This window comes from Macaca nemestrina, chromosome 13, assembly GCF_043159975.1.
Source record: "Macaca nemestrina isolate mMacNem1 chromosome 13, mMacNem.hap1, whole genome shotgun sequence".
Classification (NCBI taxonomy): domain Eukaryota; kingdom Metazoa; phylum Chordata; class Mammalia; order Primates; family Cercopithecidae; genus Macaca; species Macaca nemestrina.
This window is the reverse complement of record NC_092137.1, coordinates 17839049-17983227: the sequence shown is the minus strand read 5'-3', so window position 1 is coordinate 17983227 and position 144179 is coordinate 17839049. Positions and strand designations below refer to the sequence as shown.

Sequence of the window (144179 nt, the reverse complement as noted above, 5' to 3'; positions counted from 1 at the left end):
CAAGTGGCCATTGCATGTAGCATGCACATGTGGCAGACATAGAGCCATGCACCCTAGCCAGGAGGGGATAGGGGCAGGAAGCTGCTGCTCACCCGTCCATCCCCTGCGCAAGCCTGTGGCCATTGAAGTGGGAATAGGGGAGATGCTTCTAAGAACAGATGGAAATTACATTGTTCTAAATTGCACATCCGATGGCTGGGGCAAGGGCTCATTCTACCCAGTAACAGTTTGCATCAGCCTTCCTAACATTGTAAAAGAGGAGATAGGTGCCATGACCATCCCAAAAGAAAGAATAAAAATGCCATAGAAAAGACTAGACTGGAACAAAGTCGACATTCCCAACTCCTGAGAGCAATCGGTGTGGAGAGGACCCTCCTCTGTAGATGTGCCATCATTCATTCTTAATTGGCTAATCAGAGATTCAGTTTTTCCTCTACCTTCAGAAAAATCTGAGGATAAGAAGGCTGTGAAATGAAAGTAAAAGAGGTTTTGGGGCTCTGCATTTTACTCATCCTTCTTCAGGTGCCCATATGGGCCACCAAGATGATGCAGGATTTTTTTACTCCTTAGCTCAGCTAGATCAGGTTCTTGTCTCAAAATCAGGAAAAATTAAGCATGCAGACATTGAAGGGTGAGTGGAGTAGAATTTATTAAGCAAAAGGAAAGTTCTCAGCCAAGAGCTGGGTCCTGAAAGCAGGTTCCCAGTTGCCCCCTTCACAGCTAAATACCAGGGCTGTTATATAAAGGCTGATGGGGCTGGCTTCCCTATTTGTATAAGGTGCAAATTCCTGGTGGCTCCACCCCCTCCCCACAGTGTATATGTGTGCCCTTAGTCTGCTGTAGGAATGTTCAGGCAAACCGCCTGTGCAAGTTCTGCACAAAACATCTGGTGTAAGCACTTGTGGGGTGGGTTGGAGATTCTCTAGGGACCCTCTCTTATCTGCCTAGGAGAGTTCTCTGCCTCCTGCCTCTATCACTATGAGGCAAGCATTAACCTGATACCAAAACCATACAAAGACATTATAAGAAAACAGGACTTCAGAAAAATATCCCACATAAACATATACACAAAGATCCTCAACAAAGTTTAGCAAATTGAAACTAATATATACAAAAAGGATAATATGTCATAATCAAGTAGGATACATGTCAGGTATTCAACTGACTCAACTTTCAAAAACCAATCAATATAATTCGCCATAGGAATAGACTAAAGAGGGAAAAGCATATCATCATTTCAACAGATGCAGAAAAAGCCTTTGACTAAATTCAATATTCATTCATAATAAAAATTCTCAGGAAATTAGGAATAGAAAGGAACTTCAATCTGATAAAAGGCATTTTGTTAGTCCATTCTCACACTGTTATAAAGATACTACCTGAGACTGGGTAATTTATAAACAAAAGAGGTTTAATTGACTCACAGTTATGCATGGCTTGGGAGGCCTCAGAATACTGACAATCATGGCAGAAGGGGAAGCAGGCACCTTCTTCACAAGGCGGCAGGAGAGAGGGAATTGAGAGCAAAGGAAAACACTGCCACTTTTTAAAACCATCAGATCTCGTGAGAACTCACTGTCTATCACGAGAACAGCATGGGGGAGACCACCCCCATGATCCAATCACCTTCCTCCCTAGACATGTGGGGATTACAGGTCCCTACCTCAACCCATGAGAATTATAATTCAAGATGAGATTTGGATGGGGACACAGACAAATCATATCATTCTGCCCCCGGCCCCTCCCAAATCTCATGTCTTTTTTACATTTTAAAACCAATCATGCTTTTCCAACAGTCCCCCAAAGTCAAAAGTCTTTTAACTCAAAAGGCCAAGTCCAAAGTCTTATCTGAGTCAAGGCAAGTGCTTTCTGCCTATAAGCCTGTAAAATCAAAAGCTAGTTAGTTACTTCCAAGACACAATGGGGGTACAGGCATTGGATACATGCTGCCATTCCAAATGGAAGAAATTGGCCAAAACAAAGGAGCTACAGGCCCTATGCAAGTCCAAGATCCAGTGGGGGCAGTCATTAAATCTTAAAGTTCTGAAATGATCTCCTTTGACTCCATGTCTCACATCTGTGTCATGCTTATGCAAGAGGTAGGCTCCCATGGTCTTAGGCAGCTGCACCTCTGTGGTTTTGCAGGGTACAGTACCCCCAACACCCTCTCGCTGGCTGCTTTCATGGGCTGGCATTAAGTGTCTGCAGTTTTTCCAGGCACATGGTGCAAGCTGTTGGTGGATCTGCCATTCTGGGGTCTGGAGGATTGTGGCCTTTTGCTCACTGCTCCACTAGGCAGTGCCCCAGTGGGGACTCTGTGTGGGGGCTTCAACCCCACATTTCCCCTTTTCACTGCACTAGCAGAGTTTATCCATGAGGGTTTCGCCCCTGCAGTAGACATCTGCCTGGACAGCTAGGTGTTTCCATACATCCTCTGAAATACAGACAAAGGTTCCCAAACCTCGATTCTTGACTTCTGTGTACCCACAGGCCCAACACCACGTGGAAGCTGCCAAGGCTTGGGGCTTGCACTCTCTGAAGCAATGGCCCATGCTGTAACTTGGCCCCTTTTAGCCATGGCTGGAGCTGGAGCAGCTAGGACACAGGGCACCAGGTCCCAAGGCTGAACAGAGCAGGGGAGCCCTGAGCCTGGTCCATGAAACCATTTTTTCCTCCTAGGCCTCAGGGCCTATAATGGGAGTGGCTGCTATGAAGATCTCTGACATGCCCTGAAGACATTTCCCCCGTTATCTTTGCTATTAACATTTGGCTCCTTATTGCTTATGCAAATTTATGCAGCCAGCTTGAATTTCTCCCCAGAAAATGGGTTTTTTCTTTTTTACCACATGGTCAAGAGTTCCACATGGCTGGGGAGGCCTTAGGAAACATGCAATCATGGAGGAAGGGGAAGCAGGCACGAGAGAGCATGTGAAGGAAGAACTGTCAAACACTTATAAAACCATCAGATCTCGTGATAATTCAGTCACTATCATGAGAACAGCATGGGGGAACCACCCCCATGATCCAATCACCTCCTTCCCTTGACATGTAGCAATTACAGGCCCCTTCCTTGACAGGTGGGAATTACAATTCAGGATGAGATTTCGGTGGGGACTCAGAGCCAAACCGTATCAGGCAGGCATCCACATAAAACTTAAACTAACATCACACTTAATGTTGAAAACCTGAATTTTGCTGCTAAGATTGGGAACAAGACCAGGATATATGCTCTCATGAATCTTATTCATCACCATCTTCAAGGTTGTAGTAGTACCATAAGGCAATAGCAGAAAAAGAAAATGTTTGGACAAGAACAAATAAAACTGTTTTAATTACAGACAACAAAGAAACCCCTACAAAACCACACACATAAAAAAAAATGCTACTATAATTAGTAAGGCCATGAGATATAAAGTAATACATAAAATCAGTTGTATCCTTATACACTGCAATGAAAATTAGAAATTGTTTTGTTTTTGAAAGTTTCATTTACATTACCACCAAAAGCATAAAATGTTTAGTCACAAATCTAACAATATTGCAAGATATACAGGTTGAAAACTACAAAACATGAATGAAACCAAGTGAATCTAATGAAATAGAGTGATATGCCACGCACATAGATTGAAAGAGTCAATATTGTTAAGATGTCAACTCCCCAAAATCAATCTCTAGATTCAGTGGAATTTCAATCAAAAATCCCAGCAGGATTTAATGGACATGCTGATTCTAAAATTTGTATGGAAAGGTGAGGGAACTAAAATAGTCAAAACACTTTAAAAAACAATAAAGAACTAAGTTGGAGTTCTCACCATACCTGGTTTCCAGGGTTACTATAAAGCACAGTAATCAAAATAGTGAGGTACCTGCACAAAGATGGACATGTAGGTAAACAGAACAGAATAGTCAGGCCTGCATAAACCTGCACATGTATGATCAACTGATTTTTGACAAAGGCATAAAAGGTTGTTCAATGGAGAAAGGATTGTATTTTCACCGGATGCCACTGGAACAATTAGATACCCACTTGCAAATATATATATAGTTTCTGATGACTTTGACAGGTAGGAATAGAGGATATATGTGTGTGTGTGTGTGTATATATATATATTTATATTTACATAATATAATTTTTGTATAAGTTTTGTGAGGTAGGAATAAAGGACATATATATGCACATATATACATACACACACACACATATATATAAGAGGTAGGAATATAGGACATACATATATGTGTATATGTATCCAGTAGGGGCAGTCATTAAATCTTAAAGCTCCGAAATGGCCTCCTTTGACTCCATGTTTCACATCTGGGTGATGCTGATACAAGAGGTGGTCTCCCACAGTTTTGGGCAGCTATGCCTCTGCGGCTTTGCAGAGTACAGCCCCCAGCCTCCACCCCCTCCACCCCGCTGCTTTCATAAGCTGGCATTAAGTGTCTCATAAATGTGTGTGTGTGTGTGTGTGTGTGTGTGTGTGTGTATCCTCTCTTTCTACCTTACAAAACCTATACAAAAATTAACTCAATATGAATCATATACCTAAATGTAAAACCTAAAATTACAAAACTTCTAGGAGAAAATCTTTTTGACTTTGGATTAAGTAAAGAGTTCTTAGATACACCATCGAAAGCACAATCCATAAAAGAAAAATTGATAAATTAGACTTCATAAAAATTAAGAATTTATACTCTTCAAAAAACTGTTAAGAGAATGAAAAAGTAAACCACCGATTGTGAGAAAAAGTTTCAAGCTGTATATAAGATAAAATATCTCATATATTCAAAATACATTTTTCAAATTCTGCCAAACTTCTAAAACAAGAAAACCAGCAACCCAAATAGAAAACCAGTAGTGAGCAAAAGATGAGCAGAAACGTTACTGAGACGATATAGTATTACTATTGATAAAACTAAAATAAAATAAACTTACTGTACCAAATGCTACCGAGGATATGGAGCAAACAAAACATTCATACATTGATGGTGTGGATGCAAAGTGATATAACCATTTTGGAAAGCAATTTTTTTAGGATTTTTTAATTGATAAATTTTATTTTTTAGAATGGATTTAGGTTTACAGAGAAACTGAGCAGATAGTAGAGAGTTCTATCTATCCCTGCAGATAATTTCCCCTATTATTAATATGTTACATTAGCGAGGTACAGTTGCTACAATTAACCAGCCAACACTGATACGTTATTATCAACTAAAGTCTATAGCTTATTCAGATTTTCTTATTTTGTACCTACTGACCTTTTCTGTTCCAAGATCCCATATAGGATACCACGTAATGTAAAGCCAGCATGTCTCCTTCAGCTCCTCTTGGCTATGTCAGTTTTCTCAGGCTTCCCTTATTTCTGATGACCTTGACAGCTTTGACGAGTACAGATTACATATTTTGTAGGATATCTCTCTATTGCAGTTTGCCTCTTTGTTGGAGATGATTTGGTTATGGGTTTTTGCAGGGAAAACCAAAGAGGTAAAAGTGCCCTTTTCATCACATCATATCAAGAGTACATATAATCAACATGATTTTTGGCTGTTGATGTTAACTTTGATCACCTGGCTGTGGTAGTGTTTGTCAGATTTGTCACCTTTAAACTTACTCTTCTTTCCACTTCCCACCCATTTCCATACTGTACACTTTAGAAGGAAGTCACTACGTTCAACCGATACTGAAGGACTGGGGAATTATGCTCCCCCTTTTTTGTGGTGAAATACTTAAATAATTTATTTGGAATTCCTATGCATGGGAGATTTCTCGTCTCTTCTCCCCCATTCGTTAATTTATTCGATCATGTATTTGTATCAGTATGGACACATGGATAGCTCTTTTGTACTCTGGGTTACAATTCAATACTACTTTCTCTACTTTGTTTCTCAAATTGTTCCAGCTTTGGCCATTAGGAGGTCTTTCAGTGGCCCTTGTGACTCTTTGATATGTCCCCATCAATGGGCTTTTTTGTTTTTATTTCATTTTTGATACTGCAAGATGCTCCAAGTTCATTTTATATATTTCCTGTCCTAGTCCTTGAATCAGCCATTTCTCCAAAAATCTCTGGTTCCTTTTATTGGAGAATGAGGTATTAGAAACTAAGATTTGCGCACTAGGTAGAAAGGTTTGTATAAAGTTAAATTCACATTTACCATACAACATAGCAATCCACTCTTAGGCACTTACCTGAGTGAAATGAATCACATGTTCATATGAAAACGTGTATGTAAATGTTTACAGCAGCTTTTTTGTAATTGTCTAAATATGATCAGATTTATACAAAACCCAAATCAAATGTACCTCACCGAGGGAATAAATATAGTTCATTTATACAATGGGATACTACTTAGCAATAAGAATGAATAAACTGGTTATACAGAACAACATGTATGAATCGTAAATGCAATATGTTGAATGTAAGAAGGCAGAACCAAAAGTCTGCATACTGTTTGTATTCATCCATTCTCACACTGCTATAAAGAAATACCTGAGACTGGGTAAATATTAAATAAAAGAGGTTTAATTGGCTCACGGTTCTGCAGGCTGTACAGGAATCATGATGCTGGCATCTGCTCAGCTTCTAGGGAGACCTCAGGAAACTTACAATTATGACAGAAAGTGAAGGGAGAGCAGACAATTCACATGGCCAGAGCAGGAGCAAGAGAGAGACAGAGGGAGGTGCCACACACTCTTAAACAACCAGATCTCAGGAGAACTCACTCAGTATCATGAGGATAGCACCAAGGGGGATGGTGCTAAACCATTTATGAGAAATCCTCCCCCATGATCCAATCACCTCCTACCAGGTTCCACATGCAACATTGGGGATTAAAAGTCAACATGAGATTGGGTGGGGACACAGATCCAAACCACATCACTGTATAATTCCATTCACATGAAATTCTTGCAAAAACAAAACTTTAGAAATGGACAACAGATCAGCAGTTTCCAGAATCTGGGATTTAAGGGTGGTTGAATACAGAGGGCCACAGGGGAATTTGAGAGGAAGACGAAATTGTTCTATATCTTGACCGTGGCAGTGGTTACTTGACTGTACACATTCGTCAAACTCATATTCATGAATCTCACAAACTTTTGTATGCTGAAAAGGAGTGAATTTACTGTAGAAATTACTATATGTAAATTATATCTTAATTAAAAAGTGTAATAAAAACTGTAAAACAACTACATATTAACATATAATGCTTGTGATATAAAGGCAAGTGGGGGAAAACATATGGTATGTTCTCAACTACTGAAATGTATAGAGGTACAGATGAAGGGGAAAAATTTTAACACAATTTTAGCGATTATCTTTGTGTGTAGAAATATGGATACAATTATTTCTTGTTATTAGCATTTTTCATATAATTTCATAATGATAAAAGCTAACCTGTTTAAAGGAAAACTATAAAGTTGTATATAAGTGTTAGGGACTTTTCAAAGTGACCATCTCTTTTCTTGTGGCTCCTTTTTTCTAATTCCCCTGTGTGCCTCATGCCTTTTATATGCCACGCAACATAGAGCAGATGTGCAGAAAGCAGTAAAAAGCCCTTATAATATGGACAGTTTCACTCAGGAATGCCTGTCCGCTGAAAATCTCTTCATTGGGCTGAGAGTGATGCCCTTCCCTTTCATTCTGTCCCTGACCTTCAGTGATCTTCCCTCTGCTGACTGGGCATACACTCATCTTCATTTAACCACTGATGAAATCGGGCTGCCTCCCGGTTGTGACCACAAGCCTGGGGCAGCAGACGGAAGAGTGTGGTGTCCTCTTCTACAGCTTATTCATTAAATCATGGGAAACTTGCCCAAGCTTAATATTTCACCAGTAGGGATTACTTGAGCATGAATTTGCATTTCTTCCTCAGGGATCAGTGTTTAATTGTGTGTGTGTGTGTGTGTGTGTGTGTGTGTGTGTATATATATATATATATATATTTTTTTTTTTTTTTTTTTGAGATAAAGTCTTGCTCTGTCACCTAGGCTGGAGTGCAGTGGTGCCATCTTGGCTCACTGCAACCTCTGCCTTCCAGGCTTAAGAGATTTCCTGTCTCAGCCTACCAAGTAGCTGGGACTACAGGTGCCCACCACCATGCCTGGCTAATTATTGTATTTTTAGTAGAGATGGGGTTTCACCATGTTGGCCAGCATGAGATTGGGTGGGTACACAGATCCAAACCATGTTGGCCAGGCTGGTTTTGAACTCCTGACCTCAAGTGATCCCCTGACCTTGGCCCCCCAAAATGCTGGGATTACAGGCATGAGCCACTGTGCCCGATCTTCATAGTGTATTTTAATATCCAAACTTGAGGTGATCCATATGTATCTGTTAAGTGGAACTAAAAGAGAACTCATTTGTTCTTATCACCCCCAGGCAGGTCCTGGTGGGAGCTTCTGAATGGGAGATCTGTATATTTCCTGAGACATCACCAACCCTGGGCACCTTCTGCTCTACCCTACTTTTCCATTATTAATGGCCAGCAAATATGTAGTGGATATCTACTAGGAGAAGAAATAAGACCGGGTCCTAAGGAAGCTACAGAATGAATTAAGGAGTTTTTGGCCACAGAAGCTCATGGTCTGGTAGGGATACATACACACAGCTATACACATATACGCAAACACACCAAATCTGAGCCCTCAGAGTAGGTCTCCAACCCACCTGAGGGGATCTACAAAGTTTCCCTAGGGGCGGTATTGTCTGGGCTAAAGCTGAAAGATTAATTAGAGTTTGCACGATGAAGAGGTGAGAGTCATTGTGGGTAGAAACATGTGGGGAGGAGCAGAGACATAGAATAGCATGAGACAGCCTGGTCTCCACACAGACGTGGAGCACGGTGCATGTCGGGAGTGCGGAGAGGCAGGAGAATGGAGAAGAAAAGCAGCAGCCACATTGTGACAAGCTTTATGTACTAAGACGAGGGGTTGGAATTTATTCCATAGGTGATCAAAAGTCGTTGAAAACTTTTACATAGGGCCGTGACTTGGTCATTTTTGTATTCTGAAATGTCATTCCACTAGAAGGATTAAAAAAAAAAACAACAACAAAGGTAAATTAGGATTGGAGGTAGCAAGACCAGTCACGATGCCATTGAAATATTCCAGTTGGGACATAGTGGAGCCTTAACCTACCCTTATCCTTAACCTAATTAAGCATATGATATATTAGAGGGATGTGTGAAAGGCATAATCAGGAGGAACTGATAACTTATTAGATGTGTGGTGGAGAAGACATAGGAAATAACTTACAGGGTTTTATTTTTCTTGCCTCTTTTTTCCTATCATATGTAACCTAAATTATCTGGTTTACATTTAAAAGTGAAAACAAAGCCCTCTTTTAGTAGGTGACCCCATACAAGCATAGAAGCTAGTAAATCTATTGGGTACTATGCTCACCACCTGGGTGACTGATTCAATCATACTCCAAACCTCAACATCACTCAATATACCCACGTAACAAATCTGTACATGTACCCTCTGATTCTAAAAGTTGAAAGAAAAAAAAAGAATCTGGAACTGAGCTTTAGGAAGGTCAATTCTAAGCAGATGCAAGATGAACAGAAACACGACTGTGAACTTCTCACATCCTGGCAGGTATTGGCATAGCCCTGAGAAGGACATCATGGTGCACTACACTCACCGCACTGCAATATCTCCTGCTGTGCCCAGTTCATATTCATTTGCCTGCAGGGAATTCTTAGAGTCTGCCCACCAAGTACGTAACAGAGTATTTACCCAGTGAAGGTGCAGAATGTGATTCTGAAATTGTGCTTGGCCTCAATGGGGGTTAAAAATGAAAACACTCTGAGCCAGTAAAAGGAGACATCAGCACACCTCCATCCAAGCTTCCATTTTTTCCTTTCCTAGTAAAGCTGTAAGGCCCTTGCTGGTCTGCAAATAATTTATCTGCTTCAAGTCCTGCCAGACTTTGGACCAGCTCTCTCCAGACACTAGACTATAAATGGCTGAGGAAATAACAGGAAAGAAGCAGGGTTGAAAGGCCAGTGGGCAACTGGTTTTCTTTAGCTCTGTCTGAACTGAATAATCAGCCAACTGGGGTCAGCCCAGTCATGTGAATCCCACCTTTTGTTACTCAGCGAGACAACTCATGTGACCTAATCTCAGAGCAGTCACTGGAACTGGCAACGTTCTCAAGAGTCTAAAGCCCCACCGCATATATTCCTAAGAGCCACCAAGACTACTGTTTATTTCTTCTTAAGCCACAAAGAACATTCCACTGTACAAAGTCAGCTTATTACAAGTTTTTTTTTTTTTAAGAAAGGAAAAATAAAGGAGGAAAACCTGGATAATCTCTCATTGGCCTGATCCCATTCTGTTGCAGAAGGAGGAAGGAATGCAGTGTGTGGCAGCTCGAGTGACCCCTGAGAAGCTGGATCCTGGCTGCTCCAGAGGAGGAGCCATCTGTTTATAGGACTGGGTGGTGCCACGGGTAGGGTCAGGGGACAAAACAAACAGCTACAGTGGTTTCTTTCCAAAATCACTGCCTCGCCCACTTTTTGCTATCTGATACTACTGAGATGCCTATTTTCGGAATCAAAAGCACAGAGAGTCTTTCTGGAAGCACCTGTTTACCTACTCAAAATAGAATAGAAATAGCCTCAAAACCCCTCCTCTTGCTGTCCTGAAGGAACATGTGAGTCAGACAGAGTTGGGTTGGGACCAGTTCCCAGAGGGGACTGTGGGGAAGAGGCTCTATCGCAGTCATCTGGGCTTTTTCAAACTATACCTCCTATCCCAATTAAAGGGCTATGGCTACTTCCCTCACCACCTTTTGAGAATTCCTGCTGTTGTAAGCCACCAGTTGGTGTTGGCATAACCTTCATGTACGCATAGTGGGTGAAGGGGCTCTAAATAGCACTCATTGGCAGGGCAGCAGTTGGAGAAGGCTGTCTGTAGGCTGAAGTCTGATACCCATCTGCTGTGGTCTGAATACAGTTTGTTTGGTCCTACCAAGACTCATGGTGAAGTTTGATCCCCAGTGTTGGAGATAGAGCTTGGTGGGAAGTGTTTGGGTTATGAGGATGGATCCCTCGTGAATGGCTTGGTGCCATCCTCGCAGTAGTTAATGAGTTCTCACTCTATTAGTTCCAATAAGAACTGGTTGTTGAAAAGAGCAGGTAATGCCTTCTTCCCTTTGCCTTCCCCCATGAGTGGAAGCTCCCTGGGGCCCTCACCAGAAACAGATGCTTATGCCATGACAGCCTGCAGAGCCATGAGTCAAATAAACCTCTAAATAAACCTCTATTCTTTATGAATTACCCAGCCTCAGATACTCCTTAACAGTAAAACAAATGAACTAAGACCCCATCCCTGAAAGAGGTGAGGCAAAACTGTAAACCCTATGTGGAATACAAAGCAGAAAATTAAGTCAGGACTCAGCAGGGTATTGGCAAGTAAGAGCTCCAATCACCAAATTAAAACAGAGCAAGGACCAATTACAAAGCCCTATGTTGTTGTGTTAGTAAGTTTGGGCTGCTATAACAAAAATGGGTGGATTAAACCACAGAAATGTATTTCTCACAGTTCTAGAGGCTGGGAAGTCCAAGATCAGGTGCCAGCATGGTCAGTTCTGGTAAGGGCCCTCTTTCTGGTTTGCAGATGGCCATCTTTTTGCTGAGTCCTCACATGGCAGAGAGCAGAGAGAGAAGCAGCAACCTTTCTCCTGTCTCTTCTTATAAGAGCACTAATACTATTATAAGGACTCCACCCTTATAACCTAATCACATCACAAAGACTCCATCTCCTAATATCATCCCACTAGGGTTTAGGCCTTAAACATATGAATTTGAAAGGGACATAAATGTGCAGTCTAAACAGTTACGTAGTATACCAGAGACATTTATTGCTTAACAAAATCTATGTGCTTTCTTAAATTTCCAAAACCCCTTGCAGTTAGCAAAGACCATGTAAACTAGTTCTAGCCAATGGGCAGTGAGCAGAAATGACGTGTGTCATTTCCAAGTGAAAGCATTTAAGAGATGAAGCTCACCCTCCAGCTCACTCTCCCTCTGCTAGGTAACCTGAAAGCCCACATGGTGTGGCTACAGGATGCACGAAACTGAGCTCTTTAAGTTACTGCTTGAAAGAAAATTATCCTACAGTGGTGCCAGACTCATGAGTGAGAAATAAACTTTATATGTTAAGCCACTGATATTTGAGGGTTGGTTTGTTACTGCACTAAATCCTAGATTAGCCTGACTAACAGAGATAACAAGCAAGAAGTCAAGGCAGAGACTTAGGCCTGGGGTTGTCACAAAATAGCTTTTGTCACTGAATCAAGGTGAAGCAAGAACCCAGCAAGAAACAGAGTGATGTCAGAGCAGCACTGAAGCCAGCTTGCCTGAGAACAGAACTCCTGAGCCCCTCGCTTTACTTCCACCTTGGGACTGGGCTGCTCTGAGACCCTAGGACAGGTATAAGATGGGGATGGGGCTGAGTGGCCTCTAGGACTATAAAATTAAAAATTTGGATTTGATGAGCTCTAAAACACTTTAAAGCTTAGACTATCTCTTATAGGACTTATGTGAGAGCATAGGAAGAACCTGCAAGACCACTAAACAGAGAAAATCTGCACTAGAAATAATATACAGAAAAGTCTGAATACACAAGTCAGAGAGTTTCCAAAACTTTGGCTGTGCCTATTTATCTACTTATTCAAAGTGTAATAACACCACACGGTTCTTCAAAGGTATTATATACTCAAAATATTTCTCCCTTTTTATCTCTGGGTAAGATGTAGAAAATTCCTCTGATAAGCTGGCCAACTTTGAAAACAATCATTCTTAACACATGCTCAAAGGAAGACACCTTGAGGAAGCATGAGTTCTTCTCTTATTATATCAGGTAATTATCTTCAGATATCAGCTTATCTGCACTGAATGAGAATTATATCTCCAAGAGTTTCTATATCTATCAACTACTAAGCTCGTCTTCAGAGATGCTTAACTATAAAATGCATCACCTCTGTAAACTATTATGCACTATTGATTTTTTTTTTCCTGTCTACGTAAAAGTTTCCCATTTCCCTGTCACTTGCTGATCATCCTGGTCTTTTTTATATACCTAATATCTGAGTAGTTCAAAGACCTCACATTGAATTTGGTTTATGTTCCTCAAAAGGAACATTCTGCCTTTTATTAAAGGAGGATTGTCTGTGAAAATACAGCAAGGATGGCTCTTCTAAATGATCTGCTATCAAATTCAGTTCACATTCTACCGTGTACCTTATCACTCCTTAAAATCATTGTACAATGCAGGATAGTGAAAAGAACATGGGTTTTGTTTCAGACAAATCTAGTTACTAATTCTCAGCTCAGAAATTCATTGGCTACATGAACCGCAGCATGGTTTCTGCCTCCAGAAAAATGGCATGCCAATACCTTACAGAATTTTAATAAAAATGATGTGCCTACTATACATTAGGTACTCAAAATAGTATTTATTATTATAGAATGTTGGAGCTGAAAGCACCTTAGAGTTTATCTAGTCTGACTCCTTATCTTACAGAGGTAGAAATAGGGACTTGCTTAGATTACTTGAGGGTTTAAGAATCTCTTAGAATTTCACTACAGTGCTGCAGTTGCCCCTTCCACTCCTCTGCCCCAGATTTCATCAAAGACATCCTAATTTATAATTCCAGTGGAGGTATTTTCTTTGATATTTTGCTAGACCTCCCTGCTGCATTCATTAGCTGAGTATTTCTAAAAACTCTGCCTCTTTGTTCTCAGGGCTCTCAGGACCTCTCACTTTATTGGAATGCCAAGTCTATCTAGTGACATCTTTGTCCCCTTAATTCTGGTGTGCCAAAGGGTTTTATCTTGGGCCACTGTCTTTCATACTCCTGTATGGTTACACTCCTGTTTTCTATAACTCCTATGATAATAACTTGCAAATTTGGACCGCCATCCCAGAGCTCTTTCCCCAAGCTCGAGACAGTCAGCTCTGACTAGCTGCTCAACCATCTACCTGGAGCTCCCTCAGCCCCTTCATGTTCAACAGCACTGAAAGTTAATTCATTAGACTACTCCCAGGTCCATGTATTGGTCCTCTTATAGGCTCTTCTTCAGTAAAAGGCACCACCAATCATCCAAACACTCAATCAAGAAACTTAGGACTCATTTTTTAATTCTCTCTCTCTTTCCATGCCCTGCTCCTGTACTAAGTATTTCCAAAATCCATTCCCTTTTGTGCACTAACACTACCCTTGCTCTAGTTTAGGTCTTCATTGTCTTTCTTTGGAATTACTTCTGCATCTATCTTAGGTGGTCTCTCTGCTTCTGAATATATACCCCTCACACCCATCATCCACAGTAAGCAGAGTAAATTGTCTAAAAATGCTACTCAAAGTGTGGGCCTCAGACAAGTGGATAACTTTCCACACATAACCAAATAAGAAGCTTCTGCCAGAATGAAAAACTACATCACTTATCTTGCTGTTTAAGTTCAGTAGACTTTTTTTTTTTTATCTCAAGATTTACTCGAGGAAAGACACAGAGTGTTGATTTACATTCTGCACATGCTTCTTACATCATCACAGATCAGCATGTGGAATAGGACCCATCTCAAAAAGTCCAGGTCCCCAGCATGGCATGTAAGAGCCTCTGTGATCTGCCACCTGCCTCCCTCTCCACCCCCTTCTGTCCCCTTGATCAACCTTATCCCTTCTGTTCCAGCCACACCAAACTTCTTATTGCCCTCTCCTTCTCCCTACCCACAACCTCTTTCCTCCAGCCAATCCCACATTTGCAAGAAACTCAAAATGATGCATTTCCTCCAGGAAGCCTGTCACCATCAGCATCCCTTTCTTACCACCTGCTCTACTTCCACTGCATATTATACATTTCATTTGCTATATTGATCATATTGTTTTATAATCATTTATTTAAATGTTTCTCCCACCCAAAATAGTAACTCCTTAAAGATAGGATCTGTATCTTATTCATCTCTATTAGTCAGAGTACATAATATAGTTGCTGCAGTAACAAATAAATCCTGAAATCTCAGTAGCTTAACAAAATTAAAGTTCACTTCCTCATCACACAAAGTCCCATCCAGAAGTATCTCAGAAGATAGTTATCCCAGATGGCTCACTGTCATGTGATAATTCAGGAACCCAACTGTTTGATCTAACGACGGTGCTAACTCCTAAGGCCTGAAACTCCTTTTCTGGATCTACTGCTTTCAGCTGGCCATGATGAATGAGGAAGAAAAGTCAAGGTCATGCAAGCAGTCAGACCTGAAAATGGCCCTTATTACAACTGCTCAAATCCATTAGTCAGAACCTAGTCACATGGTCTCATCTGACTGCAGGTGAGCTAAGAAATATGGTTTAGCTATGTGCCCATGAGGAAAAGGAAACTTCCGTATGAGCAGCCAGTTGTGCCTAAGCCACATCATCCCTGAATTTCCAGAATTTACCACAGTACCAGACACAATGCTGCAGGTTCTCAATACACACTTCTTTAGTGAATAAATGGCTGTGTTCTCACTTTTAGGCAAGTCTTTATTCCTCAATAGACTAGGTCCAGAATGAAAGATGGGTATTGATTGAATGAAGGAAAGAAGGAGTTTGGGAGAATGGGAGCTATGAGAGTCAGTGACAGGCACAAAAGTGGAGAATGACAAGTGAAACATCTTGAGGAGGGACTTCAGGAAGCCATGTTTGGTCTCAAGAGGACTTCGCTCCACTTTCTTTGCCATTTCAGGCAACAACTCAACTGCTTGATAAAGAACTTTCAAAATCTCTCCCTCATTTATCTGTCTATTTACATTTTTCATTTCTAGCAGCTTAAACTTGAAGAGTAAAGAGTCTTGCATTCCATTTCTAATGACCCCACATTTTTTTCTGTGTGCTTCAGTTCTCTGGGAAAATCTTTAAAGGTTACTCTTAAACTAAAGTAACTTTCCCATTTTTTAACTTAAACCATTCCCTCAAAATCTCTTGATCTCAACTTTATATGGCACTCTTCAAACAAAACATAAATTCAGGGCTTGAACATCTTAACAAGTGTCCCTTTAAAGGAATAGCATTAAATAGTAAGAGCTATTAAATAATCAATCCAAAGTTCAGAATGGTATTAATAGAACATGATGTGAGATGGATCAAAAACACATCACACTCTTGGGGTATAAAACAACCCACTTTAAACACTTACATGGAAATACTCAAGTCCTGTTCTCAGAAGGTGGATCAAAGGGTTTCATTCAGCCTGACCCCTCTTTGAAGAGAATTATGACTTTAAGCTCTTGTAACCTAATGAATGTAACATAATGAAACATCCAACCAAATAATGCCCATTAGATAGCTTTGTAGAAGCAGAGAAATTTTAATTAGAAGACTCCCAGTTTTGTGGAAATCAGGCTATTAAAGCTATGGGGCATGGAATCTACTCTCTAGTTACAAAGTTCACCAGAGTTAAGCTAGTCCAGCCAGCCACCCTACACACAAATCCCTATTCTTTCCCTAACCACTTTCACACTTTGGCTTCAGGCTTAGAGGACAGATCCTCATCTTTAACACTACATCTTGTCTGACTTTTTATTTCAACAGAGGCTTAGGAAACAAAGACTTGGACCACAATGTTTGCCTTCAGCCCATATGGCTAAGCCCGCATGGCACACCGGGGTGAGATCTCTCATGACACCTGCAGTCTGCTCTGCTCTCTGAAAGGCAACATTAAATAGTCATTTCTGCACACACTTCACTAATACATTGGCTTCTTTGGGAATTATTTGAATACTGATTATGTGCAGGGGCACTGGCTAGCATCCCTGATTATTGCTAAAAAGCAGAAGGCACACTTTAATGAGCTTAGGATCTAATAAGGATAAAAGGCATAGACACCAATAATTGAATTTCAAAAATATTTGCTGGACACCCGTTCATACCAAATAATGTACTAAGCCTTTGGAATTAAAGTTACATGACAGTCAGGTTCACACAAATAATAATAACTGTGTGAATGAAATCTGTATAAATAAAAGCACTAGGGAGGTATATATGATGGTAATGGTAGTGGTAGTAATAAATGATAGCAAAAATAATAAAAATTAACACTTATTGAGTTATTGTGTGCTTAAAGGAAACTTTCTTGATTACTTTATTGTCATAGTAAATAATTATTTGCAATATTATTATCTCTGTTGTACACCTGAGGGAATTAAAGCACAGAGAGATTAAGTGACTTGCCCAAGTTTACAGCATTAAGTGGTGGAGACAGGATCCACACTTGGCATTCTGACTCCAGAACTGTGTTACGAATGTTTGAGATGTAATTGGAAATGGAATCAGTGACATCCCCATGGGGGAGATGACATTTCACTACCTCTCACAGATGAGTATAGAAAAATGAAAGAAGAAAGTCAAGTTTCTCAGGGAGGGAAACAGTGTGGGCAAAGACACAGAGGCATAAAAGAACATATCACATTCAGGCACTGGCCAGTTAGAGCTCCCTGGAGCACAGAGATAGGGTCCATGCAAGGGAAAAACATAGAAAGATGAAGTGGAAGAAGAGGTGGGTAGAATTCCACATGCTGCCATGTTTAGGAACAGGAACGTCACCTTGCAGGCAATGAGAAAGTTTGCGGATTATGGGCCCGGGAAGGGATCTATCAGAAGCCCCGGCCTCCCTGCCATGCTTGTGCAGCCCTTTCTCACTTCTGCCCAGCTGCTGATCATATTTGTTTCAGCATTTGACCAGTTCCCTCCTCTCCGTACCATGGGACTCAACTCTCATTCTTTAAGAGTTTGTGGGAAACAGTCACCGTCTCAAACATCTGCTCCTTTTAAGCAAGTTGGAAAAGTTTACTTTTAACTGAAATTCACCAGAATAATGAAAACAACTGCACTTGAAAAATTACTATATAAAGCACCTTTAAAATAAAATAAATTCAGGGCCTAGGCTGTTTGACTGAGCCTCTTGAAAGGATTGATATTTATCTTTTTAAAAAGGAAATAGTATTTAATGACTACAAGTACTTAGAAACACAATCCAAAATTCAGAATGTGAATACTACACATGCCAGGCAAAGTTAAAGTCCCAACTGTGGCTGACGAAAAGTTCATTGCTTGCATTTTTCTGTCATGGGTGTCCTGTTTTTCCGGACCCAGTACTCTATCTCCAGAGCCCAAGATAATGGAATCACTCTACTGTTCTTACCGTATGTGGATCTACAGTGCCTGGTCTCAAAGACTCTCATCAGTCTCTGTGACCTCTGTATTGCGATTTCTACAGATCTGGGAGGCTGCCACTCAAATGGTCATCAGGCATCTCCATGTCAGTCAAATCAAGCATGGAATACAATTGTTCTTCAATCTCTAGGAAAACAAGTGGGAGGGAGTGGCTGCTGTATCATCTCCTGGTAAACTAAGGGGATGCAGGGGAGCAGTTTGTCACAGGGGAGCAGTCTGCCCCTGGTGCTGGCAATATGGATGTCCTTTGTGGTACAGAATTTAAAAACAATAATGAAATCAAGTATTCTCCTGTGCTGCAAATTCTAAACAAAGACAGTGATGAAACCAGGCTCCCCATCAAGGTGGGCCACATGTACTGCAGGCTCCTTAGTGTGTCACAAATTCCTCCAGCGACTGGCTGGATTTCACGTGGGACATGGCTGCTGCTTTGGCCACTTTAGGTGGCATTCCATGTGGACTGAAGGCAGAGATTATCAAAGCACCCAGGAGAACATCCATGTTCTCCACCTTCTACTGAGAAATCTTTCCCTTAACTCCTCAAGTGAGAGTCAGTGTCCTTTACTGCATTTCGAAAGACCACTTTGGATGGAAAGTGGGGAGGTGTCATCTAATAATTAAGATGGGCAAATGTCCCAGATCCATTAGCCTGTGCATGTGTGTCAGACGTGGTCCCTATCATTCCACTGGGTTTTAAACAAGGAAGTAGCATGATCACATTTGTGTTTCACAGAAATTGTTCTGATGGTTGATAGTAAACGGGGCACTGAGCAAGAATCTATTGGGATGTGATGGAAAAGAAGATGAGATTATTTGGCTGGACAGACAAAAAATCACATAAAATATTCTGTGATGCTTTTCATCTGTAACCCTATTAAAGCTGTGAGCCACAAGGTTCAGTCCATGAAGAATGCTACATGGAGGTCAACCTCCAAAGGCATTTTTAAAATAATTCCACTCTGTGTTTATGTCCTAACTCCCAAACTGTATTCTCTTCTCCACAACTTTTTCATACTCTTCTCTCTCTAATGCTTCTCATTTGCAAATAGCCCCTAGAAAAATCTCCTCCTGCATCCCCTTTATACTCTGTTCCTATTCCTGCCTCCACTCTTCATTCTCTGCCACAGATGTTCAGCGTGAAGAAAAACCTTTAGGAAACAGACTGGTAGGCGGGTGGAACATTTGACTGCCAATTACAGATTCTCCTTAGCAGAGGAAAAGTCTGAACACTCCCAGGTTGATAATTTTTATTCTATCACACATCCTCAATTAAGTGCTGACTAGCAGAAAAAGTAAGTGCCATAGGAATTCTGAGAAGTATCAATGTAAACGAAAATACTTAGCGACTTGTACTTATTTCTACTTTAAGCAAATTCTTCTGAGCTAGAAACACTTTGTATTTATATTACACACACAATATATAGCCACTTTATTTCTACTGGTCTGAATGCTCAAATATTAAATAATTTTTTATTTTCTATGCTAGACTATAATCATAAAAATACCAAATTGTCTTAATAATAGACAGCAAAAACAAATATTTTCATTAATCTCTTACAGTATTAAGATTAAATAAAAATATATTTGTATAATTTTGTCATACATTATTTCATTTATTACTTGCAGAAAGTGACTGGAATCATTCTTACATACAGATAAAGAAACCGAGGTATTAAGAAACTGGGTTAAGGTCACTGGACTGGAAAAGCAATAGAGCTGGAATAGTAACATAGGTCTTCAAAGCCAAATTTTCAGCTCTATGGACTCAGAGAACTTTACAGATGTGGTTTCCTATATGCCATTCACCTGGTCTTGATTCACACACTAGGAAAACGTTCATTAAGTACTGACCACAAGACATCAGCAACAGCAGAGGGTTTCAATGGATGCTCTTTTCATTAAGGGGCCCAGATACCTAATCATGAGACTGGCCTCAGGTCATTGATCCACTGTCATCCTTTAAGCATCTTTTTGTCTTCTGTCTTGATGACACCAAAGGCCTTTGCAAATGTAAGTTTTTCTATGAAGAATAGAAAAAGAGGGCTATATAGCCTTCTTAAAGCTTTACAAGGGAATTCCTGAGTAAAACAGAAAAATGAGCCATACTTAAACTGGCTACTCCTCTGAGGATTTACCAGTAAACGATCCTACTGGCTCCAACATCCAAATGCAGCCCAGAACCACTAATGTGTATTCTTTAATTCAACACTTACAAAAGCTTGAGTAGTGTAAATAAAGAACAAAACATGCTGCATTTAAAACCTGACTTCAGGGGATACAGAATGGAGAACAGTCTGATTTAAATCCTTAGAACTGAGCTGGGACACAAAACCCACAAAAGAAGTTTGTCAGATGCATCCTCATTTGTCTGTGGCAAGAAGCAGCCAACTGAGAACAGGAAGTAATTTTCAATTAACCGGCCACACAAAACATGCCCGAGCCTTCTTAGCCATAATCATTCAAAAGTAAATACTATTTGCCTTAATGGGCAAGATGTCTTCAGAGCTTATTTGGAATCGAAGCTATTGTATAGCAATGCAACCACATCCCCATGGGTGAAAGTGCCCCTCATCCATGTGAGCACTCAGCTGCTGAGATCCAGGACACCTGCGGCCTTGGTTCAGAAGAGTAAGGGCTTCAGTAGCTCGCTGGCAGAGAAGATGCCAAGGTAAGTGAGGGAGAGAGTAAGGGCGGGCAGAGATGGAAAGAAAGCAAATACATTGATTCCAAGAAAGCCCCATTCCCCAGGCAACACTCAATAATGGATTAACAGGGGCAAAGGAGTTACAGAGAGTTAGAAAGTCAGCTCCAAATAGATCAAATATCCACACCACGTTGCCTCTGAGCTCCTCCTCTGCCTCAATCCCCAGAGCAAAGTAAACCGTCAAACCATCATCTGCCTCTGCTCACTGATTTCATAAGAGTATGTCTAAGCAGAATCACCTTTAAAAAGAAAAAGTATATATAAACTCCCTCCAGGGTTGCCATGCCAAAACGAACAGTTCCACGGTGAATGTGGCTTGTCACACCACTGCAGGGTGTCAAATTGAGCAAACTACTGTTTATGGACAAAATGAAGCAGCAGTTTCTTTCCTCTTCTCGCTTTCGAATCTCATCTCTGATTTCTGTTTCAGGCATAGAGCTTGGCACTCTAAAAGAGGTGCTACTGTTGGAGCCTAGTCAGAATTCAAATAATTAGGGGAAAAATGTTAATCTTTATACGGTAACGTTATGGAGTTGATGTCATTGCTTTCATTCCATGACCTTAACATAAAGTTCTGTGCTTTATCTGGTCAATTTAGAATTGTTAAAAGTGCATGTATTAGTAGGTTTTCATGCTGCTGATGAAGACATGCCCGAGACTGGGTGATTTATTTAAAAAAAAAAAAAAAAGACTCACAGTTCCACGTGGCTGGGGAGGTCTCACAATCATGGCATCATGGCTGAAGGCAAAAGGCACGTCTTACATGGCAGCAGATAAGAGAGAATGTGGCTGGACACAGTGGCTCACACCTGTAATCCCAGCACTTTGGGAGGCAGAGGTGGTCGGATCACTTGAGGTCAGGAGTTCGAGACAAGCCTGACCAACATGGTGAAACCTTGTCCCTACTAAAAGTACAAAAAATTAGCCAGGCATGGTGGCACACGCCTCTAATCACAGCTGCTCAGGAAGCTGAGACAGGAGAATTGCTTGAACTCGGGAGGCAGAAGTTGCAGTGAGCCGAGATCGCACCACCGCACCCCAGACTGGGTGACAGAGAGAGACTCCATCTCAAAAAAAAGAAAAAATTAAGAGAGAGAATGAGATGCAAATGAAAAGATGTGCGCGCGCACGCACACAAACACACACACACCCTCTGCAGTCACCTCTCCGGGATGTACACACACACACACACACACACATACACACCCTCTGCAGTCACCTCTCCGGGATGTACACACACACACCCTCTGCAGTCACCTCTCTGGGATGCACACACACATACATACCCTCTGTAGTCACCTCTCCGGGATGTACACACACACACATACACACGCTCTGCAGTCACCTCTCTGGGATGCACACACACATATATACCCTCTGCAGTCACCTCTCCGGGATGTACACACACACACATACACACCCTCTGCAGTCACCTCTCCAGGATGCACACACACACACACACACATACACACGCCCTCTGCAGTCACCTCTCCGGGATGCACACACACACACACATACACACACCCTCTGCAGTCACCTCTCTGGGATGCACACACACACACACACCCTCTGCAGTCACCTCTCTGGGATGCACACACACACACACACCCTCTGCAGTCACCTCTCCTGGATGTACACACACACACACACACACACACACACCCTCTGCAGTCACCTCTCCTGGATGTACACACACATACAAACACACACACATGCCCTTTGTAGTCATCTCTCCTGGATGCGCACACACACGCGCGTGCGCACACACACACGTTGTAAAAACATCATATCTTGTGAGACTTATTCACTACCACAAAAACAGTATGGGGGAAACTGCCCCATGATTCAATTATGTCCCACTGCTCCCCTCCCACTACACATGGGAATTATAGGAGCTACGATTCAAGATGAGATTTGGGTGGGGACACAGCCAAACCATATCAGTGCAATAGAGAAAAAGAAAACAGGGTAAGGAGACCAGAGCAGTCCCCTGCCCCATGTTACCCAGAGGCTGGCACTTTCCATTCCTAGCCACCTATATTTGAGATCAAACTTCTAAACAATATGCTTATCATGAATTCCTGATTATTTGTCATTTTTAGACATTATCTATTCAATTTTCATAGAGAATGAAAACTTGATCTTAAACCAGACCAATACTAGACAGTCACTCATGTGCTCACACGTGTGCACACACACACTTTCCCCAACTTTTTAATGTTCGATCACATTTTCAGTTAAATTAACTACTGCCATTATTAGGACTATGAGAATGTTCTTTACAGCAGAGACATAGAGACACCATGGTCACATTCCTTTCTCACAGAAATGTACATATTTTCTGGAAATAATAATGGGTTTAATTTTTTAAATGCACCTATCATACAACTTTCCCCCAAGCGCTCCAACCATGAGGTAATATTTCTCTCAACGTCATATGCATCAGGTAGTCTATCAGTTTCCTTCCACACAAGCATGCGCGCACACACACACACACACACACCCCCTCTGCAGTCATCTCTCCTGGATGTACACACACACACACACACAGACACCCTCTGCAGTCATCTCTCCTGGATGCACACACACACACACACACACACACCCTTCGCAGTCATCTCTCCTGGATGGTAACATACACACACACACACACACACACACACACACACACCCTTCGCAGTCATCTCTCCTGGATGGTAACATACACACACACACACACACACACACACCCTCTGCAGTCATCTCTCCTGGATGTACACACACACACACACACACAGACACCCTCTGCAGTCATCTCTCCTGGATGCACACACACACACACACACACAGACACCCTCTGCAGTCATCTCTCCTGGATGCACACACACACACACACACACACACACACACCCCCTTCGCAGTCATCTCTCCTGGATGGTAACATACACACACACACACACACACACACACACACACACCCTTCGCAGTCATCTCTCCTGGATGGTAACATACACACACACACACACCCCCTTCGCAGTCATCTCTCCTGGATGGTAACATACACACACACACACACACACACACACCCTTCGCAGTCATCTCTCCTGGATGGTAACATACACACACACACACACACACACACACACACACACACACACCCTTCGCAGTCATCTCTCCTGGATGGTAACATACACACACACACACACACCCTTCGCAGTCATCTCTCCTGGATAGTAACATACACACACACACACACACACACACACCCCCTCTGCAGTCATCTCTCCTGGATGTACACACACACCCTTCGCAGTCATCTCTCCTGGATGGTAACATAAACACACACACACACACACACACACCGTCTGCAGTCATCTCTCCTGCATGTACACACACACCCTTCGCAGTCATCTCTCCTGGATGGTAACATAAACACACACACACACACACACACACACACACACACATATACACCCTCTGCAGTCATCTCTGCTGGATGCCTATCTCCTGCTCCATTCTGGGCTGGCTGCTCTCTTGCCTGAATTGCAGCCTGGGATTTTACTACATCAGCCCTCTGGGAATTCCCTTCCCCTTTCTTCCGGTAGAATCCTGTTTCCTGGATCCTGTGTCTGTCTCCTTTGTGGTTTACTCCCTCCCCTTTATGAGGCATTATGTTGGTGCAATTATGGCAAAAACCGCAATTATCTTTGCACTAATGTATCTGTCAGTAGCTTCCTAATAAAAAGTGCACCAGAAAATTAAAGTTTAAGACATTTCATGTTTAAAATTATCTTTATTTTTACTTCATACTTAAGTGACATTTGGCTGAATATAGAATTATGGACTGGAAATTCTTTTTTCTCAAAATTTTGAAGTTATTACCACATCATCTTCTGGTTTCCCATTGCTATTGAAGAAGTAACAGTCTTGATTCTTGTTTTGTATGCAAATTTTTTTATTTTTTTGAAAACTTTTTAGATGTTTCCTTTATCCACAGTGCAGATAATAATTTGGCCTTATGTGAGTCTTTTTAAATTCATCAAGCTAGGTGTTACATGGTCTTTTCAATATGGAAACATGTCTTTCATTATTTAAATCTGTTTTCTTAAAATTTTTCTGTAGTAATGTCTTCCTTTCTATTTTATCCTCTATTCTTTCTTTTTGGAAAGCTTACACTTTCAGTGTCAGAGATCCTAGACTGGTCCCCTACTAGCTTTTCTCTTTTCTTTTCCAACCTGTTGTTCCATTTCCCAGTACATTTCCTCGAGTTAAGTTCCCAAACTTGCCAATGAATTGTTAAGAATTTGTCCACCATATTTTAAATTTCTTTTATCAGAAGACATTACATAAAATGCCTGAAAATTCTACCTAAGAGATACAACCAAAAGCGATTGCCAAATTTTTGCTCTCAACTGAGAAAATGAATTATGAAGTTGTGCACTAAAATGTAAGGAGTGTTTCCAGTAGTAATTGATTAATCTATCATCATCAGAGAATGTTTTAATGCAATAATTGATATTTCTACATAATAACTAACTTTAAAAACCAACATAAAAAAAATAGGACACATATGTTGACCTAGAATGTATTTACTCAAAAAACAGTCATTTCTAAATGAAAGGTATTACGCTAGGTTTCGTGAAGACGATAGACATGGCAATGAATTTACTTATATAAAGCACTTACATTAAGTGCCTTAGTAAATATGGAAATTAATACATGGTCTTTTCCTGACAGGAACTGAGAGTCCATATTGATATAAGGGAACCACATTGTTTTTATTCTTGCTTAAACATAAATCTGCTATGCCTGTCATTTCTCTAAATTTCCATTAGATGCAGGAACGCTCCTATTATTTTAGTACATCAAATCAGCCAGTCAGTCTGGTAAACAAACCTTTGTGTGCCAGGTTTGTGCCAGGCTGTAAAAATATAAAGTTGAGCAACAAGTGGAGGCTACTTCTGGGGATCTTGTGTCCTTTAGAGAGTAACAGGTTAGTGTAAAAAGAAAGACACACACAGTTGCACACAAAGCCCCTAGGTTTAACCATGGATAAGGGGAGATTTAAGACAGAGGAAGCTTCACTTTATCTAGCCTATGCTCAAACTCTATCTGTTCAAAGTTTCTGTCATTTTGTTTATTTGTGTAGCCAGAGGTGGAAGAAGAGGAAGATAGCACTGTTTTCGAAAAGGCACCGTAAGGGGCCAGGCACCGTGGCTCATGCCTGTAATCCAAGTACTTTGGGAGGCTGAGGCAGGCGGATCACTTGAGCCCACAAGTTCGAAACCAGCCTGGTCAACATGGTGAAACTCCGTCTCTACTAAAATTTCAAAAAAATTAGTAGGGCATGGTGGCATGTGACTGTAATCCCAGTTGCTCAGGAGGCTGAGACAGGAGAATCACTTGAACCCAGGAGGCAGAGGTTGCAGTGAGCCAAGATCGCACCACTGCGCTCCAGCCTAGGCAAAAAACCAAAACTCAGTCTAAAGAAAGGTGGGGGACACTGCAAGGGACCCCCCACTTCTTAGGCACAGAAAAAAAAAAAAAGCAAAAAGCTTCCTGTGGGTGAACTTAAAAGCAGAAGGATGGGAAGAAAAAATATTGCAAATTGTATCACCTTTAGGAAGACAGTTCTCAGCCTCGACCTAGAGTTACTTTGAACTGCCTGCAAATATCTGTGCATGTGCTTGGGGCAGGTGTGCGAGCGTCTGCATCCAGATATGGCTCTGCATCAATGAGTTGTCCTCAGGAGGCTGGCAGGCCACAGGAAGAGCACGCCCCAACTTCATCTGCACTAGTAAAGACCTCAAAGCGGAGTCTGTGAGCCAAGATCTTTTCCCCACTCACACAACCACATTTGGACAATGAACTGTTAAAAAACATTCTGTCCATTTCTGCCCTGTGTCAGAGGAGCTCGCAAGGTCAGATGCTGGGACAAAATCAGTTTCTATGAGCAAGGAAGGGTGGTTTCCTTCAAGGTGGTAGAGATTTATACTGTGAAGGATGGAAGAAAAGGCTTTCTCTAGGAGACAGAAAAAGTAAGGCAACATCTAGGGTGTACCCATGAGGGGGCCTCTGAAAATATTAACCTTTCTTTTTCCTGTGGATAGAAGTAGCAATATTTAACCTCCAGCTTCAATATTATGGTCTTGTTATCCCAAGTGTTTAGTAAAAGCTATTACATTTTAGCTTTATGTTGATGGTACTGTGGGAAATACAAGGACAGGACAATAAAGAGAATAGTGTCTTACCCATTAGGGTCATTAGGGCCAGCAAGGTATTCGGGAAGAAAAGTGATCCAAGAGGTCCTACAGGGGAAGCAAAAGGCTGACCACATGGAAGCATCTGGGAAATGCTCCCTGGAGTTGTGGACAACTGAGCTGTGTTTTGAAGGATGAATAGGAGTTAACCAGAAGAAGAATAAGGTAGGGCAGATCATTTCTGTCATCCCAGGCAACCAAGAGGTATTTATAAACTCATCATTTCTCCTTCATCATCAGTCACAGGTCCAGCTCAGTGACTCTAGAACAGATATGCACTGAAGTCCATCCAATGCATTTACCACCTGGCGCCATGTGGGAACTGAATTCTGTCAGTCATTCGCTGCGTAACTGTGCCAAAACATTACTGAAAACATTACTGGACCCTTGTTTGCACTCATTCATAACTCCACCTCACATGAGGGCCCTGAAATTTGGGGGCAAACGACTCAGAATATCCTTTCATTAATTTTTTTAGATCATCAGAAATTAAACAAAATCTAGTTTAATCTCATGTTATTGTTGCATAAGAGCTATAAGCATTAAAAATTTACAACAATGTTCATGTTTTATGTATTCAAGTAACTAAAATAAAAACAAAGTAAGTGTCCTAGAGATCCTCAAGAATGATTTTTTTCTTTAAAAGTGGCTTGTATACTGCTGAAATTGATAAACACCACGCAAGCTGCTTTGGATATTGAAAAGTGATCTCTGCATTGTTCAAGAACTAAAGACTTCCGCCTCCCTCTCACCGCCCAGCTCCTCCCTCTCACCGCCCAGCTCCTCCCACCCGAGAGCCTCTAGGTCAGGATCATCTTCTCTTCTGTCTCGGCTTACACTGCATGATTGTTAGCTCTGTGTGGTTCCACACAGAAGAAAAAGAATGGCAGAGGAGGAAATGCAGAGGGCCCTGCCACACCCCCTGAGATTTTGCTGTCTGTGATGATGGAGGCTGAACCCCTAGAATGTACCCAATTATCATCATTGTGCCAAATCCCCACAGTAAAAAACTTAGGCTTTGGTGATTTGCACAGTATTACATGATGGCCAAAAAAAAAAAAAAAGAAAAAAGCACCACTAATCCAAACTTGGATAATTATACTGTACCATAATAGGCAGATAAATCTAGAGGGAAGATGATTATTTTTAGGGTTGGGTACCATGAATTCAACTCCAGCCTCTGCCTTTTACCAGCTGTGTGTTTGGGACTTCTGAACCTCAGTTTCCTCATCTATAAGGTGGGATAATAACATTGGCCATATCTGTTTTCAAGGATTTTTACGAGAATTACATGAGACAAAAAGTGTAAAAAAAAAAAAAAAAAAAAAAAAAAAAAAAAAAAAAAAAGGCTTGGCAGGTTGTAAAGTGCTCCGTGCATTTGCATGTATAGAAAACAAAAGGCAGACCTAGGAGAGTGGCCAGGGCACTCAAGCTAGGTGCCTCCTCAGGCCTGACCCAGATCTTCTCACCATCCCCAGTACCCCTGGCTGGACAACACTGGGTTGATGCTGCTGACTCCTCAGTGTAACTCATCTGCACGTCTCAGTAGATCGGGATGACTCAGGAGCAGCTGAAGCATTTTCAAATGCACATCCCTCCTCAAATCCAATCTGAACCGGCCACCTAATTCTTTTGTTGTCTTTCAGCTTGGAGCACACTAGGAATGGCAATTATGAAATTTTAGAAGATTCTTTGGCACCATTAGAATGAAATTCATCTTCTGAACAAAGAAGACTTGCTAGCTTTTGCATACAAATAAAATCCACACAAAAGCCTGGGATAACTTCCATTTTTCTCCTTGGCAGAGTTTCTGTCCTCTAGAAATAAAAGTGATTCTAAAAGGCAGCATGCTTTGCAACTCTGTTCTTCTTCATTAGAAATAGACTGAGCCCTGTAGAGGGAATATATGGGGAAAATGCTATGTTGAGAATTAGCAGTGCTTGTCAAAATAATAACAGCCACTTATTCAATGCCTACTACATGCTAGATACTGTCTCTGTCATGTCATTAAATTCTCACAACGGTTCTAAGAAAGGTACAGCCATCCCCACTTTATTTATTTAAAAAAAAGAAGAAAAAAAAAACTTGAGGTATAAAGAAGTGAATCCCCTTATCCACAGAGACTGAGCAGTGAGACTGAATTCACACTCTGGTGTGATTCCAAGCCCGTGCTCTTTTCAAAACACAAATTGAACCTTCTCTCAAAAAAAAAAAAAAAAGGGAGGAAAATACTCGGCATTTCCCACCCTGGTGTAGCAGGGTCATGGAATTCTTAGTTGGAAAGGTGAGGAGGCTGGGTTTGCTGTGAGGATCCCTGCATAGACCAAGCTTGTAAGAGCTGGCAGATGAGGCTTTTATTTTATTTTATTTTATTTTATTTTATTTTATTGAGACTGAGTCTTGCTCTGTCTCCCAGGCCACAGTGCGGTGGCACGATCTCAGCTCACTGCAACCTCCGCCTCCCGGGTTGACGCCATTCTCCTGCCTCAGCCTCCTGAGTAGCTGGGACTACAGGCACCCGCCACCACACCCGGCTAATTTTTTTGTATTTTTTTTAGTAGAGAGGGGGTTTCACTGTGTTAACCAGGATGGTCTAGATCTCCTGACCACATGATCCGCCCACCTCGGCCTCCCAGAGTGCTAGGATTACAGGCATGAACCACCACACCCAGCTAGATGAGGTTTGTTTCACAATGACTTCTGTGCATAGGAAAGCATCGTAGAGCTTGAGAGGGAATGACGGAAAGCAGCTCCAGCTTTTAGAGATGAGGTACATGCACTGACAGAAAGGAGGGCACCTGCTATTGTCACCCCAAGCACAGGCAGAGCCAGGCCTCAGCAAAGTGGCAGAGTTGGCCGAAGTGGTCTCTCTTGGCTGGGTAGTGAGCTCAGTAAAAGGTACTCTGGACTTGGAGCAAGGCAGACTCAAACCCCAGCTCCACTGTTTATTAGCCTTGTGACTTGGGAAAGATACTGCAAGTCTCTGAGCCTTAACAGGGTTACTGGGGCAATTAAATGAATTATAAGCCTTAACATGGAATCTATCTCACGCAGGTGTTCAAGGCAGATGCACCACTAGACTATAAGGAGGAACACCTTGACTGAACCCACTCTGCCCCTGAGTTGACCCCAGAAAGCTGGCAGTAGAGTGCACAGGACACTGCATGGTTAACACATTCCCCAAACACCCATTAATTCATTCTATCTCCACTGGATCAAGGGTTTTATATTTTGGTGAGGTATCACTGAAGCCCATGCTCTGTTAAAATAATTTAGAATGGCAAATAAAAAGCAGCTAATCTGTGTTTTCCTATAAAGTGTAAATTAGAAACGATAAAACTATTAGGAGACACCTAAGTCATCTTGACTAAGGACACTCTGATGCATTTGTCAACTTTACAATCTTTTAAAAATGGGAATCTTGCAATTTTGAGCAAGTCATTTAGGAGACAGAACTGATTCCTCATCTTAAGCATTTCATAGCTTTTCTATTTGTAGAATTGAAAATACCACATAAAGAGAGAGGTCACATAGTTCAAAGTATTTGAATATACAATCCAAATAACCAGTGATTTGGGAAAAGACAGTAAATCTCTTACACACAAGAAATGACACTTTAAAGTAATGGAATGGTTTCCAAGGACATCCTTCACAGACCCAGTTTGAACAGTGGACACCAGCTGTCTGGACAAGTTTTCACATACAGGAATGTATTGCTCCGTGAAGTCTCATTAAGGATGTAGCTGTGACTGCCTGTATCCTTCCACTCCCTTTTCCCGTGGTTGAGACTTCTGACAATCCAGTGCTGGCCAGCCCTACACAATTCTCCAGAATATGCTGGACCAAAGAAGACAGACTTGGGCAGCTATGGCCATTCACTGTTAATCCAGCCTGGTCTTCATGCCCCTCATCAGGTGATGAGAAAATAGCTTTGTTAATTCTGTCATTGTTTTTGTTTTAACTCTTAGCTCAACATAATTTAAACTTACAGAAAAGTGATAAGATTCTACAAAATAGTACATTTTGCCCAGCTTGCCCTAATGTTAACATCTTACATAACCATATTAAAATTATAAACCCAGGAAATCAATGTTGCTACAATGCTAGTAACTGGACTGCAGACCAATATTTTGCAATTGCAAACAATGTTGCAGTGAAGAAACTGGTACACATGCATTTTCCTAATATTGAAATAGGTCTTCAGGGCAGATTCCTAGAAGTGAGATTGCTGGATCAAAAGGTAAGTGCATAGTCTGTGAAGTGTTTATAGCCAGATTATCCTCCAGATGAGTTAAACCAGTTTGTGCGTCCACTAGCAACTGTGTGATAGCACCTGTTTCCATACAGTCTTGCTAACAGGATATATTATTAGACTTTTAATCTTTGCTAACCTGATAGGTGAGAAATGGTATCTTGTGGTGTTTTAATTTCCATTTCTCTCATGATGAGTGATCTTGAACATTTTCCATTTGTTTGAGGGCCATCCGATTTGCTTTAATCGCTGTCCCATGGAAAGGCGCAAAAGACCACCTTGGTCAAAATGTCCATCCATTCAGCTAGGTGCAGGCAGAGAATGAAGGTCACAGAGACTCCAGTGCAAAGGCTACAGATATAGGCAGCCACTGTCCCTCCACTGGCTCTTTCTCCGTGCCCTGGCAACATCCCATTCTGCTTATAGACACCAGGGGCTGTCCTCTCCCCAGAAAACTGAACCTGTAGAAAGAATATGGGCTGAAAATCAGATCAACCTGGTACTACTTCCTACCTACATCGTTTTGGGCTAATTACTTCAACTCTGAGTCTCAGTTTCCTTATTTTTCAAATGGGCATAGATAAAATCTATTTCACAGACCCGTTATAATGATTAAATAAGTCAGTGGACACAAAGCTTCTCCTTAGTGACTGACAAGCAAGAGATCCTCAGTGAACATTAATTCTCCTGAGTTACCTTCTCCTCCCACACAGCCATGGAGTTGCCCTGCATTCTGGAGTGTCCCTCACCTACAAACACCCACATCTGGTGCAAGGGGTACCCATTGAAGAGGCCCAAACCCAGACATTTCTCCTTTGACCCATGAAGCTGGCAAACAGGGTGGCTCTTAGAGACTACAATTTAGACACCATGTTGTCTGGATCAGAAAAACAATTGGAGTGGATAGGGGATATGGTTGCCAGATTCAGCAAACAAAAATACAGAAAACCCAGTTAAATCTGAATTTTAGACTCTATGTATAAAAAGTTACTCAGGGCCGGGCGCGGTGGCTCAAGCCTGTAATCCCAGCACTTTGGGAGGCCGAGACGGGCGGATCACGAGGTCAGGAGATCGAGACCATCCTGGCTAACACGGTGAAACCCCGTCTCTACTAAAAAAATACAAAAAACTAGCCCGGCGAGGTGGCGGGCGCTTGTAGTCCCAGCTACTTGGGAGGCTGAGGCAGGAGAATGGCGTAAACCCGGGAGGCGGAGCTTGCAGTGAGCCGAGATCCCGCCACTGCACTCCAGCCGGGCTACAGAGGGAGACTCCGTCTCAAAAAAAAAAAAAAAAGAAAAAAAAAAAAGTTACTCAGGTAAGATGCTCTCCTAAATTTAGAAACCTCATAATACTACTATAAGTGCATTCTTAAAATATGGTTATTTGATAAGCCTAGATTAGATGAATAAATACAAGACACTTAAATTAGAATTTCAGATAAGCAATAATTTTTTTGGTATACATATGTCCCACATACTACATAGGACATAAAAATTTATACTAAAATTTTTTTAGTCGTCTGAAATTCAACTTTAACTGGGAATTCTGTATTTTGTCTGGTGACCACGTTAGGAGACTTCCTCATCTCTCTGAAAATCACCTGCTTCCTTCCCCCACATGAACAGGAGGTATCCATTGTCTACTCTCTGCAGACCATGGGACTAGCTGGTGTCAAAGGATACAGAAGTAAATTACACAGGTGATCAAACCAAATAAAGAGAAATTTTCATGGATAAAATGCCTAGAAGTTATATCTCTCAGGACACTTTCAATTGCAAATGACAGAAACCCACCTCATGCTAGTGTATACAAAAGATGGAATGTATTTCCCACATAGCTGAAAATGCAAGGGATACAGCTGACTTACGTGTGTCAAGATGCAAGAGTTCAATGATGGCATTAAGAAAATCCCTTTTCTCTACCTCTCAACTTCGCTTTTCTGTCTTGATTTATTCTTAGGCACACTTTCCCCACATGGTAGCAACCAGCAATTTCAGCTTATGTCATCCTTACAACTAATGGTCCTAGGAAGAAAAAGAACTCTGCCTCCCTCCTGTTTGTCTTTGCAAAAGGCTCAGAAAAGACTCTATCTTAGTCAATTTTCTGTTGCTGTAACAGCATACCACTGACTGGGTGATTTATTTAAAATATATATAAATATTTTTTTACAGCCCCGAAGACTAGGCAGGATATCCAAGGTCAACGGGTCACATCTGGTGAGGGTCTTCTACTGCATCTTCATATGGTGGAAGGCAACACACGGCAAGGGGGTAAGAGCATGTCAGCTCAAGTCTCTCTTCTTCTTCTTATAAAGCTGCCAATCCCCATCATGGGGGCCTACCCTGATGATTTTATCTAATCCTAATTACCTCCCCAAAATCCCACATCCATACATCATCAACATATGAATTTGGGGATTAAGTTCCAACACATGAAATTGGGGTACACATTCAAATCGTAGCAGACTCAAGGGCTTTGATCATTGCACTCTCCTGTGACTGACAAGTGGAAGTATTAGCCCCAGCAGAGAGCTTATGAATTGGTTTTCCAAGAGAAAGATGAAAGAGACATGGTCTTGGCCACCGAAAGAACTAGCAAAAAGAAAACATGCATGGGGATGCAAAATCTACAATGACTATATTGCTCAATAAAGTGTGTTAGTCAAATATTCAATAACAAAAGAGATTCCTACTGTTACTCATTCACAAATAGTAGAAGGAAGAAATCAAAGGAAGGATATGATGGATGACTAACACGTGGCCTATAATATCTAAATAAAATACTTAGTATGTGTACTGAAATACTTAGTAAAATACTTGTATGTGTATGTATAATGAAATAAAGTAACATTTACCACCCTTTATCAGTCTACCTGATATAAGGTTAAAATTGACGGGGAAAAATCTCTACAGATGATTGGGCATTAGTAGAAAACAAAGTAATCTCAAGATTCCACCAAGGCTACTAATGATAACTAAACACATATTACTGTCAAACAGAAGGAGGGGGCTGAAGTCTGATTTCTCACCAAGTGAGAAAGCATTTATATGCCTGTCTAAACTTTTCCATAAGATGGCCTGACTCCCACAAATGCATGGCTTTATAGATGTCAGCTTTTCTAAAGCTGCCTTCTCCTAATCTAATAGTTGTATCCTAGGGAGGTTTTTCTGAATGGAAGAATTCAATAATTATTAAATATTGCAAGCTTGAAATTACTTGCTTTAATGGAAACAACATTTCCGGTGACCAGTCAGCCCTGAAATCAAACAAATAGTTCAAAATGATGGCTAGACATGGAGGCCAGGAAGCCAGTGAAGTGAATCTTTTGTATCTCAAAGGACATACTAATTGGAATTCATGGTAGAATCCAGGTAAGTGATTGCTAAGGTTTGATCCACAGATACCTCTTTCAAAACAGCAGAGAAAATGCCTTGTGGCTTTTGTGAAGGGAGCATTGCACAGAGAGAACATATGGTGCAGAAGGCAGCAGTTAAGGGCACAGAAAAATGTGGGAACTGTATTCAAAATCCTTCTCCCAAGTCTTACAGGGTTTCTCCACCAATGAGAATAGTTTTTCTTTAGTAGCATTTGGTATATGTGATCTCAAATACCAGGTCAACAGTAAGGAAATGTTTCTCAAGCTAACTGCTTACAAAAATAGAGTACAGAAAATATTATACTTTGTAATTAGAAGAAATAGTCATGTGTTTATAACATGTAATACAGGAAAAAAACTGAGTGAAATCACATTTCAAGTTATCTCAGCAAAGTATTATTCAAGGAAACATATTTCCCCCTTATGAAGCTTGAATTCCTGTGTAAAGAACAAAATTGCCTTCCTCTTGTTTGTATTTCTCTGAAAATCTCATTTCACTTTTCCTGGGTCCTAGAGAAGGATGACATTTTAGATATAAAATCACAAGCTACCATCACTCTTTTGTTTTGGGTTTTTGGTTTTTTTGTTTGTTTTGAGATGGAGTCTTGCTCTGTCACCCAGGCTGGAGTACAGTGGCACAATCTCAGCTCACTGCAGCCTCTACCTCCAGGGTCCAAGTGATTCTCGAACCTCAGCCTCATGAATAGCTGGGAAGCACCACCCCACCCAACTAATTTTTGCCCTTTTTTTAAGCAGAGATGAGGTTTCACCGTGGTGGCCAGGCTGGTCTCGAACTTCTGACCTCAAGCAATCTGCCCGCCTCAGCCTCCCAAATTGCTGGGATTATAGGCATGAGCCACTGCACCCAGTCACAAACTACCTTCACTCTAAATCTAAGAGCAAAAACAAGAAACAACCAACAAAACTCAAACTAAGGAAATGTCGATCAAAGACAGGTAACCAAAGAATCAACATTTAACCTCAATAATCCCTGGAGAGCCTCACGTAGCCCAGCCTCTGCATGAAGTCACAGTCAAAGGAAACATAAAGTGGATAACAGTGGCATTAAGGAAAAATGTAGGTCTTTAAGAGGGGAGAAAAGCATCTTCTTTACACATCTCAGCACCCATGAAACTTCCCAAAAATAGCTTCAGATACTGTTTCCTCTTCCCCACCCCTCCTGCATGTGGGTCCTACACCCCAACAGTCCCTTCTTTCTTCATATGTATGTAGCAAGTCATTCTGACGCCCAGTCCATGCACATTCCTGGGCCTGCCTTTCCCAACAATTAGTCATGTTTCTCCGATCCAAGGGAGCTGAAGATACCTCCCTTAACTACCTTGACTCCCCCACTCAGAAGCCACTAGGGCCTCCTTTGCTGAGTAGTTCTTCTCTTGCTCTGACTGTTTTCCTTATGAGAGACCCTCAGGCAGCTTTTCCCTTCATTACACACTCATGCTCCTGCTCTATTCCCCCAGAAGTAAACAAGGGAGAAAGTCGAGAAGCAAAATTCTGGGAAAGAATTCAGACTCCCCGCGAAAAAAAAATGGTGGTGAGTTGAAGGAAATGGGATAAACAGTACAGGTGAAACTACATGGAATGTCCCTGTGGAACAAAAATTCCTCTGGTTCCTCTGGATGGAAATCTGCAGGGAAATCTACCATGGTGTTGCTCCTAGATGCAAGAAAGTTAGGGGTGAGCCCAGGAAATAGGATGTCATGCAAAAAAAATTACATCGTTGGCATGTACACTCTTGTGAATAGCAGCATTATTCGTAATGGCCAAAAATCAGAGGCAACCCAAGTCCATCAACAGATGATGGATAAACAAAATATGGAACATCCACACAATGGAATATTAGTGAGCCTTAAAAGAGAAGAAATTCGTGACACATGCCTTAACATATGCATCAGCCTTGAAGATATTATGCTAAGTGAAAGAAGTCAATCACTAAAAGATAAATACTGTAGTCATTAAGCCATTACTGAGAGTAATCAAAATTAGAGAATGGAATGGTGATTGTCAGGATCTGAAGGGAGAAGGAGTGGGGAGTTGTTTAATGGTCATAGTTTCAGTTTTGCAAGATAGAAATGGTTCTGGAGACTGGTTGCACAACAATGTGAATAGAGTAAGTCCTCACTTAACCTCATCAATAGGTTCTTGGGAACTGCAACTTTATGGGAAACTGTGTATAACAAAGTCATTTTTTCCTTATCCCTGTTAGAAGCACATTGAAGGAAACGACATTATTTGAGGACCTTCTGTATGTCTTTTGCTTAAAGTCTCAGTTTCTAAGAGCCTGTCTTTTACTAAAGTCAGTTTCCGAGAACCTACCAAGGACATTAAGTAAGGACTTACTATATACTCAACATCACTAAACTTAAAACACTTAATAATGATTAAGATGGTAAATGTTATGTTATCTCTATTTTACCACAATTAAAGTGGTTTTTTTTAATCTCACTTAAAACAAAAAAAAAATGATCAGGAAGATGTAAAGGATATGACTGTATAAACAATGTGCATTGACTGGGGAGAAGCCAGAGGCAGATAGACAAATTATGAAGCCATTGTAGAAGTTCAGTGGAGAGTCTATTTTTACACACTATATAAATATCAAAATTTCACATGTACCCCCCAAATATTTATATCTGTTAGGTATTAATAAAAAATAAAAAACAAAAATTAAAAAGTTCAGGGGAATCATAGCAGAGGCACAGCCCCCAAGATGAAAGAGGGAAGGACTCCGTGCTGCACTGCCTGCCTCCTCCGCTGCCCAGCAACTGCAGGGAGGATCCAACTGAGAAGCTTCTGTCCCTCTGAAGGGCTGACAGGTCAAGTGTAGACACACTGCACACTCGATCACACCTGTGTGATTGGCCCAACTGATCAGAGAGACCAGAAAATCAACATTGTTGATTTGTGTATAAATTGTGGTCCTGCTGAGCAAGCAAGGAGTGAGCAAAACTCAGGTCAGAGAACTAGCAAGTCCCTGAGCCACTTGGATGAGAGCCTGAGTACTAGTTCCTCAAGTCCTTTGGCATCAGTGGGGCTACAATTTAACCACTAAATTGACCCGAGTGGCCCTTTCACAAAACCAATTTCAGATATTTATTTCTCATAGTTCTGATCATTCCACCCACACCCATATTGCAGGCTGTGGGTGGATTCCTACTGATCATTCCACTCACAGCCTGCAATATCAATGAAGCTTAGTGTCAATCCCAAGATCCCACCAGAAACACAGAGCAGCGACGCCGTCCAGACAGTGGCAATTATTTGTAAACCGAAATGTCTGGGTTCCCTTGAGGCTGTCTCTGCCCCTCGATTCATGTAATAAAGACACAAACCTAATTGCAAGGACCTTGAAGAACAATGTAGGACTGTAGTAGGCTTTTGAAGAAACTTAAAGAGAAATTACTCCCATAGGAAACATGGCAAGATTTCTCGAAAGTCTTTTCTGAACATATCCCTTTTCCCCAAGAAATCCAAGATCAAGGTGCAGCAAGTTCTGCTCCTGATGAGAGCCTTCTTCCTGGTTACAGATGGCCACCTTCTCACTGAGTTCTCTCATGGCAGACAGAAAGAAAGAGAGTGCTCTCGGAAGTCTCTCTTCTTATGAAGGCACTAATGCCATCATGAGGATCCCACCTTCGTGACCTTATTTAACCCTAATTCCCTCCCAAAGGCCTCATCTCCAAATACCATTGTGTTGAGAGTTAGAGCTCCAACATATGAATTTTGCTGGGACACAAACATTTAGTCCATAAAGTACTTAATATATTTAATCCACAAAGTGGCAAAAACTATCTTTGTCATCAAAAAAGTTCTGTTTTGAACAGATAAGAATCATTGTAGCATTTTTGAATCTTTAAAATGCTTCCAGCTGAAGATTTTAAAAGAGGAGAGAAAACTATATTTTTAAAGAACTGCATGATTACTATGAGTCCAAAAACCCAGCCACTGAAGGCAATCAGTGGGTGTATCCTGAGGAAAAAACCTCACCGTCCAGCAGCCGCCTTGTCCTGTCCTCCCACAGCTTGGTGTTCTGCACTTCCTTGGATCTGTGACTCTCTCCTGTGTTTTCTAATAACTTCCCCCCTTTTTTAAGTTAGCTAGAATCAGATTTTGTTGTTTGCCACCAAAAGAGCCTTACCAGACGCAGGGTTTCCTATTCAACTCCGTTAAGGCTATTAAACCGAAGTTGTGTGATATTATGTGATATTCCATTGTGATCTCTACTTCTTTGTAAAGTGTAAATGATCTCCAAGATGCCTTCCAATTCTGGCAACCTATGATTTTTTGAGAGCTCAGAATGAGCCAATGTATATATCCGTGTAAAGTCACTCCACTGATCATTCCACCCACAGCCTTCAATATGGATGAAGCTTAGTGCCAATCCCAAAATCCCACCAGAAACACAGAGCAGTGAGGCAGTCCAGACGCTTCCAATTATTTGTAAACCGAAATGTCTGGGTTTCCTTAAGGCTGCCTCTGCCTCTTGATTCATGTAATAAAGACACAAATCTAACTCCAACAAATCTAACCTTGAAGGCCAATATAGAACTATAGTAGGTTTTTGAAGGAACTTAAAGAGAAGTTATTCCCACAGGACTCATGGCGAAATATCTTGAAAGTCTTTTTTTTTTTTTTTTTTTTTTTGGAGACAGAGTCTCGCACTGTCGCCCAGGCTGTAGTGCAGTAGCGCGATCTCAGCTCACGCATTCTCGCGAGTTCACGCCATTCTCCTGCCTCAGCCTCCGGAGTAGCTGGGACTACAGGCGCCCGCCAGCACGCCTGGCTCATTTTTTGCATTTTTAGTAGAGTTGGGGTTTCACCGTGTTAGTCACGATGGTCTCCATTTGAAAGTCTTTTTGAACATATCCCTTTTCCCCAAAATTTGATAAGATGAAGCCGCTATTCCACCTTTCACTCTCCATGCAGTGTCTTCATTGCCAAATGCGCTCCAATTTTCTTCCCTTCTCTGTGTGATGCACCACCCTTGCCCGTGCACCCAAGCCACTTCCTCCAAATCCTTACATGTGATTAGGATTTTCCCCAGCATGTCCTAAGTCCGTTGGTCATCTACTTGCTGCTCTGATTTTCTTGCAAGATGCAGCTTCCTAGAATTTTGGCAAATAGATTGCACAGTCATTCAACAAATATTTACTGAACTCTTACCATATCTCTATAACTGGGAGGAAGAAGGTGCCACTGAGAAAATGCAAGATGCATATCCCATTCCAATTCCAGCCCCACTCCATGTTTTATTTCTAAAGTTTAATGAGTAGAAATACATACACACATACATACACGCATATACTACTCCAGTTGGCAGTTAAAAATGCCCTCATTTAACCTAAGCTGCACATGACCCCAGTGGGATGCTGGTGTCACAGCCTCAGCACAAATGTGACAGCTGTGTCATGCTAGCCCAAAGAGGGAAAGGGCCACCACCATTTGCAAGGTGCTGGTGCTATCTGGAGTGCCTTCCTTGGCTGCCTGGAGGGAGATGCTGCTGTAACTTTTTCTAAATAGGGCTCTAGGGCACTGCTGACAGGTGATTTCAGCCTCCTGGCTCATGCAGTGCAACTGACCCATGTTTCATTGGAAGAATAACTACAGAAATGGCCTTATGGGGCAGCAAAGACATTTCTTCAGGAAGACTCAAGTTAAATTATTTAATGAAATCTCTTGCCCTTAGAAGGACCAGAGCTCACATAATTGAACCTCAAGTCTGAACACTTATATTACTCTCCTCCGAGGGGCAAATTAAGTTATTATAAGCCAAAATGATAGACTTTTTGTAAAGTGACCTCTAGTTTTCTATCCTTGGCAGACATCCTAATAAGCCACCACCATCTCATGCCTCTTAACTAGCACCTACACAGCCATGTGTTCTCTCCTCTTCTCCATTCTCCACATTTTAAAATCAATCATATCATCTTTATGCTTATAACCCTTGAACAACTGCCCTTATACATGTAGGATATAGACAAAACTTGTCACCTGATCCACTAGTCCCTGCATGGTCTGCCTAGTCATCTCCCAGCCTCACTCAGGCCCCACTGTTGCCTGTAGAGCTACTCCAGCCTTGTCTCTGTTCCTTCAATGCCCCAGCTTGCTTTTCCCAGGGCCTTTGCATGTGCTATTTCCTCTGCTGAGAACATATCATCCTCTATCCTTTAACTAGTTACTCATATTCTTCCTTCAATCTCAATTTAAATCTCAGTTCCTATGGGAAGAAATCTTATTGCATATTCTTATACCAATCTTGATCATAAATAAAATGTTCCATTTATTTTTGCAGTTCTTTGATCAAAGTCAGTCTTTCCCATTACAGTATAAATTTATAAGAGCAAAGGCTGGGACTTTGTTTTGTTATTTACTTTTATTTTCCCACTAACGGGCACAAGACAGAAAGGAAGGGAAGGGAAGAGAAGGGAAAGGAAGGGGAGAGGAGGGGAGGGGAAGGAAGGGAAGGGAAGGGAGAGAGGGAGGGAAGGAAGTAGAGGGAGAGAGGGAGGGAAGGAAGGAGAGGGATGAGGGAGGGAGGAAGCAAGGAGGGAAGGGAAGGGAGAGAGGGAGGGGAGGAAGTAGAGGGAGAGAGGGAGGGAAGGAAGGAGAGGGATGAGGGAGGGAGGGAGGAAGCAAGGAGGGAAGGGAAGGGAAGCGAAGGGAAGGGAAGGGAAGGGAAGGGAAGGGAAGGGAAGGGAAGGGAAGGGAAGGGAAAACCTGACTTGAGAAGTGGTTTCTGGGCATCTGACTGGAGTGACAGCATGGATGTGCTGCCATCCCCTGAAACAGACAAGACCATAGGATCACCATCTAGGGAAGATGATGAGCTCAGTTTAAGACTTGTTGTGGAACATCCCAGTGGTGGGGTTCCACAGGATTTTTTGTCTATCTGAAACTCAGGGAAACAAGCAAAAACTGAAATATAAATGCCTGTCTGCCACTGCTGCATGAGTGGATGCAATGGCACAACAAAAAAAGAGCAGAGAAAGAAAAGCGGTGGACCAGAGGGAAGCTTGCAAAGAGTCCGTACTTCAGCTATGGGTAAAGACTGAACAAGCTTTTAGGAAGACAGAGACAGAATGTTCAGGATTATAAAGATCCAGAGAACAAGGTCAAAGACACCAAGGAATCACTTCCAGAAGGAGGGAAGAGCCAACACTGTCCAAGGTGACTGAGAGGCCCAGGATGGTGTGGACGCAGAAGTGTTCAATGGAGTGACTTTGATAAGGGCAGTTTCAGACCATGGGGATTACAAGTGAATGTGCAGACAGGAAGGGAAAGCTATAATTATAGGCAATTCTTTGGAAGCTTGGCTTAGAAGAACAGAATGAAGGTGATAAAAAGAAAGCAGTGGAAGAGGATGAAAATGATTTGGGCATTTTTATAGGTTGAGTTAAACCAGCAAAAGAGGGAGTGGGTATAAGTGACAGGAAAGGGGATGGTACACACACAAAAGGTTGAAGACAGTAGAAGGACTGGCATGAAAGGACAAACCACAGTTAATTTCCAGAGCCTGGCACCACATCTGGCACCCAGGAGACGATCAATAAATATTGAGTGAATTAATGACAAACAAATAAACAATGGATAGAAATAAGTGATGAGGCTGACTTTGAGGAAGACTGACTTTCTCTCCCCAGGATAGAAAGAAGGCAAAATAGGTGATGGTATAAGTAAATTGCTATGGATTATGACTAGTGTTGCAGCAGAAGCTTCCACTTTATTTGTTTTTTAATGCCATGCTCACGAGTTTAATCAGCTATTTTGTTTTTGTTTTTCAGAACAAAGCTGATAGACTTACAAATGACTTTGTTAAGTGAATTGGTGGTGGTATGAGGTGATCACTAAGATCAAACAATCAGTTTACAAAAAGCTTCCATTTTGAATAAGGACTTACTCATTAGCAATTTGGAGGTGGAAAGTGTTGAGAGATTGAGGTGTTTGTCACATGATGACCCCAAATGAGATCCCCCTGATTTTTCCTGGCAACTGTCCCTTGGCCATCATGGATGCCACTGAATAAAATGGAGGTAGCAGTGTGGGGAAATCTGGTCTTCGAAGTCAGGAAGACTCAGGTTTAATCCTACTTAATTTGCCATTCATTCGACTTGGGGAAAATCACCTAAACTGTCTGTATCTAAATCCATTCTCTATAGAATGGTGCTAAAAATTATTCTTTACTCATGGGATTTTTTGAGAATGAGCAAAGTGTCTACCACAGGAATGCTCAAAACTTGAAGATGATATGGTTGCTGTTATTGCTTGTGACATTGATGTTGTTGTTGTTGTGATGTTACAGCTGAGAAGTAAACCCTCCTGCATTTAAATATTTTATTTATCAGAAAATTGAGACTACTTTATGACTGTCCCTGGGTGTGCTAGCACAGTGTCCTACCAACAAATTAAGAAGCCAGCTGGCAACTTCTTGAAACCATCAAACATGCATAAAGTAGTCTGATACACAGTCAGAGAAGACATGAAGGACAGAAAGCCCAGGCTCCACACTGACAGGTAGCCAACTGGGTGAAACAGATACTTATGCAAAACAAACAACCGAGCAAAGTAGTCAACTGCAGTGGGTATGGGGCCAACAGTTGGTGCAGTGTGTCCCATTAACCCAGACAGTACCTGTCCATATGGGGATTTGGGTTCCATGCACACAAGTTGTGGCAGTCAGGAAAAGTGCTAGAGCAGCCCTGAGCCAACATCCTGAGAAATGCTTTGCTGAGGTCACCATGGGAGGACAGTGTCCAATGCAGAAACCACAGGGCAGGAGCAGAACTAAAAAGAGGAGTCAAAGTCGAGAGTCAGGGCAGAGACAGAAGAGGACCTGATCAGAAGTAAAGTAGGCAAAGCTGGATGATTGCAGAAGACCGGGCTCAGGTGTTTCAAGTTTGCCCTCAGTTTTTGTGCATGTGAAACAAAGGGTCAGGACAGATCCCAGGATAGATCCTAGGGCCAGTCACTGTGCATGGAAACCACACATTTAGAATTTGGGGCTCTATCCAATTTTTCTTCTGTGAATTCCTTTTTGGTTTTTTTGTTTGTTTTTTTTGTTCATTTTACTATTAATTTCCTGGTATTTGTTTTTCAATTCCTAAGTTTAACAAAGTCCTTTGGGGAAGCAGTCAGCACATAAATGCATATATTCTAGTTATTTTCATTTTGTCATATTAGATGGACATATCTTTGAAACTACTTTAAAAACCCTCCTAAAACAAGTCAGAGCACAAATAATTAAATAATATATATTTTTAAATATATAGCTATGCATATTTTCCAACTTATTTCACATTTGCCACATTTTTTCTCATCTAAGTCTTTTTTTTTTTTTTTTTTTGAGATGTAGTCTCACTCTGTCACCAAGGCTGGAGTGCAGTGGTGCAATCTCCAGCTCACTACAACCTTCGCCTCCTGAGTTCAAGTGATTCTTCCACCCCAGCCTCCTGAGTAGCTGGGATTATAGGCACGTGCCGCCACACCCAGCTAATTTTTGTTTTTTTAGTAGAGATGGGGTTTCACCGTTTTAGTCAGGCTTGTCTCAAACCCCTGACCTCAAATGATCCACCCGTCTTGGCCTCCCAAAGTGCTGGGATTACAGGCGTGAGCCTCCCTTCCCAGCCCTAATCATTCTTATCTTCCTGTTTCTGTCACCTCTATTCCAGAGAGTCCTGATCAATTCTGTAACCACCCCAAATTTCTTTTGGAATGAGCTGGAACTGAGGCTCAGAGAACAAGCATAAATGCCAATACTCTGGTTACTGCTATTGCTGTAATGAAGTGCCTGTTGTTTATTACAACCCAGAAACCATGTGCCTTTCCCAGCTTCCATGAATCTATAGCAGACTAACTTACAACCATGCAAGCAGGGAAAACCTCAGATCTTTCACAGTTCTTGACAAGATCATGTTTAATGATAATTCCCCACTCTTCTCACCAGTAGCCAAGAAAGTCCTTTCCACATAGCAGGGTCTCAGTAATAACAGGAATGTCAAGAAATAATGAGTAATCACTTCTCAGCTTACAAATTTGAGGCCATACTACTGGTAAACGTCAAAAACTCAGCCTCTTGAGATAATCAAAATTTTTTCAATTAAATCTCTAAATGACCATTAGTCAATGACTTACATTAGTATTGAATGTTCAATTATTATTTGTCAATTAAAAATAAAATAAAACTAGCTTTTTAAAACATAGTTTTGAGCTTGTATACTGTAGTACAGGTTGAAGCATGACTTCTGAGCTCAAACTGCCTGGGTTCAATTCCTAGCTCCCCAGTTCCTAGCTGCATGACTTTGGGCATGTTTTATAACTCCCTTGGTTCTTCAGTCTCCTAAATGATAAAATGAGGACACTAACAGCACTTACTTCATGGTCTTGTTGTAAGAATTAAATAAGTTAATTTAGATAAAGCACTTAAAACAATGTCAGGCATATATATAATATTATTGTACAGTTTCTATTCCAATTGCAACAGCACATTCCAATGTATCCAAACTATTTTTAAAACTCCAGCTTTATTAGATCTGCTGATTGCAGGCAGTTTCTTGAGATGGATTGAAACATTTAACCATCAGAAATGATGGCTGTTTGTCCCAGGACAAACCTGTGCAATGGCATTGTAGACATTGGGTGCCCAGTGAGGAAGGGAAACCCCTGCCAAAACTTTCATGGAATATGGTGATACTTCAGTACTAAAATACTGGTTTGTGAGGCAGTTATGTGGGGCCTATGTTGTTTTTAGAATGCTTCATTGTTTGATAAGGCAATATTAATTCATAAATGTCAGCAAGTCTGGAACTGCTCGAGGAAGCTCCCAAGACTCAGGGGTCTCCTGACTCATGATACACAGATCATGAGGGGAAGAGGGAAAAGGTCTGTACAAGCAACCTGTCAAGGGTAGAGGATGCTCTTGACCTCAGAGCAGCACTGGAACTTAATATCATACTGATATGCCAATATGAGTTTATCAGCAAAGAATGAGAGGGGAGCAAGTCATTGTAAATCTCAATCACCAACTGTCTACTCTATTCAGATTCACTAAACTGATGTCAAGGTTTCAATTCCACTTATGTAATAAAACCTTAGCCAAGAATGCAATATTAGTCAACAAAAAAAAGGAGGAGAGTAACCTTTTTTGAGCACCTACAATGTGTCCTTAATGTGTGTTATCTCAGCCTTGTAAAATGGGCCTTAGTCCCCTTTGTACAGTTGAGAAAAATGGAGGCTTCAGAGAGGTTAAGTAACCTGACTGTGGTCACAGAGCAAGTAAGTGGTGAAGCCAGACTCTGAACGAAGGTCTGACCTCCAAGGCCTGTGTTCCTTTTCTGCTACCCTTAAGCACCCCAGCCCTGGATGTCCATCCCATCAGACTATGAGTATCTTATAAGCAGGAACTGTGGGGTTTTTTTCACCACTATATCAGAGCATAAATATATAATATAATGGAACATAACATAGAGTAGCCTTTAATATATTTTTATTGAACAAATGAAATTGGATATGAGACAAAACCATAAAAATAATCTGATCCTCAAGGACAATCAATCACTCACAGTAAAAGCTATAGGGTCCTTCCCAACTCCGCTGGGAAGCTGTCACAAATGACCATACAACTCTACAAAGTCCCTTCTGGACAATCTACCAAGAGCCACTGGGGCTGACTGATTAAAAGAGCAGCAATTATACTGGAGGTTCCAGGAATACACAAGTAAAGCACGGTTCATTTAAAATCCTATTAAATATCACGCAGTATCTTATGTTGAAATGACCCCAAGCTTCCAGTGGGAGTTGATAACTCTTACTAAGAAGCTTAGAATGGAGTCTGATCAGGCCTGTCAGTCACCTGAGGTCATGAACAGCCTGAAACATCCAGGTCTTTCTCTCTGCGGGGCTTTCAAGAAGTTGGACTAAACCCCAGCTGGCTGAGACTTCGGCTTGTCCTTAGAGGCTATCCTGGGGTAGGCTTACATGAAAATGCTCTAAAATGCAGAAACACATAGATGGAGGGTATGAGTGGTAACTGGAGTAATGAATAGAGAGATGATTTGCCAAGACACAAAGGCAGATGGTGGACAAAAACCAAAGCTGAGAGTCAAGAACCAGATTATACCCGATCCAACGGAAGCAGAAAAGGCCAATGAAGAGAGTCTGGGTATACTGCTGTGAACCCTGTAGAGGGTTACAGCTCACTTCTATGGGCTGCTAGGCTGTCTGACTGGCCCAGAGACAAAGGTTTTAAGGAAACATGAACCATTCCTGCACCCATCCCCAGCAAAGCCAACAGCAGGATCCTGGAAAGGATTCTAAAGTTTTGGCTTGTGCAGACCCCAGCAATGGGGCAAGATGGTGTCTGTAATGGTTCTGAAATCTTTTTCTTGCTAGGCAGTGAAGGGTGAAGCTGAGGATTCTGAATGTGCTGACTTTCCATGTTTCGTCTCCTCTATGACACCATACACCTTGCACCATGACTCTTCCTTTGCATCTGGAATCTGTTGGGGTTGGCTCAGAAAAGAATGGGCCAACTGTCTGACCCAGGGCCTTAAACATACTCAGTCCACGATTAAAATGGCACATGCTGGAGTCAACATCATCTATAGAGAGAATCCCTTGCAGCAGTAGATTTGCTGACAGAATTTATAAATCCATCATTAGCTCTTCAGAAACAATGAGACTATTTCTTGCCAGCACTCAGGGATGAATGCATGTGCTGTGCATGCTGACAAACAGTTTTTACAGTTTATAAATACCAGAGCACGTGCTCCCTACTCCAATGGGAATATAGCTGGCTTGTCTGCTGCAACAAGGCACAATTTCATCAGATAATTGCTACTGGAAAAAGAGCTCTGTGTGTGCTTCATACAGCTGGCCTTACAGCACCATGGAACTTTGCAGTAAAATGTATACTCATGCTGGTATCTGGCAGGATTCATTTGGAAAGAAAGCTATCTTCAAATAAAGCTACACAATGCTTCAGGAAACAAATGTTCTGCTCATTGATTTTTTTTTAATGATGTAATAAAGTCCATCGTGGACACACATGTAGTTGCTTCACCTCTTCATCTTTCTCATCAGGGAAGAGGGACCCCGATGGCTCCTTACTATGAAGTGTTTATGGGACATACTTGAATAATTTTTACATATTTACAGCCATGATCTTGTTCTTTCCTTTTCATACATTAAGACACTGAAGCTTAGAAAGCTAAGGTAAGTAGTTTCCCCATGCCCAGCTAGAGAGAAATAAACAGATCTGGAACACAAACAGGTATTCTCGGCTGGGTCCAGTGGCTCACACCTGTAATCTCAGCACTTTGGGAGGCTGAGGCAGGCAGATCACTTGAGGCCAGGAGTTCAAGACCAGCTTGGCCAACAAGGTGAAACCCCATCTCTACTAAAAATACAAAAATTAGCCAGTGTGGTGGTATGCACCTGTAATCTCGGCTACTTTGGGAGGCTGAGGCACAAGAATCACTTGAACCTGGGAGGCAGAGGTTGTAGTGAGCTGAGATGACGCCACTGCACTCCAGCCTGGGTGACAGAGCGAGACTCTGTCTCAAAAAAAAAAAAAAAAGAAGAAAGTATTCCAACTCCAGACCCAGTGCTCCTTCTCATCTTCAAATCCCTTGCCAATCAGTGACATTTTTTGTTTTGCAAAAACCTTTACAAATTTCACTTAAAAGTTGCTCCAATATGTTCTATGATTCTGCTATTTTAGATTTTTATTTCTTAATTCAAAATTCTCATCGTCTTTTCACACAATAATACTTCATAAATTACCCTTCTATTCACTACTGTAAATGTTTTGACATCGAATTGTTTTTGGTTTCATTAATATATTGCAAACAGAAAATACCTGGTTCTGCATGGGTACCACATAAGATAAGCCAAAGGGGGTCTTGCATTATAATAATATGGGAGCTCATTTATGGAATGTGTACTATATGCCAGGCACTGCACCAGATACTTTATATAGATTAGCCAATTTCATCCTTACACTAGCCCTATGAGAAGACTGATATCATCCCCATACACAGATGAGAAGACTGAGGCTCAGAGAGGTTAAAGTGCTTGCCCATGATCACAGACAAAACTAGGATTAGAACTTAAGTTTGATGCAAAAAGGCATGCTTCTGTCCACTGTCCCTTTTTCCCAACCAGTAAGTTGTAATACATTGGTACATTAACATTAAACCTTGTAGCTGTGTAACTTTGGTGCAGTAGGCTGAATAATGGCCCCTGAAGACATTCATGTTGTAATCCCTGGAAACTGTGAATGTTATATCAACAAATGACTTTGAGGATGTGATTAAATTGAGGATCTTAATGTGGGAAGAGTACCCTGGATTATCCAGTGGGGCCTAAATGTAATCACAAGTGTCCTTATAAGAGAGGCAGACGAAGATGTGACACAGAAGAGAAGGCAATGAGACTGTGGAGGCAGAGATTGGAATGATGTGGCTACAAGCCAAGGAGTGCCAGCAGCCATCATAAGCTAGAAGAGGCAAGGTCCAGATTCTACCCCCACAGCCTCCAGCCAGAACCAGCCCTACCAACTCCTTAGGTTTAGCTCCTAAGATTCAGTTCAAACTTCTGGCCTCCAGAACTGGAAGAAGGTAAATTTTTCATCTTTTCAGCAACTAAGTTTGTGATAATTTGTCACAGCAGCCATCTGAAACTAATACTCTTATGAAAGTCATTTAAGCTCTCTACTAAAACACCTACCACACTTGGATGTTGATTAAATTGGGTAGCACCGAATAAATATTTTCTCTTTCTTCTCCTACTTTCCTGGAAAAAAAAAACTGCGTAAAAGTTTAAAAACAGGGATTCTTTACAGCAGCAGAAGGGAGCTCTAAATGGAAACCGAATAACTTGAAGAACTCAAGACATTGATCATTCAGAGGGCAGTTAGTAATTGGTTCTACCTTCAGTAAGTGTGAAATAAGGACAAATGGACTTGAAACTGCCATTAGCAACATTTAAGTCAAATGTAAGGGGTAAGGTGTGTTCTCTCAGCCGCTGGAGGTCTTGAAAAACTGAGAATATGTTGAGAATCTAAGCAGACATCATTTCAATTACTTTTTGAGGCTCACTACATTCCTGTGACTCTTCAGCATAACATTTGTAGAAATTCCTACTCAAACCAGGTGTTCAGAAATGCCATGTAACTAGAAAGTGATGGTTAGACAATACTAAGTCTGGCTATTTCATCGCATTAAGGAGTCATCATTAATTTTTAGTTTTACTAATGGCATTGCAATCATGTTTAGAAAAAGACTGCTCTTTTAAAGATACTTTGTGAAGTATTTATGGATTAAATGATATGATTGAGACTTGCTTCAAAATAAACTGGGGAGAAGAGGAAATGAGTCACAGAGATGAAACAAGTTTCTCAGGAGTTGATAGCTGTTGAAGCTGGTGATGGTCACAGGAAAGTATATGGTACTATTCTTGCAACTGCTGTATATATTTACACTCTTTTATAATAAAAGCAAGGAGGAGAGGGAGGGAGAAAGGAAAGGAGGGCATCAAAGAGGAGGGGAGCCAAGGGGAGATGGGGAGGCAGGGGAGGGGAGGACAGGGAGAGGAGGAAGGGGAGGGGAGGCAAAAGGGAGGCGATAAGAAGGGGGCAGGGAGGGAGGGAGGGAGAGTGCTGTGTCTGTATTCTAGTCTGGATTTGGTCTCTGTTGCTGCATGGCATATTGTATTAGGCCATTCTTGCACTGCTGTAAAGAAATGTCTGAGACTGGGTAATTTATAAAGAAAGGATGTTTAATTGGCTCACAGTTCTGCAGGCTTTACAGGAAGCATAGTCCTGGCATCTGCTTGGCTTCTAGGGAGGCCTCAGGAAGCTTACAGTCAAGGCAGAAAGCAAAGCAGGAATGGACACATCACATGGCAAAGGCAGGAGCAAGCAAGGCAGTGCAGGGGGCGGTGCCACATGCTTTTAAATGACCAGATCTTGCAAGAACTATCATAAAGGCAGCACCAAGGCATGTGAGATCCAATCCCCTGATCCAAACACCTCCCTCCAGGCCCTGCCTCCAGCATTGAGGATTACAATTAAACATGAGATTTGAGCCGGGACACAGATCCAAACTATATCACATGCCTTACTTAGGTAAGTCATTCCTTTTCCTCATCTATAAAATGGGAGTGGGGCCAGACTGTCACATTCCATAGCTTTAAGCAGTGCTTAGACATCAAGGACCTGTGAGTTTTCTCTCTCTCAGCTCACCCCTCCTCTTTTTCCTGTGTTCTTAAATGCTTTGGCATTCTTCCTGAGAAGGACAAAGCAGCAGATGCTGAAAATGAACAAAGTTAAGCCACCAGGTAATTTAAAAGCAAACGAAAATCATGCACTTTTTGAAGTTCAAGAGGTTTTCACCCAATATCATTCCAGCATTTTAGGGGCCTTCACTCCTCGCCACCAGACACAGGGAAATAAATGATCTTTGCAAATGTTTTTAATAGCCTAAGTTTTAAGGTAGTCAATCCCTTGGGCCATCAACAACAGGAAGTAAAACCTCATTGGTTAGGATTCTACTGAGAAGATAAGAAAAATCAGAAAGTAGCTTAAATCGGTTTTTGCTATGCACATTTATAATGAAAGCCAAGTTAGAAGGGAACTAGCCATTTTGCAGTAACAAAGCAAATTATACAAGTGTCAGGGATATAAAGAATTCCAGCAATTGGGCTGGGCACGGTGGCTCACGCCTATAATCCCAGCACTTTGGGAGGCTGAGATGGGCGGATGGTGAGGTCAGGAGATTGAGACCACCCTAGCTAACACGGTGAAACCCTGTCTCTACTAAAAATACAAAAAATTGCCAGGCATGGTGGCGGGCGCCTGTAGTCCCAGCTACGCGGGAGGCTGAGGCAGGAGAATGGCGTGAACCCGGGAGGCGGAGCTTGCAGTGAACTGAGATCTGGCCACTGCACTCCAGCCTGGGTGACAAAGCGAGACCCCGTCTCAAAAAAAAAAAAAAAATTCCAGCAATTAATATATTCATCTCAAATCTAAGAAAACAAGCTCAGAGAGGTTCTCCCCCATCTCCTACTCACCCAGCCAGCACACCCTGGTGCTAGTCGTAAATCCCCAGGCATCCTGGTGCCCACTTCTTCCTTAAACCAGACATGGACATGTAGTAGATAGGACCTGTTACAAGCTTGTCTAAGAACTTGAGAAATACCTTTGTGCTAACATGAAGCAAACCTTTAACAATAAATTGAACCATATTGAAACTGCTGTTATTCTCAATCAAAAAGTGATAGATATTGGCAGTTCCATATGGTACAAATTACCCATTTCTGAACATTAGTTACAGATTCTCCAGCAACATTAATCAGCCTCTATAAAACAGAACAGCAGTCTCACAGCATAGAAGCCCCAAGACAAGGGCCCACCATAACTATCCAGACAGAAACAATAGCAAGTGCCCCTAAAACTCTGAGTTAAATACAAAATAAACACTTGAGGGAGATTTCAGGCATGTACACAAGCAATTGAGGACCAAAAACAAACAATAAAAAAAAACACAGGAAGAGCAAGTAAAGTCACAAAGTTACCTATATCTGCATATTTAAACCTCTACAGGGAAAAAAAAAAAAAAAAAAGAGAGAGAGAGAGATCAGTACATCTAAAGGTGAAAGATCTTTTAACGGAAGTAGGGTGGTCAGCAAAAGGGGAGAAAAGAGAAGCCCCAGAGGCAGAGATTAGTAGTGTATATGGCTGGAAAGTGGGATCTGGGAGGCAACAGACTCCGCCTGCTCAGTATCAGTGAAGGTTTTATCTCTAACATCAAACTGAACTCACCAGATCACCAGACTCAGAGACTAGCGCCCCAAACAGCTCAGGTGTCACCTCCTCCAGGAAGCCTCTTCTCTCTTTGCTCTCTCTCTCCAAACAGAGAGAGAAAGAGGTGAGTCAATTGACCCCTGTTTCCTGTTGGCCTGAAGGCCCCCAGAGGATAAGGATGGAGTCTCAGTCTGCTATTCCCGGAGGCTGCCCTGAACATACACCAGAGCAAGCGCTCAGGAAATGCTGAATGAAAACAAGCGGAAGTTGAAACAATCTCCAGGGCAGAGGGAATGGGAAAGAGAAAATTGACTCAGGTGGGACAGGTGCCTGGGGAGTCAATGGCCTTCCAAACCTCCATAAAGAACTGCTGTGGATGAAAACAGATCTGAGGAACTGGAAGGAGAAAAAGCAGTCGCAGGACAAGAAGAAAGAACTGGAAAGAATTGCAGGATAAAACTCCTCAAGTGGTCAGGTCTCCCACAAATGAACCCTGATACCCAGGACCAGTCAACACAGAAACAGGCAGTGCCTCAGTCCCCAGCCAGCATCCCTGCGAGTGCGTGTTCAGCCACTGACTCAAGCCTTGGAGAAAGAAGGAACCCAGCATGTCACCATGTGGGAATGAAGAAGAGGAGCCCTTTGTGGATAGTGGTGAAACTCAGAGAGGCTAAAATAAACACAACAAGGCACTGCAATTTGTGGCATGGAGGCCTAGGGATGTGGCAGGGATTCTAACTGAAGAGTATGGCAGGGATTGGGCTGAGAAGGAGTTGAGGGAAGGGTTTGCAGCTGGCCAAGCCCAGAGGGAAGCCACCATCGCCACTCATGCCACATAGCAAGCCGCTCTCCAGCAATTAATATGAGACACAGGCAGAAACCCAGTTCCTACACAGGTCCAACTATCAAAGCTCCCCTTAATCTACTTGCTCTCACCAGCGAAGGGACATTTCTAGGCTCTTACAGAGCCACAGTTTATGCTTTGTCTGCCATGCAGTGTCCTCAAGGACGGATCCTCAGAGCCTGTTCCAGCTTCAAGGGGCATTCTAGAAAACTGTCTCTGTAAACAAATGTGTCTGATTTCTGGATTAGGAAAGGAAAGATACATAAGCCAGCATTTCCCCCTTTCAGCTCACATCCTTAAAAAGTCAAAGTTTGACAGCATTTGTGGCTCTTTGTCCCTTCAGATGCACTCTGTTCTGATGTTTCCTTAAATCCACTCCCTAACACGGCAGAGCAGGGGGTAGTGAAAAGCACAGGCCCTGGAGTCAGCCTCCTGGGTCCAGAGCCCAAGCCCACTGCTGACTCTTGAACTTTCGCAAGCCACTTTCCCTGCAAACCTTAGTTTCCTCATGCCTTGAACTTATGCAAGTCACTTTCCCTGCAAACCTTGGTTTCTCATTTTAAAATGGGAACAGTAACAAACTTTTCTTCCGGGGTGTTGTAATAAATAAATGCAATTATACAGTTAGCTTATTATTACATTATTATTGCTGCTGTTGTTATTACTATTACTACTGTTACTATTATTACATAAGCAGTCTTCAGTTACCTCACCACTAATTAGAAAATCTTTGATAAAACAAGATCCCAAATTCTATTGCTGTGCCTCAAAACTATAGTTACTCCAATATCAAAAATGCATTTTGGAGAAAAGATTTTTTTAATGAGCAGGGGGTAACACACATGCATGTAATAAACCTCCAGATTTAAAAGTGGCCATAAACACTGTTTAGTTATATCCATCTCAGAAGCCATAGAAACATTAAGAGGAGTGATGAGTCAAAGAGTTACCTATATCTGAAAACGCCCTTCTTTCAATGAAATGCATCTACAAACATAACAAATCCACGTGGCTCTTCCATTGGGAAGATTTCAGGTAAAGAATCCCATAACCAGCCCCTGGTGGCATGCATGAGAGTCTCCACACGTCTCCAAAATTAACTCTTTAGCTAAATTCTCTCCACATGGGATAGAATTGCTCTGCCACTGTCTGAAAATGCATAGGTATGTCTTCTTTCCTTGTGAGAAGTTTCTACACGAGATGCAGAAATTACCATCTCTACGGCTATTGGAAAATGTTGGCTCATTTTATAGCTGCTGGCATAGCTTTTTCCAGAGATTTAAGTTTCACTCCTCTGGTCATAATGAATCACATCTGTGTGTTTGTACAACATTTCTCCCTTCTTCCATTCACTGAAAGTATTCCTGCCTGTGAATGTGTAGGTTTACTCTGCTCTGCAACATTTTTTAGGTAATGAGATTTTGTCTTAGCAGTATACATTATTATAAAATTCAAAATATATACTGAAGAAATATCTGTAAGGGCACACGCTTCATTCATATATGCCAATTTGGAGGGTGTCCCAAACACCTACATGTTTAATCAGTTTATGCTGGAGAGCACAATTTAGTCATGGACATGTTCTTCTATCTGCCAACTCCCATCAAGTCTACTGAAAAAAGAGTTAGCATATGCTTGGTACATACCCAAAATTCAAAACGTAAAGAAAGGAGGGCTCTTGGTACTCCAGAAAGAACATTTTTCTTCCAAACCAATCCTGAACATACTAAAATGTAGTTACTCAACATAAAAACACACAACCAAGACATTCTCCATACTGAATTAGGAAGTTTATTAGGCTCCTAGTTTCCATGTTTAGAACATGAGCATGGATTGACATGCATTGTCTCATTTTGTGGATCTCACATGCATGTCGTCTCAGTCAGCTGGACCTCTGATTCTACTCATGAGTAATTTAAAGTTAGCTCAATGTGAGTAAATGACAAACACAGAATGATGCATAAGCTGTAGCCACAAACCCCACCCAATGCCATTTGTCTTATATTCCAAAACCATATCACAACTCTCTCGTAAAAAATAAATTTCAGAACAAGGCATTTAATTGACCTCACAGAGAAAAATAAAGACAATTCTATCATTTCAGAATTCAGCAATGAATGTCCAACTATGGCTGAAAGGTACACCCTGAGAATTAAATGATTTTAACGAACCCATTGAGGTTTATAAAGCTGTGTTAACCTAATGTCGGGAAAGGATAAGAGAAACAGGCACAAACACCCCCGCTCATTTTGCTGTGCAATTCTCCAAGGAGGTGGTGTTACAAATGTCCTCATTGTCTTCAATGCTTGAAGCGTCTGTGGAGTCGGGATCGCTCACCACAATGCCTACAGAAGAGAGACTGGTAATGAAGGCATGCATCCGCTGTGCATAAATATCCCTAATGTTAAAGTAAGGTAGCTCATGACACTTCTCTGGTACATCCTCACTGCACTGGTCCACATCAATGTCCTTTTGCTTCTGGTAGTACTTGGAAAACTTGTTGAAGATGATGGTGATGGGAAGGGCCACCACCAAAATGCCACAGATGATGCACGTGCTGGCGATGAGCTTCCCCGCCAAGGTGACTGGGTGGGTGTCTCCATAGCCCACGGTTGTCATGCTGATGGTGGCCCACCACCAGCAGATGGGGATGCTGGTGAGGCTGGATGTGTGGTCATCTTTCTCCACAGAGTAGATAAGCACAGAAAAAATGGAAATGCCCACAGAGAGGAAGAGAAGCAGAAGTCCAACTTCATGGTAGCTGTGCCTCAGTGTGGCACCTAGAGACCGAAGTCCTACTGAGTGCCGGGCAAGTTTTAGAATTCGGAAAATCCTCATAAGCCGTAGGATCTGGACCACCTTGCCCATGTTCTCAATATCCTCACTCTCTTCCTCCTTGGTGTCTACAGCCAACGTGGCATAGAAGGGAATAATGGAGACAAAGTCAATGATGTTCAGAGGGTTTTTCCAGAATTTCTTTTGACAAGGAGCGGCAGCCAGCCGGACGGCAAGCTCCCCGGTGAACCAGGCAATGCACGCGATCTCCACTCCTTCCAGCACTGGATCATCCACTTCTCCATCCTCATTCTGGAACTCCGACATGCTGTGAACGCACATGGCCACGATGGAGGCCAGCACCACGCTCAAGGAGGAGATAGCGATAAGCTTAGCAGACAGGCAGTGTGCTGGGTTCTCCATTCTGATCCAGATTTTCTTACGGAGCTGGCCAAATCGCTGTGTGTCAAACTTCTCCAGCTCTTTCTCAAACAGAGACGACTCTTCAAACGAGGAGTCGGTACTCACGTCATGGCTTTTCTGATCCCAGTCCTTCTCGTGGTTTTCCTCTTTGCGTTCCTGGTAGCGATTGCTGCAGCAGGAATCAATGAAGAGCTCGTTGATGCCCCAGTACTCGATCTCCTGGCAGAATGAGAACACGCACAGCTCCTCCATGACGTGCAGCTTCCCCGTGTAATAAAAATTCAAAACATATCTGAACAAGGAGGGATTCCGATCAAAGTAGTATTCCTTATCAGCCACACTGTAATCATCACACAGCTCCAGAATGGCCTCTTCAGAATGGCAAGTAAGCAGCTTCCCCAGTCTGGTGTGAGGAAACCGCAGGAGGGTGCTTTGGTCAACAGACTGCTTAAAGCCCCCCACATTCAGGTTGACAAGTTCCTCGTCCTGTCCAGGGCGATGGAAAAACTCACCAAACACCATGGTGGATACAGGAGGCAGAGTGCTGGCTGGCAAGGGAGACGAGGAAGATCAGGCTGCACCTGGAAAGAGCACAAGATGATATTAGCACTCTGTCCTGCCGTGCCCGGCCAAGCTTATTTTTAATCTGCCCTTTCCAGGATGATGGGCTACATTAAAAGCAAAGCAGGAAATGCAATAAAAATGAATACATTATTATGCATTATGATCAGAAGAAAATCAACACAAAACAGATTTTCCCCCTAAAACCTCAGGATTTTGGGAACCCATTTTCTTTAGGAAAGAGAAAAGATGACAATATAATTTTTATGAACGCTAATTGCCATTTCTGTGTTCATTAAGCATTCAAACTGTACTTCCCAACCTTGCCCCCCAAAATACAATGCAATTTAGCTCACTTACATAATATAAGCATCTCCAGAGATTCAAGCACAGGCTCTTCATGTTTGGGAAAACTCAATTCAGATGTGATAGGCTAGTTGCTGCCAGGCTTGAAGCTCATCCCTTCCCATCCCTGGGGCTTGGTCATGCCCCCAATGCACACATCAAAGGGGGCTCAGCTCAGCTCTTACAAAGGATGTGAGTTTCCCTTTGCGTATCAATGTTTTACTCCTTTAAGAGAAAGCCCTACTCCCTATGTTTGGATGTGGACAATCAAGAGGATATAATTATCTCCCTGTGCTTAAGTACCTTATATCTTAAAGATATCATTACACTTCATGAGATGGTGTTTCAGGAACATCCACATGAAAAGCACCTGACTTGGGAAAACCTCTTTATGGTCATTGCACTATCAGTTTCCTGACACAAATGCGCTCCACCCCCATCTCCTCCTTCCCCTCACAGACAGTCCCCATGTGGCCCTAATCTATAATTATCTTTCCATAGATTGTCTATACTGGGTGAGCACGTGGCCTGTTTTTAGTTCTGACACTAATCAGGATGCACCAGGTCCATTTCTCAGAGAGAAAATAACAGCTTTTGATCCTCACCCAATGCAATGATGCTTCCTCAGAACAGATGATACAAATAAAAGGAGACTGTCATATACTGAGTCCCCACCTGATACTACTGGATGCCTTTACACATTATGTCATTCAGTCCTTCCAACACTATATGGTAGCTGGATAGAAAAATGGGTACTGCTCTCAGACTCTCTAGGTACATAATAGGTAAATGGTGGAGCCAAGATTTAAACCCAGGTTGAATTAATTCCAAAGTCCAGGTTCTCTCCACTACATAGACTTCCCCCACCTTCTTCCTTTTTATAATCTAATAATCCAACGTGAGGCATGCTATGTGAGAGGTCAGTCAAGCATCTTTGGGATTACTGAGAAAAAAGCAGTGACCTTAGCTGGAGAAGCTTCATAGCAGAGGTAATATGTAGCTCAAAGGTTCAAGTGGAGTCCACCTGATATGGTTTGGCTCTCTGTCCCCACCTAAATCTCATGTTGAATTGTGATCCTGTGTGTTGGAGGTGGAGCCTGGTGGCTGGATCATGGAGGTGGTTTCTAATGGCTTAGCATCATCCCCCAAGTGCTATCTCGTGATAGAGTTCTCATGAGACCTGGTTCTTTCAAAGTGTGTAGCATCTCCCCCTTCACTCTCTCTCTCTCTCCTACTCTGCCATGTAAGACATGCTGGCTTCCCTTTTGCCTGCTGCCAGGATTGTAAATTTCCTGAGGGCTCCCCAGTCATGCCTCCTGTACATCCTGCAGAACTGTAAGTCAATTAAATCTTTATAAATTACCCAGTCTCAGGTAGTTCTTTATAGCAGTGTGAGAACAGACTAACACACCACCAAACTGAAAGGAAAAGGACATTCCCACCAGAGGCATCAAAGGGTAGACAGAAGCCAGATTGTGAAGGACCCTGTACATCAGTCCAAAGAATCTGGATTTTATTCTGTCAGCAAGATCACTAAAGGGTCTTAATCAACAAGTGGACATAGCTATGTTTGTGACTGTGACTTAGAAAGCCACCAATGACAGCAGCATGAAAGCTGCATGGGGCAAAAGCTGGGCCCAAGAAGACAGGGCTGCAATAGAACAGGTTAGGGGTGGCAAGGACATGGACACACACAGTGGCATGCATAGAAAGAGGAAGTGATAAACTCAGAAGAAGTTTATAAGATAGAATCTACAGGATTTGGTAACTGACTGGAAAAAAAAAAAAAGGACAAGGAAGCAGAAAGGCCAAAAGAGGATGTGTTTTCTAGTCTGTAAAAGTGGGCAGACAGTAACACCATCAAAGGGAGCAGAAAGGCCAGAAAAAAATCTCTTTCCCCTTATGTTTATGGAAAGGCAAGGTTGTCTGCAAGAGAACAAATTCCTCCTCTGAAAAAAAAGAAAGGAAATAATAAAGATTAACATGCAAATAAATAAATGGAGAATAAAATTAAAAACAGAAAAAAAATCAACAAAGCCATTGGTCATTAAGGCAATCAACAAAATTGACAAATCTTTAACGAGGCTAATCAAGAAAAACTGAAATTACTTTGAGAGGGCAAGACAGATGGATCATTTGAGGCCAGGAGTTCAAGACCAGCCTGGTGAACATGGCAAAACCCCATCTCTACAAAAAATACAAAAATTAGCTGGGCATGGTGTCATGCATGTCTAGTCTCAGCTACACGAGAGGCTGAGGCATGAGAATCACTTGAACCCAGGACGGGGAGGCTGCAGTGAGCTGAGATCGCACTACTACACTCCATCCTCAGTGACAGAGTCAGACTCTGTCTCAAAACTTAAACAAAACAAAGGAAAATAAAAAAATGAGAGAAGATTCAAATTAGCAAAATCAGCAATGAAAGAACAACACCACTATTGACCTTACAAAATGAAAAGAACTATAAAGGAATACTATGAACAATCATATGTTCACAAATTAGATAACCTTGATGAAGTGTACGAATTGCTAGTGTCGACAAAAAGAGTCAAACTCTGTAAAATACTTAAAGAGATTTATTTTGAGCCAAATACGAGTGACCAATAGCCTGTGACATAGCCCTCAGGATATCCTGAGAACATGTACCCAAGGTTGTTGGCCTACAACTTGGCTATATACATTTTAGGGAGACACAAGAAATCAATCAATATATGTAAAATGTACATTGATTCTGTCCAGAAAGCCCAGAAAACTGGTAGCTGAGGTGGGGGAGCTTCCAGGCCATAGGTAGATTCAAAGATTGTCTGATTGGCAATTGGTTGAGAGTTAAGTTATTGTCTGATATGGTTGGGCTTTGTATCTCCACCCAAATCTCAACTCCAATTGTGATCCCCAAGTGTCAAGAAAGAGAACTGGTGGGAGGTGATTGGATCATGGGGTGGTTTCCCCATGCTCTTCTTGTAATAGTGAGTGAGTTCTCACAAGATCTGATGGTTTTATTAGGAGCTCTTCCCGCTTTGCTCATCTCTCATCTGCTGCCATGTAAGACATGCCTGTTCCCCTTCTATCAGGATTGTAAGTTTCCTGAGGCTTCCTCAGCTCTGCAGAACTGTGAGTCAATTAAACGCCTTTTCTTTATAAATTACCCAGTCTCGTGTATGTCTTTATAGCAGTAAGAAAATTGAATAATACTGTAAATTGGTACCACAGAGACTGGGGTACTCCTACAAAGATACCCCAAACTGTGGAAGCAACTTTGGAACTGGGTAACAGGCAGAGGCTGGAACAGTTTGGAGGATTCCAAAGAAGACAGGAAGATGTGGAAAAGTTTGGAACTTCCCAGAGACTTGTTGAGTGGTTTTGGCCAAAATGCTGGTAGTGATATGGACAATAAGCCCAGGCTGAAGTGGTCCCAGACGGAGATGAAAAACTTATTGGGACCTGGAACAAACACTCAGTCTTGCTATGCTTTAGCAAAGACAGTAGTGGCATTTTCCCCCTGCTGTAGAGATCTGTAGAACTTTGAACTTGAGAGAGATGATTTAGGGTATCTGGTGGAAGAAATTTCTAAGCAACAAAGTATCCAAGATGTGACCTGGGTGCTCTTAAAAACATTCCATTTTACTCATTCACAAAAGATCATTTGAAATTGGAACTTTTGTTTAAAAGGGAAGCAGAGCATAAAGGTTTGGGAAATTTGGAGCCTGATGATGCAATAGAAAAGAAAAACCCATTTTCTGAGGAGAAATTCAAGCTGGCTGCAGAAATTTGCATAAGTAACCAGGAGCTGAATGTTAACTGCCAAGACAATGGGGAAAATTTCTCCAGGGCATGTCAGAGGTCCTGGCGGCAGCCCCTTTCATCACAGGCTTAGAAGCCTAGGAGGAAAAATGGTTTCATGGGCTAGACCCAGGGCCCCACTGCTCTGTGCAGCCTTGGGACATGGCACCGGCATCCCAGTCATTTCAGCTCCAGTCATGGCTATAAGGGACCATGGTATAGCTCAGACCATGGTTTCAGATGGTGCAAGCCCCAAGCCTTGGTGACTTCCACGTAGTCTTGGGCCTGTGAGTGGATAGAAGTAAGAATTGAGGTTTGGGAACCTCTGCCTAGATTTCAGAGGATGTATGGAAACGCCTGGAAGTCCAGGCAGAAGTTTGCTGCAAGGGCAAAGCCCTCATGGAGAACCTCTGCTAGGGCAGTGCAGAAAGGAAATGTCGGGTTAGAGTATCACATGGAGTCCCCACTGGGGCACTGCCAAGTGGAGCTGTGAGAAGAGAACCACCTACTGTCCTCCTGACCCCAGAATGGTAGATCCACTGACAGCTTGCACTATGCACCTCGAAAAGCCACAGACACTCAACACCAGTCCATGAAAGCAGCTGGGAAGAGGGCTGTACCTTGCAAAGCCATAGGGGTGGAGCTGCCCAAGACCATGGGAGCCCACCTCTTGCATTACTGTGACCCAGATGGGAGACATGGAGTAAAAGGAGATCATTTAGGAGCTTTAAGATTTAATGGCTCCCCTGATGGGTTTCAGACTTACCCCTTTGGGGCCAATTTGTTTTGGGGCCAAAACAATCCTTTGTTTTGGCCAATTTCTCCCATTTGGAATGGGAGCATTTATCCAATGCCTGTACCTCCATTATATCTTGGTAGTAACTAACTTGCTTTTGATTTTAGAGGCTCCTAGTTGGAAGGACTTGCCTTGTCTCAGATGAAACTTTGGACTTGGACTTTTGAATTAATGTTGAAATGAGTTAAGACTTTGGGGGACTGTTGGGAAGGCATGATTGGTTTTAAACATGAGGATATGAGATTTGGAAGGGGCCAGAGGTAGAATGATATGGTCTGGCTTTTTGTCCCCACCCTTGAATTGTAATCCCCATGTGTCAAGGGAGAGACCTGGTAAGAGGTAACTGGATCATGGGGGCAGTTTCTCCCATGCTGTTCTCATGATAGTGAGTGAGTTCTTACAAGGTCTGATGGTTTGATAAGAGGCTCTTTTCTCTTCTCTCACCACTCTCTCTTGCCTGCCACCATGTAAGACATGCCTCTTCCCCTTCCACCATGATTATAATTTTCCTGAGACTCCCCCAACCCTGCGGAACTGTGAGTCAATTAAATCTCTTTTCTTTATAAATTACCCAGTATTGGGTATGTCTTTATAGCAATGTGAAAACAATACATTGTCTAAAGACTTACAATCAATAGGAATGTCTGGGTTAAGATAAGCAGCTGTGAAGACCAAGGTTTTATCATGCAGATGAAGCCTCCAGGTAGCAACTTCAGAGAGAATACATGGTAAATGTTTCTTATCGGAATTAAAGAGACTGCACTATCAGTCCTAAGGTTTGTGTTGATGTTAATGCTGGTAAGCTTTTCCTGAATTTCAAAAAAGAGGAGGGTATAATGAAGCATGTCTGACCTCTCCTTCTCATCATGGTCTGAACTCATTTTTCAGGTTAATTTTGGAATGCCCTTGGCCTAGAGGAGGGGTCCATTCAGATAGTCAGGAGGGTTTAGAATTTTATTTTTAGTTTACACTAGAAAGACATGATCTACACAAACTAACTCAAGAAGAAAAAGGAAATCTGAATAAACCTATTTATTAACAAGTAAAGATACAGAATTTGCAATTTAAAAAATGTTCTTATGGAAAGCTCACGTACAGATAGCTTTGCTGGTGAATTCTACCACAATTACCACCAATCTTTCACAAACCCTCCCAAAAATTAGAAGAGAAAGGCATACTTCCCAGCTCCTTCTATGAAGCTAGTATTATCCTAATACCAAAATTAGAAAAAGACATCACAAGAAAACTACAGGCCAGTATCCCTTATGAATACAGATGAATAAATCCTCAACAAAACATCAGCAAACCAAATCCAGCAACATATAAAAAGAATTATATACCATGAGTAGTGGGATTTATCTCAGGAATTTAAGGTTAACTTAACATGTAAATCAATCAAGGTAATATAAATACTAAAGAAATAATGAAAATGACATTATCATCTCAAAAGATGCAGAAAAAGCATTTGAAAAAATCTAGCACTCTTTTGTGATTTAAAAAAAAACTCAAAAACTAAGAATAGAACAGAACTCCTCCAATTTGATAAAGAGCATCTATGAAAAACCCACAGCTAAAAACATATTTAATGATAAAAGACTAAAAGCATTTCTCTTAAGATGAGGAACAAAACATGAATGTCCAATCCCACCACTTCTATTCAACATCATACTGGAAGTTCTAGTCAGGGAAATTAGGCAAGAAAAAGAAAGAAAATGCATCCAGACTGAAAAGGAAAAGTTAAACTACTTCTATTTGCAGATGATATGATCTTGTATATAGAAAATCCTATGGAATATATATACAAAAAAAATTATAACTAATAAATAAGTTCAGCAATTTTGCAGGATACTAGATTGATATACAAAAAACTCTATCTCTGTATACTAGCAATAAGACAATACAAATATGAAATTAAGAAAACAATCACATTTTCAATAGCATCCAGAAAAATAAAATATTTAGAAATAAATTTAAAAGTGGCATAAACCTGTAAAATGAATACTACAAAATGTTGTTGAAAAAATTAATGAAGAAATAAATGAATAGAAAGACACCCAATGTTCATGGATTAAAAGACTTGCTATTGTTAAATGGTAATACCCTTTAAATTAATTCATAGATTAAATACAATTCCTATAAAAATCCTAGCTGCCTTTATTCAGAAATTGACAAATTGATTCTAAAATTCTAAAATTTCAGAAATTGACAAATTGATTCTTAACACACTTGTCAAAAACCAATCAATAAACTGAAAAATAAGCCCATATGGGCTTTTTGATTGATTTTTGACAAGTGTGTCAAGACAATTCAACAGGGGTAAGAACAGTCTTTTCGATAACTAGTATTGGAACAACTGGATAGCCACATGCAAAAAAAAAACCTAAATTGTATATGTATCCCACACTATATATAAAAATTAACTTTAAATATATCAAAGGCCTGAATGTAGGTGCTAAAATTATAAAACTCTTAGAAGAAAATATTAACATAAATTTTCATGACCTTGAGGTAGGGAATGACTTCTTAGCTATAACACTAAAATTACAGTAAAATAAAGAAAAAATAGTTAAATTGACTTTATCAAAATGTAAAATGCACTTCAAAGGACACTATCAAGTCAAAAGACAAGTATCAAGAAAACAAAAAGACAACCCACAAAATAGAAGAAAATATTTGCAAATCATATATCTGATAAGGATATAGTATCCAGAATAAAGAACTCTTACAACTCAATAATAAAAAGACAAATAAACTCCTTTAAACTAGGCAAATAATTTTGATAGACATTTCTATGAAAACATATAAATGGCCAAAACGTACTTGAAAAGATGCTCAACATCATTAGACATTAGGAAAAGGCGAATCAAAATTACAATGAGATACCACTTCATACCAGTATGATGGCTATAGTCAAAAACTAATAATAATGCAAGTGTTGTATTATGATACATCAGGTGTTGGCAGGGATGTGGAGAAAGTGGAACCTTTGTGTGTCACTGGAAGTAATGTAAAATAGTACAGCCATTTTAGAAACAGTTTAGGCCCATTCCTCAAAAAGTTAAACAGAGTTACCACATGACCCAGCAATTCCATTCCTGGGTATAGTCCCAAGAGAACCGAAAACATATGTTCAAACAAAAAATGTATGTAATGTTCATAGCAGCATTATTCATAATAGCCAAAAAGGGGAGATAATCTAAATGTCCACCAAGGAATGAAGTTCTGACACAGACTACAACCTGGATCAACTTTGAAAACATTATGCTAATGAAAAAAGCCTACTAAAAAAAAAGACAATAAAAGATCATATATTGTATGATTCCATTTATAGCAAATATCCAGAATAGTCAAAACTATAGAAACAGAAAATAGGTTAGTGGTTGCTGGGGGCTGAGGGTAGGGGAGATGAGTACTATTAATGGATTTGGGTTTCGTTTGGGGGTGATAAATATGTCTTGGAATTGGAAAGTTGTACAGTCATGAATATACCAAGAACCACTGCATTAAACACATTTTTTAAAAGGTAGATTTTTGCTGTATTCAAAGCATATCTCAATAATATTGTCATTTAAAAAGGGATTCCATCCCAGCACTTTGGGTGGCCAAGGCAGGAGGATCACTTGAGCCCAGGAGTTTGAGACCAGCCTTGGCAACACACTGAGACTCTATTTCTATTTATTATTTTTAAAATTATGATAAAAATAAGTGAATAAATAAATAGGGATTCTAGATAATAATTAAAAAAAGAAATAATAGAATTAAAATCTTGCCATTTTGTAACTCATAATAAAATAATAGATCTAGGCAATGATCATCAATGGCTGATAAAATCCAGATAAAAAGCTGATGGGGAATCATAACAGAGATCAGAGTTACAATATCTGAACCCACTAATCAAGCCTAATGTAACAAAATAACTAGATTTTACTGAAACAAAATAAATATTTTAGAGGAATATGTTCAATAATACCAAAGGGGTGCAATCAGCAAAATCAAGACTGGGAAACCTTACAGGACAAATGACACAGATCAAATAAGAGGCATACAAAGCCAATATACAGACTTTGTATAGATCCTAATTCTAACAAGCCAAATGTTTAATATATATACATATGTATATTTATTTTTTTCATATATATATATACACACACACACATGAAAATCAGGGACTTTTGAAAACTGATATGGTCTGGCTCTGTGTCCCCACCCAAATCTCATGTCAAACTATAATCCCCAAGTGTCAGGGAGGGGCCTGGTGGGAGGTGACTGAATCATGGGGGCAGATTTCCCCTTGCTTTTTTCATGATTGTTAGTGAGTTCTCACAAGATCTGGTTGTTTGAAAATGTGTACCATCTCCCACTTCACTCTCTCTCGCTCTCCTGCTTCACCATGGTAAGATGTGCTTGCTTCCCCTTCGCCTTCCGCCATGATTTTAAGTTTCCTGAGGCTTTCCCAGCCATTCAGAACTCTTAATCAATTAAACCTCTTTCACTTATAAAATTACCCAGTCTCACTTAGTGCTTTATAGCAATGTGAGACTGAACTAGTACAAAAATCAACTAGATACTTGATATTATTAAAAAGTTATTGTTAATTTTTTAGTGTCCCAATAGTAATATAATTATGTTCTTAAAAGGAAACCCTTATCTTTTGGAAATACATACTAAAATATTTATTGATAAAATTACACAACATTGGGGATTGATTTCATAATAATACATGGAAAGGCAGGAGCACTGATCATACAAGATGGCTATGAGTTAATCACTGTTGCAGCAGGAGACGGGTAGGCACACAGGAGTTTAACATACTATTTTATTTTTGTACATGTTAAAATTCTCCACTAAAAATGTTTTAAGAAAAATGTACTAAGCATCTTTTTTCAGGCTATGCACTGTGGAAACTGCTTTCATATACACTATTATTCACTCTTTTATTCTCAACAACTGGTGCAGTACATAGACACTAGCAGGCAATGAGTACATGTAACTGAATGAATGAATCATTTTCTTTAATTCTCTAACAGCCCTAAGTCGTAGACCTTAGACTCCTGTGTTGCAAATGGGGACATCTGAGGCTCAGAATTTGCCCAACGTTGTCCAGCTTTTACTGGGCAGATTCTTTTCACGATGCCTCAAATATGAGTATTTGAAGATTTTTTTTAAGTGGGAGGAGGTAGAGACTGGCTGATGTTCTCATTTGCATATTATGTCAGCCATACTGTAAGGACATTGACGTTCACACACTGAAGTCACATGGGGTCTCAAATGAGATGCATCTGAGGGTACAGTGGCATTGGCCACAAAGTAGAAGACCCAACTGCTATTTTCATTCTCTTCTTAAAGCTAAACTTAGCTTCACTGTATTGATTTTCCTCCCTACTATCAACCCAAATCACTCATGGTGAGAACACTATATATACAGTATTTGACCACTTTGTCCCTCTTGGTGTTTATAAGGTTGAAAAGAAGAAAAACATGTCAAAAATCCAAGATACTCACTGGCAGCTTAAAATAAAAACTACCATTGATTCAGCTGCTTCCAACTGGCACCCTGTAAAGCTTTTTCAAAGCCATTAACCTCTTATTTGCCTCCTCTTGGTCCACTTCCTGCTCTTGTTGCTTCATGCTCTCAAACTCACCTAAGAAAATATTCTCAAAATTGTGTCTTTTCAAGGCTGACTCATACACATACACACAAGCTCATGACTGTCTCTGATAATGCACCTGCTTTGCTCAGAAAAGTAATGAAAGTATTATAATACAAGCCAATTTTTCTTACTGGACAGAACTGCTTTTTGGTATCAATTTCATAAAAGTAAATAAAAACCCAGATTTGTTTTTCCTTCTTGTTTTGTACATGTCCAAAAATCTATATTAATCCTCTTACATCAAAGAAAAAAATACACCATTTTCAGTATTTAACACTGCCTTCTTTTTGGAACATTATTCTAAGAGTTTTCTTTTGTTCTATTAAATTTAAAAAGAAAGCTCATTTCAATTTTTTTAAAGAGTAGGTCATGCTAAATTCAGTTTCTGGTCATGCCATGTGGTGATATACAAAATGGGAAAACCAAGCAAATGTAAACAGAATTAGAAACCTAAACTCAATCTATACCCATGTCTCCTCCTTACCACCCTCCTACCAGGCGCCTCCCAGGTAAAAGTCTTCTCTTACAGCATTGTCTGAGCATGGCGAGGCTCCTACATGGAGCCATTACCTCCAGTAGCTTTCCAAGTGGTGCAGCCCAGTCCACTGAGAAGGCTTTCTGTAAAGCGTAAGCCCCACTGGCCAAACAGGCAGGCAAGAAAACTCGCTGCCAGGTCTGTTCTGCACTTGACATGTTCTGACATCATGGGCCACAGTCAGACAGCACACCAATGACACAGGTCCAGAAAGTTTGCAGGGTCCCAGGGTGCTCTATTTCAGAGCATTCATAAACTGAATGCAACGTTAAAACGTTGAACTTAACAAAACAAAAACTGTGTCCTCTTATTCATGCTGAATTATCAGCAACAACTAGCAAAAAAGAGGGAAAGACTAGGATTCTGAAAACTTGTGTCTGAGCTCCCTCTTCTTATGTGCATGACCTTGGGCAGGTGAAGCCTTGATCTATAGAAGGAGATTATAAACCCACCTTGAGGATAAAATAACAAATGTAAAAGTCTTTTGAAACCATAAAGCATGAGACACATGTAAAACTGTATTCCAAAAATAAAAGATTGATATAATGGTATTTCTACCTTCCCCCACTTCCTTCCTCTATTCCCTTCCCTTCTCTTACTCCCACCAACTGGTACAATCACATTAAAGTTGTACTCACTCCCTCTGGATCTGTATTTAGTGTGACTGCTACTCTCTGGAAACTCCAGGGATCTCTGTAATTCACACAGCTCATCGCCAAGCAGAGAGCTGCTCAGAAGGCTGAGTGATTTAGTGAGCCAAGCAGCCAGAAAGCTGTCCTTTTTGTAAAAAGCAAAGAATCATAGATGATAGCTTTTCAAACAGAAACAGGAAAAACCTGGACTTTGCCACAAGAGGGGCCCCTAGCCCTGCTGCAAATACTCCATCACATCTCCAACTGAGCCAGGTTGCTTGGAATCATGCACATACAGAGGTCTGTCATGGGAAAGCTCTGTTGCCCAGAGGGGGGAGTTTTGGAGAATTTAGGCCCAGGCCAAATTAATGGTTCTCCCTTCTCTACCTCCCCACTGTATTCACCCTCTCCCATAGCTCATTTGTGTACACCTTGATTTTAGCACATACCACAAGGCGTTATGATGTTATCTACAATTCTCCTTATTCCCCACAAGTCTGACTGTTGCTCAGTCTAGACTCCAAGCTCCGCTGTGGAAGAAACCATGTATCATCCTCTTACAGCTATAGCCCCTTATGCTAAGTGCTGCCCATAATCTAGTAAAAGATACTTGCTTTTATCTGGAGGAATTAACAAAAGCTGTTACTACTTTTGTCAAAGAGCTAACAGAATGATCTAGAACAGGCATGGCAAAATTAAATACCTCCGGCGACCAAACAAGTCAAACAAATGAGATGGCTGGGGATGGTGGTGAACTGTCCCCACTTATCTAAGAGGCAGAGGCTACTCAGCACTGGAATCCTTTTTAGGAACAGAGGCCCAGTATAGACGTATCATTCAGTCTTCCCAGGAGAACCTGGAAACCCTGATCCTTATGTGCAATATCTCAAGTTTAGTTAGAATTGATCCAACATGTTTTAAGCATTATGTGGCTCAAACAAAGATGTGCCTCTGGGCCAGGTACATCTGATGAGCTACCCAGTCTGTGACGTAAGCCAAACTCTGACCAATTCCAGTCCACAACATACATTTTAAGCCAGACTGGCTAACATGAACACAAATGGAATCTAGTTACAATAGCAGTAGTGTCATTCTCTCAAGTCTGAACTATAAATGTCAAAAAGGGAGAGGGAGGAAATGTGAAACACGGCATTTTCTAAAGCTGTCCAGTGGTGTCCCTTAATGTAACTCCAATCTAATCCTTCAAGACCAACACTTTTCTTCCCATAGTCGTCTGTCCCAACTGCCCAATCGATTTGACCATCCATCAGAAGAGTCTAACTTTCATCTTTCTCACTACACTGGAAGGCTCATTCTCATCCTGCTTTGATAAATAATGGTGCTTGAGAAAATAAGATAGAATGGCAACTCTTACCCTTGAGGTGGAGATGCCACACGCTCTGCCTTCATCCTGCCCGGTGGGACGTCCATCATCATCCAAGACGCTCTGCCCTTCTCAGCACACTGGAATGTGTGGTGCACATAGGCATTTGGTGGCCAAAAAGAAGGAAAGAATCCTGTTCTCTGGTTGTACAGGCCAAAGCAATCACTGGAAAATCACTCTCACCTGCAGAAAAAACCATCAGCCAAGCTGTAACTGCAAGGAACAAATACACCCAAGACATTCTATCTCAGGATCAGCACTCTGGGCACTTTGCTGATGAGACTCAAATCTGAAAGCCCCACCTAATTCTCAGCATGTGGAGGGTGGTCTCTTTCCCCTGTGGAACCATCACTGCCAGTGGACACGTGCTAGGTTTAAGGATCCTCGGAACTCAACAGTAGTGAAAGTCTTAGAACTCGTCTACTGGCAGAGGCCACTAAAACATCTAAAGACAAAATCAGGCACTATAATTAGGGCTGCAGTTACCTACTCCCACAAGGTTTCTTATAGAAGTGTTATTCTCCCAGCTAATTCATCAAGGATATACTTGTAAGCTTCTAAATGAATGCATTCTAATCCATTTCAAAATCCAACTTCTGGGTATTACTGCTATAACAGAATTAACACTGCTGCTCTAATTTGAAATCAATAGATTTCAAAGGCTGGCCAAATTCAATGTTGCTTTATTTGCCCATTATTATATTTCACAGATCAGAAATGACACAGGTGTAATCACAGTTTCTGTGTGTGGTTATGTGTATGAAGTGTGTGTTGGGGGGTATGTTTTAAGTTTCTGTCACAACAAACAAAAGCCAAATTTCAGTTTGTCTCTGAATAAATTTTAAAAAGCAAAATAATTCCAGTTTCCACCCAGGTAAGCCTTGCCTCATGCTGATGCATTCCCATACATTGGCACTAGTTTCTAAGCATCCATCCATTGATTTTCATGTTTTTCAATCAACACCAGGTCCAAAAGAGGGAGAAAAAAAAAGAAGAAGAAGAAAATATTGATTCTGAGCAAAAAAAAAAAAAAAAAAACATGAAAAAAGTGCCTCTGGCTAGGTCAGTCATTAAACAAACATTCGCTGTGGTTTATGATCTGCTGGGCATTATCTTAGGCATTGGGATTATAAACCAGATGCAGTGCCTGCCCCAATCCCCCAAGAGCTCTCAGGCCCAAAACCAAATAAACAAGTGAATAGCATCCTAACAACATCAAGGGGCAATGGAGGGGGAATGAAGCAGGAACACAGTTTCCAAGTTGTCCCAACAACAGCAGAGCAATCCTTCAGCACATCTGGACTTTGCAGAGGGGTAAATTCCCACCGCCAACAGAGATGATACTGAAGAAAGATCCAGAAGCAAAATGCAACTCCACCCAAACTGAACTTATAAGATGCTACACTTAGCAGAGGAGGTAGAGAAATCTCAACAGGGTAAGTAAAATCAATTCAGGTGCTAAACTCCTCCTCCTTCCTCCTCCATGCTTTCCTCCTCCTCCCCTTCCTCCTCCTCCTCCTTTCTCCCTCCTCCTCCTTCATGCCCTCTCAGTAGCATGTCCTTGGGTCACCCTCAGTTCTCTGCATTCCAATGAAACACACAACTGCTGCTGAACCTTGGTAAAAGGATATAGCACACACATAGTCTTCCTTTCCCTATCAGATGCCTTTCCAACTGTAGCACATTTTAAGGGAAGGTAGGATTAATCTGGCTGAGAGGTAATTAATAAATCACTATATTAATTACTAAAGAAAAAATAACCAAATAATTAGGCTATGCAGCATTTCTAAGAATCCCCAAGCACTACCTAAAGTTCATTGCACTGGCTTACCACAGGAAGGTCAGGGCTGGTCCAGGGACAGACTGAGAAGTTAGCCAAGTGTATCCTTTTTATAGCACTAGTACCTAATGGGCCTTTAGTCTATGTCTAATGAATAAATGACATCCCAGGCTGTCCCTTTCTCTCCCCCTCCCTGCAAAACTCAGAATTCCTGTGCCTTGCCCCATTTTCCATCACCATGATTCCGATCCAAAAAAAACTGGACTTTTAGACAAGATGTAACACCAGACAATATCTCTTGTTATGAATTTATGTAAATTAGCACCCCTCTAAGAGCATTCACATTCTAAGTGTGACTTCTCAATATAAAATTATAACTAGCATCTTCTGAGACCCACAGGAAGCCAAGTATCTTTTTAGGAGTTTTATACACATCTCCTCTGCCCTCAGCCATGATAAGTGGTATTATTCCCATTTAATAGGTGGGACATTGAGGCTCAGAGAAGTGACCTGTCCAAAGTCCTACACCTGAGGTGCACCACAGCCAGGAGTGAAACTCAGGTGGCTCTGCCTGAGATCAGTTAGTGTGGAAAATCAAGATCTCTCTTAGTTGTCGGGGAAGGTCAAGCAGGGATTGCGGGGAGTGGGCAGAACATGACCCAAGCCAGCAGGCAATGGGGAAGAAAAATGTGTGCATCCAACATATCCTCCCATTCCTGCCTAACAATCCCATCCAGTGTTTCCATTTCTCTGTGTTCCTACCAGCCCAATCCTTGTTGGCTTGTTCAAAAGAAAAGAGCATTGTTTGTGACTTAGCACTTAATAGATTTCTGACTTTCCTGAGTGATTCAGCCTGATCCTGGAAAACACACTAAGCTCACTCAAGTATTGCCACCTTCTGCAGAATTCCCTCCTTTCTTCACAAAACTCTCTGCATCATCCTTGTACTTCCCTCCAGGGTGGCTATATTTCCTGGTGGGTTGACTACAGCATTCAAAAGTGAACAAGTGACTGCCTCTGTTATTGAGAGGGAAAACGTAATGACTAAGTGGCATATTGGACTCTTTCGTCTTCCAGACACCCGACACCCAATCGTGGAACAGAACCCAAGGAAAAGCAAATGGACAGCAGACAGTCCACATGAGTGAGAATGACTCCCTGCACCCTTCTCCCAGGTCTCAGAATCACAGGAATAAGGTTGCTCTCCAAAAACCACAAAATCAGTGCCTGATAGATCAAAGCAGACACTCCAAGTGACACTGCACCATAAGTCTGTGTCCTCTGTACTTGCACAGAATCCTGTGTGGCCCCATCACTGTTCTGGCCATAATCTTCTGAAATGTTGTCACACCAGTACCACCCACTACACTGGGAGAAAGCCTCCAGTTAGGGACAGTATCCTAATATCAATCTTCATATTAATTATCCCTGTCACAGAGTAGTGCATAATACATTTTTTGAACCAATTCCTCTTCCCTGAGCCAATAAGACTAAATTAATGAAAAGAATAAATATGGATAATGAAAGGCAGCTGGTAAGTAGTAGAAGCAGAGAAGGAAAATGGGAAAGACTGAGGTAGGTTCCCAAGACCCATCCCAGCAGTGGTGAAAACAGAAGAGTCTCATCCTGAAGACTCAGCACGTCCAACTCAAATGGTGGGACATCTCGAGTAGGGTCTTGAGTTTCAAGACCTCAGAGTTTCAGGTATCTTTATAATCCCCAAAGACTTCCCTTTGTTCTGACTCCAGGCTCCCTGAGGCATCTCCTGCTGATCTGGGCTCCCACACACCTTGCTATCAAGAGCAAATGAGCTATACGGACAACACAGGTGTCTACTCTGCTAGTTCTGTCTATGACTGTACTGGAACTTAGTAAGACAGCAAGAGGTGTATTTATGCAGTTTCCTGTGAGTTTCTATGCAAGTCAACCTCCTACAGTTTGATCAGCTCTGGGACACCTGAGAGTGAAATGCTGAAGTTGCAAGGTTAAGAGATAGCTGACTCCAACCTGTGATAATCTTACCTGGAAAATGGGACCTGTGAGTACCCTCCTGGCAGCCGGCTGGCTTATCTGGAGATATCCTGACCTTGAAAACTTCTATGGCAGGATGTCTCAGCCTCAGCACTATTGGTGGGGTCAGGTAATTCTCTTGTGGGGGCTGTCCCATGCACTGTAGAGTGTTTAGCAGCATCCCTAGCCCCCATCTACTAGAGGCCAGTTATACACCACCTACCCATCACAATGCTGTGACAACCAAAAATGTCTCCAGATACTGCCAATATCCCTTGGGGATCAAAGTCATCCCCACTTGAGAACCAGTGCTCTACAAGTAGAGTAAAAGAACCCCAGGCAGCTGTTTGGGAGCTGGAAGGTCAGAAGGTTTGGAATGACAAATTGTACTAATACTTCACCTGCTGACAGGGGCTGGGGATACCCTCCCAACACTTGTTCTTTCAGAATTCAGTCATGGCATTTCCAGTGTCATACAACCAAAACTTTAAAAATGAAGAAAGATAAAAGCAAGTTTAACCTTTTGTTGAAACTCAAACCTTGCTTCATGCAATTTGAGTCTAAAGGTTAGTGAGTCTGTCTTAAATTTTCCAACATTTTCAGTGCCAGAATGATATACTGTGCACATGCACTAATCTAGTTTCAGATCTCTCGCCTGCTGCAGCTCTCTGCAGGTAGTGCTGCTCCTGCTGAATACGCCCACTCCTAACCAAAGCTCCAACCTTGTGGAGACTAATTGGTGTCCCTGGAAAAAAATGCAAATTCATGTCAGTTTTGTAGTCTTGCTACCACTCATCAACCACAGACTCACTTTTAATAAAATCTGAAAGCAATAAAATTATATGAATAGTAACAAAAGGTGAAACTCAACCCTACTTCTCTCTATCTGGCTTAACTAATGAAAATTGTCACCCAGTGTTTTGCTTAAATAAAATTAAAATATCATAATCATACTGCCATAATTGGATTTAGCGTGCTAGAAAAAAAATTGTACTGATATTTAAATCCTATAATCCAAAGCAATCAGAATCAAACATCTTCCAGTTGATTCAGACAGGGCATTACTAAGAATATCCCTCCACTACTCACTCTGTCCAAATTTAACTCTGTCAAATTTCAAGAAGTACCTTAATATAGCAAATCCTTGAATTAACATGATTTTTTAAAATCTGTCCCTAAAAGAAAATGAAAACTTCTCAGGGTCTAATATATTCAGGGACAAACCAGTAAGTGCTTTCTAAAGCAAAGTCTCTAAATGACTTTTGAAAGGTTAGTATAAATTATATTTTTCTTGGTCATTCAGAGTGAGTAAATGCCATACCAACTGCAGAAATCCCAAGACTTGACGCATGGGTAACTAAACACCACCTTCCTTTCCTCTTGCCCTATGTTTCTAGACAACCTCCCCCTGGGGAATGGAGGGGAGGCAGCAGGGATGCAGCTGTGTCACCTCCACAAGAAAATCTAGAGAAAGGAAAGGAGAGACAGGCAGACCAGGAGCTTCCCTGGGGAAGGGTGTGCACCTCACAGAAGGAGGCACCACACAGCCACTGAGTGTTGACAAGGCTCTAGGGTCACTCTGAGTGGTCCATGCAACTGCTCCTGGCCCCAGAAAGGAACTGCACTGGCTCCATCCACCTTGTAGTCATCTCCCTACTGCATGGCTAGCTGGAGACAGAGGCTAGGGCTGTCCCGTTTGAATGCATCAAACGACTGCACTCACACAGGCAGATAAAGAGGAACTGAAAGCAAGCAGCTTTGGAGTGAGCAGGAAAGTATCGTACAATGATAGCAGTGAAAACTTCTTAAAGAAACCTTTCTGGAGGACATCATACCAATGTGTATCACAAAATCCCAGGGTTTCGCATTTTGGAATGTATCCTGAAGAAATAAATCAGACAAGCGTTGAAAGATGCGTGTACAAGGTTGTTCACTGCATCATTAATTATTTGTAAGAGTGAAATGTCAAAGACAACCTGCACATCCATCAACAGAGGAATGATTAAATAGACCGGGGGTAGCCATGCAATGAATACTCTGTAGCCATTAAAAATGCTGAAATAATAAAAGTTACAGAAGTTAAAGCTTCCTTATACTAAGTCTGGCCCTGTGCTTTTTACATGTCTAAATCCATTTAATCCTCGCAGCACTCAGACAAGTGGTGTTTTTATTGCATTCATTTTGCAGACGGAGAAACTGGTAGAGAAGTTAACTGATTTTAGGCAGTCAACAGCTATTAAGTGACAACTCTATAATTTGAACCCAAACAATAATGCTTCAAAGCCATTCTCTTAGCTACTATAGCTCTACTGCCTTTAAAACCATTACAAAGTCACAATATGCTAAGTATAAAAGAGAAATAATTATGGTGCAATATATAGCATGATTATATCTTTGTAAACTACGTCTTTTTAGAGTAAATAAGAATATATACCAAAATGTTAAATTCATTGTCTCTGGATGATGGAATTTGGAGTGATTTTCACTTTCTACTCTCTACCTTTCAACATTATGTATATTTCTCACTTTAAACAAATAGGTATTATAAAATATTTATGAAAATAGTTATTTCTACATAGAAAAATAAAAGGTCATAAGCAGCTCCAGTCAGCATTTGGGCAGGGGAAAAGGGGAATGAGAGAGATATCGAATGAACATACCGATTCACGTGAGAAAGGGTCCCCAGCCCCCAGCCAAAGCCCTCCACTATCCTGAGATGCTGCTGTTCATTCATGGCTGCTTTATGATGGGCAGTATCCTGGGAACTACCAAGGACAAAAGATAACATGGATCTTGCCCTCGAAGCTTATAGGAGCTGAGAAGAACAAGGAGGGTAAATGGGTAAATAAATAACTGTAATACAAGGTGCAGTAGTATGTCAGGCATGGGAAAAGGTACAGAGACGTTATTGAGGAAGTTCAGAAGAGGTAGAGTCCCTCGAGATAAGGAAGTGGGGATAGCTACATGAATAGGTAGCATTTGGAGCTAACCCTTGAAGAGCGAGTCAGGTATGAACAAGGTAAAGGAGCCAGGTAAGGGTAAGAAGGTTCTTCTCCAAGGAGAGGAAAGAACACATACAAAAGCATGATGGCAGGAAAGTTCATGGTATGGACAGAGAGCAGAAAATGGTAGACTTGGGCTATAGGAGGTAGCCTATGACTTAGAGCTATTTATACAGATTATTTCTTTTAAAATATGAAGAACTCTGCCTGTACTATCTACATTTTTGTGAACTAGGAATACCAAAGTAAGAGATGTCTCTGGGAGAGGAGAATGGATTGATTGTCTGTGGCCATACAGAGAATCTGTGGCTACAAAAGGACCATACCCCAGGCCTCCTGAAAGATTTAGCCACAAGGAACCGATCCGAGACTATAAAGTCCTCTTGGAGTTACTGCTCTTCCTAGAACCTCTAAAAAAAAAAAAAAAAAAGTTGACACTTCCACTGGGTGTGCCAATCTACCAGGAATCCCAGTGATCTGAAATGGCAAGCAGTGAATTCCAGTAGTGCCAACTGACATGCAGACAACAACAGAAACAGCAATATTCCATTACTTCATCCCACTCCTCTTTTGTATTCCATTTAATCTGTTCACTTAAGAGTCAGAGTAGGGGGTCTGTGTTGAAATGCAGGAGGTCCTTGAATTTAGACAGAAAAAAAAATATTTATTTTCACCAATCTCTAACTAAAATTTTAGCAATTCCTTCCATTAAGAATGCAGGTATCGGCCCGGGGTAGTGTATATTACCAGTGCCAATAACTTCACACCAACAGAAGTGTGAATAACTTAATATCCTATCAGAGTTGTTGCAGAGATCTCAAAATACCATTTATACTCATTATTACTTTAGAATCACAGTAGTTAATGGCCCTACTGCTAGATTTTAATTAATGAATTAATAAGCACATATATTGCTAACTCATAAATTGCTTTTACTATTTTGGTAATTGCATTTCAACATAACTGGATTCCTTTACATCCTGTAGGTTTCATCTTTTGTATTTAAATGCGCTATTCTGAAAAGGGGTCCATAGGCTTCTCAGACTCCCAAAGAAGTTCATGGCAAAAGGAAGGATTAAGAATCCTTGGCCGGGCGCGGTGGCTCAAGCTCGTAATCCCAGCACTTTGGGAGGCCGAGACAGGCGGATCACGAGGTCAGGAGATCGAGACCATCCTGGCTAACACGGTGAAACCCCATCTCTACTAAAAAATACAAAAAACTAGCCGGGCGAGGTGGCGGGCGCCTGTAGTCCCAGCTACTCGGGAGGCTGAGGCAGGAAAATGGCATAAACCCGGGAGGCGGAGCTTGCAGTGAGCTGAGATCCGGCCACTGCACCCCAGCCTGGGCGACAGAGCAAGACTCCATCTCAAAAAAAATAAAAATAAATAAATAAATAAATAAAAGAATCCTTTAGCTAGAGATCCTGTTAAAATGTGCATCACATCATGTCACTCCTATGTTCAACCCTCCAGTGGCTTCCATCCTACTCAGAGTCAAAGTGGCCACCATCCACCCTCCCCTAACTTCATTTGTCTAATCTTACTTCAGATTCCTCTTATCCTCTATCATTCCCATCTGGCATCCTGGTCTCCTTGCTAATGCTTATCCTGTCAAGTGAGGCACATCTTAACTCAGGGCCTCTGCAGTGGCTGATCCCTCTGCCGGGAATGCTCTTTCTCCAGGTGAGACTGCATGGCTTGCCTCCTCACTTCCCTCAAGTCTTCACTCAAATGATATCTTCTCAACAACACCTTCCTCGGTTAGCCTATCTAAAATGTCAATAACCCCCTAAAAGTTCAATCCCCTTCCTTGCTTTATTTTTAATCCATAGCATTTATCACTTTCAAAAATATACTTAGACATATACTTTTTAATTTCATTATCTTATTTACTGTTTGCTTCTCCAGTCCAATATGAGCTCCCTTAGTGCAGGGATTTGCATCTGTCTTACATATCACTGCATTCCCAGTCCCTAGAACTTCATCTGACACATGTTAAATTCTTAACAATGTATTTGCTGAAACTATCACAAGGACAGAAAACCAAACACCGCATGTTCTCACTCACAGGTGGGAACTGAACAATGAGAACACTTGGGCACAGGAAGGGGAACATCACACACTAGGGCCTGTCGTGGGGTGGGGATCTGGGGGAGGGATAGCATTAGGAGATATACCTAATGTAAGTGACGAGTTAATGAGTACAGCACAGCAACATGGCACATGTATACAAATGTAACAAACCTGCATGTTGTGCACATGTACCCTAGAACTTAAAATATAATAATTTTTTTAAAATTTTTTTTGCTGAATTAATGAGTTGGTTGACATTTGCCAATAGCTTAGCTACTGGCTGCTTCCATTCTGTATCAAATTTTAAAGTCTCTCTTGCCCACTGCATTAGCTGAGAGAAAAGAAATCACAACAAACGTGCTTTTAAAATGGTGGTCACCACAGAAGACAAGTAGCTTATTTATCAACCACTGCAGATGGCAGGTACATTTTTTTCCTTAATTAGGAGAGTTTTTATTAAAGACAAGATAGATAAGTTCTAACATACACACACATACAAGTTATTGGCTGGATCAAATTATATCATAAAACAAATACCAAAAAGTAAATGGAAAAATTGGGGATGTGGCATAAAATCAACAAAAGCATACTAACCCAGATTGTAACAGAAGTGATGCTGGCTGATAAGATCATCATACAGATTCTACCTGGCTAATATTAAAAGGAAATGGACAGTGTACATACTCATGAGTAACTGTAGGTGGCAAATCACATTAACACTGCTCGACTTAATCTACAGTTGTTAAAATGTAAAATTACCCATCTTAAGGCATGGCTGCTTATATATTCAACTAGTAAAAATGCATTTAACACTAGTAAAGATCTAAAGAGGCAAGGCTGTCTTTGCATAGACGTATAAAATACACTTTACCCCATCCTGTAACCTGGAGAGCTTTGTTTTCATAAAAACCACCAATTATAGAATAATCTATCAACCAAAGTTAAGACTAGACTTTTTGTAGTTCTTATCAAATGTAAGTCAAGGACAAATAAAGTACTATTTTATATTAAATACATCCTTATATAGACATACTCAAAGCACTCACATTAAAACAGACACACACACACACACACACACACACACACACACACACATTAAAGTCTCCCAATCTCAAATTCCTCTAACGCAGCTTCTTGAAATTATTTTCTACATTCATCCTTCCTTTTACTCTACAATTCTTGACCTAATACCCCATTTTTAAGCATTTTTGCAAAGGGCAATTCCAGGTGACCAAACCCAAAGGACACTTCCCAATCTGCATATCTGCATCTGTCCATAGCATTTGTCCTACTGACCTCCCCTGCTTCTGCAATTCACTAACACCATTTGCTGTATTCTCTCCCACTTGTCTGACTACTCATGTTTAGTTTTTATGAAACTCTGTGTCCTCTTCCCAAATTTTAAATCTGGGCTCACAAAATATTGATAAAATGCCTGCAGGAGCAAGGCAGGGGCCCAAAATGAGAGGAGGAGGACACCTGGCCACTGTAACTACCAGGGAGCACAGGTCCTGCTGAAGGAGGGCACTAGCCAACTGTTGTCCCTTATCAGGTGGCCAGATCACTCAATTTGTGAAGAATACCTATAAATTTTATTTTTATAAAAAACCAATTTTTTAAATGTTGGCAACTATGGTTCTTCAAGTTTTAATATCATCAACCAAGCTGAAGACACCTGCAGCCTGGATACAATCTGCAGCCTCCAGCTTTGTGTCATCTTCCACCCGGCCCCACCTACCACCATGGCCTCCTCCCTGTGCCTCTGCTCTTCTCATTGGCCAATGTCATCTGACAGTGGAGTCCAGATGTGCATCTCCAGCCCAGTCTCCATCCTGCATTCCAGACTCACAGAGCTGCCTACCAGATGTGTCCTTCTGAATGTCCCATTGGGGCCTTACAATAAGCACATCCACACTTTCCCTTCATCCTCTACTCCCTTCACACCCACTTACTCAGGCCAGACACCTGGAGGTCACCCTAGGCCCCTCCTTTTTCCTGCCACGCAGGCCTGCTGGCAGCCAGCCAGCACTGAGGGTGAGCAAATACACATCCCCATTGCCTCTCAAATCGATTTTTTTTTTCTATCCCTCCTCCTTTAATCCAGACACTCGGTATTTTTCCACTGGTTCACCACAACAGACACCTAACTGTCCCCCGTGCCTTAGGCCTATTTCCATTCCCTACCCTCAAATTCTTCCTTCACACTCAGCTGAAGTTACCCTTACCATGCACATTGGATTAAGTTATACGCTACTCACCATACTTAAAGTCCCCACATGGCTCTTTTGGCCTTCAGGGTAAACTCTGGATCCAGAATGCTTGAGTTGGTATCCTGGCTTCCGCGCTCACTAGCTGTGTGACCTTGGGTCAGTCATTTAGGTTCTTTGAGCTTTAGTTTCCTTATTTGTATGGCATGGATACTAAATATCAGATACCACAGAGAAGTTATGAGGATTAAAAATGAGATAATACAAATAAAACACTCTGTGCTTGGGATATAGAAATGTTCAATTAAATGGTAGCTATTATAAATTGTTATTATTATTATTATTCCTTATCCATTAGCCTTTCCTGTCACAACCGAACTGAAACTCTAGAACAATAAAGAATTAGTGAAAAACAGTCAGACATGGTGGCTCATGCCTGTAATCCCAGCACTTTGGGGGACCAAGACAGGAGGATCACCTGAGGTCAGGAGTTCGAAACCAGCCTGGCCAACATGGTGAAACCCTGTCTCTACTAAAAATACAAAAATTAGCCGGGCATGGTGGCACATGCCCGTAGTCACAGCTATTCAGGAGACTAAGGCAGGAAAATCGCTTGAACCTGGGAGGCAGAGGTTGCAGCGAGCCAAAATCGTGCCACTGCACTCCAGCCTGGGTGACAGAGCGAGATTCCATCCCCCAGCAAAAAACAAAAAAAACAATTAATGAAAATCCCTGAAAGTGCTCTGACTTCTCACAACTCCAGGTCTCTGCACTTGTTTGGTCTGCTAAGAATGTCCTTCAAGACTCAGCTCTATCATATTCTCCAGAACCAATCCCAGACCCCAGACCTCTCCCTGCCTCAAAATCAGGCTCCCTTCCACTGCACCCCACGCACCAGTACCTGCCTCCATCAGAGTACTTAACTTGCTGAAATTCAGTAGAACAATTTACTCATTGTCTCCACACTGCACTGTGAGCTCTGCAAAAGCAGGCCTATTTTTTCTTAATTTTTGTATCCTTAATGCCCAGCCAAAAGTAATGAATAAGCAAATGATCTTTTTTAATCCCAAGATCAACGCAGAGAACCAGGCATTAAGATGATTCCCCACTTATGAATGAGGAAATTGAGGTTTCAAATAGTTAAATGGAAAGCAGAGGTGGCAACCCCAGAGCCCACGCCCGCTCTCCAGTGAGCCCCATATTGGGGAGGCACATCGTACTCTTTGCTTCTGTAGGGGGTGGTGGTTGTCTGTCCTAACACACCAGGCTCATGTCCTTAAATTCAACTGTATTTTGGCTTTATCTCCCTAAATGAGTATATAAACAATACCAATGACTTATATCACCTCATGCCCTTTCTGTGGAGAGCTACAAAACATTTACAAAGCACAGGGATAAACAGAAGAGTCACACAGTTTGTTATGTGCTTATCTCTATAAAGTATGTATGTGCCGTCTTCTTTATAAGGTCCATTACAAAATAACTTTTCTGGAAAACATTTATATAGTGCTTACTTTGTGCTAGGCACAATTTGAAGCATTTTACTTTATGCTACCTAATACTAGATAAATAAATACTATTATTACTCCCATTCTGCAAATGAGGATACCGAGGCCACAGAGGTTAAATAACTTGTCCAGCCAAAAAGAAGTGGAGCTAAGATCTGAATCCAGGAGTAAGAGCACAGATTCTGTTACTACCACTTTCTGTTTGTATAATGTAGCTAAATTATTAAAATTATTCCTTGAGATTTCTTCATCTGTTGATAAATAGATGATAGATAGATAGATAACTGACAGCAAAAGGTAGATAGATGTAATATAATAATAGTACCTACATCAAAATTTGATTATAAGAAATAAATGGGTTAATATGTATATCACATTTATAACAGTGTCTGGCATATTATATAAGTGCTATATCAATATTTACTATTGTGATTTTTGTTTTGTTTTGTTTTGTTTTTTTGTTTTTTTGAGACAGAGGCTCTGTCACCAGGCTGGAGTGCAGTGGTGCGATCTCGGCTCACTGAAACCTCCGCCTCCCAGATTCAAGCGATTCTTCTACCTCAGCCTCCTGAGTAGCTGGTACTACAGGCATGTGCCATCACGCCCAGCTAATTTTTGTATTTTTAGTAGAGACAGGGTTTCACCGTGTTGGCCAGGATGGTTTCTATCTCTTGACCTCGTGATCCACCTGCCTCAGACTCCCAAAGTGCTGGGATTACAGGCCTGAGCCATGGCACCCAGCCTATTGTTATTTTTATCACTAAGTACTGACAGAGCCCTGAGTGCCATCTAAGAAAGAACTGGAATTGTAAGTACACAGGAAATGCTCCCACTTATTTGATGCTAATTTGACCCGCTCTAGAAAGACCTTGGAGCAAGACCAGCCTGCAGCAATACTGGGAGGCCAGCAGTTGGTCTGCAGGGATTTAGTTTCCTCCACCCCTTTGAGAATATCCCTTGCTCCCTCTCTGAAAATAACGTCATGTTCTCTCCTTGTACCCCTTTCAAACTAGTAGGAAAGGCTAGGAGATTAGTCTTTAAACTGTGGTATGAAGTATAAGACCTCTGGACGTTTCCTACATCTATTATGGTTCTTTCGACATAAGCAGCAGCAACCGGTTGCAGCTAACTCAAACAAATGCAACTTTTTCAGATGGCTATGTGAAGCTCCTAGAACCAAAGAGAAGCCTGAAAAGCCACACCTGGAAACAGGCAGGAGTCAGGGTCCTTCTGAGGAACCTGACAGTTGAAATTACAGGAATAATCAATATAGTTAAAATGGTAATACAACTCAAAGCAATCTACAGATAGATTCAACGATATTCCTATCAAACTATTAATGTCATTTTTAAAGAATTAGACAAAACTATTTTAAAATTCATATGGAACCAAAAAAAGAGCCTGAAAAGCCAAAGCAATCTTAAGCAAAAAAAAAAAAGAAAGAAAGAAAGAAAAAAATACCTAGAGGCATCACATTACTGACTTTAAGCTATACTACAAGGCTACAGTAACTAAAACAGCAAGGTACTAGTATAAAAACAGACACATGGACCAATGGAAGAGAACAGAGAACGCAGAATTGAAGCCACATACCCACAACCATCTGATCTTCAACAAAGTCAACAAAAATAAGCCATGGGGAAAGGACTCCCTAATCAATAAATGGTGCTGAGATAACTGGCTAACCATATGTGGAAGAACAAATTTGAACCCCTACTTATAACCATGTACAAAAATTAACTCAAGATGGATTAAAGTCTTAAATGTAAGACCTCAAACTATAAAAATCCTAGAAGAAAACATGGGTTTTCTTTCTAAAAAGCATTTATTAAAGTAAATACTTTTCTCAACATCAGCCTTGGCAAAGAAGTTGTGGCTAAGTCCTCAAAGCAATTTTAACAAAAATAATTGACTAGTGGGACCTAATTAAACTAAGGAGATTCTGCACAGTAAAAGAAACTATCAAAGAGTAAACAGACAGCCTACAGAATGGGAGAAAAAAATTGCAAATTATGCATCTGACAAAAGACTAACATCCAGAATCTATAAGGAATTTAAATCAACAACAAAGAACAAATAACCCCACTAACAGACACTTCTCAAAAGAAGACATATAAGTGGCCAACAAGCATATGAAGAAACACTCATCATTACTCATGATCAGAGCAATGCTGGCAAGGTTGATGAGTAAAGGGAACATTTACACACTGTTGCTGGGAATTTAAGTTAGTTCAGTCATTGTGGAAAGCAGATTGGAGATTTCTCAAACAACTTAAAACAGAACTACCATTCAACTCAGCAATATCATTACTGGTATATCCAAGAAAATAAACCATTCTACCAAAAAGAAACATGCATTTGTATGTTCTTCATGGTCTAATCACAATAGCAAAGACATAGAATCAACCTAGTTGCCCATCAACAGTGGACTGGCTAAAGGAAATGTGCTACATATACACCATGGAATATTACACAACCATAAAAAAGAACAAAATCATGTCCTTTGCAGCAACATGAATGCAGCTAAAGGCCATTATCCTAAGAGAATTAACACAGAAATTGAAAATCAAATACCACATGCTCTCACTTATGTGAGTGGGAGCTAAATGTTGGGTAAAGATGTACATAAAGATAGGAACAATAAACAATGTGAACTACTGGTGGGGGAGGTAGCAAAGGGGGCAAGGGTTGAAAAACTACCTATTTGGTTTTATGCTCACTACCTGGGTGACTGGTTCCATCATACCCCAAACCTCAGCATCAGGCAATATACCCATGTAAACAAAGCTGCACACATACTCCCTGAATCTGAAATAAAAGTTGAAAAAATGAAAAAAAGCAACTACAGGAATAATGTATAGAGAAAGAGATCTCTTTAGAGAGCCACCACAGGAAAGAACTCACTCTAGTGGTCTCTTCCATTCTCAGACAGTGTCAGGCTGGCTGAGCCTACACCATCTGTCCACCCAATGGCTACACTGGGGCAGGGAGAAGAAGCTGGCTGAAGGAACCTCTCGGGGGATCTTAACAGTTACTCACAAAGTCAATATTCAACAGTGCAGTATAATTACCCAAAGGGAATTAGGGAGACCCCAGGAAGATGAAACAGACATGTGGCCAAAAAGTCCACTCAACCTTCCCAGAATTCTCGATTCAAAAAAAAAAAAAAAGAGTCTAAGGAATTTCAGCCATCAAGGAACAAAACCAATTAACTATCTGGGTGACAGAAGTCCCTCTCCAATGCCCCCAAAGTCATACCAGTACATAAGCCAGTGACATCATCTTGCTACTACTTGCAATGCCCTTTCCCCCTCTGTGGATGGCGAGAGGGACTTTTCTAAACTGTTAAGTCACAGGCCATGCACAGTGGCTCACACCTGTAATCCCAGTACTTTAGTGGGGCTGAAGCAGAAGAATCATTGCTTGAGTCCAGGAGTTCAAGACTAGTCTGGACAACATAGCAAGATCCCATTTATACAAAAAAATAAAAATAAAAAATGAGTCAGATGTGGTGGTACGAGGCTATAGTCCCAGCTATTCAAGAGACTGAGGTGGGAGGATCGCCTGAGCCCAGGAGTTGAAGGCTGTAGTGAACTACGATTGTGCCACTGCACTCCACTGGGCAACAGAGTGAGCCCATCTCTAAAATTTAAAAATACATAGGCCAGTATATGCCAATACTCTATGTAAATCTTCAATAGCTTCTAGCACCTTCAGGATGGAGTCTAAACTCTATCCTGTCTGTTTGGCCTCAGCATCCAACAATACACCTCATACCTCTGCCTTACTCCACCAAATTATCTACCATCTCCAGCTGCACCACACACTCTCCCTTCCAAACCTCGTCGAAGCTGTTCCCTCTGATTGGGGTGTCCTTTTCCCTTCTTTTCCAGTTAACTCCAGTTCTGTCTTCAAGAAATCAGTTCAAATGTCACCTCTTCCAGGAAACTTTCTCTCAATGTACTCCCTTCCTTCCCATATACACGCACCTAATGCCACACAGGCGCCTCACCTTTGTGCCTGCAGAACGGCATTTCTTAGCAATATCACTGACATATGGTGGCATCAGTGCCTGCTACACAGTAAACAAGTGGGAGATGTCCAGGGAAAGTTTAACTAAACGAACATTCCACTTAAAGGAAAAAACAAGGTTTTTCCTGCTCAAAAGGTTGTGGAGATGGCTGCTTGGGAGGTACCTTCTCACCATATTGGCTTTCCTAGGGGCTCCAGGACATGGCGATGACAACGTCTGACTAAGCTGTTGTTTTTCTATACCCCATCTGAGCACCTGACATATTGTAGCATTTCCAAAGGATTTTAGAAAAGTGTTTATAGATGCTAGAAGAAAAGAAGGTGGTTTTTGCCAAGCTATATAAATCTTCAGCATATTTACAGCAAAACTCTCAGAGGTCCAAGTGTCTATTGCTGTAGTATGTTGCCAGAGTGACTATTTATTTCATGAGGTTAAAAAAAGTTTTACTTAACTTTTTAAAAGATATAATAAACATGATGGTTTATATAGCCTCTAGACCATTCTTTGGAAGGTAGTAAAAACGGGTTTATGCTTCACAAACATCCGTATCCAGTCCCTGGAAACCATCCTGGGAGGATTTTTTAAATGCTTTGCCCAGAACTATCAATTATAACTAATCCTACACTTCATCAATATAAAAAAATTATAAAATAATGAGATCCCCAGGCAATGCAAGTCAAAAAAAGTTTTAAATTTGACTTATTAAAATGAATTATCACACCTATCCTTTCTCCAGCCCATTTTCTAAATACACCCAGCTCTCTGAGTTTCCAAGTTCTCCATATAAGAACGAACAAGGTAGAATTGAGCTGAGGAAGAAAAGGAGGTCCTTGGAAGAACACCCACACCCTAAGGCAAGCCCAGCAGTGACATTAGCCGGCTCAGGGCCAAGCCTCAGGAGATGGTTGTAGGCGTCATCTCTGAACAGGTGCAGGCTTTCCTTCTGCCATGCAGAAAGTTCTCACTCCACAGCAAATCCAAATGCATGCTTGGAAAAAACAAACCCCAGGCAATCTGGAGTAAAACGTGGCTTTCTTTACCTGATGTTCACAATCAAAGTTTCTGTGAGTTTCCTACCGAAGTCAGTTTAACAAGGGAAATTTGAAATAGTTTCACACTCAATCTGTTTGGTGGTATCTGAAGAAGGTCACAGTAGAATGGCATGAACAGGGTTTATGGAGGGCTGTTATTGTCTGTTACATAAAAAAACATAATGTGCTCTTTTGTGGTCTGTCTACTTATATCAAATTAGCTAAGCAGTCCACATTAGTGAGCACTGCCTCCTAATGGAGACACTAGGGTGTGTGTTTGTATGGATGGGTATGTGGTGCAAGTGTGTGGCCCCCTTCCCAGGAGAGAAAACTCATCTCCTCCCTTCTACATCATACAGTGCTCGGGTCCTGGTACTCAAAACCATATCACTGTGCACTCATTAGGGCTTACATCTGCTTTGGTGGGGCAGTCTGAAACCTAATCCTAGTATCTAATGATGTCTGCATGGAAATTGTTTCTGAGTTGCTCACATAACTTATAAATGAAGGATTGTAAAACAGGGCTTGCTTATGTATTCTTAACTCCATTGATGTGAGTTATAGGGATGACTGGTAAAAAGCAACTAAAAGCAAATCTACTGGAATTCAGGGCCACATTAAACTGTCCGTCCTGTAATCTGTACTTCAAACCCCCATATAAAAAGAAAAGCCCCTGGGATCATGGCAGAGGGGAGGCAGGACTAGACTGCAGCTCCGTACAGAATGCAGAGGCTTGCATTGTGAATTTTATCTTCAGATTGGCTGCAAGAACAAACCAGCAATACCGAGAGGACCACAGACCCTCTGAAGGAAGCAGACTGCTCCTGCAGGACCCAGGAGACCCACAAATACTGTGAGTGCCCCAAATGCAGAAGTGGGAAAGGTAGACACTTCTCCCCCAGATACACACCCCCAGTGGAGAAGCTGAAGGTCTGTTTGCAGGAGAAGTTTCCAACTGTACCTGGAACTGAGTCAAGTTAGAGAGCCAAGCAAAATACAGAGGAAGCAGCAGAAAGGCCCTGGGAGCTCACTGGGTCCCCTAGCAGCCCATTCCTGTCTGGCACCACGGGGATCCATCGTGAGGGTGACCAGAGGTGCAGGGGGTAAAACTCAACAAGGAGAAGGAATTCTCTAGGCAAAGTTTGTAAGAATTTGAACAGGGTGAGAAGCCCCCTGGCCAGAACTCAGGAAAGGGTGTGGATCTGGCATGCAGACTTCACAGGCCGGGAAGAACTAAAGCCCCTTCTTTCTCAGCTGGGAGGCGGATAGCCTCGGGCAAGTTTCTAAGACCCTCTCACCCTCCACCTGGAAATAGACTCCGGGCTGTAGGATGGGACACGGTGGGAGTGGGACCAGCCCTTTGGTTTGCCTGGGACCTGGGTGAGGCCTGTGACTGCCAGCTTTCCCCCACTTAACTGAAAACCTGCATGACTCAGCAGAGGCAGCCATAACCCTCCTAGGTACACATCTCCAGTGACCTGGGTATCTCACCTCCATCCCCCACAGCAGCCACAGCAAGACCCACCCAAGGAGAGTCTGAGCTCAGACACGTGTGCCTAGCCCCATCCCCACCTGATGGTCCTTCCCTAGCCACCTTGGTAACTGAAGATAAAGGGCATATAACCTTGAGAGTTTTAGGGCCCCACCCACTGCTGGTTCCTCCTCATACTAGCACAGCTGAAAGTGCCACCTCCTGGCAGGGGGCCAACCAGCACAGAAATAGAGCATTAAACTACCAAAGCTAAGGATCCTCATGGAGTCCATTGCACCCTCTGCTACCTCCACCAGAACAGGCACTGGTATCCACGGCTGAGAGACCCATAGACAGTTCACATCACAGGACTCTGTGCAGGTAACCCCCAGGACCAGCCCAGAGCCAGGCAGACTTACTGGGTGGCTAGACCCAGAAAAGGGACAACAATCACTGCAGTTCGGCTCACAGGAAGCCACATTCATAGGAAAAGGGGGAGCGTACTACATCAAGGGAACACCCCATGGGACAAAAGAATCTGCACAACAGCCTTCAGCCCTAGACCTTCCCTCTGACAGAGCCTACCCAAATGAGAAGGAACCAGAAAACAATCCTGGTAATATCACAAAACAAGGCTCTTCAGCACCCCCAAGCAAATCACACTAGTTCACCAGCAATGGATCCAAACCAAGACGAAATCCCTGATTTACCTGAAAAAGAATTTGGGAGGTCAGTTATTAAGCTAAACAGGGAGGGACCAGATAAATGTGAAGCCCAATGCAAGGAGATCCCAAAAAAATGATACAATAAGTGAAGGAAGAAATATTCAAGGAAATAGACAGCTTAAAAAGAAAACAATAAAAATTTCAGGAAACTTCAGACCCACTTTTAGAAATGTGAAATGCTCTGGAAAGTCTCAGCAACAGAACTGAACAAGCAGAAGAAAGAAATTCAGAGCTTAAAGACAAGGTCTTCGAATTAACCCATCCAACAAAGACAAAGAAAAAAGAATAAGAAAATATGAACAAAACCTCAAAGAAGTATAGGATTATGTTACATGACCAAACCTAAGAATAATCAGTGTTCCTGAGGAAGAAAAGAATTCTAAAAGCTTAGAAAATATATTTGGGGGAATAATCGAGGAAAACTTCCCCGGCAGTGCTAGAGACCTAGACATCCAAATCCAAGAAGCACAAAGAACACCTGGGAAATTCATCACAAAAAGATCTTCACCTAGGCACATTGTCATCAGGTTACCCAAAGCTGAGACGAAGAAAATAATTTTAAGAGCTGTGAGACAGAAGCACCAGGTAACCCATAAAGGAAAACCTATCAGATTAAGAACAGATTTCTCAGCAGAAACCCTACAAGCTAGAAGGGACTAGGGCCTTATCTTCAGTCTCCTCAAACAAAACAATTATCAGCCAAGAATTCTGTATCCAGTAAAAGTAAGCATCATATATGAAGAAAAGATACAGTCTTTTTGAGACAAACATATGCTGAGAGAATACGCCATTACCAAGCCACCACCACAAGAACTGCTAAAAGGAGCTCTAAATCTTGAAACAAATCCTGGAAACACATCAAAACAGAACCTCTTTTTTTTTTTTTTTTTTTTTGAGACGGAGTCTCGCTGTGTCTCCCAGGCTGGAGTGCAGTGGCGTGATCTCGGCTCACTGCAAGCTCCGCCTCCCGGGTTCACGCCATTCTCCCGCCTCAGCCTCCCAAGTAGCTGAGACTACAGGCGCCCGCCACCACGCCCGGCTAGTTTTTTGTATTTTTAGTAGAGACGGGGTTTCACCATGTTAGCCAGGATAGTCTCGATCTCCTGACCTCGTGATCCACCCGCCTTGGCCTCCCAAAGTGCTGGGATTACAGGCATGAGCCACCGCGCCCGGCAAAACAGAACCTCTTTAAAGCAAAAATCACACAGGACCTATAAAGCAAAAATACAAGTTTAAAAGCAAAAACAAACAAAAACACAAACTACACAGGCAACAAAGAGCACGATGAATGCAAAGGTATCTCACATTTCAATACTAACATTGAATGTAAATGACCTAAATGCTCCACTTACAAGATACAGAACTACAGACAGGATAAGAATTCACCAACTACCTGCTGCTTTCAGGAGACTCACCTAACACATAAGGAGTCACATAAACTTAAAGTAAAGGGGTGGAAAAAGGCATTTCATGCAAATGGACACCAAAAGTGAGCAGGGGTAGCTATTCTTATATCAGACAAAACAAACTTTAAAGCAACAGCAGTTAAAAGAGACAAAGAGGGACATTATGTAATGGTAAAAGGCCTTGTCCCACAGGAAAATATCACAATCCTAAACATATGCACCTAACACTGGAGCATCCAAATTTATAAAACAATTACTAACAGACCTAAGAAATGAGATAGACAGCAACACAATAATATCAGGGGACTTCAATACTCCACTGACAACACTAGACAGGTCATCAAGACAGAAAGTCAACAGAGAAACAATGGATTTAAACTATACCTTGGAACAAATGGACTTAACAGATATATACAGAACATTTCATCCAACAACCAAAGAATACACACCCTATTCAACAAATGGAACTTTCTCCAAGATAGACAATATCATACGCCATAAAATGAGCCTCAATAAGTTTAAGAAAATTGAAATTATATGAAGCACTCTCTCAGACCACAGTGGAATTAAACTGGAAATCAATTCCAAAAGGAACCTTCAAAACCATGCAAATACATGGAAATTAAATAACTTGCTCTGAAATGAGCATTGGGTCAAAAATGAAATCAAGATGGAAATTTAAAAATTCTTTGAACTGAATGATAATGATGACACAAACTATCAGAACCTCTGGGATATAGCAAAGGCAGTGTTAAGAGGAAAGTTCATAGCCCTAAATGCCTACCTCAAAAAGTCTGAAAGAGCACAAACAGACAATCTAAAGTCACACCTCAAAGAACTAGAGAATCTAGAACAAACTAAACCCAACCCCAGCAGAAGAAAGGAAATAACCAAGATCAGAGCAGAACTAAATGAAATTGAAAGAAACAAAAAAAATTACAAAAGATAAATGAAACAAAAAGCTGGTTCTTTGAAAAGATAAATAGAATTGATAGACCATTAGCAAGATTAACCAAGAAAAGAAGAGAGAAAATCCAAATAACCTCACTAAGAAACGAAACAGGAGATACTACAACTGACAGCACTGAAATACAAAAGATCATTCAGGGCTACTATGAACACCTTTATGCATATAAACTAGAAAACATAGAAGAGATGGATAAATTCCTGGAAAAATACAACCTTCCTAGCTTCAATCAGAAAGAATTAGATACCTGAACAGACCAATAACAAGCAGTGAGAATGAAATGGGAATTTTTAAATTGCCAAAAAAAAAAAAAAAAAAAAAGGCCAGGACCAGCTGGATTCACAGCAAAATTCTACCAGACATTCAAAGAAGAATTGGTACCAATCTTTTTGACACTATTCCACAAGACAGAGAAAGGAGGAATCCTTCCTAATTCATTCTATGAAGCCAGGATCACCCAAAACCAGGAAAGGACATAACCAAAAAAGAAAACTACAGACCGATATCCTTCATGAACATAGAGGCTAAAATCCTTAACAAAATACTAGCTAACCAAATCCAACAACATATCAAAAAGATAATCTACCATGATCAACTGGATTTCATACCAGGGATGCCAGGATGGTTTAACATACACAAGTCAATAAATGAGATACATCACATAAACAGAATTAAAAAACAAAAATCACATGATCATCTCAATAGATGCAGAAAAAGCATTAGACAAAATCCAGCATCCTTTATGATTAAAACTGTCAGCAAAATCGGCATATAAGGGACATATCTTAATGTAATAAAAGCCATCTATGACAAAACCACAGCCAACATAATACTGAACGGGGAAAAGTTGAAAGCATTGCCTCTGAGAACGGAAACAAGACAAGGATGCCTACTGCCACCACTCCTCTTCAACATAGTACCTGAAGTCCTAGCCAGAGCAATCAGACAAGAGAAAGAAATAAAGGGCATCCAAATTGGTAAGAAGGAAGTCAAACTGTCACTGTTTACTGGTGATATGATCACTTACCTGGAAAACTCTAAGGACTCTTCCAGAAAGCTCCTAGAGCTGATAAAAGAATTCAACAAAGTTTCTGGATACAAGATTAACATACACAAATCAGTAGCTCTTCTATACACCAACAGCGACCAAGTAGAGAATCAAATCAAGAACTTAACCCCTTTTACAATAGCTGCAAAAAAAAATAAAATACTTAGGAATATACCTAACAAAGGAGTCAAAACACCTCTACAAGGAAAACTACAAAACACTGCTGAAAGGAATCATAGATGAGACAAACAAATGGAAACACATCTCATGTTCATGGATGGGTAGAATCAATATTGTGAAAATGACCATACTGCCAAAGGCAATCTACAAATTCAATGCAATCCCCATCAAAATACCACCATCATTCTTCACAGAATTAGAAAAAACAATTCTAAAATTCATATGGAATCAAAAAAGAGCCCACATAACCAAATCAAGACTAAGCAAAAAGAACAGATCTGGAGGCATCACACTACCTGATTTCAAACTATACTGTAAGGCCATAGTCACCAAAGCAGCATGGTACTGGTATAAAAATAGGCACATAGACCAATGGAACAGAATAGAAAACCCAGAAATAAACCCAAATACTTACAGCCAACTCATCTTTAACAAAGCAAACAAAAACATAAAGTGAGGAAAGAACACCCTTTTCAACAAATGGTGCTGGGATAATTGGCTAGCCACCTGTAGGAGAATGAAATTGGATGCTCATCTCTCACCTTATACAAAAATCAACAAGATGGATTAAGGACTTAAACCAAGACCTGAAACTATAAAAATTCTAGAAGATAGCATTGGAACAATAACAAAAATTCTAGAAGATAACATTGGAAAAACCCTTCTAGATATTGGCTTAAGCAAGGATTTCATGACCAAGAACCCAAAAGGAAATGCAATAAAAATGAAGATAAACAGCTGGGACCTAATTAAACTAAAGAGCTTTTGTATGGCAAAAGGAACAGTCAGCAGAGTAAACAGACAACCCACAGAGTGGGAGAAAATCTTCACAATCTATATATCTGACAAAGGACCAATATCTAGAATCTATGACAAAAACAAACTCAAACAAATCAGTACAAAAAAAAAATCCCGTCAAAAAGTGTGCTAAGGACATAAATAGACAATTCTCAAAAGAAGATATACAAATGGCCAACAAACATATGAAAAAATGCTCAACATCACTAATGATCAGGAATACTCCTGCAAGAATGGCCATAATCGAAAAACCAAAAAACAGTAGATGTTGGAGTGGATGTGGTGAACAGGGGACACTTCTATACTGCTAGTGGGAATGTAAACTAGTACAACCACTATGGAAAACAGTGTGGAGATTCCTTAAAGAACTAAAAGTAGAACTACCATTTGATTCAGCAATCTCACTACTGGGTATCTACCCAGAGGAAAAGAAGTCATTATTCGAAAAAGATAAATGGATACACGTTTATAGCAGCATAATTCACAATTGCAAAATCGTGGAACCAACCCAAACGCCCATCAATCAATGAGTGGATAAAGAAACTGTGATATATACAGATATAGATAGATACATACATAGAGAGAGAGAGATGAGATGATAGAATACAATGCAGCCATAAAAAGGAATGAATTAACAGTATCTACAGTGACCTGAATGAGATTGGAGACTATTTTCTAAGTGAAGTAACTCAGGAATGGAAAATCAAACATCGTATGTTCTCACTGATATGTGGGAGCTAAGCTATGAGGATGCAAAGATGTAAGAATGATACAATGGACTTTGGGGACTCAGGGGGAAGAGTGGGAGTGGGGTGAGGGATTAAAAGAGTACAAATAGGGGCGGAGCAAGATGGCCGAATAGGAACAGCTCCAGTCTCCAACTCCCAGCGCGAGCGACACAGAAGACTGGTGATTTCTGCATTTTCAACTGAGGTACTGGGTTCATCTCACTGGGGAGTGCCGGACGATCGGTGCTGGTCAGCTGCTGCAGCCCGACCAGCGAGAGCTGAAGCAGGGCAAGGCATTGCCTCACCTGGGAAGCGCAAGGGGGAAGGGAATCCCTTTTCCTAGCCAGGGGAACTGAGACACACAACACCTGGAAAATCGGGTAACTCCCACCCCAATATTGCGCTTTAAGCAAACAGGCACACCAGGAGATCATATCCCACACCTGGCCAGGAGGGTCCCACGCCCACGGAGCCTCCCTCATTGCTAGCACAGCAGTCTGTGATCTACCGGCAAGGCAGCAGCGAGGCTGGGGGAGGGGCGCCTGCCATTGCTGAGGCTTAAGTAGGTAAACAAAGCTGCTGGGAAGCTCGAACTGGGTGGAGCTCACAGCAGCTCAAGGAAACCTGCCTGTCTCTGTAGACTCCACCTCTGGGGACAGGGAACAGTAAACAATAACAAACACAGCAGAAGCTTCTGCAGACGCAAACGACTCTGTCTGACAGCTTTGAAGAGAGCAGTGGATCTCCCAACACGGAGGTTGAGATCTGAGAAGGGACAGACCCCCTGCTCAAGTGGGTCCCTGACCCCTGAGTAGCCTAACTGGGAGACATCCCCCACTAGGGGCAGTCTGACACCCCACACCTCACAGGGTGGAGTACACCCCTGAGAGGAAGCTTCCAAAGCAAGAATCAGACAGGTACACTCGCTGTTCAGAAATATTCTATCTTCTGCAGCCTCTGCTGCTGATACCCAGGCAAACAGGGTCTGGAGTGGACCTCAAGCAATCTCCAACACACCTACAGCTGAGGGTCCTGACTGTTAGAAGGAAAACTATCAAACAGGAAGGACACCTACACCAAAACCCCATCAGTACATCACCATCATCAAAGACCAGAGGCAGATAAAACCACAAAGATGGGGAAAAAGCAGGGCAGAAAAGCTGGAAATTCAAAAAATAAGAGTGCATCTCCCCCGGCAAAGGAGCGCAGCTCATCGCCAGCAACGGATCAAAGCTGGACAGAGAATGACTTTGACGAGATGAGAGAAGAAGGCTTCAGTCCATCAAATTTCTCAGAGCTAAAGGAGGAATTACGTACCCAGCGCAAAGAAACTAAAAATCTTGAAAAAAAAGTGGAAGAATTGATGGCTAGAGTAATTAATGCAGAGAAGGTCATAAACGAAATGAAAGAGATGAAAACCATGACACGAGAAATACGTGACAAATGCACAAGCTTCAGTAACCGACTCGATCAACTGGAAGAAAGAGTATCAGCAATTGAGGATCAAATGAATGAAATGAAGCGAGAAGAGAAACCAAAAGAAAAAAGAAGAAAAAGAAATGAACAAAGCCTGCAAGGAGTATGGGATTATGTAAAAAGACCAAATCTACGTCTGATTGGGGTGCCTGAAAGTGAGGGGGAAAATGGAACCAAGTTGGAAAACACTCTTCAGGATATCATCCAGGAGAACTTCCCCAACCTAGTAGGGCAGGCCAACATTCAAATCCAGGAAATACAGAGAACGCCACAAAGATACTCCTCGAAAAGAGCAACTCCAAGACACATAATTGCCAGATTCACCAAAGTTGAAATGAAGGAAAAAATCTTAAGGGCAGCCAGAGAGAAAGGTCAGGTTACCCACAAAGGGAAGCCCATCAGACTAACAGCAGATCTCTCGGCAGAAACTCTACAAGCCAGAAGAGAGTGGGGGCCAATATTCAACATTCTTAAAGAAAAGAATTTTAAACCCAGAATTTCATATCCAGCCAAACTAAGTTTCATAAGTGAAGGAGAAATAAAATCCTTTACAGATGAGCAAATGCTTAGAGATTTTGTCACCACTAGGCCTGCCTTACAAGAGACCCTCAAGGAAGCACTAAACATGGAAAGGAACAACCGGTACCAGCCATTGCAAAAACATGCCAAAATGTAAAGACCATCGAGGCTAGGAAGAAACTGCATCAACTAACGAGCAAAATAACCAGTTAATATCATAATGGCAGGATCAAGTTCACACATAACAATCTTAACCTTAAATGTAAATGGACTAAATGCTCCAATTAAAAGACACAGACTGGCAAACTGGATAAAGAGTCAAGACCCATCAGTCTGCTGTATTCAGGAGACCCATCTTACACGCAGAGACATACATAGGCTCAAAATAAAGGGATGGAGGAAGATTTACCAAGCAAATGGAGAACAAAAAAAAGCGGGGGTTGCAATACTAGTCTCTGATAAAACAGACTTTAAACCATCAAAGATCAAAAGAGACAAAGAAGGCCATTACATAATGGTCAAGGGATCAATTCAACAGGAAGAGCTAACTATCCTAAATATATATGCACCCAATACAGGAGCACCCAGATTCATCAAGCAAGTCCTTAGAGACTTACAAAGAGACTTAGACTCCCATACAATAATAATGGGAGACTTCAACACTCCACTGTCAACATTAGACAGATCAACGAGACAGAAAGTTAACAAGGATATCCAGGAATTGAACTCATCTCTGCAGCAAGCAGACCTAATAGACATCTATAGAACTCTCCACCCCAAATCAACAGAATATACATTCTTCTCAGCACCACATCGTACTTACTCCAAAATTGACCACGTAATTGGAAGTAAATCACTCCTCAGCAAATGTACAAGAACAGAAATTATAACAAACTGTCTCTCAGACCACAGTGCAATCAAACTGGAACTCAGGACTAAGAAACTCAATCAAAACCGCTCAACTACATGGAAACTGAACAACCTGCTCCTGAATGACTACTGGGTACATAACGAAATGAAGGCAGAAATAAAGGTGTTCTTTGAAACCAATGAGAACAAAGATACAACATACCAGAATCTCTGGGACACATTTAAAGCAGTGTGTAGAGGGAAATTTATAGCACTAAATGCCCACAAGAGAAAGCAGGAAAGATCTAAAATTGACACTCTAACATCGCAATTAAAAGAACTAGAGAAGCAAGAGCAAACACATTCGAAAGCTAGCAGAAGGCAAGAAATAACTAAGATCAGAGCACAACTGAAGGAGATAGAGACACAAAAAACCCTCCAAAAAATCAATGAATCCAGGAGTTGGTTTTTTGAAAAGATCAACAAAATTGACAGACCACTAGCAAGACTAATAAAGGAGAAAAGAGAGAAGAATCAAATCGACGCAATTAAAAATGATAAAGGGGATATCACCACCGACCCCACAGAAATACAAACTACCATCAGAGAATACTATAAACACCTCTACGCAAATAAACTGGAAAATCTAGAAGAAATGGATAATTTCCTGGACACTTACACTCTTCCAAGACTAAACCAGGAAGAAGTTGAATCCCTGAATAGACCAATAGCAGGCTCTGAAATTGAGGCAATAATTAATAGCCTACCAACCAAAAAAAGTCCAGGACCAGATGGATTCACAGCTGAATTCTACCAGAGGTACAAGGAGGAGTTGGTACCATTCCTTCTGAAACTATTCCAATCAATAGAAAAAGAGGGAATCCTCCCTAACTCATTTTATGAGGCCAACATCATCCTGATACCAAAGCCTGGCAGAGACACAACAAAAAAAGAGAATTTTAGACCAATATCCCTGATAAACATCGATGCAAAAATCCTCAATAAAATACTGGCAAACCGGATTCAGCAACACATCAAAAAGCTTATCCACCATGATCAAGTGGGCTTCATCCCTGGGATGCAAGGTTGGTTCAACATTCGCAAATCAATAAACATAATCCAGCATATAAACAGAACCAAAGACAAGAACCACATGATTATCTCAATAGATGCAGAAAAGGCTTTTGACAAAATTCAACAGCCCTTCATGCTAAAAACGCTCAATAAATTCGGTATTGATGGAATGTACCTCAAAATAATAACAGCTATTTATGACAAACCCACAGCCAATATCATACTGAATGGGCAAAAACTGGAAAAATTCCCTTTGAAAACTGGCACAAGGCAGGGATGCCCTCTCTCACCACTCCTATTCAACATAGTGTTGGAAGTTCTGGCTAGGGCAATTAGGCAAGAGAAAGAAATCAAGGGTATCCAGTTAGGAAAAGAAGAAGTCAAATTGTCCCTGTTTGCAGATGACATGATTGTATATTTAGAAAACCCCATTGTCTCAGCCCAAAATCTCCTTAAGCTGATAAGCAACTTCAGCAAAGTCTCAGGATACAAAATTAATGTGCAAAAATCACAAGCATTCTTATACACCAGTAACAGACAAACAGAGAGCCAAATCAGGAATGAACTTCCATTCACAATTGCTTCAAAGAGAATCAAATACCTAGGAATCCAACTTACAAGGGATGTAAAGGACCTCTTCAAGGAGAACTACAAACCACTGCTCAGTGAAATAAAAGAGGACACAAACAAATGGAAGAACATACCATGCTCATGGATAGGAAGAATCAATATCGTGAAAATGGCCATACTGCCCAAGGTAATTTATAGATTCAATGCCATCCCCATCAGGCTACCAATGAGTTTCTTCACAGAATTGGAAAAAACTGCTTTAAAGTTCATATGGAACCAAAAAAGAGCCCACATCTCCAAGACAATCCTAAGTCAAAAGAACAAAGCTGGAGGCATCACGCTACCTGACTTCAAACTATACTACAAGGCTACAGTAACCAAAACAGCATGGTACTGGTACCAAAACAGAGACATAGACCAATGGAACAGAACAGAGTCCTCAGAAATAATACCACACATCTACAGCCATCTGATCTTTGACAAACCTGAGAGAAACAAGAAATGGGGAAAGGATTCCCTATTTAATAAATGGTGCTGGGAAAATTGGCTAGCCATAAGTAGAAAGCTGAAACTGGATCCTTTCCTTACTCCTTATACGAAAATTAATTCAAGATGGATTAGAGACTTAAATGTTAGACCTAATACCATAAAAATCCTAGAGGAAAACCTAGGTAGTACCATTCAGGACATAGTCATGGGAAAAGACTTCATGTCTAAAACACCAAAAGCAACGGCAGCAAAAGCCAAAATTGACAAATGGGATCTCATTAAACTAAAGAGCTTCTGCACAGCAAAAGAAACTACCATCAGAGTGAACAGGCAACCTACAGAATGGGAGAAAATTTTTGCAATCTACTCATCTGACAAAGGGCTAATATCCAGAACCTACAAAGAACTCAAACAAATTTACAAGAAAAAAACAAACAACCCCATCAAAAAGTGGGCAAAGGATATGAACAGACATTTCTCAAAAGAAGACATTCATACAGCCAACAGACACATGAAAAAATGTTCATCATCACTGGCCATCAGAGAAATGCAAATCAAAACCACAATGAGATACCATCTCACACCAGTTAGAATGGCGATCATTAAAAAGTCAGGAAACAACAGGTGCTGGAGAGGATGTGGAGAAATAGGAACGCTTTTACACTGTTGGTGGGATTGTAAACTAGTTCAACCATTATGGAAAACAGTATGGCGATTCCTCAAGGATCTAGAACTAGATGTACCATATGACCCAGCCATCCCATTACTGGGTATATACCCAAAGGATTATAAATTATGCTGCTATAAAGACACATGCACACGTATGTTTATTGCAGCACTATTCACAATAGCAAAGACTTGGAATCAACCCAAATGTCCATCAGTGACAGATTGGATTAAGAAAATGTGGCACATATACACCATGGAATACTATGCAGCCATAAAAAAGGATGAGTTTGTGTCCTTTGTAGGGACATGGATGCAGCTGGAAACCATCATTCTTAGCAAACTATCACAAGAACAGAAAACCAAACACCGCATGTTCTCACTCATAGGTGGGAACTGAACAATGAGATCACTTGGACTCAGGAAGGGGAACATCACACACCGGGGCCTATCATGGGGAGGGGGGAGGGGGGAGGGATTGCATTGGGAGTTATACCTGATGTAAATGACGAGTTGATGGGTGCAGCACACCAACATGGCACAAGTATACATATGTAACAAACCTGCACGTTATGCACATGTACCCTACAACTTAAAGTATAATAATAATAAATAAATTAAAAAAATAAAAAATAAAGAAAAAAAGAGTACAAATAATGTGCAGTGTATACTGTTCGGGTGATATGTGCACCAAAATCTCACAAATCACCACTAAAGAACTTACTCATGTAACGAAACACCACCTGTACCCAAATAACTTATGGAAAAATAAAAACAATAATAATAATAAAAGAAGAGAAAAAATAAAACAAAAATTACATGAGAAGGCAACGTGTGCTGCTTTAAATCTAGAGAGACTGGGAGAAGAAAATTCAGTGCTCATCACCAAAAAGATGCACCACACTGACATTCAATTTCTAATTACATCAAGAAGTCTGGGGAACCTGCTTAAAAAACAAAGTTCTCAGGTTTTGCATAAACTTTGACAAGACTCCTAAGTTCACATCTCAAAAGAGCCTACTTTATAGGAATTGTGGTTTAAGGAGAAGATAAGAGGGCATGGGAACACTGATACCTTTTTACACTGTGGCAAAGGTGAGTGGGTGGGTGGGTGGATGGATGGATGGATGGATGGATGGACATTTAAATGGGTGGGTGGAAGAATGGGATGGATGGATGGACATTTAAATGGGTGGGTGGAAGAATGGGATGGATGGATGGACATTTAAATGGCTGGGTGGAAGAATGGGATGGATGGATGGACATTTAAATGGCTGGGTGGAAGAATGGGATGGATGGATGGATAGATGGATGGATGGATAGATGGATGGGACACACAGATGAACACTGCCATACATGGTACTTTCTTTTTATCCTTTTATCCCAGAGGAGACAAGCTCTGTCATGGAGGCTCAGGCCTGAGCCTCAGGGTTGAATCTCATCTTCGTAACATCTAAGCACCAAGGGAAAGAAGACTGGGGTCTTATGTCAGTGGCCGCATGAAGGTACCACACTTAGAAAACTCAGATCTTAAAAACCCACACAAAAAAAAACACTGCCAAGAAGTGTTTTGTCTTTGAACTCAAAGACAAGAATAATGAAATGCTTTTGCCACAACATCTCCACTCAATCCAAATCTACAAACAACAGTCTTTAACCATGAAGTTCTCCCATCTCTTTGGCCAATTACATTTTTATCTCAAGTAAATCATAGGAAATGCTTTTCAGTTCACCATGGCATGTCCATCAGGGCTTAGGAAAGCCAGTCCAGTCCATAGCGGAATAAAAGTAAAAAATATATAAGCATGTTGAAGCCCCAAATTTAGTCTGCTGGCATTCTTTTGTCTCAACACACTAATTATTTGCCAGGATTTAAGCCAGCATTCCTAAAGTTCAGAGGCAGCAAATGACTTGACTGATCTTTGGAGTAACTTTCTGTTCTATGGTCCTATTTATACTCTCATTCCCTACAACTAGAAATTCATCACTGGATACTCTATCCTTCTTCAATGCCCCATCAGGCTATCTGTGATGGCCATTTTTGATGTTTAGGCCAGTATATTCTGTTAAATGTGATGTGATGGTTAATTTTATGTGTTAACTTGGCTGGGTCACAGGGTGCCCAGATATTTGGTCAAACATTATTCTGAGTGTTTCTCTGAGGGTATTTTGGAAGACACTGGCATATAAATTCGTAGGCTTTGAGTAAAGCAGATTGCCTTCTATAATGCTGGTGGGCTTCATCAAATCAGCTGAAAGCCTGAACAGAACAAAAAGTCTGGCCTCCCTCAAACAGCAAAGAATTTTCCAGCAGCCTGCCTTCGGACTTCATTGTAACATCAGCTCTTCCAGGCTGTATAGCAACTGCCTCCAAACTTGAAATGGAGTGTTGGCTCTCCTAGGTTTCCAGCCTGCTGGCCCATCCTGCAAATTTTGGACTTGCCAGTCTCCATAATTGTGTGAACCAATTTCTTATGATAAGTCTCTTTCTAACGTATGCACATCCTATTTGTTCTGCTTGTCTAGAAAACCCTAACACAAATCGGTTCTCAGAAAACAGACCAGATTTACCTCTCTTATCTTTTTAACAGATATCCATGCGTCCAGAGGAAGTGTCTCATGCAATGAAGAAGACCAGGTAAGGAGGGGAGTCCCACTGAAACACAAAAAGTGGCTCATAACCATGCCCAGGGCTCTCCATCAGTCCTTATCCCATCTACATTGGAAGGGTTACTGTCTCCTCACAGTAAACTGTCTCCAGACTTTATTATTAGTGTCTCTTCATTTAAGCTAATTTGAAAGCAGCTTATCCATGATCAACAGTGAGCAAATGCTTAGAATCCCACCACAAATGTTCCTACATCCCCATTCATCATTCTGCTAATTCAATTTATAAAAAATAATCCAAATTAACACATATAAATAATGTTATTAAAGACCATTGCAGGAAGATTGCATTTTTAAAAGAAATTATAAAATCACCAGGCAGTAAGAAAAAAAAAAACAGGGAAGGACAAGTGATATGCTCAGTTACCCAGATTTGGGGACAGAACCAAAGCTAGGATTCAAATATCTAATCTTCTAGAAGTACTCAAAGTGATATGCTTAAAGTTACCTAGATTTTGAGATAGAGCCAGAGATAGGATTCAAATGTCTAATCTTCTAGAAGTGCTATGTAACTACATACAGAGGTATATATGTGTTAATTTGCCAAGGAGCTGGACTCACATCCCTAACCTCAGAAAAGGTTGCCTTCCACATAGACACAAACCTGCCCCCACACCCATCCTGTGTCTCTGCTCCCTTTCACAACCACGCTATATGTGTATGGTCTGCACTTCCTCACCTCCATTCACCTTTCAAGCCAGTCCAATCTCACTTTTAGGTCCCACTTCTGCAACACACCTCCAAAAGAGGCTTCTGCTTCCCATGCTTGCACCTCTCCAGTCTATTCTTCTATCTGTTCTTCACAGCCTTCCCAGGCAATCTTGTATAAATTTAAATTGGCTCGTGACACTCACCTTCTGCAAATCCATTTTTCACAGCCCTCAGAATAAACCATAAGACCTTGAACTTCACCTAAAGGGCACAGCTTGATCTGACCCCGGCCGGCCCTCTTCTACAACTTCCTCCCAGCTGTCCCCACCCTTGTTCTCCTGAAGTTCCTGAATAGAACAAAAAGAGGTTCAGTGCTCATTCCTGCCTTAGAATCCTCAGCCTGGAATTCTCTTTCTCCCACTCTTCACTTAATGGACTCCTTTCATCACTCAAAATGAAATGTCTCCTCTTTAGAAAGGTCTTTCCTGACCCTCTCATCTAAACTAGTGACTCCCTACCCTTGTTACTCTCTCCCATGAAGTCCTTTAGAGCACTTACCACCACTTAAATTTTGCATTGGTTTGTTTAATGCCTGTCTCCTCCCACTTCTCACCCCACCCCACCCCACCCCACCCCACCCCCGTTTCCTTTACCACAGTATACCCCGCACCTAGCATAGTACATAGCATCATGTAAGTACTCAAATACTTGTTGAATGAATGTATGTACAGATTTGAATATATAATGAGAATATATATATGTGACTATGTAAGTTAATCATTATGTCACCTTTGGTGAGCATCTGGTAAGTGCTCGGGTGACTGATTGGTAGGACAGTCAGCAAGATACTTCATTCATTTGGGACTTCACCAAACTCACTGAAGCTGGCTGCTGCCAACATTAACTGCTTAACTGTAACATTATTGGCTAAAAGGATCTGGAGTCTCCAGATCCTTATGCCTTTATCATTCAATACTTGTGCAACTGAAAACAATATTTATACAGTATCTCCTCAAAGCAAATCATAGTGCAAGGCTGTGCAGTATTCCAAAGAGAATGAGACCTCTTGCCCACAAGAAAAATACCACAACCTAGTCTAGTAACTATTTTTAGCTTATTAAGGAGTTTACTTTTATAATGTGCAGATTTTGATCCTCTTAACAACTGTGAAAAAAAAGTATAATGTGCAGGTATGCTAAAAAGTTTCAAAAGATGATCTAGAGAAATGATAAAGAAAAACAGGGATGAAAATTCTAAATCAGCTTCTACACTTTATTGTACATTTTAAGCCTTGTTATTATGTTCATGATAATTGAGTATTCACTCCAGGCTTCACCAAACAGCAGGCCCCTGAAAAAATAAAACAACACTCTCCTCTTTCTCCTCCTCCCCAGCTTGTACTTACTCCCCATCCCCTGCCTCCACTAAGCACCCAGGGTAGTCCAGACCGGCAAGCAAAGGCCAGGTCCAGGATGAAATTCAAACTCAGTCCCCCACTCCCCAAGGACTCTGGATAACTCGCTGTCCTCCTGTTCTGCTCCCTAGCTCCAGACAGAAGTAAGGCAGAAAGATGCTGGACTTCAAGTCAGATGACCCCTGACTGTGTCCAGGTTCAAGGCTCACTTTGCCTTAATTTCTTCATCAGCAATATGGGCTTCCTAACTTCCATCCTGCCTACAGCTTATAACTCTCAGTTGCTCTGAGGACTGGTTCCTACAAACCACAATATGTTGTACAAATGTGACCGAGTCATTGTGATTTTTATCAGGACTTAAGTATTTAGTATCTTGTATTGTTCTATCTTGTCTCATTGATCTGGAGTCTCCAGATCCACTACAAGTTCAAGCTCAAAGACCACATCATAGATTCTACCTACCTTCATTGCCTGTAGTACTGGGCACTTAGCACCCATACATTAAGTACTTGTGAATTGGTCACTGGTTGATTTACCTGACAAAAGTGAGTCATAGTGCAAAGTGTTCTGTGATTTTTCTGAATTTCTTATATTGATCAACATATTTTCTGAAAATCACCATAATGTTTCCCTGGCCCATGATCTTTATGGTTTATCTTCCTTTTTTCCTAACCAGCTGGGCAGAATTTCACTGAAAAGCAGACTATTTTGTCAAAGGCAAAAATAATATTTTGCTAATGCAGTCTTTAAGGTTCCTTTTAAGGCTGAGACATGGGACCCAAAAGTCACTTGATAACTGCAAGCCCCCTCTGTCACTGTGCAACAAACGCAGTCCGAGATCCCACTAAGCACAGGGTACAGTGTTGGAACTGTAGCAATAAATGAGGAAGACTGAATCTCACAGTGGCTCTGCAGTCAGACTGCCAGGGATAGAATCCTGGCTTCACCTTTTCCGGGCTGGGTGACCTTGTACAAGTTTCTCAGTTTTTCTCTCTCTCCTCCTCTAAAATAGGGTAATAATAGAACCTATCATCCTAAGATTGTCATCAGGATGAAACGAGTTAATACATGTAAAAGTTTTCAGCTTTTAGTGCCTAGTACAGGGTAACAATAAATATTAGAGATCTAGATCAATGTAGCTAAACAGACCAAGACCCAGATTAGCAAAATGACACATCAAGTCAAGGAGCCTTAAAGAAATACATATCAGAGCTGGAAACCAGGTCCCCACATCCTATTCTCTTCTCTATGATGTTTCTTTGTGGGTATTTCACACAGGTGGCACTCTGGAAGATCCACTTTCCTGACACCTGATAAACAGAGTCAGTAAACACACCCACCTTCTCCTCTGCTTCAACCTAACCTGCAGAGCCAATCTTCCTGCTAGTGAGACTTCAGGCCCGCCATTTCCCATTGGCCTCCTATCTGACTCAACATGCACCTGGGGGGTTCCATCTACTGCTGGCTCCCACAGCAATACTGCAGTGAAGAAAGCAAGCATCACATCCTCATGCAGTTCTTATGAGAATTAAATGAGATAATGCCTGGAAAAGTGCCTAGCAGAGTATCTGATATATAGTATGCAGCCAATAAATGTTATCTACTAAAAAACAGAAGAAGGAAAAGAAGGAGCAAAACCCTGTGGTGCCTACTGTCTCAAAGCTGACACACATTCCAACAGCAAATGCCAGACACAGGGCAGATTGAGATGGGTGGTAGAACAGAGGGATGCACGTCTGTGAAGAATTACAGTGAAGGGCAAAACCCACTGAAGACAGGAGGGAGCTGCAGTTCCCACTCTTCCCCTTCCTTCTTAAAAGAAGACGATGATACTGTTGGTGCTTTGCTGGCAAACTCAAGCTCCAGAGCTTTGGGGTTTTAATAATATTTCAGAAGAGAACAAAGACTGATTCTGACCTCCCAATTTGCCCTCATACGCTTGACCAGCAAAACCTTAGCGTAGCTGCATTCATCAATGGCTCTATTCAGGCAATAATGGCTCAGACAAAAGATTCAATTAAAACAGATCCCACAAGTCTCCTTAGTATATTCACAACATGCTTTGGCCTCTATGGCACTTCCATATAACCTTCTCCGTATCCCAATATTGACAATTCCTAGTTCGGAAATGACAAACATAATATTAGAACAAGAGAAGAAGGGAAGCTGGTGAGAAAGAAAGAACAGACTAGACTGGGTGCAGAAATCATATCATCCATTTGCTGTCTGTCCCCGAGTGCATCCTGGGGCCTGGCCCATGGCAGGCTGGTTGGAAATGCATACTGAACGAGTCAATCTCCTCAAGAAGGTCACAACCCAGGTAAGAAGTGGAGTCTACACATTACACCAAGTTCAGATAGAGAATCAAAGCCACCTCTTCGGATCCAGATATGCAGGGAGGACAAAGCATGAGAGCATATGCCTTCAGCAAGGAGACAGGTGCGTGCTTCCTGTTTACCTGGGCAGATATTTGCAAATAGTCTAAGAAGGGGGGCAACTAGGAGTGACTTACACAGTTCTAAGTGAATGGTTATGCAAATCGCTTGAGCAAATACAGGGAAAGAAACAGGAAAGGCTTCTGAACTGGTTTTCCTCCTCTGCCCCAGTATTTTCAGAGGGTACGGTGAAAGACAAAAAACCCGAAGGCTCCGGGCCAACCGCAAAGCTACTCTCCAGGAGGAACGTAAGGAACACCTACCGCCCCTCCCCCAACTTCGCGCCTTGGCACCAAACCAGGGCCCCTGGGTCATTTTGGCAGGTGGAGGTAGCTCTTTGCTGTCCTCGGCCCCTGCCGCGGGCCACCCGAGTGAAGCTTTCGGCTCGGTCTCCCCAGAAAAAAACGGGGGAAGACATCAAGGATGCAAAAGGTGCTCCTTTCTCCAAATGAACGAGAAGGGACAGAGCGGGGTGGGGGGTGCAGGACAAGCCCTGCAATGCGAAAGGCGCCCAGCCAGGCTCGCCGCGGCCCCTGCCGGCAAGACTGGCTCGCTTGCTAGCCAAGGTGCCTCAGGAGGTCGGGCAGCCACCCAGAAGGGCGCGGAAAAGAGGAGTTCCTGACCCCGGGGCACCCATCCCCACCACTGCCACTGATCCAAACGCGGAGTCCGCAAGTGACTCCACACCTGTGCTGCAAGCCCCACGCCATCCCCAACCCAGGGCGCAGGGCTGCACAAGAGCAAGGACCCTGGGTTCACTCTTCCCTGCAACTGTCGCGGGGCGCCTAGCACAGCTGCAGGGCAAAGGGGAGGGGAAGAACGACAAAGAAGGCGGAGCAGACGGCCCGGGAAGCATTTACAAGCGCCAGGAAAGCGCCTCCTCTCGAGGAAGGGCAGGAACGGCTTCCCGGCCAAGGAAACGCCCCGGGGATACCCCTGCGCGAGGTGCCGCCTTTCTCCGGCTCATTGATTCTCCCGCCTCCAGCTGGTCCTCCCCCATGGCCATAGCCCACCCCACTCCCCGAAAGCTGATCCTAAATACCTTCCCCGAGGCTTTCAAAGGAACCCAGACACCGGTTCAGCAGCCCGCAGCTCACGCAACAGGCGGAGCCTTGGGGTTCCAGCGACGGCGGGCTCTGGGCACCAGAGCATGCGGACGCCGCAAGCCAGGCGCCCAGCAGCACAGAAAGTGCCCTGCGGCCGTAGACCCTCGGGGTCGTGCACCGGCGACCTGGACCACAGGGGACTGTGGCAGCAAAAGGTGGGGGAAGGCGCGGTAAAGTTGCAGGGTCGCCCGGAGAAGTCCCCGGAGCGCGCAGTGAGGTGGGGACGCCAGCCAGGTACCTGCAGGAGTCCGGGCGCATCCGGCTCGCTCCGCTCTGCGACGCCGTCCGCCAGCGCTGCAGGGATCAGGCCTCGCGGCGCAGCCCCGCGCCTGCCGCCGCGGCGGCGAGGAGAGCCGGGCGGCCCGAGTCGGCCGGTCTGTCCGTCGGTCCCGCCCAGCTGGAGCGAGGCTCCCGGGAGCTGCGGGCGGGGCGGGGCGGGGCCCGCCGCTCGGCCGCCGCCCCATTGGTCGCAGTCCGCCAGCCCCTCGCTTCGGGCTGGCAGCCGGGCGCCCCGGGCCGAGGGCGCGGGCGGCTGAGGACTGCGGGGCTCCGACCGCTAGACAGGCGGACAGACTGATGGACCGAGACACTGCCCTGCAGGCAGCGCGCCCCCGCCCATGCCCAAGTGCAGAGTCACCCCGGAGTGGCCGGCGCTGTCCGGCTGGGAGCAGGAGCGCGCCCCGCACCTCCCACCTGCGCTCCCTCCTGGGCCCGAAGCGCTGGAAAAAGATGACCTCCCCCGCGGCCCCGGCGGTTGGGGCAACCGCCTCTCTAAAGTCGCGGCCCCAGCGACACTTTGCTAATTTGCCTGGATTTCCTCAGGAAGTCGCGAGGCCCAAACTTGTTTTAAAACAAAGTGCGAAGGAGAATACATACAGCTCCAGTTCCTGCCAATGTTTGCTACCGGTCCCGCTGCCTGAAGACTCACGCACAGTGCAGAACAAGATGCTCTCATTCCTCGATTCACCGAGTCAGAAGTGCCTGGACATTTGCACCAAGCAGATGCGCCTCATTTGTAGAAGAGGAACCAGTCGGGTCCCCTTTCCGAAGGACGAATGGAAGAGGGAGTCAGGGGACGTTGCCTTCAGCCGACGTTGAGAAACAAACCACGACCTCGGCGAGGACAGCGTGTGGTCCAGAAGGCATCGCTGGCCTCGCTGCACTGAGCAAGAGCGCTCAATCAACAGCCAGGAGAAATGGGACGCTTCGGGACCCACCCCCGCGCTCCCCCTCCCGCCCCCAAACTGCAGATTTTTAAGTTGTGCAGACGTGCAATAATTCCTTGGAGCCAGCTGCTCCAAGCTAAGGCGCCCAGTGTTCCCTGGGTTCCCACCCGCAGCATGCGCCCCGCCAGCTGCCTCCAAGCCAGCACCCGCTGACCACTCACCTCAGGCAAGCACCTAGGGAGACGACGCAGATTCAAGCTCCAGGCCTTGAGCCAAGCGCTGGGGAGGGAATGGGGGCAAAGAGGTGGTAGAAAATACTTTCCTGAACTTATTGAATACCCTGTGTTATCTGTGGGTTTTCTAATTGTTCTTTGCTTAATGAAAAACCCACGGTGGAAATCAGAAAAAGGGAATAATCCTCACAGTATCTTGTGGGCTTCAAAGAGGTTTTCCCCTTAAAGGGGGTGTTGGTCCAGAGAGGCTAACAGCAGGCAGGAAGGGCAGAGGAAAAGCTAAAGCCTAAGGTGGTCTTCCCCTTGAGACCTGGAGCCCACCAAGCTCCAACAGTTTCATTTGACTTCTGGAAAGCAAAGTACAGATGCATGTGTCTGCAGAGCACTGTTTTGAGCCATTTGTCCCTAATTCCATGGTTCTTTGCTTCCTGCAGTCTTGCCTCCTCGCCTGTGGAAAAGGATCCAAAGCATTGGTTTACACTGCTATTTACAAGCAACTGAAGAAGGTAATATTCTTACATGGTTCATCATATTTAGCATAAGATCTAAGATTGTTCCAAAAATATATTTACATTTTAGCAACACCTTAGAAGAATGCTCCCAGATCTCTCCCAGCAGTTAGCTATTTAATCATTTTTAAATCGCTAAGTTTATCCAAAAAGTCCAGCATGGTTTACTTGAGAAGGAAATATGTTCAGAATCTCTAAGCACTGCAGAAGGCATCTGCAGTGCAGAAGACTTGGCAGTGAGGTCTTTCTCCCAGGGTCTGGGTGGCACGTGTGAGCAGGCAGGAAGGCACACACAGTGGGGGCCAGGAAGGGCCCCTGTGCATCTGCGGGAGCTGAGGGCAGAAGGGGTGGGCCTCCACGGTGGGCATGCAGGAGTGGGCACAGAGAAGGGCCACAGATCTGAGAGTCAGAGAGACAGGACTTCTTCCCCTGCTGAGCCCTGCAGTGTGCCCCTTCGTCTTTCAGCCCTGGTTTTCTCATCTGTAAAGAAAGTTCTTCTCTCTCAGGTAATCATGTGAAGCCAATGAAATAATAAACAGGACCACTTCGGATGACCCATAAGGCAGGTCTGCTCCCCAAAAGTTTACTCTTGAATGTTGACGAAGGTTGAGCTAGGCAAAATGGTAAATTCACACACATGGTATGTAGCCCCTTCCCCAACCCCAGTCTCCATTACCAGGGGCAAGTTGTGACCTAACTGCCTCCTTTTACCCACACACGCATCTCCTGCCCAGTCTTTATGCCTGGTGATATGACATCCCATTCCCTCTTAATTAACTGTGCTTATAGGGAAGCATCTGGATAAGCTATGCATTTAATCTGTGAGGAGTCGATCATTTAATCATCGTTGACAGTAATGCTCATTCCTGTGTCGTTTCAGAGGACTTCTGGAGTGGATGGAGACACATGCCACCAATGGATGCATTTCAGTCTGTCTTCCGGGCCTCCTTTAGAGGTCTCCCTCTCTTACCCACCTATCACACGCCCATGTCTTCCACAGCCAAACCTGTCCCCAACTTTTTGTTCTCACTAAAGTCCAAATGACAGAAATCTAGCTGGATTAGTACTTACCTTAGCCTTGAAGGAAAGGGAAGTGCTCATTAGCTTCTTAAATTGGAACAGGCCTGCAGGTGAAAATGAAGCTGTGCTCATCTCTGGCAGGAAGGTTGGGCATGAGGTGTCTAGTCCTAATGAGCAGCGTTTATTTGGTGGGTGCCTCCCACTTGCCACTTTCTACACAGCCGCCTGAGTATCACTCCAGTTAGTCTGAGCATATGAAACACATGCAACTCCCTAGACCCACCATGCTTTTTCATGACTCTGAACACACAGCAGTGCCTCCTCCGCTAAGAACACAGTTCCCCACCACCAAGCTTTGCTTTGCCCAACAGACCCCTTCCCCTTAGGACGAGATTCAGTGGATAATGACATCATAATCATGACCCTCTGGGAAGCCGCCTCTCTCATCCTGGGTTGTGTGTCTCCTCTCCACACTCCCTCAGCACCCTTTGCCTCCCTCTTTCATAGAATCTACCATATGAGATTTTAACTGTTTATCTTCCACTCGACGATGAACTCCTTGAAGACTGAATTTCTAGGACCTTTTGTTGGATCTGCACATTTGTGAAGTGAATTACTGAAGGCTGCCCAGTTTCATCTGCTCCTAGTCAAAACCTAAATCCCTTATTTCTATGCTATCTTTTGTCAGGTAAAAATAAAACATGTAAACCATCATATCGCTGTCTTTGCTTGGCTGCCAGGAAGCTCAGAACTAAATTTACGTTAAATTAAATTTGGTTCTCAACCAGCTAGAATGTTTTTATTTCAGATTATTGCTACAATGATCATGCTCTTTTCACAAAATTATTGTATGCTCACTCTAACTGCCCTATGGTATTATTTTTATATCAAAAGTTTCCTAAGGCCAGGGGTGGTGGCTTACATCTGTAATCCTAGCACTTTGGAAGGCCAAGGTGGGTAGATTGCTTGAGTCCAGGAGTTCAAGACCAGCCTTGGAAATATGGCAAAACCCTGCCTCTATAATAAATACAAAAATTATTCAGGCATGTTGGTGCATGCCTGTAGTCCCAGCTAGTTGGGAGGCTGAGGCAGGAGGATTATTTGAGCCTAGGATGTGGAGGTTGCAGTGAGCCAAGATGGTGCCATTGCTCTCCAGCCTGGGTGACAGAGCGAGACCCTATCAAAAAAGAAAAAGAAAAAAAATCCTTAAATCTTTATGATCTTCACGTCCAAAGACTTGAATTCTGATTCAGCTCTGTCCCTGATTAGCTCAGTGATATTTCCTCTTGGGCCTTCCATTTGGGTTGGGACTATATGATCTTTAAGGCCCTTGCCAGCTCTAAAAGCTTTATGTTTCTATAGATAAAAGGAGACACTTTATAAATTATTAAAGAAAGAAAAACCCCATTAGAGGCTATGTCTCCAGGCACAAAGGAACGCTATCCTCAGGTACTCAGAGTCACCCTCTGAAGGCCCTTGAGTTGCCCAAGGTGAGTGCCACGGAACACCTGTACCTGACCCTAGGCATGGAAAGGAAGATGTTTCCTCCGTCACACTGGCAGGTCCTCATAACACTCTAGCATAGGAAAGGCTCTGTCTGAGAAGTTAGCCCACGAAAATATCTCAAGGGATGGCCTTCCAGATTGCTCATACTCTGGTCACAACTTGATTTTTTACCACATTTCAAGCTCTTCACACCTTTCTCTCTGCCTTACTCATTCCCCACCACCTCCCCTCCCCTCTCCTCGGCACTTTCCTCACATTCCAGCCCTACAGAAGTGGCCCATCTCTCCTCTGTGCTCACTGCATACCATCTGAGTCTTGCCTTTCTGGTGCCTCATTCCTATAGTGCTTCCTTCTCCACCTGGAAAATGCGTGCTTAACCTCCAGGATCCAGTATATGTCACCCATTCTATGAGGCTTTCTCTGACTCGCAAAGCAAATTTAGTTGCTTTCTCTACTGGGTTCCATTATACTCTGTACAAAGCTCCAATTACAGTTAGACTCTTGTACCATCATTCATTGTCTATATGGATGGATTAAACTGTGAGTTCCTTGAGGGCAGGAACTAAGTGGTGTTATTCATCTCAGTATCTTCAGAGCACATTATAGATGCTAAGCAAATACTTTAAGAATGAAAAGTGACCAGACATGGTGGCTATTGCCTATAATCCCAGCACTTTGGGAGGCTAAGGTGGGTGGGTTACTTGAGGTCAGGAGTTCGAGACCAGCCTGGCCAACGTGGTGAAACCCCATCTTTCTAAAAATCCAAAAATTAGCCAGGCGTGGTGGTGGGTGCCTGTAGTCCCAGCTACTCAGGAGCCTGAGGCATGAGAATCACTTGAACCTAGGAGGCGGAGGTTGCAGTGAGCCAAGATTGCACCACTGCACTCCAGTCTGAGTGACAGAGTAACACTCCATCTCAAAAAAAAAAAAAAAAGTGAATGAAAAGGGAAATGATTGGATGCCTGGATAGGTGACTGGATGGACGGATGAACAAAGATAACAGGGGAAGGTATACAGAAAAGCAAACCAAGAGGGAGCAAAGACCAGATATGTCATCCTCATGGTTGTTCCTCTGGGGCATTTTGCACCTCTTTAGTAGCCCTTCATTTGTGGGGCAGAACTTAAGGCGTATCCTTCGTTTCCAACTAGACAAATGAAGAGTATCCCCATGGCAAAGAATGCTGGGCATACCCTCATGATCTTTTCTGCTTTCTCAGTAATAATATCTGCAAGTATTACCTGGGTACTAGAGTGACCAGCTCTTCCCAGTTTGTCTGAAAATGCCCCAGTTTTAAAATTCAAAGTCCAGCATTTCAGGAACCACTTCGTTCCAGGGCAAACCAGGACATTTGGCCATCCTCCTAGCGATATTGCTGCCTAGGATAAAATCTACACAGCCTAGCCCCACACGCAGTGAGAGGAGAGCATGTACCTGACTTATTTCCTATGGGACATCAGTGGAAGTGGCACATTCTGCTTCTGGGGAGTGTCCTCACAGGAAGAGGGGAGTGCCTTTCCCCTTCCCTCTTTTGCCTTCATGCTGTCTGGAGCACAGAGAAGATCACTGGATCTGGATAGACATTTGAATTTGAACCCGCAGGTACAAGCCACATGATAAGGATGGTCAGATGAGTAGCTAGAAGGGGCCTAGGTTCTCTTAACAGCACTGGACTGCCCTCATTTATATGAAAGAAATAAACTAGCATCTCATTTCAGCTGTTGTTATTTGTGGTTTCTGTCACTCACATCCATCTTCAAGGATCGAGTTTCTGCCTGCTGAAAAGTGGGGATTCAGATGTCGTCCTCACACCTGGGTGCTGCCTTCTGAAGATCCCTTCTCTTCATGTTCCCCAGTCCCTTGTATTATGAAAATACCCTATGTTGAAGGCAAGAGTAGCCCATGGCTTCTGGCCCAGGTACCAGGTCCTAGTCTGTGTGTCTGGTGCAGGTGATCATGGCAGTCAGTCCACTCCCTTCCACCTCCTGTATGCAGGCCACTGAGAGCTCCCAAGTCTAAGCCAGAGGAGGTTCTGATAAGTGCTAGGTACAGCTGAAGTTTTATTCCAAATCGTGAGCAAACTGGAGATTGTGTCAGAAGTATGCAACCTGTTGATGAGTTTCAGTGTGTTAAAGTTTTGGCATAGCACTCTTGAGTCTTCATGATGGTTTTCATTATTAAAAGTTCAAATATATTTATGAATGAGATTCAAATAAAATGTTTAAGGAATCCCACAAAGAATGGAAAGAAAGGAAGAAAGGATGATGGAAAGGAAGGAGAGAGGGAGGAAGGGAGAGAGAGAGACAGAAAGAGAGACGGCAGGGGGAGAGAGAGGGAGGAAGGGAGAGAGGGAGGGAGGAAGGGAGAGAGGGAGGGAGGGAGGGAGGAAGGAAGGGAGCGACGGAAGGAGGGAAGGAGGAAAGGAGGAAGGGAAGGAGGAAGGAAACACCCTATGTTACCAGAATCAAGGCTGCTAGGACACAGCCTTCCTTCAGCCCTGCGGGAAAGACCTGGCAAACTCGCTACCCTGCTCTTAGTGATATAAAGAGGAATGACAGGTCTAGTGTGACCCAGGGTTGGGGAAGGGAAGGAAATAGGAGTGTCCATCATCGTGAGACAAAGGGTTCTCTAAGTGCTCAAGTGGAAAGTCATCACCCCACAACACAGGCACCCAGGTTCTCCCGTGTATTCCAGAAAGCCTGTGTTAAACCAAATATCATACACAAGAGGGCCACACATGGCATCATTGGGCTGCATCTGTGAGGAAGTTGACCCCTATCCTCTGAAAGAAAAGGGGCCTGGAGTCAGCTGTAACTCTACCCTGAACGTGCTCCTCAAGTGGAGGTGGGAGATGAGGTCAGGACCTGAGGCCCGCATGGGGCAAGGAAGGGAGCCCAAGGCCAGGCGTCCAGGCACAGGCTCAGCCAGGAGCCTGGGGACTAGAATGCTCGTTCTTAGAGTTTAAGAAAAGAAAAAGTGTGTTTAGACACTATTTCTCTGAATGTCTTTCTGTTCTACATATTATGTCTTGTTTCATTTTCTATTAAAATTTCTTTTGAAAAAAAATCACCATTTCTTTTCACAATAATGAGGAGGAAATTCTTCCATTTCAAAATATGGCGGTGAGAAGGGTTCAAAAAGTCGTTCTGGATGAGCATGGTGAGCAGTGAACGTCCCACTCTCTGTCAGCGGTAACTCACAGGTCATTTCATCTTGAATGCACCTCACTCTTCCTCTTTATAAACAGCTGGAAATATAGAGGAGTGTTGGTCAGCTACACTGACTTATTCATCTTTATTTCCTTCTTTTATTTCCCTTGGATGCAGAGGGTTAACTTGACCATACTCTTCAGTAATGGCATATTGTCATCATCACTTTCAAGGCCTCTCTCCTGGTTTGTTCATTTGTTTGTTTGTTGTTTGTTCGTTTTGCTTATTCCCTCTTCCACACTTGCATGGCCAACCCACTATCCATAGGCAGCCATTTTTTTTTTTTCCATAGATGAAGTCTCACTTTGTCGCCCAGACTGGAGTGCAATGGCGCAATTTTGGCTCACTCCAACCTCCACCTCCCCGTTCAAGCGATTCTCGTACCTCAGCCTCCCAATTAACTGGGATTACAGGCGTCCACCACCACGCCTGGCTAATTTTTCTGTTTTTAGTAGAGATGGGGTTTTGCCACGTTGCCCAGGCTGTTCTCAAACTCCTGACCAAGAGTGATCCACCCACCTCGGCCTGCCAAAGTGCTGGAATTACAGGCATGAGCCACCGCGCCCAGCCATATAGGCAGCCATTGCCATTCTAACATGCTTATCAATAGCTTCTTTTTCCATGTGTCCCTATAAAATGCATATGACTGTTTTGAATGCATACTGTTTTAATTTATGTAAATGGTAATTTGTCCTTTATCTCAATCTTTTCTTGTGTTCCACTCCACACGGTGTGGTGTTTTTAGCTCCATCACTCTTGCTCTGGGTGCATCTGGCCTGTTCCTCATTATTACCATGTTATCCACATGCTGCCCAACACTCCCCAGGCACAGATGCACAAACTACCCCAAATGCCCCCCCACACAAACAACACTGGGATGAACATCCTTGCATGTGCCACCTGATGCACATGGGGAGAATGTGAGGGGGATACAGAGTGCCAGATTGTTGGTTAGAATACGAACAGATCTGATAAGAGAATATTGAAATGCTTCTGCATTGGCTGGTAAATACCCACGCCCCCAAGCCCCATGAACATCCTTCCTGTTGCCCCAGCCCTGTCCCCAGGACACTTCAGACTTTTCCACCCTCTCAAGAACTAAAGAGTTAATGCCTGGAGCAGCTAGAACTTACAGTCTGTCTAGCAGTTGTTAAATATTTGAATATCATCCCTGGATGATTGTCGCAATATGATTGTCTCAATCCTTATTTCTCTAGAGAACAGCTAAAAACAAAAACTTGCCAGTCCAATCTCCAGTCCAACCTTTAAGAAATAGTAGAGCTGCAGGAACCCTGCTGATATTTCAGTCGGCATTACCAAAGTCATGTTCTACTCTGCCTGCCCAGAGACGTGGGAGCCAGCAGGCTGTGACTAGTCTTCTGATGTCGGGACCAAGGCAGCCAGAGGCAGTTGTCCCAGCAGGTGAAGAGCACTAGAATTTTAACTTAGCCCCATCCCTCTCTAGCTGAGTGACTTTGAGCACATCATTTCTCTGATCCTCAGCCTCCTCATTTGCAAGATGATTTGATACAGAGCAATAGAGGGGAAAGGAGAAGCTATATGGTGTCAGGTTCAGCATTATACTAGCTAAGTCACCTTGGCCCACCTGTACCTCAGTTCCTCTCATGCAAAATGGGGATAATGATACTGTATTGTAAAGTCTGAAATTCCACGTGCCACTGACATCTTTGAGCCTCACAGGTCTCCAGAGGCTTAGCCATGAGTTCCCATGCTCTCGCTAGATATGCCCCCACACGGTGGTAAAGGCTCCCTGCCTGGCTATGTCCCCTATCAGCTGGACCAGCTGCATCCCTAACTCAACCTAGTGGATTTTATCTCCCTGTCAGCCCATGAAACTACTCATAAAGCTGATCACATCCTCTTAAGGAAACCAAGAGGCACCTGACGCTGTTGTCGTTACAAAGCCTGCCTCCCACAGTCCCTATTGGTTCATTCTGCTCATGAATACCACCCCATGTGGCCCTGCATAGCAGGCAGCATCCTCCACCCCAGGGCTGTGAGTATATGTGACTAATAAACTGCTGTCAGAACCACCTGTCAAGTGTCACGTGTCCTATGTGCAGTCATCCCATGCTATTTAGGGCAAAAGAGTCCTCCTTTACCAATGGAATGACTAGGAGGTGAGCAGAGCAGATGTCTGTCTTAAAAGTTGTAAATTGAAGGGAATGATATACACAAAGCACCTAGCACCTTGCCTAGGTCTGGTAGAAGCTCATGCAAACAAAAATAAGAGCAAACAAGAACGTAGCCAGGACAGGATGTTGGTGACAACCAGAGGTTGAGGCACTGCCAGAACTTGGGTGGGAATCAAGCAGGATCTCTCTTATGTGCTTTTGAAGAGACCTACGTTGTGCAAACTGATTTCATGTTTCATTGCCAAAAATGAAAAAACACATTAAAAAAAATATACTCCTATGAACATGCTCTTTTCTGTAGGACAATGAGAAATGTCATTCAGAATTAAATTGGTGACTGCTTGGACAGCCTACATTTTTCATTTCCAGGATCTGAAAGATAAGGTTGTAATATAAGACTGCTTTCTTCTCCAAATCCCCCAGAACCTGAAAAGGATGCCGGGTCCCTGGAATCCACGGCAGCAATGGGTGATGAGTCTCCAGCATCTGGGTGACAGCAGACTGACTCTGCTCTCAAGTCTCATCAATCCACATTATAAGTCACACTATGTCTCTTTGGCTCCATTTTCTTACCTGTAAAATGGGGATTTTGAACTTACTAATACGCCAGACACGAAGCTAAAGAAAGGAGCTGAAGAGACAGGATAAAAAAGACGAATAACAGGTTCCTCCCTGTAAGAGCTCGCAATTCAGTGGGCTGACACCATCTGCCTTATCCACCAGATAGAGTGTTAGGATAACAAGATAGCAGGATAGAGAGTTGAGAGATAAGAGCACTATATAATGTGACAGGAACTGCCACTTGTCACTCAATTTCCATTCTGCCCTGCTATCTTAGTAACAGAACTCCCATTTTTACAGGGCAGACATGTCCCCAACTAAACACATTATATTTCCCAGCCTCTCTTGCAACGAGTGTAGAGAGACCAACTTTTAGAATCAGATGTAAGCCTATGCATTCTCTTATGTTTCCAGGGAGTCTCTTTAGAAAGGGGAGTCATGCCCTTTTCCCTTTCTTCTTCCAACCTCCTCCCTAGAATGTGGATGAGGTGACTGGAGTTCTTGCAGCCATTTGCGGCCATGAGAACAATGGGTACACCCTGGGGATGGCAAAGTGTGAGCTAATGGAGTACAGGGCCCTCACCTCTTTGTAGGGCTATTTTATCAATGTTGTATACTGCAAATCACTGTACTTCTTTCACCTGAGAAACAAACAGGTAACTTACGTATATGTGTGTGTGTATGTGTATATTAATGGAACTGATTCCAATCTCGACTGATAGGAAAATATTTAACATTAATAAGTATTCACATAATCCCTACCTTATTTAGCTCCTAAAGATCTCATGAGATTTGTTTTAAAACTAACGTTCTTCAAGAATTTTTTAAACTTCTGGAATATCAAGTGATCTGGTGGTGCTGAGCAATGCAGGTATTTTCACAACAATCTTTAGGAAATTCAAATCAACGCTTGGGCTCAGGTCACTTTATGACTGACAAGTCTGGAAAATTCTATTTTCTTTTGAAGTAGCAGGTGAACTTGTAAGACAATAAATCAGCTAGACATGACTCGAGGCCACAAGTACCCTCATTCACAAGCATATGCACATGCTTACCTGCATGGATGGACACGTACTTTCAGGAAGCCACACTATGCATCACACGCGTGCACAGCCACACATAGGTACACTTTCACATCCATACTCAATAGCAGACTCCAGTGGATTTCCTGCAATTTTGAAGGCCCTGGATTTCCCCTTCACCAGAACACTAAGCGATTATGAGTTATTATTTTCAATAACTTGGTTATACAATGCTGGAAGTGGGGTGATGAGTCATAAAGAGCAAGAGCAAGAAAGCTTGGTAGTCAGTCCTTGATGGTGAAGGTGGATTTATGGAAAAGCAGAGAAAGGCAGATTCCCTTCTACACATAAGTTCCAGGGTCAGAAGGAGAATCCTGATGAGCCAGGGGCAATCTGAACATCCAGAGGCCTCACTTTCATGGAAGATACTGCCGTGAGAGTGTGAGTTAAGCTCCTCCCTGAGCTTCCGTCCTCCTCCCTCCAGGCATGCTCCTCCAGACAAGCAATTCTCAATTGATTCAATCACTGTTTGTATATTTTGCTATCTCCTTGACCTCAGCCTCTAGCTCTGATCCCAGTCCTTTGAGAACCTCCTCAGTGCTGTACACTATGCTCAGGACTTAAGAAAACACAAAGATGAAGAAGACATCGTCTCTGCTCTCAAGAAGTGACATTCTATCAAATAATTGAGAAATAAATATTGATAGCCAACTCCATAAAAATATATAGATAATTATAGGAGTTGATACAAACGATAGAACCTTGGGAAATTCTCGGTTGTCTCATCCACAACTTAAGAATAATAACTTCTGCCATCAGAAACTTGTGAGCTTAGAAACTACCTTCATAAATTATTTAGGGATTCCCTCTAGTACTCAGCAAACCTTTTACTCAGTGTTAATAAACTCTAGTTTATCCAACATTTCCCAGAAAACCCCATCCAAGTCTTCTCCACTCTAAACCCTGGAAATCTTCATGCCGATTCAATCCTCAGGTCTCATTCATAGCAGAGAACTTGTCTACCTACTTACTAAGAAAATAGGCCAGGCGCGGTGGCTCACACCTGTAATTCCAGCACTTTGGGAGGTTGAGGTGGGTGGATCATGAGGTCAGGAGTTCGAGACCAGCCTGGCCAATATGGTAAAACCCCATCTCTACTAAAAATACAAAAATTAGCCAGATGTGGCAGCATGTGCCTGTAGTCCCAGCTACTCAGGAGGCTGAGGCAGAAGAATCGCTTGAACCCAGGAGGCAGAGGTTGCAGTGAGCCAAGATTGCGCCATTGCACTCCAGCCTGGGTGACAGAGAGAGATTCTGTCAAAAGAAAGAAAGAAAGAAGGAAGGAAGGAAGGAAGGAAGGAAGGAAGGAAGGAAGGAAGGAAGGAAGGAAGGAAGGAAGGAAGGAAGCCACAGGAGGTATGGCCCCTCAGTTTCCATCTCGTCTACCTTGAAGTCTCCCTTTTCTCCTGCCTTGAAGAAAGTTGCTTATATCCAAGTACTTTGGAGAGTCAAAACAATAATGACCAAGACATCCGAGACCATAAAAAGATAGAGTTTTAGGCCGGGCGCGGTGGCTCATACCTGAAATCCCAGCACTTTGGGAGGCCCAGGCAGGCAGATCACGAGGTCAGGAGATCAAGACCATCTTGGCTAACATGGCGAAACCCCACCTCTACTAAAAATACAAAAAATGAGCCAGGCATGGTGGCGGGTGCCTGTAGTCCTACTCAGGAGACTGAGGCAGGAGAATAGTGTGAACCCGAGGCGGAGCTTGCGGTGAGCCGAGATCGTGCCACTGCACTCAAGCCTGGGTGACAGAGCAAGACCACGTCTCAAAAAATAATAATAATAATAATAATAATAATAAATAGAGTTTTAATAAACAATCACTGGTCTGAATATGTTCCCCAAAATTCATGTGTTGAAACTTAATGGCCAATGTTATAGTATTAAGAGATGGGGTCTTTAGGAGGAGAGCCCTCATGGATGGGATTAGAGCCCTTATAAAAGGGCTTAGGGGAGTGATTTTACTCTCCTCCTCTTCCACCATGTGAGGAGATAACGCACAAGGGCCTTCTTGGAAGCAAAGACCAAACCTGCTGGTACTTTGATCTTGGATTTCCCAGCCTGAAAAACTATGAAAAATAAATGTATGTTACTTATAGTTTGCCCAGTCTCAGGTATTTTGTCATAGCAGCACAAATGGACTAAAACAATCACCAAGGAGCTAATTTACAACTGTAGCATGAGCTTCACAGCCTCCTGGAAATCTGCAGGCTTCAGAGTTGTTGCAGGACCACTGACCGCCTGCGTAGCCTTGAGCATGTAGCTCAACTTTTATTCGTTAATTTATTCAACCAACATTTTAAGTTCTATTGAGTGCCAAGTGCACTGACCAAAGATACAATTTAATCATTCTAAAATGAGGGTAATACTAATATTTACTTACAAGTTTGTCCTGAGATTTCAGTGCCCCACCACGCATCATAGGGAATAATAAATGTGAATTATCTTTCACAGTTCTTCCTGGCCCTTAGTACCTATACTCCTTTTCTGTATATAAAGAGAAATCTCTCATAAACAAAACAAATTCCTAGTTGGATAATGAAGAGCATCAATATAAATCCTGAATAAACTTCAAGACATACTCTTCCATTCTCACAATGAAGTACTGAGCTGTAAGTAATCTGGTTAACTGAATTCTTGTTATATGTAAACTATCCCAGGCAGAGTCGGCAAATACTGTCATATGATGACAAGCAGAATCCCTTAGGCTAAAGGGCTAGAAACATGGCTTCCAAATATGGTCTTCCTGGCAGTTAGAAGAGCTATGTTTCCATTCACTCTTTCCACCAGTCAACAAATGTTTTCCTAACAGTAACATTGTACCAGGCCGGGTGCAAAGAACTGATATTTTATTAAATGTGAATTTCAAGGGCACAGATTTAGAGGTACAAATTCTTTTTTTTTTTTTTTTCTTTTTTTTTGAGACGGAGTCTCACTCTGTCACCAAGGCTGGAGTGCAGTGGCGCGATCTCGGCTCACTGGAAGCTCTGCCTTCCAGGTTCACACCATTCTCCTGCCTCAGCCTCCTGAGTAGCTAGGACTACAGGCACCTGCCACCACACCCAGCTAATTTTTTGTATTTTTTAGGAGAGACAGGGCTTCACTGTGTTAGCCAGGATGGTCTAGATCTCCTGACCTCGTGATCCGCCCGCCTCAGCCTCCCAAAGTGCTGGGATTGCAGGCGTGAGCCACCCCGCCTGGCCACAAATTCTTAATTGTCTTTATTTCTCTATCACTGAATTTATGGCAGCAGAAAACGATTTTGGTAATTCCAGGTAAATCTGGTAATTCTTAGAGTTAAATTCTGTTAATTCAGGCTCTTTCTCTGCCCCCTTCCTTCCCTTATCCCTTGAAGTATCTGTGATCATAGAGGACTGTGTACCACTCAGCAACAGGGTAAGTGGAGTAAAGTCTCCACAATGGGCCTCTGCCCACACTGGCCTCTGCTGTGATGGCCTCCCCACTGCTTGATGCTCATCCTACAACCATGACTCATCGCTGATGTCCACTTGCTCACTGGTCCCTCAGTTGCTTGTTGAATACATTCTGTTCCCTCATGGCCCTGACCCCAGTGCTTCTGGTCCATCCCTTACAACATTTCTGAAGTACCTTTGCAGGGTTCAGAAACTCTCAGCCCCTTTCCCTTCACTCAAGGCACCTGTAAGACACTTGGCCTCCCAATTCCAGACAGTTCAGTCAGCTGTCACTACTCTGGTTCCATCGCCATGCTGGAAGCAGATATTGCTTGTGAAAGTGGTATTGGTATCCTTTGCCATGGGATTTTCCAAACGTATCTGGGATTTCCAGCTTCCTCCCCTTCACAGGGCCTCTGCCAACTCTCTCAAGGCTAAATCCCAAAGGACTTCCCACCATCTCATGGCAAGCTCTGTGTAGAAAAACTGGTTCTTCAACTATTCTCTTTTCCATCTGTCGTTTGTGCCAGGATTTGACTCTTGAACTTTAATAATTAATCCTTTTCTCTCAAAGTCATTGTTTTGGGCTTCCAGAGCCTATTTTGCAAGAGTCCAAAGTGAAACTCTGACATTTATTTCTTTTTGCACTCCTATAATAACAGTAATCCTCGCTGAAGCAAAAGGATGCCTCTGACTAAATAGAAGATTATGTACAAAAATCATGGAGTGGGAAGCCCTCTGGTTAATATTTTAAAACATTATCTCACTACATATTAACCACACAACATGGTCCCTGCCTTGAGAAGCTAACAGTCAGTGAGAAATTTTCACCAAATTGTGAGTTAGGCCAATTGACCAGATCCAGTGTAAGTGGCAAAGACTGGCTGTAATTAGCAAAAGCTGATTTGTAAAGCAACCCATAGATTCAGCTCTATTCCAAACATTTGTGGGGCCATAACCAGAGCTCAGGTAAAGGTCCCCAGCCCTTGAACCAACACTCTTGCTTTTCCATCTGGTTCCTTCCAATAGCCACAGGGATCCCCACACTCATCCTGAAGGACACCTCAACCCACACAGCCAAGATGTCCATAAAGCATGGTTTCAGAATATGTTGTACCAGAAGGTTTTCATTTTTCTCAAATGTGTTACCATCTAGAGACAAGTTTAAGCTAATGTCTTGGCTTGGTAGTTCTGTGGACCATAAGAACTAGTATAAATACAAAGCCCAAACCTGACTGTGAGAATAGAAAAAAAATTATTCCATCCAGAATCCAAAGTGGAATGGGCAAGATTTCTTGTTAACTCCTTTGCCCTCAGTATTGTGTCCAGGCTTTATGTAAGGCTAGTAATTACTGTCCATATTCATTGAATTTAAAAGATTGATCAGAGCAAAAGATGGATGGGTCTTGAGGAATGCCAAGTCATTACTTTTTCTCAGGAAAAGGGAGCAATTTAACCTCATAGAAACTGAGATCCACGTTTGGCCAGTTAGCCATTCCCTCCCATGGCTTTGTATAAAAACAGATGATGCAAACCTGGGGCACATGGTGGACATGGTTTGTCAGACTGGTGGTGGCAGTGCCTGTAGCAGCAGGTTTGATCAATTGGCAATATTTCTGCTGTTTGCTCCTTAACCATCCAGAGTGTATTTGATTCTTGACAATTCCCAATTATGGTCTTCTCAACTCTCATGAACTCTGCGAATTCCCAAGAAATTACCCTTTGCTTAAATTTGTCAGTCATTTTTCAGTTACTTGCAACCAGAAATGTAATCAAATTTGCCACCAGGAAGGCCTGTTTCTTTCCCTCTGCTGCTCTCTGCAATTCTGAATCTTATGAGCTCTTTGCCAAGCATTCTTTCTTCCCTATAGGTTTGAATGATATTATTTGTGAGTTCTGTGAGTCTAGCCTCCTGCCTCAACGATATCCCCAGGCCATCAGCCACACCAGCTTCTTTAGGAGACCGGATCTTTGGTCATTCCAGATGACCCATGGTATCTCATTTTTTAGCTGATGCCAATGGCCTGAGGGTGGAACTAGAACAGAAGATCCACATCTCTGTGCCTTTACACTGATTGATGGTAATGTTAAAACTAACATTTACTAGAGCTGGAACCCAGGGACACATCACCTACACCTTTATAGCTAATAGTTCCATATTTTAAATAGGATATTGGACTTTGCCTTTAGATGGATTCTACAAATTCCACAATTACCACAAATGTTTTTCTTCTTTTATCCTGAGAGAACATCACCCCAAAGCCTTTGAAACAGGTGTTAGTACATCATATGAAAGGCTCATTAAGGTCAGAAAACACTGATGTGGATCCCTCACCTAGCCATTTCATCAGAGTTCCAACTGCTTTTCACAGGCCTCAGTTTATCTCTCTCTAGAGCAAGTTCAGAGGTTAATATTCCCATCCATCCACCCGTCCATCCATCCATCCATCCATCTATCCATCCTTCCCTTCATCCATCCATCCATCCATCTATCCTTCTATCCACCTATCCATTCATTTCTTCATCCATTCATTCATCCATCCATGTATCCATCCACCCATTCATCCATCCATCTCAGCCCTGCAGGCACCTGACAATCTCTTCCCTGGTGAGAAACTTATAATCCTAGTTTTCTGTTTTCTAACTGTCTAAATTATCCTCTAAACACCCCTCCCAATGTATCCACCTCTCTTGATTGGTGACCCTCATTCACTCAAGAGATGAAACTTTTCTAGATCGGGACTTACTCCCGGTGGGAAAAGTGTCTGCCACTTATTTCTCAGAGATGCCAGAGAATTCTCACTTGTCAGGGAAGTGATATTTCTATCTTCTTGGGTCAGACTAGCACTCAGAGAATCATGTCTAATAGCCCTGCAACTCCTTCTATATAAAATAAAATGTACAGGCACCAATAAACCGTTCATATTCCAAAGCATTCTCTCAAAGCAGCTGGAAAAGGGCTGGCATGTTGGAGAGGACCAAAATGATAAAAGTCATCATCATCATCACCATCGTCATCATCCTGAAAAAAATTAAGCCTGTTTCTTTCTTTTCTTCCTCAGTCATGGATTTCTGTAGTAATACTCACATCTAAAATCAAATCTGAAAACCACTGGCCCACTACTAAACAGGTTAAGGTATTTCAAATCTGGGACCACTGTTAATTCATTTAGTTAGTGTCCCATAATTCACACATATTTTAATTTTTTCTGATATTTTTATCTCAATACAAGTGGAAATACATGTGAATTTTAAAACTCACACGTGTCATTTATTTAATATGCTCCTAAATCAATGCTTTGACAGAACTGTTTTTTCAAAAGATCCTACAAATGTTGCATTGGATATATTTATACAAAAAAAAAAATTCTAACTGTGTACCATACGTATACACACACGCATATATATATATATATTTCTAAACCTGGCAACCTGTCTCTTACTTGTGCTTCTCCTGCATGCCCCCCACTCCACCCCACCCCCACATATGTACACAAATCCACAGCCTCAGGTAACCTGTGGTATCCAACACTCCTGTCCTGCAACCTGTCTAGGCTCCCTACATGACCACTGATTCTATTGGCTACTCATGTCCTCCCACCAATTCTGTCACACTGCTAATGATCTCTCCTCTCCCCTGAAGAAAACCAACTTTCTCTAAAAAGCCCATGTTGGAAGACACACATTTATAAAATTCTCGGCCTAGGTCACTTTCCCCTACAGGCGATTCCATGCAGATAACAACCTGATAAATTCATGCAGGAAAACAAAAAGTTCCAGGCTCCTGATTGAAAAGTTCATTCTCAACAAGGTTCCAGTGCTCAGACACAGAACCCTCTCCAGGTGAGCCCCTCACTTCTCAAACTCCTGGGCACCATTCTGCTCGGAGCTAAGATGCTACAATGAGACCCTCCTTGTCTCAGTTCTATGGAATGCTTTGATTCAGGGATGGCAGGATACTGCCTGCATTTCAACGATTACTAAGAAGCTTCTGTAATGTATGCTCTTAGCTCTGGAAAGGTGGGGCAGTCCAATTCAGTAGGAAAAAAAAAACGCTTTCAATAAATCCAAGTGGCAGGATAGAGGGGAAGAGAGAGAGGAAATGGGAATACAAGCTAGATTCAACACAGTTTCTATCCTTGGTGCGCTCTTGGTGAAGTAAGGAAGCACGTATTTTTAACGAGCAAGATGGTTGACTTCCTTCTTCCTGAGTTCCCTTTTTTTGGATACCTTCTCTTTGGGTCAGGTCAGGCACATGTTAAGTTGGGATAACTGAAAGAAGGCTTTGTAATAATAACTAACTTTTTTATTTCTTTTTTTTTTTTTTTAAGATGGAGTCTCACTCTGTCGCCCAGCCTGGAGTGCAGTGGCATGATCTTGGCTCACTGCAAACTCCGCCTCCCAGGTCCAAGCGATTCTCCTGCCTCAGCCTCTGAGTAGGTGGGATTATATGTGCCTGCCACCACCCCTGGCAATTTTTTTTATTTTTAACAGAAACAGAGTTTCACCATGTTGGCCAGCCTGGTCTCAAACTCCTGACCTCAAGTGATCTGCCTGCCTCGGCCTCAAAAAGTGCTGGAATTACAGGCATGAGCCACTGACCCTGGCCAACCACCCTGCCAAGTGTCTGGTATCATACAGGGGGTTAGGATTTCAACAAATGAATTTTGGAGGGACACACAAACATTCAGACCATAGCAGGGCTGAGCTGCCTGTGATCCTGTGATTTGCTGTCAGGGGTGTGTGACTCCCCATAGGTCAAGTAGATGCTATGGGACATAGCTCAGGTTGGGCCACCTTGCAGGCACTTCACATGGGAGGACTGCCCATCTGACACAAGGACCCTATCAGCAAGAGGCCCTGCCTGGGCACTGGGGGCAGGAACTGGGGGGAAGTGGAAGAGTTGGGTCTCCCACATGCAGAGACTAAGCAGGGGTGTTCTACGGTGAGCAGCCTGTGCAAACACTCCCCCAAATGCCAAAGAAAGAGGCAGACAAATCCAGTTTCTCAGAGAGATGTCTTTATTAAGGACTTATGAACAGAAACCATGTCCCAGGTGCCATGAGATGGGATGGCAAGATGGGATGGTGAATCCCTGCACCATGATCTTTTAGACCCAGGGCTTCTATACCACAGGGAAGGAACGTGTAGGACAATTGTAGTGGACCCTCAGGGAAAGGCAAGAAATGCTGTGGAATCTGTCTAAAGGCAGGATTTACAGTAACAGTAGATAAAATAGAAATCTTAGAGGCATCCCCAGAACTGGAATTAATCAGAAATCAACATGGCAGGTTAACATCCAAGATGGAGTTGCTTTATCATTTACAAAAAGGGAAGCCCTGGAAGCCCACTAAGGAGCTAGCCCACAGAGGATATCAAGAGCCCATTCTTTAAAGAAAATGTGGTACATATATACCATTGAATTACTATGCATCCATAAGAAAGAACAAAATCATGTCCTTTGCAGCAATATGGATGCAGCTAGAGGCCATTATCCTAAGTGAATTAACAAAAGGACAGAAAATAAAATGCCACATATTCTCACATATAAGTGGTAGCTAAACATTGGGTATTTATGGACATAAAGAAGGCAATAGACAACAGGGGCTTGTAGAGGAGGTGGTGAGTGGAAGGGTTGAAAACTAAGTATTGGGTACTATGCTCAGTACCTGGGTGACAGGATCAGTTGTACCGCAAACCTCAGCATCACACAATATACCAAAGTAACAAATCTGCACATACCCCCGAATCTAAAATAAAAGTTGAAATTGTTTTTAAAGAAAAAGACATGAAAGAAAAAAATGCATTCCCATCAGCCAGAATAGCAGTGACAATCAGCAGAGAGAGGATTACCTGTGCTGACCTAGCTAGAGACTGGCCTTTTGTCCCTCACCCAGCAGTGAGTTCACACCAGCACACACCAACTCATACCATCTTGTAGGAGTGTGTTACTGCATATCTTTTCCCAATTCCATGTTCAGTAGCACCACGTTGGGAGCTTGAAATCAGCTGTGATGGGATATTTACCCCTTAGAAACCTGTAAACACTACAAATCAGGGCATTTTTCCAGACAGCCTATTGTCAACCATTTACCAGTACACCCCTGCCTGTCTGCCCCAACCTGTGCTTCCACCCATTACTAGATTGACAGCTGACTCAGGGAGGAGGCAGGGGAGGAGAAAAAGGAGGGAAAAAAGCAGACCATGCTCCAATGGCCTCTCCAAGCCCTTGGAGCATGGAAATGGCTTAGGATAAGCAAGAACAGTTTTGAATGACATATGAGGTTGGCATTTTAAACTAGACTCGACTGATTTTAATAAATAAACAAACCAAAACCTATGAAATCTCCCAAGGAAATGGGAGCGAGGAGTTGGTTGTATGCCAGTTGAGGATAGTGATTATAAGAAATAGTCTGTGCCAGGCACAGTGGCTCACACCTGTAATCCTAACACTTTGGGAGGCTAAGGCAGGAGGATTGCTTGAGCCCAGGAGTTCAGACCAGTCTGGGCAACATAAGGAAATCCTGTCTTTACAAAAAAATAAAAAATAGCTGGATGTGGTGGTGAGTGCCTGTGGTCCCAGCTACCTGAGGGGCTGAGGTGGGAGGATCTCTTGAGGGCAGGAGGTCTAGGTTGCAGTGAGCCATGATTCTGCCACTGCACTCCAGTCTAGACAACAGATTGAGAACCTGAAGAAAAGCAAAGCAAAGCAAAGTGAAAAGGAAGGAAGGAAGGAAGGAAGGAAGGAAGGAAGGAAGGAAGGAAGGAAGGAAGGAAGGAAGGAAGGAAGGAAGGAAGGGAGAAAGGAAGGAAGGAAGGAAGGAAGGAAGGAAGGAAGGAAGGAAGGAAGGAAGGAAGGGAGAAAGGAAGGAAGGAAGAGGCAAGGCAAAGAGAAAGAGAAAGAAAGGAGGGAGGGAGGAAGGGGGTGAGGGAAAAAGGAAGGACGGAAGGAAAAGAGTCTGTGTTTACACCCAGTGACTAGAGTGTCCTCAGAAAGCCCTTCCATCTGTCTTCCTGCAGCACCTAAGGTGTTGAGCCACAAACGGCTCTAAAACACACACATTCTCAATACACACATAATTACACCTTACTCCTTGCCTGGCCACTGAGCTTGCTGCATGGTATTGGGTTAATTGCTTTCCTCTTGGAGCTCCCTCCTTCTCCTCGGGAAAGAGACAATTGGAGGAGATGAGCTGTCCTCTCCAACATGCAAAACCTCCTCCGTAAATTCCACACACGCACACTCTGCAGGACACCACATTAGTCATCACGGAGACTGACAGTCACTTTCCTCTGCAAATTTCATAACCAAGAGAGAAGAGGAGGAACAAAGCTGAGCTAGACTGCCACGGTGGGGGATCTGCAGCAGGAGAGCCCATGGATTTTGGCATTTGAGTCTGCAGTGAGCTAGAACATCCTCTGCTGTCTGCTTTCCCACATGCATGGTCTTTAAGATAAACTGTTTGCAGGGAGCACCCAAGGCTATATTTATTGATCAACATAATCTGGAACATAATCTAGGAAGCAATCTAGAGCAGGAGTTTAAAAGCCACAGTCACAAGCTAAGAAAGGTTGAAAAAAATCTAAAGAATATTGCTTTATAACAGTCACTATATGAAAAACATACTTGCACACACGTTTATAGCAGCACAATTCACAACTGCAGAAATATGGAGCCAACCTAAATGTCAATCAACCAATGAATGCATAAAGAAAGTGTGGTATATATACACAATAGAATACTACTCAGCCATAAAAAGGAACAAAATAATGTTATTCACAGCAACCTAGATGGAGTTAGAGACCATTATTCTAAGTGAAGCAACTCAGGAATGGAAAACTAAATATTGTATGTTCTCACTTATACGTGGGAGCTAAACTATGAGGATGCAAAGGAGTAAGAATGTTATAATGGACTTTGGGGACTTGGGGGAAGGGCAGGAGTGAGGTGAGGGATAAAAGACTACACATTGGGTACAGTGTACACTGCTTGGTTGCTAGGTGCACCAAAATCTCTGAAATTACCACTAAGAACACATCCGTGTATGTTAGTCCATTCTCATGGTGTTATAAGGACGTACCCAAGACTGGATAATTTATAAAGGAAAGAGGTTTAATTGACTCACAGTTCTGCAGGGCTGGAGAGGCCCCAGGAAACTTACGATCATGGTAGAAAGGGAAGCAAACATGTCCTCTTCACATGGTGGCAGCAACAAATGCTGAGCAAAAGGGGGAAAAGCCCCTTATAAAACCCTGAGATCTCGTGAGAACTTACTTACCATCATGAGACCAGCATGAGGATAACCAGCCCCATGATTGAATTACCTCCCACTGTGTTCCTCCCACCACACATAGGGATTATGGGAACTATTAGGTTGGTGCAAAAGTAATACAATTCAAGATGAGATTTGGGTGGGGATAGAGCCAAACCGTATCACCATGAAACCAAAAGCTACCTGTTCCCCAAAAACTATTGAAACAAAAATATATGTATTACTTCATAACATATAAAAATTATATTGAATTCCAATGTTACCATCCTTAAATAAGCTTTACTTGGGACGTGGCCACACCCTTCCATGTGCATATTATCTGTGTCTGCCTTTCAGCCACACTGGCAGAGTAGGGTATTTGCAACAAAGACTGAATGGCCCACAAAGCCTGAAATTTTTACTTTCTACCTTTTATGGAAGTTTGGCCAACTCACACTCTAAGACCACGGAAACCTTATTCTTCCATGACCTGTATACACTTTCTTCTGTGGTTAACTGAGGAACTACCTCTTCTGATCCCTCAAAGCCCAGATTAATGACACTGAAGCATTATGGCTTCGAGTGCTCCTCAATGCTGGAGGACTAAGGAAGAGCAGGACACTAAGATAGCAGGGCCTCATGCCATAAAGAATGAAATCATGTCCTTTGCAGCCACAAGGATGCAACTGGCAGCCATTATCCTAAGCGAGTTACCCCAAGAACAAAAAACCAAATACCACAAGTTTTCACTTATAAATGGAAGCTAAACATTGGTACTCAGGGACGTATAAATGGGAACAATAGACACTGGGGACAACTAGAGGGGAGAAGAAAAGAGAGAGACAATAGTTGACAAACTAACTATCGGGTACTATGCTCATTACCTGGGTGATGAAATCATTTGCGTCCCAAACCTCAGCATCACACAATATACCCATATAACAGACCTGCACACATACCTCTGAATCTAAAATAATGGTTTAGTAAAACCTCAAACTTTAAGAATCCCAGAATAAAACTTAGGAAACACCATTCTAGATATCAACCTTGGGAAAGAATTTATGACTAGGTCCTCGATAGCAATTGCAACAAAAACAAAAATTGACAAACGGGACCTAGTTAAACTAAGGAGTTTCTGCACAGCAAAAGAATCTATCAACAAAGTAAACAGACAACCTAAGAATGTGAGAAAATACAAACTATACATCTGAAAAAGTCTAATATCCAAAATCTATCAGGAACTTAATTCAACAAGCAAACAACAACCCCATTTTGAAAAGTGGGCAAAAGACATGAACAGACACTTCTCAAAAGAAGACATACATGCAGCCAAGAAATAGATGAAAAAGTGCCCAATATCACTAATAATTGGATAAATACAAATCAAAACTGCAATGAGATACCATCTCACACTAGTCTGAATGCTTATTATCAAAAAGACAAAAAACAAAATGTTGTCGAGGTTGCACAGAAAAGGGGAATGCTTATACATCGTTGGTGGGAATATGAGATAGTTCAGCCACTGTGGAAAGCAGTTTGGAGATTTCCTAAGGAACTTAAAACAGAACTGCCATTCAACCCAGCAATTTCATTACTGGGTATATACCCAAAGGAAAATGAATCAATTTCCAGAAAGACACATGCATGCATATATTCATTGCAGCACTATTCACAATAGCAAAGACATGGAATCAATCTAGGTGCCCATCAATGGTGGATTGGATAAGGAAAATGTGGTATATATATATACCATGGAATACTACACATCCACAAAAAAAAGAACAAAATCATGTCCTTTGCAGCAACATAGATGTAGCTAGAGGTAGTGAATGTAGTGAATTCACTACATAGATGTAGTGAATTAGCACAGAGAAAATCAAACACGGCATGATCTCAGGCATAAGTGGGAGCTAAACACTGAACACACATGGACATAAAGATGGCAACAGTGGACACTGGGGACTACTAGAGGAGGAATGGTGGGAAGGGAGCAAGGGTTGAAAAACTACCTATCGCTACCTCAGCGATGGGATCATTTGTACTGCAATCCTCAGCAATGCGCAATTTACCCAGGTAACAAACCTACACATGCACCCTTGAAACTAAAATAAAGTTGGAAAAAAACCCAAAAACATAATAAAGTTGAAATTACTTTTAAAAAAAAAAAAAAACAGAAACGGGGGTAGGGGCCTGGCTCAGCCTGGGAGTCCTCACCTCTGACTGCTCTGAGCCAGGTCCATGCAACCCTCTGCCTCCCCTCCCCTCAGCACTCTGCCCCTGTTGGAGGAGCACCGAGCAGCACTGCTTGCTTACTAAAGAGGAGGAAATTGAGATCCAGAGGGGCTTGTTAATCAGTCTTAATCTAAGGATAAACTAGGAACAGGATTTTTTTTTCCAATCACTGACTTCACTGACTGTGAAATGGCTTTTTTTGACCCTTAGTGATACACTGGGCAAATGAAACAACCTTTCAGGTCGTTTTGTTCGTTACAAGTCCAGTTTGGTTTAAAATAAAATTTTATATTGACAGTGATCTCCCAACCATCCACAACTGTCACTTCCCCCATCACTTGCTGGTCTGTGGCTGAAGAAACCTAGCATGGGGGACAGGGGTGGTGTGTGGCCAAGGGGACCTGGAGAGGAGGACAGGTATGGTCTGTGGCCAAGAAGACCTGGAGTGAAAGACAGGTGTGGTCTGTGTCTGAGGAAACATAGAGTAGAGGACAGGTGTGGTCTGTGCCTGAGGAAACCTGGAGTGGGGGACAGGTGTGGTCTGTGACTGAGGAGACCTAGAGTGGGAGACAGGTGTGGTCTGTGGCTGAGGGGACCTGGAGTGGGGAATAGGTGTGGTCTGTGGCTGAGGGGACCTGGAGTCGGGGACAGGTCTGGTCTGTGGCTGAGAGGACCTGGAGCAGGAGACAGGTGTGGTCTGTGACTGAGGGGACCAGGAATGGGGGACAGGTGTGGTCTGTGACTGAGGGGACCTAGAGTGGGAAACAGGTGTGGTCTGTGGCTGAGGGGACCTGGAGTGGGGGACAGGTGTGGTCTGGGCCTCCCCTTGCTGATCCTTGCCGTGGAGGGGCCTTGTTCTTCCCCAGTCCCCTGCCCTTTCCTTCTTCAGGGTGAAGACCTCTGGGATGTTGAGGCAGGAAGGAGAGACAGAGAGGAACAAGCCTTTTATGGTATGTGGGGGTGGGTATGTGTTTTTTGGGGGCTGCTTCTTTGTTTTCACTGAATCAGCTACTGCTGTGGTCTTCTGTTAGCACTCACAGCTTCCCTAGTTTCCACCAATGGCTCTCATTGCCATTGCATGGCAGGTGTATGCTGGGCTTGCTTTTGTTGGTGACATGAGGGGGACAAACTCGCACGCAGGCTCACCTCAGAGGACCTGACAGGGCCTTCTCCCTGCCTTCCACTGAGCTTGGAGATTCTCTGTCTTCCCCTTTCTCTTGCTGCCAGTGTTCTCCCCTGACAGAGGCTTCCTTAGGGGCAAACCTGCACTCCTGAGGGATCCAGCAGGGCCCAGGGAAAGTTATCATTCTGGCCACGCCAAAGGGTAGGAGCAGAGCAGCGTCACTGCGTTCCTCCCCCTCTGCCTTCCCTCCCAGTCCTCTTGCTTGCTGGGGTTGGCTGGGGCAGGTCTGCAAGACCCCTGCTGGGCAGGTGTCCATGCAGCGAACCACACTCACCTTCCTGCAATGTCCTGTGTTCATCTCCTGGAGCCTCCTACTTCCGGGATTGTGGTGGGCACCTTTCCTCTGCTGAGCCATTCTGCCCTCTCACTTACGCATGTCCCTAGTGATCCCTATTGAGCAAAGGAAAAGCCCCACTGAACGCAATAGCTAACCCAATAAAGCTGGTGAGATGGGCCTTGTCCCTGCCACTGAGCCACACTGCTAAGTGGAGGAAAGTGTGACCTCCTTCTGGCCTGAGAATATCATTTGCCTTCTGCAAATAGGACCAGCTAATGTTATCAAGGAGGGCTTAGGGCAGGTTTTATTTCAGTAGGGGGCCTTTTCAGGGACCGGGACTAAAACAGGATCCCCTGAGCTCAGAAGCTGGGCACCAGTGGCTTCCCGAGCGCCTCCCAAAAGCCATTAGAGGGCAACAGGCTCCCCTGTGTGGCCATCGTCTGCTATTGCATCTGCACAAAATCGCAGCGTCCGAAAATTAAAATGACTCATAATCCCACACGCAGAAATAATCCTGTTACCATTCTGTTGTATTTACTTCCAGGAGGCTTTTCATGAGCACAGTAAGTATGTGAGTCTACATCCCTCTTTGTCCACTTCACTGCCCAAGACAACTCAATTTTGCCACTCAGCCACTTTTAAAATATAGAGTAAATATTGCACAAAACAGTGAAATCATTGCTGGAATACTGAGAAACGGTCATTATTTTGCACTCAGTAGTTTCTCTTTCTCCTCTCCCTCTCACATGTACACACAATTTTTAGGGAATCTTTATTCTTCCAGGTAGGAGTTGGGGGTAGGAGGAGAGCAGGGAGTTTCTTACATGCCCTCCTCAGTGTGTGCCCCAAATTTGCCAGGTGCTTTTTACATGAGAACCTTGTGATGTAGAAACCTGCTAGGCCAGGCACAGTGGCTCACACCTGTAATCCCAGCAGTTTGGGAGGCCGAGGCAAATGGATTGCTTGAGCCCAGGAGTTCCAGACCAGCCTGGGTAACACAGTGAGACCCCTGTCTCTACACAAAATACAAAAAAAAATTAGACAGTCTTGGTGGCATATGCCTGTAGTCCCAGATACCTGGAAGGCTGAGGAGGGAGGATCACCTGAGCCTGGGAGTTCGAGTCTGCAGTGGGCCATGATAGCACCACTGCACTCCAGCCTGGGTGACAGAATGAGACCCTGTTTCAAAAGAAGAGAGAAAGGAAAAACAGACAAAGAAAGAAAAAGAAGGAAGGAAGGAAAGAAAGAAAGAAAGAAAGAAAGAAAGAAAGAAAGAAAGAAAGAAAGAAAGAAAGAAAGAAAGAAAGAAAGAAAGAAAGAAAGAAAGAAAGAAAGAAAGAAAGAAAGAAAGAAAGAAAGAAAGAAAGAGAAAGAAAGAAAGAAAGAAAGAGAGAAGGAAGGAAGGAAGGAAGGAAGGAAGGAAGGAAGGAAGGAAGGAAGGAAGGAAGGAAGGAAGGAAGGAAGGAAGGAAGGAAGGAAAGAAGGAAAAGAAAGAAGAAAGGAAGAGAAAAAAAGAAGGAAGGTAGTTGCTACTTTACAGATAAATAACCTCAGTTCAGAAGAATGAAATGACTTTCCAAGGTCACACAGCTAATGGTGTTAAGACCAAGAATTAAGCACAGTCTTTGATGACCCCAAAGCCCTGTTATCTCCGAGAGACTAGACCTGCAAGCTAGAGCTCCCTCCCACCCCTGGAAATGGTGTCATCAACTGACATCAGCTGGGACAGTTTCCAAAGTTATTTTTGATCAATTTTACACATTCAGTCAGAATGGCTCCAGCTCACCCTCAGTTGTCTCCAGATGGGTACTCACATTGCCCTCTAAGAAATCACTCCTGGGGCCCCAATAAATGCTCCTCAGTTGGTGAAGGATGTTCTAGATCCTGGAAATTCTCCCTGTAGTTGTACTTTAGCATCTGTAACAAGAGATACGATGCTGTGCTGCCAGGAAGTCCCAAGCTGAAAGAAGATACCCCTCTGTGCCTCCAGCAGTCACCAACCCTGGCTCCAGCCAGACCCTCCCAGGTCTCTGCAAAAGCTGCAGCTCAGCGACCACAGCCCTTGTAGGAGGAAGATTTCTTTAACAAAAAAAGCATGGAGCACCCAGGCTAGCGTGGCCCTCAGAGATCATCCAGGCCAACACAGAAGCCCAGCCCAGAGAGGAGAGCGCTCAGCGGGCTACAGACAGAGGCAGCTCTGCAACGCTCATGGTGGCTTCTTAAGAGCGTTTCTGGTACGTGCAATGGAGGAAGAGCAAACCTTCCAGCGTTTGGCCCATCACTGGCAGCAAATGAAAAACCAGGCTCTGCGACACATTAATCATGGAGCCAGGCTGCTCCCTCCTCATCATTGGCAGGCCTGTGGTAAGTACCCATTAGCCACGAGCTGCTCCATGAGCCTTCCCTTCTCACAGGGAACCCAACCAGGATTGGCGGCTGAGAATGAATTAATGAATGAATGAATGAATGAATAAAGTGAGTTCCAATCAGCGTGAATTTCCTGAATGCCCCTCATGCTGGGACTGGGGGCTGGAGTTACCATATGTGTAAGACACCAGTTTGCGGACCCCAAGCAGGCAAGGCATTCTCTGTTTTATTCACTCATACAACGCTAGTTGTATTTACAGTCCCTTGTAATTAGCAGGTTCTCTTTTAAAGTTTTTAAATAAATAACATATTCCTGCTATGGAAAAATTCCCATTCTAGTAAGAGAGAGATGATTTAATGTACACAAATATATTCAGATTTACTCATTCCCTAGCTGATTTTTAGTCCTGGCCAAACATTTTACAGGCCTTTTGCTGTTACCATTTAATTTGCATAGCTGATAAAAAGTGGTTAAAAAACATATTTTAATTGGAAAGATATACATATATGTATATATACGTATATTCTTACTCTTCCTAAGTTTTTCTTTTCTGCTTAGCAAAACCAGTAGAGTTGCCAAATTGAACAAATAAAAATACAAGATGTCAGTTCAATTTGAATTCCAGATAAACAATGGGTATATCTTAGTGTGTATATTCCAAATATTGCATATATTCCAAAGATTGCAATACTCCAAGGATTATCTGAAATTCAAATGGAAGTGGGCAGCCTTATTTCACCAGGCAACTGTTCTTTGGGACTCTTCTTGAATGTTGTGGAACATTCTGAGTGGGCTGGAAAGGGAAGCATTCAAAAGTAATCAGCAGATGGTCAGGGCCTCCTTGCAGGGCAGCTGTCCTGAATCCTGCTTTGCTGCCGGGTAAAGGAGGAGAAGCAGCTGTAATAGATTCTCCTGATGATCACACATCCTATTGAGGCCAGTTCCATGCCGCTAGGCAAAGCAGAAAGCGGAGCTTCTCTGCAGAGATAAAAGGCAGAGAAGTTTGTTGCTGTGCCATGGCTCTGCATCGTGCTGTGACGTAGGTAATTATGTGTGGCTCTTACTATAGGCCTGGAGCCGAGCAGACCACAGGGCCTCAAGGGTTCTGGCATCTTAGACAATAGAGGTCAGGGGATTAGTCAGTGTCTCTATCTCTATGCACCTGCCTCCCTGTCTTTCTCCCTGTCTCTGTATCTCTGTGCACCCACCTCTCTCTCTCTCTCTCTCTCTCTCTCTCTCTGGATGTTTGGTGAACTTCTCATACCTCTCAAAGCAGGAAGGAAAACAATATCCATGTATAGTCTTGAGAGTACAGTTTGCTCTTTTATCAGATTAATTATTGTAGGAGCTTTTGGCTTTCAGACATGGGGACCCTACTGCAGGTTGCTAAGGTTTTTCTTGTCCACCTGGCAAGGAGGAGCTAGGAAAAGTGGCACCCAGAGCCTCACTGCTTCCTTCTCTTTGCTTCTGCACACACAGATGCAGACTTTATGATCCTTGAATGTGTGGGGAGCCTCATGTAAATGAGCCTAAGAGACAAGTATCTTGAATTTTATGTAGTTGGTGAGTACCACAGATTTTGCAGGTACAGTCTTAAACTGCTCTCAGTTCTCATGGGGTGTTGTGGTCACATGATCTCTTCTTAGTCTGGGTCACATCCAAGGATTCTATCTTTTGTAGGGAAAGCTCCAAAGGGCCTCACGATTCCCAGAAATCTTTGGTACCTTCTGCCTTTCATAGCATTAACACAGCACCATATGCCATCTGAAGAGTATTATTTTGCTGGGACCTAGAACTCTGGCTATGGCGTAATTGGTGAATTTCACATTTGGGTGGATGTGTGTATCTAAAGAATTGACTACCATGAAGAAACAGCTGTTTAGGGGTGACTAATGCTCCAAGAAGTCACCATGCATTTTCTAGAAACCACAAATGATTATGGAGAGAGCTTTGGACTGAGGCTTAACGTCATATCATCTCTGCTCCTCACTAGCTGTGTGCCCCTGAAGGACACTTAGCTTTTTTGACCCTCAGTTTCCCCACAAGCTGGGGACAATGCCGTGTATTTTGCAGAGGGCAGTGAGATGCATAGATGAAATGATAGTTGTCAAGTGCCCACCGTACATAATACTATGTAGCACCTGCCACATAGTATTATAGTAACTTAATTTTTGATAGACAACTGTTGAGCACCTTTGGGGTGCCAGGCACTTCCTGGAGGTTTAGGGGCATGGGTCAATGAGATGGGCTACCAAAATTTCCACTTTTATTAAAAATAACCTGCAACCCCAAAAAAGGGGTCGAGCATGCAGGCTCTGGGTCAGTTGCCCGGGTTTTCACCCTGGCTGCAGCTCTTCTCAGCTGTGTGAACTTAAAAGTTTTTTCCTCCTCTGTAAAGTGGGGGCTGGTGGATTAGCACCTGGAGGCTAAACAGGAAGAAGGGCATTTGGTAAGGAGCTGTCTGGGGCTCTTTCAGATCAGTTTGCTCAGGAAGAAAGACAGATGAGGCCCTGGCTGCCCAGTGTGGCTACACCATCCTCTCTGACCACTGGGGAAATGTAGACTCCAGGCATCTCTCCTCAGCTGCTACACCTATATACAGGTGAGTGTCCCATGCCCTCTGAATAGGACTTGTTTGGTTGTGTTAAAAGAAAAACTTCAGCCGAATTAAATATGAAGGAGTTTAATTGAACAATGAACAGTTCGCGAATCGGGCAGCCCCCAGAATCACAGCAGATTCAGAGGAACTCCAGTGCAGCCATGTGGTGGAAGAAGATTTGTAGACAAAAAAAAAGGAAGTGACATACAGAAATCAGAAATGAGGTACAGAAACAACTTGGGTGGGTTACAGCCCAGTGTTTGCTTTATTTGAACACAGTTTGAACACAACAGTTGTATTTATGAGTGGTTGAAGTATGGCTGCTGGGACTAGCCGAGACACAGCCACTGATACACACATTCCCAAGTTAGGTTTTCAATCTTGTCTACCTATTAAGTTGAGTTGCAGTTTGTCCACAAGAACTCTAATACAGAAGTACACAGTCCTGGCCAGGCTCAGTGGCTCACACCTGTAATCCCAGCACTCTGGGAGGCTAAGGCGGGCGGATTATGAGGTCAGGAGTTCGTGACCAGCCTGACCAACATGGTGAAACCCCCGTCTCTATTAAAATATAAAAATTAGCCAGGCTTGGTGACACACGCCTGTAATCTCAGCTACTCAGGAGGCTGAGGCAGGAGAATCGCTTGAACCCAGGAGCCAGAGGTTGCAGTGAGCTCAGATTGCGCCACTGCACTCCAGCCTGGGTGACAGAGCGAGAGTCCAGCTCAAAAAAAAAAAAAAAAAAGAAGTACACAGTCTTTCACAGGCCATATTTAGTTTGCTTTAACAGTTGGTACACAGTCTGCCTTAAAAGAAGTGATAAGCTTGGAGTTTTGGATCTTCTCTGGGTTACTGATTATATTAAGAATCTTACTCTTGGCTTCCTCAAGCACTTAGGAAAAGAAAAAAGGCTGAGCTGAACACAAAAGCATCTCTCTTAAGGCTGGAGTTAAACCCCTATCCGAGGGATTCTCTGCAGCAAGTCCAATCCCATGGCTCATGAGGGGTGAGGTTGTATTCTCTTGTACTGCATCTTAGTAACAAATGTCACTTATTATAAGTGCACCATGGCATGGAAAATCAACTTGTTGGGGGCAGTGGTCCTCTTCACAATAGTATTCATGGAGAAGTGATCTATGTGGCTGGGTTTGAATAAATGAAGTTAGTTTTATTGTATGAATACTAACATTTGGCATCTACCCAAGGATTTCCAAGCTAATTTGTTGCTTTTATTTTGCTGAGATGTGCTGGCCCCTTCCAGAAGTCCCAAAGTCCCCATCAGTTTTAAGGCCTAGAAAGTAAGTTACTGTCAAAACACCCAAGTGTGGCTTCACAAGGGAGTCCCTAGAAAGAGTGGAATTTGGAGCTTATATAAGCAGGTTAAGGCCATATGGTAAGGTTGGTTTTGTTTCATGTGTTCAAGTTGTGCTTGTTTTGCATCAGGTGCTGTCTTGGGTGCTGGCAGTGAGCAGCTTATGTTCACAGGCTGCCTCTCATGTGGAGAGGGAAAAGCATTGCATACACTGAGACCATGTGACACAGAGCTCACCAAATTTGGTTCAGTTCAAACTTCCCACATGAGCTGTAGGTTCTCATGTGGGAAACAAGTATCCCATTCTGATAAGGTCAGGATTCTCTTTCCCACAGAGAGATGTGGACTGTACCGTAATTGCGCAACTTGATGTTGCCATGGATCCTGCCAGAGCTGACGTTGCTTCTTATCAGAAAAGCGTAGGCTGCCCCTACACCTCATGGTTTTCCAGAGAGATCGTGTGAGACAAATTACATGGAAGTAAGAGGAAGTCTCGCCCCGGCCCAGTAAAGGAGGCACCATGGTGCTCTGTGTCAGAAAGTGATCCAAGCTTATTGTGGCTCTTGCTATTTCTACCCATTTCCTTTTGCCATCCAAAGGAGTCAATTACCTTCATAGATCCATAAACTAGTTATGTTGCGATATCAATGTCCCTGTCAACCTTTTAACTATTCTCACATTAGTCCATTTCAGTAATAGAGAACTTTTAAGTTTTCCAACAAGTAGATGACTTGTTAGACCAAGCATGAAGTGCTCAGGGAGGTTGTGAAAGTCAATAAGACTTATCTTCAAGGTACTTGGGCTAGTGGGAGAACTTTAGGTATGTATTTACCTGTAAGTTTTTCTAGTGTTTAGCAGTTTTTCTAAGTATAAAATTCAGCAATGGGCCTGTCTGTCTCCTTGAGCTCTTCATTTCCCATTGGAGTTCTACACTGTTATCCTCATGTGGCCAGTATGACCCTCAGTCCCAGCAAATAGAGGAAGTAATAAGAGCTACCATCTACTGAGCCTTTAATATGTGCCCCACACTGTAAGAACATCACAGGCATGAACCCAATCTCCCAATAGCCCTGTGAGGTGTTTTCCCCTTTTTACAAATGAGGGAACTGAGCTTAGGAGCTAAGTAAATAAATCGTATACAGAAAGTAGTAGAAGTAAGATTCAAGGCAACATCCTTCAGAGAGGACAAGTCCTTATCTTTAAACCTAATATTCTGCAGATGCTAGAGAAAGGCATGGACATGTGGCTTCACTACCCTCAATTCTTACAAGAGATAATTATTGTTATGTATGTGGGCCAGTAAAAAAAATTATAGAAGCAAGAAGTCAGCTCACAATTTATAAAGTTGAAGTAAATGCATTGTAGTTTCATGTTTTCTCTTAATTCTGCACAAAACTAGCTAAAAATCTTTTAAATCAGTTACCAGAGGCAATACCTGGGTTAATACAAGCACTCAAAAGCTATGTAGAGTAGCTGTCTCTGAGTCACTTTTTTCTACTCTCATTGGCTTAGCCAATGCTTCCACTGGATCAAGAAAGACTAGCTACCTCTTACTGGGTGCCAGCTCTCTGCTAGTTAGCTTATGCAGTCTATCCTCATTGGCTTAACCAATGCTTCCACTGGATTAAGAAAGACTAGCTACCTCTTACTGCATGCCAGCTCTCTGCTAGTTAGCTTATGCAGTCTATCCTCTTAAATGAATTCAAGGTACTCTAGAATTACCCTTGGCCTTCTTTGTAGGAGTTATGATGTTGAAGATGCAGCTCAGTCACCTATTAGACGATAGCTTCTAGGTAACTGAGTGTATATAGAAATGAGATCATAACCACATTGATTTGAAGTTAAAAGAAGATCAAATCTACCAAGACTAGGGAGCCTAAAGTGTTT

General features: G+C 42.5%; 1 protein-coding gene across 3 annotated transcripts; it reads right to left on the bottom strand.

Annotated features, from left to right (window-relative positions):
* Positions 1-55483: 55483 nt before the first annotated feature.
* On the bottom strand, positions 55484-112300 carry LOC105479898 (potassium voltage-gated channel modifier subfamily S member 3). 3 transcript variants are annotated; one of them, XM_011738223.2, is made up of 3 exons: positions 112190-112300; positions 70319-70510; positions 55484-57224 (listed from the first exon to the last, which is right to left on the bottom strand). In XM_011738223.2, exon 3 carries the CDS (start codon positions 57163-57165, stop codon positions 55690-55692), a length of 1476 nt encoding a protein of 491 aa, XP_011736525.1. In that variant the 5' UTR covers positions 57166-57224; positions 70319-70510; positions 112190-112300; the 3' UTR covers positions 55484-55689. The 3 variants fall into 3 exon arrangements, with proteins under 3 accessions (XP_011736525.1, XP_011736524.1, XP_011736523.1); XM_011738222.3 differs by lacking the exon at positions 112190-112300 and adding an exon at positions 110087-110401; XM_011738221.2 differs by lacking the exon at positions 112190-112300 and adding an exon at positions 109449-109589.
* Between the last annotated feature and the right edge of the window lie 31879 nt (positions 112301-144179).

What these genes read in the sequence shown, in the direction of transcription:
- LOC105479898 (XM_011738223.2), bottom strand. Translation starts at nt 57,165, where the DNA reads ATGGTGTTTGGTGAGTTTTTCCATCGCCCTGGACAGGACGAGGAACTT.